This window comes from Parambassis ranga, chromosome 8, assembly GCF_900634625.1.
Source record: "Parambassis ranga chromosome 8, fParRan2.1, whole genome shotgun sequence".
NCBI lineage: Eukaryota > Metazoa > Chordata > Actinopteri > Ambassidae > Parambassis > Parambassis ranga.
In genome coordinates, this window is record NC_041029.1 from 14,315,637 (window position 1) to 14,458,268 (window position 142,632).

The window sequence follows — 142,632 nt, forward strand, 5'->3', positions numbered from 1 at the left end:
GTGTGTACTCCAAACACTATGCAATATAGTCTGACTGTGATGGGCTTGTAAAAGATGATTTAACTTTTTAGTGTCTAACAGGGATCTTCAGAGTTCATCGCCTCTTGTTCTACAACAAATAACAGAATTTGGACTTTTGTCGGTTTTTGTTTTGGCCAAGGACAGAGCAGCTGAAAGCATCACTCTGACTCTCTGCTTCTCCATTGATTCCCTCTTTTGAATTTCCACAAAAATCATTTTGACAAAAAGATTTGCCGAGTTCATAAAGTACATTCTATGTTAATTTTGACCTTTGACCTCTATTTTCCAGTATTACTTTGTTAATCTCATCCACGGAAACTTCTAGATAAGCAGCGGAGACTCTTCCTGAACAGTTGCATCACCACCTCACAACTTTTTAATGCCACATTAAAAAGCTCCAAAAGAAGCCACTGGTTTTTTGTCTGGCATCTGTGAGCTTTGTTTTTATTTGTCACAATATCCAATACTGTCGATCAGCTTTTGGATTAGGAACGCAGAGTACAGTCACTAAATCGCTCCTGTTTGGTTGCTCTTAGACGTCGCTGCATCACTTAAATGGACTGTAATCCACAGAAAAGACTCTGGGACACAAACACTAAGTTATGTCACACATTATAACACTGTTTTCTTGCATAACCCAAACTGCATAAAAACTTCTTAACAACAAACGCATGTTGTGAAACAGGTGACGGCATGAAAAGACGAGCAGTAACAGGAAATGTCTGAGTGCGTGATTTACTTTAAAGCTCTCAAGCGCGCCATTTCATTCCTTATAATCATTTCCACCCACTATTATAGTAATGCTGTAATATTACAGCAGCTCTTAAGTGCTGCTCTTTATAGGTTTTGCAGCTTTTAGATGAGGTTCTTCCTCCTGACAACAATTTAATCATTCCTGGCCTGCATAGAGGCACCTGCAGCTATAAACCATTTGGAGGGCCGCTGTAGATGAGAGTAATTATACTGTGACCCATTTAACCTCGTCTGCCCGGCACCCTTTTGTCACTCTGCATGCTGCGTTCACTGCCAAAGAAATCCATTTTAACCTGATGTTTCCTGACATGTTCAAACTGTTTGTTTTCATGATTGACTGAATAAATAAGCAAGTGGGCAGCGAAAGCACACAATAAAATGGTCCTTGCTGCATAATAGATGGGGTAAATTGCTCGAGGACAGATTATCATTTAAAAGTGAATTATTAAAATGGTTATGGCAGCGCTGTCGAGAGCAGATCACCACAGTGTGAAGGGGTCAATGGATGAGGTGTGTGTATTAGATTTACATCCAGTGGGGTGTGTATTTCTCTCTCTCTCTCACACACACACACACACACTCGCTCAGCATCGAACAGATCTAAAGCCAGTGCTGGTGTGAAACATAATTAAAAAACCACCAGACTACAGAAAGGAAATGCTACATTCACAGCCAAGCTAACTTTGAGATACTTTGGACTCAATGCTAACATTCACACTGACATTATTTACATTTTTGGCTAAAGAAAAAGTACTTATATTACTCTGTTATAAGTACATGCAATGAATTTTTACACAAGTATGTGATGGAAAATAGTTAAAGGTGCTCATTATCAGGAAGGCTGATAGAACAGAATTACGTATTGACAACTACATTTTACACAATGGGATTGTTTTATAAAAGTAGCTGGAGTTTGGTTGGGTTTGCAAGCTACCTATGCATCTGATTGTTGGCTGATTGCAGCCTGTTAACAAGATTAGCATACACCAGCAAACAAGCCACTGATTTATGTGCGAAATCAGATCAAACCTGGTCAACTGTCCAAAAGCCTAGAAACTTTTCAACAGCTGTTGCATCTAGAGCTTTGTCAGCTATCAACATGGGCAGAAAGTAAAAGGTTAACAATATTTTAACATTTTATATATATATATATATATATATATATATATATATATATTTTATCTTTTTTGGCTGGTTTTCTGAACAAAGTCAAAGAAACTTTGGTCTTCATCCAGACAAAACATCACCATCAGTGTGACTTTTTACAATATAACAGGCAATAAAGAGTATCAATAATGGTGAGGCGAGATGAAGAGTGAAGGGTTAACACTGTGTGGATGTCTGTGGAGCTGTCCTCGGTGCTGAATATGAGGGGACCCTGTAGACCACAAATTGCTGCAACTTCTGATCTGCATCAGTGTGTGAGAGTGAGAGAGAGAGTGTGTGAGAGTGAGAGAGAGAGAGAGAGAGAGAGTGTGTGTGTGTGTGTGTGTGTGTGTGTGTGTGTGTGTGTGTGAGAGAGAGAGAGAGAGTTTCCAGTGCGCCCAAAAACAAACACAGCAGCCTCCTCCTCTGCTGCCTACAAGTCTGCCTTTTCCAGATGAATAAAACGCAGCGAGAGCCGCAAAGAGCGGAAGTGATGAAGGGTTTAACAGCCTGAAAGCAAACAAGAAGCAGTTTCATCTTGCTGCTCGTGGAGCCGTTTAAACCGGGCAGCGCGGTTCCCTCCCCTCCAGTCGTGATGCAGTGAACCTGCTCTGCGCAGAACCAGGCACGCTCTATAAAAACGGCTGCACTCGCGCACAGACAAGAGTACAACAACAAGGAGGACGCTGCGCGCAAAGTCACTGCGGCTCACCAACCAAAAACACGCACACAGCCCGGCTCGGACGCAGACATGCAGGCCACGAAGAGAGGATTCTGTTGGAGACTTTTTCTATTTTTATTCGTCTTTCTAGAGAGTTCGTCTCAAGACTTTGGCGGACAGACGCAGTTCATTTGCACATCAGTGCCCAAGGATATGGACATTTGCGCAGCCACCTTGCAGAACAGCGTGCCGGGGGAGGACCTGAAGACCACCGTTATGCAGCTGCGGGAGACGGTCCTGCAGCAGAAAGAAACGATCATGAACCAAAAAGAGACTATCAGGGAACTGACCTCAAAGTTGGCTCGTTGTGAGAGCCAGAGCGGCGTGGAGCCCGGGGACGCGCGGCCCGGGGGCAGAAGGAAGGAAGCTGGGACCAAAAACACGATGGGGGACGTCTCGAGGGGGCCCGCGGACACTTTAACGCAACTGTCACAGACTTTACAGTCGCTGAAACAGAGATTAGAAAATCTGGAGGTAGGCTGCCCTTCAGGGCGACAATGCGCAAAGATGCGCAACCAAAACACATTTATAAAAAAATAATAATAATCATTTTATAATTATAAAAATGTAATGAAGTTTTAGATAAATATGAATTTGCTCCTTCAGTTTTATAATCTGGAATTATCCTTTTCCCACCCTAACAGCAGTTCAGCAGAAGCAACAACTCGGTGCAGGCGAACAGCCTCAAAGACCTGCTCCAGAGTAAGATCGACGACCTGGAGAAGCAGGTGCTGTCCCGCGTCAACAGCATCGAAGAGGGGAAGCCGGGACTCCGGAATGAGACTGAGCAGCGTGGGAGAGTGGAGTCCACGCTCACGTCTCTACACCAGAGGATCAGCGACCTGGAGAAAGGTATGTGAGTTGAACGGTTTTACGCACAGACGCTGTTTTCTGCAGTGCAGCGATGTTACGGGAGAAAGCAGAAACAATCTTTTCATATCCAATTTGGTTTTATAGGCTTAAGCAGTCGATTTAATATTGCACTCATCCGTTAAAAACTGGAGCAGCCCACTGTATTCTGCGGGTCCCTGCTTTAATTCCTGCAGATTAAACTATTTAAAACATGCAGTAAAGGACCTGTCCCCTCCATTAGAGAACTTGAAGCGCAGTGCGCGCTCCTTTTGGGACACCTCGGACAAAGCAGCAGTGTGAAATGAAAAAAAAGGTTGGATGTAAAATAAAAAGGAATGATGGACGTAAAGCGCTCATGTGGTGGATTTATTATGCGAGATTAGAGCAAATCTGGAGCGTCACCAGCGTGGATCTGTTGTGTAACGCAGGATAAATCCATGTAAATCCGCGGGATGTGGCACGCTGGGAAAGAGCCAATGTCCAACCAAAACAAATAAAAAAATAAAAGAAACTCTTCTAATTCACAGGTCAAAGAGAGAACAGGCCGCTGGATAAGTTCCAGCTCACCTTCCCGCTGAGAACCAACTACATGTACGCAAAAGTGAAGAAGAGCCTGCCAGAGATGTACGCGCTCACCGTGTGCATGTGGCTCAAATCCAATGCGTCTCCTGGAGTGGGCACACCTTTCTCCTACGCAGTGCCAGGACAAGCCAACGAACTGGTGCTCATAGAGTGGGGGAACAACCCCATGGAGATACTGATAAACGACAAGGTATGGAAAAAAAGGCGTATTGATCTGTGTGAGACGTTGCTGTGCTGCTGCTGTGGCTCTGAGTCTGATCATTCCTGTTTCAAAAAGGTTGCAAAGCTGCCATTTCTGATAAATGACGGAAAGTGGCACCACATCTGCGTGACCTGGACGACTAGAGATGGGGTTTGGGAAGCTTTCCAAGATGGTGTCAAGAGAGGCAGCGGAGAAAATCTGGCTCCTTATCATCCAATCAAACCGCAAGGCCTGCTCATCCTAGGACAAGAGCAGGTACAGGAAGCACACATTTAAAGAGAGAACAAGTTAATCTAAAATGTATATTCTTCCCATGACCTGCAGTGGTGGCTTTCCCATCATTTTGGTACAGCTTGAACTGCCTGTGGTGCTTAAAGCCCCCCCTTCAAAAATACTTTTTTAGACATCATTATCTAGTTACTCAACAAAATCCACATTTTTTGTGACCTAGTGACATGCAGGAACTATTTTATGCCAAACTGCACCCAGCAATCAACTGATTTTGTGGTGTACTGTCCCTTTAAGTTTTCAAAGTTACATTTAGATAGCATTATTTTTAATTTCCTGCCATAAGATCACCCCAAATTTCTCATTCAGTCAAAAACTGCAGGTAAGCTAAATGATTTCTGTTCTCGTCTCGTCTGTCTTCACTCCAGGACACACTCGGAGGAGGATTTGATGCCACGCAAGCTTTCGTCGGAGACCTGGCCAACTTCCACATCTGGGATCGTAAACTATCCGTAGGAGAGATTTATAACCTGGCGACATGCAGCAGCAAAGCTCAAGTGGGCAATGTTTTTGCCTGGATGGAGACGAGCCTTGACATTTACGGAGGTGCCTCCAAGTGGACATTCGAAGCCTGTCGCCAGCTCAACTGAACCGCCGGGAGAAAGAAGGAGAAGACGAAGCTGAATGCATTTGCTCAAAGCCACTGCTGTCACAGCATCGGTACACTAATGTGGAGGAGACTCAATGAAAAAGCATCTGGAACTGTTAAAGATATTTGAAAACAGATTTTTTTAACCCCTCGGGGTCAGGTCACTGAGAAAAAAAAAGGGACATCCTGTGGTGCTTAAATGCACATCAGGCCTACATGTGCGATGCTACTGCAAGAGGTCAGAGGTCACCGCTGGAGACCAAAATGACAGGCCAGCATCAAACGTAGGAGGTCCATGTAGTTTTAGAGAACAGATGTCACTTCTTCAATTGTCTTTTCTGTGTTGACTGCCAGGGATTTTCACTGTGAAAACAGGCCAGGAGGACTCTTTGAACAGGACCCAGTTCTTTGACAGGTTATGACGGCGTTGTTTCTCTCTCACTTTCTTTCTCTACCACCACCTGCTTGACGTGATTTCGTGTGAAGAATGACGTGTATTTATTGCCAACATCTGAGCCTGAGTGCCTTTGGGCTGTTGAAAAATATCTCAGCACATTCATTTTCAGTTGCAGAGTGTTTGTGTTTCTTTTCCTGTAAATTTAGTTCTGAAGCGGTGTGTTTCTCGTGGCGCTCGGAGCGAGGATCGGATTGTTCTAGTGTAAAATGCAGCTCATTGATGATAATGGCGCATTCTGCAGATGCTTGTTCTTCAGTGGGAGTGTTCTCTGTACAGTAACAGCATGTCTTAACTTCTGTAATGCTGCGTCAGCATCTATGATCTCTGCTTTTACTATCGGACTTTTGGGTTGAGATTTTATACTGTATTGTTATATGCTTAAAGCATGGCAACACCGACAGATGAAAAAAAAAGTTCTAGTTTTTGTAATAAATTGTGATACTTGAATCATATGCAGGTGTAGACTTATATTCATTTATTCACACGAGACAAAGATGGAAGACGTTTTAAAAACATTTATATTTTTATCATAAAGTATGAACGTGAGCTCATAACCATAAAAGCACTAAACCAACACCAACCATGTGTATATGCTAGATATCGAGTTTAATTTAGGATCCCAGGTAACATCTACCAGATCACACAATAAAGCAACACATGCTCCAACAACTAAATTATCACAACCAGATTATAAGTTCTAAGTAACTGTTCCTGTTTGGATTCCACTGTCACTATGAAGAAAAACCCAGCGGTGGCATCATAAAGCTGTGATCTATTGTCCAGTCAACACAAACACAGTACATTTTTCAGGTGAGACTTTGCTGCTGTGCCAACAGAACAATAGCATCCTCCCAATCAATCAACATGGGCTACAATAAAGACTGCAACTGAAGAAAAGGTTGTTATCCCCTCTACAAGTTCCTCTGGTGGCCACTGGAGATCCAGTGTTCCTCACAGTAGCCTGTTTTTTTCCCATCTTCTACCCACCAACTACAACAATCAAAACATCTGTACTAAAACAAAACCTTTAACGTTGAGCTCATGAACTTAAGGTTCTACATTTAGAGAGCTGGTCTTTTAAAAGTGTTCACAACTTAGTGCATTTGACCTCTGTACAGACAGTAATATAATTTAAAAATGAGAACTTCCTTTATGTTAGCTCCTGAGTACAAAGCAGGCTAATTTTTATGTAGCTGCTAATGTTATTAGTATCAAAATACTACCCGAGTGGATATGATAGCTGGCTAATGTGCCATGATATTTCACCTAGTAATGTGATTCAGTGTGTTTACCTAACTAGAAGGTAAACAGAAGGGGGTTGTGCTAGCTGTAATGTAGTACAGCGGCATTGATTTGATCTGCTCCATATTTTAGCTGATAATTTCCGAACAACAAGCTGAACACTTTTCTGAGATAGACAGTGTGGATGAATTGTTATCCACTCAGATAGTATTTTAGTCGTACTAACAGAAATTAGCAAGCAAGCTAAGCCTAGCCTTCTAGCAGTGATGTAGCTACACTGCATTGAGCTGGTGTTGGTTGTAGGTTTAACTACACTTTAATTAGTCTTATTTCAACAACAGAATGTCTTCTGTTTTTTATTACCAAACATTTGTGTAATAGACGTAACCAAGCTTTACCTTTTACATGATGCAACAACCTGTAAAACATCCCACTGGAAATAATCTGGAATCGCAGGTTTTTACAGTGAAAGTGATTTCCTTCGAGTTCCTCATTAAGAATCAATCTGCATGAGGTTCAAGAACACCTCTAAAGACGTCGCCTCCATTGTATAGACCAAACATAAATCATTTCTGCGAAGTGCAGCCACACTGGTACCTGTGCACATACTGTAAACACACATACGTCAATAAAGGTCATATCTCACAGTTTCTCTACAGTTTCCCTGCAAATGAATCACTGCTGTGACTGCTCAAAGAATGCAGGGTTTGAAGGTCCTCCCTTTGTTGTTGGAGAAGCCACAGACAGGTCATATGTCCCACAAATTGGTTTCCATTCTCTACCTCAGACATCTACAGACTACTCCCCAGACAGCAGACTAACTCCAGTGATCGCACAGCCATTACAGGAAGCTCCTGTGACACAACTGGGCTTACATTTCAGATCCAAAAGTCACTCACACTCATGGATCACACACACATACTGTTGTACACATACAGAAACACACACACACAGTATGATTGGCTGCTGAGTAGCCACTGGAGTCTTTGTTAGAATCGACTTCCAATCCCTGTTCCACATCCCGCTGGCATTGTTGACCTACAGAGCACATTTGTCCGATTCGGGTCTTTTTTTTCTTGACCTAAATCTTGACCCAGTTTTTGTCAGGTGTGTATTTTGCACAGCCAGATAATGGCCAGACTGTTGACCTCTCCCCAGCTCTGCTGAGCTCTAATTGGTAGGTGTCTGCATGCACTCCACTTCAAATTAGCTCAGAGGAAAGGTTCCATACCAGGTGATTTTCTTCCATCACATCTGGCTCCCCTTATTTCAGCCCATGTCTTCATAGCTCACACGAACTCATCACGTCTGACTGATTAGCTGAAGCTTTTCTGTGGAGAATTATCCGGTACTGTCCTTGAGGTGACATGGAGGGAATGCAGACAGAACTGAGCTATTTTAACGAGGAGGTAGCCAGTGATGGCTAATGACAATGTAGATATAGACGATGAAGATTCATGTATTTGTCATCCAAGGCTTGAGCTGAAGCTGGATTCACCCGTTCTTCCCTCATACTATTAATACTCACGCTATTTATTTCTGCTCATATATAAATCACATTTGCAAAGAGGAGTAATCAATCCAACAAGCCCATAAGCTAGGAAACATTCAAGTTCTATGAGCAGCTCCTGCATAGTGGATCACTCAGCTAAATGCTAATGCTGTGCTAAATACATTCAGGATTGCAAACTCGAAACTTAGGCCAACATCCAGCTGTTCTTTCCATGTATTGTGCCACCACGTAGGGGTGTGCGATGTGACAATATTACATCGTGAAGGATTAGAAAGTGTTGACGATCTGCCAGAGCAGAGAGATCGTATTATCGTCTATAGGACACATTCTATTAAATGCAGCTCTATGCAGTTACTTCTTACCTAGCAAAAGATATGATTCCCATCATCAGTCGAAATCTACAGTTTAAAAAGACTGCTCAAAGTAATTGATCCGCAGGAGAACAGCCGCTAATATTTCTCCCACACTGACAGCACGCCTGTATTCAGAATGCTGTGAAAATATTGAACGCAAAGTGCAAAACGTCCAGTTTTTTACAAGTGATCTGCAGTCCAGCTGCACCTCAGAGCCTTTTTAAGTCTGTTACAAACTCTTTTCATGTTACTACTGACTAATACTTTCAAAAACTAAGTGAATTAAGGAGTGTACTTAGTGTTTTTGTGTGTGTGTCGCCCACCCCTACCACCATGCTAAGAAAAGTTTAAGCCCTTAAAATTATGCCATTAATGCACTATTGTTTTCATCATACTAACAAATCTCACATAATGTTTTGCATACTAAAATGAATGGAGCAGATTTTGGACATATAGCTAAGGACTGCTAATGCTGATACTGAAAATAGCCTAGTGTATTTAAACTACAGTTGTGTTTTTAACTGAATTATCTGTAGATTTTGTGGAAGTTGTCGACGCTACAATTCTATTTTGTCCATGAAGGGTTCGACTTCTCTGGTGCTAACATTAGCCTCACTATGAACCCTCAGCCCTATTCAGCATGAGGAGGATGTTTCCTCTGGTTAAGAGTGTCCAAACACTCAGCTTTAAATTACAAATATTGCAGTGAACATTATTTGCATCATGTTTTAAAAAGTGAAATACACAATTCTGATCATTTTACCAGCCGTGTTGTGATTAATCAAGATGTAGGAACGGCATAGTTTCTGAAAATTGGCACTGCAACTGCCCAAAAACATTCTGGCAGTGCATTTCTCAATCAATAAATTATAGTTTTTATGTGAACTGAGCACATACTAAGTACGTTGTGTTGAATTTATTCAAGCTGCAGAGGCCATTTGGAGTTATGCTGCCTCCTGTGTACAAGCTGGAGCTGCAGCAGCAGGACAGTATAAAACACACCGTACCCAAAGACTGCTTACTGTGCTTTATGCTATTACTAAAACACATAAAACGTCTCATCATCGCACTGATGAAAAATTCATGACAACAGATCAGGAAAACAAAGAGAATGTTGACGTGGATGTGAGACAGATGCAGCCACCCTGCTGATGCTGAACACGAGTATTTGTTTTGGTGAGTAAATGTAATACTGATGACACAGGCAATCTGCTGATGAATGCTGTTCAAAGGAATGCATTTTTAATGGCACAGAACTGTGATATTTCAGAATGTAATTTTATAAATTGTATAAACCAGCAGTATCCTTTTATTGTTCTGCAAAAAAAAACAAAAAAATGCTGAGACCAGAAATGCGACATGGGACAGCTGGGACATGGATTCAAACTGAACTCACGTGTCCTTAACCAATCGCTTGATTGATCTGCATAATATTTCAAGATTCCTCTGACATTAATCATGGAACATCACCAGAATCCCTTCGACTCAATTCTGAAATACATTTAATCAAGTTAAAATGAATAAAAGATCGGGACGCAAAAGCTCCAGCCTGTGTGCACATGAACTCTTCTGTAATTGTCTGTTTTCAATGTGTTTTCAAAGCTGCTTAGAACAGACCAGGCAGAAGTTTGCTTCACATGCTGAGTGAGAATATACATGAGACATGCATCCATCCATACTTGTCCTTAATCTCAGCGTTACTTCAGCAGCTGTCAGGGTGCTGCCCCCTGAATGAATAATTGATTTCCTTCCCAGCAAGGGAAATTCCCCTCCACGCTGTCACCCAGTGAGCCTCAGCCCAAACACATACACAAATGTCCTTTCTGCGGAGGGAACTGAAAAGTCACACGGCTGCTGCTTCTGTGGTGCTTCCTTCAAGTGTTTTGCTGAGGAGTGGGATTACTTCTCAGGGGGGAGAAATGATTTTGAATTGTTTTAAGTTGAGGTGCTATGTCTGAATCTACTTTACACACATTTCATATGTTCAACAGGGCACACTCTGGAGACGGAGAGCAACAACAGCCATGTGACGGCATTTAAGACTGTCAACAAGCAAAGATATTATAAAGAAAATATTTTGCACACACATCGAAGCTGTTTAATATGGAATTCCTGATGCATTCTGGGCCTTACCATCAGTCACCAGTACCCCATCCCATTTCAGTTTCTGTTTTTAGGTTGTTTGTTCCATTACAGTGTGGACTCAAAAAACTCCCTATTAGTCCAAGAGTTGTAATAAAGTGGTTCCTCGTTTATCGCCAGGGTTACGTTCCAAAAATAACCCGCAATACTACACACTTCATACACTTTTCTCAGACAGGCATGAACATTTTTTACACTTTTCTCTCTTGTTTAAACCCTCTCAAAGTCCAGTATTATAGAATGAAACCAAAGAACAAACCCTGTTTTCAGTACACAGCACAAGGATATTGCCTGAAGACCATTGTCAAAATGCAAAAAAAAAAAACTTCAAACAGTGAGGCCGCAAAAGGTGAACTGCGTTGTAGCGAGGGACCACTGTAATTGTTTAAACCAGGGAACTTAGGGGGTCTAAGCCTGTGCGGTCTGTTGGTCCTCCTTGGAGAACAGCTCCTGCTGTCGGAGGGATGGCAGAGCAGATTAATGGTGCGTTCTAACCCTACCTGCCGGCCTCCCCTCCTTTGGCTTAGTGCCACACTCTGCAGATTGTTACCTTTGCACACTCAAGTGTAACGTTTACATTGTTCCTCTCCAGTGGTCAAACTGAAATTAGCATTAAAAAGGGGAGGAACATGAGGGCTCAGGGACACATAAAAACTCGGCTGCAGGGTTACAATAATAAATTGTTGGACCGTATCCCATGCACACATGAGAATTGAGATGCTAGATTTGGTGAATATTCACTGGTCGGCACTGGTCCACATACATGTTACTACCACAGCAGTGTTACAACATAAATAATACTGACTGTTAATCAGTCACATGACACCAGTGCTGCATAATTCTTCCTCATCAATCTCCTTCCCTCTCTCACCCTCCCTCTGCTCCTGGCAGTCTGCCATGGCCGGACTTTATTCTCCCCGGGCGTCGTGTGACAGAAGCTGGCACAACAGGGATATTTTTCATGAAGATGCCACAGTCTCTGCACCCTCTGGGAGCAGTGCCAGGGTCTGTTTTCCATAATCAGGTCAATCGCAAACAGACACGCACAAAGGCCCTCATCTTTTACTGTACACACACACAGCCCGACACGCTGCAGGTCGAGCGCACTGATCTGCACTCAGGCATCTAAACTAACCGAGCAGGTGCATCAAAATTCAGCTCTAAACATCAGACATGTTATAAGCAACATTCCTAAACTTAAAAAATAAAAAAAATAAAAAATTGGCATTCATAATAAGTGATAATTAGTGGATGGAATTTCTGTCAAGCTGTTCCAAAAAAATGTCAAAACAACTGAAGGTCATGTATTCACAGCACCTACTGTGGCAGCACCCCCCCCCCCCCTTTTCAGTTTTTTTAAAGCGCCACGACGGCAACTTACAAAAAAAAAGCTGGAGGGAATTGCTCAAGGATGCAGATGTCAAAGTGTAATATAATAATGTGACACTGCAAAGGAGTTTTTCAGCACAGAATGCAAGGACGAGTTAAAGCATAAAAAGCATCTCTGGGATTCAAAGCTAACAGGTTTGAATCATTGTGTCGCATTGGCTCAAATGCTGACGTGTCACAGGAAGGCCGGTTTATTTCTGCACTGCTTTTCAACTAGATCACAAATAACAAGTAACCGTTATACGGTGCAAAACAACCCATAAAACCTATGTTAGTAAATTATATTAAATAAAGTATACAGGAAAACAACTTAGTTTTTTTGGCCATTGTCAAAAATAATACACCAGCCAGATACAACAGGTGGTTATGTGTGAGCTAATGGAATAATAATATTAATAATAATATTGTCCGACATACAAAATTATATTGATTAAAGGCCATCTGAGGCCATCCAATCATGGGACCAATACAGCCATAAAATCCAAGTAAGGAGTTAGGCTGGGGGAATGGCAGGCTGTTTAGTTTTGACCTGCTGTTAAGATTCATTCATAATTGAATTCATACACAAGGAGACGTGTCCTCGGAAAAAGATTTTATACATGTTAAGACACAGACTGCATTTCTGCAGCAGTCTGTAACCAGAGAGCAGAGAACAATCCAAACAGTGGAAACAGACAGAGTCTCCAAATCAGTGAGGTCTGCATCAAGGTGATGGTCTCTGTTTTCTGCTGCTGGACCACCTGGAAACGGGGTCACACTGTTACAGGGGCCGACTGCACTGATCTCTGAGACAGCTACAGGAGGAGACCAACAAGATTCAGCAAGAGGAGTGTTGCTCTATCATAACAACTAAACACTTAATGCTGATGTAAAGGATGTTTACACAGAGGATGAGAAATCAAGAAAATTCGATGAAAAACAAAAGAAAAAAAAGATCAGTTCAGCATTTCTGAGTATGACAGTATGAGAATGAAAAAATAATTGAAAGAAGTCAAGGCTGGTTTTTCCATCAAGCATCAGGAAGGAGAAGAGGTGGAAAAATAAACCCATCTAAAGAAAAGAGAAGGAGAGAGAAGGACATCAGCAGGCCCAACAAAGAGAGGATCATACACAAAAGGCTGCAGACCTTGGAACTGTTTACTACAAACAAGGTGACCAGAAAACAACGGCAGACTAGAACACACAGAAAAGTTATGAGAAGAATATCCAACCAGTGTGTTGGCAGATGGACTGCAACGCAATTCATGTCACAGTCTCAGGGGTATTACAGACAGTACTCTGCCCACATTATGAACAACCTGGACAGGATGTCCGCAAGCAGAATACCAGCAAAAAGCCAGGGCCAAAGGCTATGTCTATTAGTCAGGCTGGGAGGAGGAGGTGGTGAAAACACCTGGTCAAGTCCATCAAGTCTCCTCTGACCTGCCAAAGGGGGGAATATTAGAGTTGACCTTGGCAGACAGCTTCCAGCGTCCTGGGAGATCTGTGTGTCATCATAAGGGTGGTGTTGTCAGCAGAGACAGACATCATCTCTCATTAGGAGGACAGGAGTGCTGCACATACTCAATCAAAAATTCAAGAGCGTTGGTTTTATGTCAAAAGTCTTTTCTTCTATGTTTGAAAAAATGTCCTCTGACTAGGATGAAGCTCTGACTCATACACTCTATAAAGAAGAGTTTGTTTGACCACTACAATGCGGATTACGTCTAAATTTTGCTTGTAACTACTGTGACTATTTGTACCTATTTTGTTATGTTCCAGCTGCACTCCTATGTACTTTAACAAGTTCAATGTCACTGCTAAATCATACATTATGGGCCGGAGGGCCTGGTCTGACACGAACAAGCCATTAATGCTGTGTGTCTGGAATATTGACATGCTAATAAAGCATATTACAGTATGTAAACATCCCGTGTACAAAACAGGCCTCCCTGTGATATGCATAAATACATTCTTGTGTTTTTACCCATTCGGTAATCAGGCCTGATAAAAGGCTTTTCAGACTCTTTGTGTGAACAATGGCTGCTTGTGGTAATTGTTGGTGGATTCCAAAATGAGCGACAGCGGAAGTGAAAACAACCAGCACAAACATTACAGGATTATTTCATCATTCCAACCCACAGAAAACAAACTGTTGTTATACTTCTGTCATGTAACTCACAGTCCCTGCTGCCATGACCAGCTGTAACTGAAAGGTGGTGTTAATCAGTTGCATTCTGGGGCCAGAAAGACTCTGTACAGTTATTTTGGGGGTTCTGACAAACAAAACAAACTGGTTTGGATTTCCACATACAGACTTTTTGCCAGGTAGCAGGCTTCCACATCCACACGTCATTCAAACTGACTGTAAATATGCTTTTTTATTGTACCAACGAATCTTTCTGTTGTGGAGTTGGGTCATTCAGCATGGGGTCCAAGGGGAATAAGCCACCATTTACTGGTTGATCAAGGAACTGCAGTTCTTTTTTTCCCACTTCTTTATAAAACTTGTTGTCTAAGATGGTGACCTTGGGAGGCCTTCAGAGTGCCTGCAGTGAAATTTAGTGATGCATCAAGGCTGTAACTTTCTCACAAAAGTTCTCTTCTGCTCTCACATGGCCCCCTGCCTGACCTAATAAAAGGTTTTGCATGGAGGACCACCAGATCAAGGGTCCATCTCTAGACCTGAACCCCCTAAAATATCTGGAATAGGATGAAGAGTCAAGTGGAAGGTCACAAACCTTCAAATAAAGGCAAGCTGCCCAACAATGTCAAACACTGATGGAGATGCTATAAATCCACCCCGACCAGCCTGAGCACTCTCCCCTCGCTCAGCCTTACCCAGTCCAAACCTGTTGTCAGGTCGGTTGGAGCAGAGAGGCAAAGATGGACTATTGGAGTCAAAACAAAAAACCCAATTTGGGTGTCAGCTCCATTGACGAATCACGGCAAATAAGTTAAACTACTTTGTTGTATTTTTATTAAAATAATGACTCACACACCCATGTACTGTTATGAAAGCCGGACATGTTTTGTTACCTGAAGCAGGCAGTCCTGTCACGCTGGCCGGGGTTGAAGCCACACAATGGGACTGCCTCGTCTCCCTCCATGTCCCATGAATAATCCATGACCTCAGAGGCACCGCCAGCAGCTCTGTGAGAGGCTTTCACTGAAACAAACTGTCAAAACAGGACACGAGTGTTTACATGCAGAAGGTGGGAGAAGTTACACAACAAAAACAACAACAACACCATCACCAGAATCCTTGGTTGTTTTACTCAACGCTCGACCTTTGAGAAACGTTGGGGTGAGGAAGTTTGAGTCCGCTACTTCGAATGACAGTCTGTGTGTTGTTCAAGGACACTGGAGAAGGTCGAACATAAAGTACAAGACGCCTCAGACATTTTGTGCTTCACTTCATGGCAAGAAAAAAAAAACCCATCACTGCACAAAACACACCTGCGGGTAAAGACTCTCATCGGGTCACTGTTGTGCGATGAAATACATTTCTTTACACGAGATGAAGAATGAATTTGGAATAACAAAATTAGCATACTATTTCCATAATTATTTTGAATTTATAATTAATTTAACATTCACCACAATGGACACAGTGGATCCTGGCACCCCGAGCTACGTGCTGCAGTGCAACTTCTACAGTTAAAACACTGAAACTGCAGCACACACTATAGTTGGCAACAGACTAGAGAGAATAGAACCAGAAGTTATGCACTTTTCTGAATATAGTGTTTTCTGACAGGGAGACTATAATAGCCCAGTCATCTGCTTCACCTGCTGTAGAACATTCCTCTGGCAATGACTGTCCCATCTTCCCTCTGTATTCTGCAGCACAGCAGAGCACTGCAGCGCTAGGCAGGTTCACATACCAAGTCCCTATGGCACACTTAATGAGCAACCTCCAAATAGCGTGTGTGTTTGTGTGTATCGTGACTTTTTACAACCCGCCTCCTCCTCTTCCAACTCAAACATATTTCCAGGCTGCTTGCCCACACCCACTATTGAAGCCATGTGTCTGAAGTATGTGTAACAGGGAAAACAGATCACATGGTAATCCATCGTGCCTCGAATCTGTGTGTTTGTAGCCAAACGCCTCTGAATCAGACCAATCAGCATGCTACGAGAAACTACTGGCAGTTCCAGATGTATTTTAGGTGGTGTGTGCCAATCAGATTGGTTGAATTTTGTGTCTTGTAGATAACGATATAAGGATGGTTCCTCTAATCCCATGAGCATTTCCAAAGACACCTTGGCACATGGTTGTCAAGTTTAGCAGGGAGTTAGCTTCATATATGGCATCAGAGTGGCAACACCCTGCATGCAAGTGCCAATACACACAGTTCCTCCAAGGGCCACTTGAGGGTCCAAGTGTAAGTCAAAATCCCCGTAGGCCTTCTGATAAAATGTCCTCCTATACTGCAGAAATACACATGTGTTGATCCTGGTTCTGGTCTTTTCTGTATAGAGGGCAGCATATTTAAACAACTCACATTGAAATTATATGAAGGTTTAGGGAAACACTTTCTTACGTCCATGGTCAGTATCGCTGACAAATAATGTGGTTTAATGAGTCCAATTATACCGAAATAAATATTTGAATCACACACAGCTGTTTCACATTGGTTTTTGAGGCATTTTCTTGGGAGCAGAATTTGCCATTTTACAGACAGTGCTCACATTCCTGCTTGGATGCTGCAACCAATTAACAGCCAGCGTTTCCCTGTGGCAGACATTTTTTCTTGTTTCCTGGATTCTGCCTCGGCTTGCTCCCTGTGTTTGTTTGCTGGCCTGGTTTTTGTTACCTCTTATCTGCTTTTGTAATTAAAGCTCACTTCCTATGTTTTCTTCTTGTCCCTGGTGTCCTGTGTTTGGATTCCTTTCCCCTGAACTGTCAGGTATACTACAGATATTTATAGTAAGCCGTATGTGTGTTTACTTCAGAGGTAAAACCTTTGCTGAGACATTTTACATCGCCCAGTGAAAAGTCACAGGAAGCTATGCAACTTTTAAAAGTGGGGAAGTTAGAAAAACAATCTCAAGAAAGTCAAAGCCCAAAAAGAAGATGTGATACTAATTGTGATTGATAAGCTTGTTATCAGCCTTTCTTTCCTTTAACTGGTGCACTCGCTGGTCCTCGATGTAACCTTCACCTCAGATTTAAAGCGAATGTTAACTAGAATTATCCAAATCTCTCCTCTGGCACACAGTTTAAGACTTTAGGACCAGAGGTATAATCCAACCAGTCACATCAAACAGCAGGCGGCTCTGCCTCCATTCAATCTGCTCCACTGTAATAAAAACATCAACAGCACAGCAGGTCAAAGACATCGGGTCAGTGAGGGAAAATATGGACAGCGGTTTATCACAGTATTACACTCATATTCTGAACTTCTCAGAAGCCGCTGAGAGCCACTTGTTGTTTTGGGCAATTAAGTTTAAATGTGAAAATATAACATGCGGGGCAGTGTATGTCTCTGTCACTGTGTTACAGGTAAGACAACGTTCTGAAGATGTCAGCTGAGTGGGAAAAATCAAGTGATGACAGCAGGCCAAAAGTGCCATTAGAAACCATGGCTAGCATGCATTAAGCTAATGGTGCTACCAAAGCTAGCCAGGCTAACAAACTAATGGGAAGATTAAAATGCTTTATGAAAAGAAGACTGTGAAGGACTCAACAAGCAGCATTGTCTTGTCGATTATCTCTCCACAATCATTTTACACAGACGCAAAATGGTTTCTAACAATGCTGTGAGTAATTATACAGTGGGGCTCTCTTACATGCTCTCTTTTAGCCGCACAAATAAGTTTAAATTGTAATTATGTTACAGCAAACTCATGAGAAAGACAAAAGATCCTCCACGTATCGCCTCAAGAGTCTTCAACATAAATTAGATTCCACTGTGACTCATGCCACTCACACAGTGCGGCTTTATGATGCTAAGATGAGTCACTACTGGGAATTTAAATGTGTCTGTGAGCTTGCGATATTGATAGTACTGCAGTGGATATTGGACATATTAAACATAAAACGATATCCTGCTTGTAATGCTACACTCAAGAAGTGATGGATCGAGCAGTAAATTGATTCTGAAGGCTTCCAGAATCTAAATATTATGAGGATATAGAATAGTGGTGTTTTTAAATCCTGCATGGTCTGTCTGTCCACAAAAAAAAACAAAAAAAAACAGCACCATATAATCTTGTGTCACATTGGCAGGGCAGTGGTTTACCATAATCCCAGGACATTGGCTCTACCCCCAGGTCAATATAGAGGGGGGCAAGGTTCTAATCCAAGGTCACTTTTCCCAACCACGTCTGTCCTGCCTCATCATTACGTTACATAATGTTACAAATTTTTTGGGGATAGTGGTGATTAAAATAGTGTGTAGTGCCGTTTAAGGTTGCATCTCGTTCATTTCATTCAGGAGCTGTTATTGAATGCTACATCCAAAATAGAAATGTTCGCAGAGGCAGATGAATTACAAGCAAAAACAAATCCGTTCCGCCTAAAACAGAGCACAAAGGGACTGAATGAAAAATGTAAAGTGGTTACTAAGTGCACTGCATTCATCTACAGGATGACACCACGATTTTTTACAAAACAATCAGGCCATTTATCCACTGTGTTTGTCCACCGACAGGCAGCGATTGGTCTAAGTGTGTCTGAAGTCTTACAAAGAGGCGAGTTGTTACAAGAAGACAAAAGTTGCCTTGCTGAAAAAAAGAAGAGGTGTCAACAAAATGAGGCTCCAGACTTCACAGACAACCTTTGGAGTCACGGACAAACTAAAATTGTGTCTTACTGTGCTACACGTGGACGATTGCCTGTACACATTACCTCACAGACCATCATGTTTGCTAGCTTTTCATTTTGTGAAAACATCAGACTCAAGTCCACAGAGACCAAAATTTTGAGCAACTACCACTCAAATATGGGAAAATTCTTATAATAATAATAATGGAAAGCACTAGACCATATACAACCTGTGGGATTAATCACATCCCCACAGTGAGTGTTCAATCAGACCCAGATCTAAAAGGAGAAATTATGTACAAACCTCCCTTCTCTTCATCTTCAACTCACTGTGACCAACAGCGTTCTGTTAATGAGAAGATGCTTTTATCTCAGCTGTATGTATAATACAAAATACAAGCCTGCACCACAATACCCCTCATTGCTCCCTTGCATCTCATTCAGTTCTGCTTTGTATCAGTATTGCTTTGTCGCAGATTCAGTTTTTCCAGTAATCATATTGCAAAGTGCCTGCAAGGGTTTACTCCACAGACAAGCAGATCAACACATATTGAATTTTTACTGCGGTGCTTATGGGATGTAAATACATTTACCTTCTAACCAACAGTATTATACAGCTTCTACTTGCAAATGTGCCCTGAGCAGTCACACGTCTAGAACTGTGCACTGTACAAAAGTTCATACAGCAGTCTGTGCAACAAAACCTTAAGCTCCTTAATCTGCATTCTTGGCTCTAGTGTACTTCTGTACAACGTATGCATGTGAACAAGTATGTGAAGTTTAGTTTGAAAATCTGAATCTGTAGGTGTCAAGTAATTCAGAAAGATGTAAATATTCTAGTAATGATGTAATCCTTCCTTAGCTTTCTACAGTAAGGATGAGTGGAGTCTTTGTGACTTTTTATCTCTTACTGTGCGTCAGACTCCACAGAAAACAAGACACAGTCAAACTGCTGCATAGTGAAGGTTGACTCAACTGTCCAAAAGTTCTCTCCTGCTGTGACTCATCATCTTATGTGATCAATCAAAAGTACGTCTGTTCACACCTGACAAGAGAACGTGAATGTAGAATATTAAGATTATAAAGAAAAACATATAGAAACACAAACAACAACAACACAAAACAACAAGGAAAATGAAGGCAACAATGCAGAAGAAGACACATATCACACAGAAGATGATGGTGACAAAAAAATGAAAGCAGAAGAAGATGAAGAATACCACAGTGAAGATGACAACAAAATCTAAAAAAAGACAAAGAACCCCTTGGACTAGATATTGACAGATAATGACAGAGGAGGAGGATGAAGAAGCAAAAGAAGAAAAACAAAGATGAAGAAGAAGAAGAAGAAGAGGAGGAGTTCCACGAAGATGACAATAATGAAGGCTACAGGAAAAATAAACAATGAATAATACAAAGAAAAATATGAGATGGAGACATTGAAGGTGACAGCAATGATGAAGAAGAATGTGACAGACACAGCAGATACCAAGAAGAAGAAACCAATGCAAAGGAAGAATAAAGTGCTGAAGACGACAACAAAGGAAGCAACAACAAACATAAGGAAGAAGAAGAAGAAGAAGAAGAAGAAGAAGAGAATACAAAGGAGCACTGGCTCTTGGCTGAATTCACACCTGACTGGTTCACTTTAGAGGGGAACACACATTACAGAACATGTCTGCACCCCTCTGTTTCTGTTCTGGCATCCATAAAGGACAACACGTAGGTATACATGTGAAAAATAAAAGCATTTTAATGATTGCTTTTCAGCTGCCCTGAATCTGAAACCATGTGTATCACATACTTGAAGTACAAAAACAACCCTCAAAATATAATAACAATCCTCATCTGTAATGTAAGCCTCAATATTGAACACACAAGAGGGTCAAACACTTCACCTTTAGACAAACGGTAGCACCGTTCCAGATATAAAACAACTGTGTTAATAAACACTTCATCAGTTCAGACCATCTAAAGTTGTGGTACTCTCTCTCTCTCTCTCCATATAACAAATGGGTGCTGGGCTTTAACAAATTAATCTAGTACGCAGATGAGAGGGAGTTGGTGCATAATGAATCATGCTGCCACCTACATAGCACACTCCCACAAACATGTGCACGGCAACATTTAAAAAGACACACACAAAGCAGAGCAATGGGGCGTCCTTGGGGAGAGGGCCAACATGGCCACTGTGGCTCTCGTCCAATAGATGAGTCAGCCATTGTGAAGGAAGGGACATGTGTATTTATTTGTTTCCCCAACAAACAAAGTGATACTAGTGTAGATTAAAAAGAGACTTTGAATAGCTGTAAAGAAAAAAAATGTATACTAGACATCTATTTCTAGTTGCTTATTAGCATATTAGCTGTGGCTAACTAAACCATGATTTGACAAGTTGGAATGAAAGTCATTCATCTTTGTCTGCAAGCTGAGGAGAAAAGCAGGCTGCGTTTCTGTAGTTCCAACATCTGCCCCAGAGAATACAGTTTATTATTCAGACCCATAAATTTAACAGATTAACTTTCAGTTTAGGATTGGATCAGTATGCGCAGCTGTTGGAGCCTGAAGCTTTTGTAAAAATAAGGTTTGCTAGAGTTAATAAGTTGCTGTTATTTAAGTGTGTAGATCCATTTTTAAAGCTGCAGCACTGAACGGTTGTCTCCCTCCTCTGGCAGAAAGACTAATTGCACCAAGACATGCAATAAATGCAGGTGAGCCTTTTGCTGATTGATCACAGAGGGTGTAGTATCCCGGCTCTGCTTTTAGCAATGCAATAGCAATAGCAATAGCAATAGCTGCATGTTAGCGAACCACTATCAATGTGGTTTTATGTTAGCTAACATAAAACCACATTGATAGTGGTTCGCTAACATGCGAATGACATCACAGACATTAGATTTAAAACACATGGTAGTAGATGCGAGTAGAGATAGTACACGTTTTAATCAACATTTGATGCCTTGCTATATATAGTCACATCCTGAAAAAATAAATAAATCTTTATGTCTCTGTGACATTTAAACCCTTGATCATTACAGACCCAAAGGTTGCCATTATGTCCCAGTAATTCCTCACTTAAATGTATGGCATCACACCTACAAAGCTTTGTTTATCACAAGCGGCAACCTTCGGGGCTCAAAGTTGAAGCCCATGCGGAAGTGTCAAAACTTGTAATTCACGCCGCAACTGCTGGGGGCTGGCTCCAAAAGCGAGTAATTTCCCATAGACTCCCATGTTAAAATGGCCGACTTCACAGCAGAAAAGAACATGTTTACGGCCTGGTACAAAAAACCACTCTGGTCTCAGATGATAGGTTCTCTTCTAGTGTCAATTGTAGGGGGGGTGAATTTTTTTACAACTCGTTTCAATTGTATTCTGACTTAAAATTACGCCTAATTATGGGCGTTGCCGCTTGAGTGACAGACAGTTGACGTATCACAACGTGAGTTTCCTGCTTCCACGATCGCCCGCCCCCCTAAACCCCGCTCGTGCTCCCCCTTTTTGTCAATATTTGGAGTTTTGGCGGACGTGACGCTGCCAACATGGCGGCGGTCATCAACGTCCTGGAACCTCCCACCGAGCCTCCGAACGGCTCTTCAGAAACAAACAGATGACGTCATGGAAGCTCTGTCCATAGTTTTTACTGTCAATGGTTTATCATCCATCCATTATATTATTGTAAATGAACACTAAGGTGAGTCATTATATTCATTACACAAACCAATTTTTTTTCGCTAATAGCACGGTGAAATTCACCTCCTCTCCTTACTTCTAGTTGTCACTTCAGCGGAAGTCCACAGAGACTCAGAGCCATTGTTCTTCAGTCACAGAAAGACTCTGATGCAATATTCTTCTCAAGGCTCCCTGAATGTAAGGGTGGCGCTGACAGCTTTCATCTAAAAAAAATCACTGGGAGGCTCAGTGTTTCTTACATACAGCTGAAGACATCAGTGCTTCACTTTCCAGTTTTTACTGCAAAACATCAAATATGCACAAATGAGAAAAAAAACAAAAAAAACATTTCTGACAACACCGCATCTCATTCACGCTTTGATCAGGAGCAAACAGCGTCACTTAAGTTGCTGCAGCATAACGTGGAGGAAGAAACATCACACAAAGTCACAAGTATGTACATTCATCCGGGAGATTAGTGAAGCGCTGAATAAATCTAGCATTGATGCAGACGTGCCATCTTTGTTTTCTAATAAATTATAAACATACTGTGCTTTTTTAATGCTGTAGAAAATAACTGATTATCGCTTTAAGCATCTCATGTTTGTGTAAATTGTGTAAAAACAGAAATTAAACACGAGCTGGTGACTACAATAACTGGTGAAATGGTTACCATTGACGGCCAGAATGACACATCAGGGGTGGGTCTCCTGACATCATCTGACCACAGGTCTGACAAACATGCCGGAAGGTTGGAGCGTAGGATGGTGGCTATACTTTTGCCATGATTGACCTTGCTGTAGCTGGCCAGCCCTACCCATTGAAACATCAACCCATCTTTTGTGGATACTAATCTGGTTGTCGCTCGGCCTAGGTCACCATGTTTCGATTTCTGATTGGTTGTATGTCTAAACAAATGTGTCCAGAGGGAGGTTATTCTGCATCCGTCAGTAATCCAACTCAAACCCACAGAGACCAGACTAATTCTAAAAGTATTAGGATGGCTGGCATTGAAAAGAGACATGGGGGAAAAAAACAAGCGTAGCCCTAATCTACTGCAACCTGACTTCATACAAGCAGACAAAAAAAAGCAATGAAAAGAAGGCATGAAGGGAAAAAAATCAGATCCACAAATTAGTTTGTGCCACAAGACTGCTTCAAAAAGGAGGTAAATAGCTACTTCAAAGGTAAGTCCTTGTGGAGGTGGCTGAGAGGCTCGCCTCTCTGCTTTGCTGCCTTTTTATTTCAAATATTAAAAGTACTGAACAATACAAACATGCCCTTTCAGTAGGTTCTGTCTAATGACTCTGCCTCATCAATTGTGCTCATTTTACTAAATGACATTTCACTAAATAGACCTGTATCAAAAATAACAGGAGTAATTATAAAGGGTGGCATTTAATTAATGAGGACAGCCAGCTTTAATACACTGAGCTTTAAAGCCATCTGCACATCTGAAAAGAAGCAGACAGGATCCGTGGTTCAGTCAGAATCTGGGATTCAACAGGAAACCTCTGCTCGGCTTTAAGTCTTTATCCATTCGTCAGAATCTGTCATTCCTGCACCGCGGCTTCTTTTAATAACCATCCTCTTTATCTCTGCCTCATGTGTGTCCCTGCTGCCTCAGTGCTGCACACATGATTCACCTCTAATGATACCTGCAATGTACAGAAATACAGCCGCGTATTGTAGCAGGACCAATTACCTGAGTTAGTAGGTGGAAGAAAATGGGCTCTCCTATTAGGAGGCTGGCTAAAGCTATTTTCTTCACTTACTTAGTAACGTTATTGATTAGTGGAACAGCTCTGTGTGAGAAAACACGAGAGGGTCAGCGAGTCGATAAAAGCTCTCACTCAATGTTTACTGTGCGTTGGTAGGGAAATGTTTTAAGCGTGGGGTCACTGCTGGACTGTTTGACATTAACTGGGCTAATAACAGCTCAAAATATGATGAACAATTTTAAAGGAAATCAGCAGAGTTAATGAAAAAGGGAGGCCAGAGCCAGACTGAGCAATTAACTAAGAAAACAAATAATAAAGGAACCCAGACAGAGCTTAACTGCATGGAAGCCAGGCGATGGTATTCAAATGAAAAACAATGTCAGTGAGAGGAAGATGTGACAGGTCTGACTGACAGTTGTATTATAGCCAACCCAATTTATATCTGCTGAAGGTTTAAGGGTCTGGATTGCCAATCAATGCTTTCCCATGTGCCAGCTACTCAGAGCCCTGGTCCTCCCTCTACTTTCTGCCCTGCTGACCCTCATTATAACAGGGCCCGGAACTGCCGCTGTGTGTAATTGAACTGCTGTCCTGCTAATTTGTGCTGCAGGAGTAAAAACCCCAGAATCACCTTTTGCTCTCTTAAAGTTCACCTCACATTCTCAGAGGCACAGCTCAGAGGACGTTAGACACAAAATAAAACAACCACATGGATCAGGCAGTGATAAAATATTTACAGGTTTTTATTGGTACTTTAAAGTTAGAGTGTTAGAACGAAGCCAGTGAGAACAAAGTATTGCTCTAAACCATGTATACCTGCCGGGTACAGTGCTGAGGATTTCATGGCCAGTACCGATAACTGATAATATGTGTTTTTGCACAGCAGGAATATTCCTAGCCCCTGTAACTATTGGAGAAGGCACCCGGTTTATTGTGGGCCTGCACTACAACTGACAATGATCAAGACATTCTTACAGTAGAGCAGTATGTTTCTAAGGGTCTTTAGATCCTTCATTCCCAGCATTGGAATAACTATGAGTAATGCAAGTGTGCTGTGGTTGGTCTAAATATGGGATCTGATCAAACACATGATTGCAGCAAAACTGCTGTACAGCTGGATCTTCACAATAAACAAGGAGAAATGGACTAAAAGTGACAATGAAGTTTTTATTCAGCCTGTATGAAACGCTCCTGTATGAAATAAGTGGTGTCACCATAGCAACCACCGATTAACTATGAAGAGGTCCCACCTATTCCAGTGGCGTTTTGTCAGTAACAGTGGTCAACTTTTAATTTTATCCCATTGGAATTGTACCACAAAACACACAAATGATGTTTGTTATCTGTAAATCTTTTAAAGTAATCCAAAATTGCCCAATGAAGTGTTTTAAGTCAGGTCAAAATCACAACTCAGATCATGTTAGGAGTTTCAGCATTATTAGCTAGGAGCTAACAGCAGGAATCTGTTATGGTCATTTTAATTATGTGACTGTTGGTCTTAACATGTCTTGACTTCAGCATCATATGTGTCATTTATGGTCAATTTGTCTCCTTATTGTCTAATATCATACCAGCCATTCTTAATCACACCATGGAGATTCCAGGTTTTATGAGATAACTGGAAAATATAAATGAAGACAGAGACTTTGGACAAACAGTTTCAGAGAACAAAGAATTAGCTTTCAGCTTGAATTAGAAACGGAAAGAGCTGGAAGCCAAATTATCCATGAAATTTCGTCTTTGTACAAGATGCCAGCATTGCTGTGTGCGACGACAACAAGACACTGACTGCACTGAAATGAACTCAGCAGACACGTGTTCTGCAGAATTCCTCTGCTGCCGATAAACACAAACAGTCATGAAAGTGATATTTTTATATCCAACTGCAGGTTCAGTGACACAGCAATATGTAGCTCGTGGTTATCAAAGATGGCAGACAAACAAAACGCTGTGCTCCAATCCACCAGAACACAACCAACACGCGGCCTGACTCACATGTTAATAGAGTCCAATCCTCACAGGTCTCTGTAAAACCATTCCAACTGAAATTATGTTTTAGAGGAGAAGTCCCGGGGAGCATGAGAATACGATTCTACACGTATCCAGTTCTCACCTAAGGCGACACACTGTAATGAATTTTTATTGCTGCACAGGCGATGAGTGCTGAGAATTGAAAGAAGTTACGAGCAGTTAAAAACCTGATGAATAATTTCCAAATGTGTCACTGCAGTGGGAGAGATAGAAGAGGGGCAGTACAACTGAAACAATCACAGGATGTAAGGGTCAGGAGAGGATCACCAGGCTGACCGGTCAGATGCTAACACTGCTAATTTATTATGATCAGTAGATGCTGATTAAAAGGGAGAAATCACATTTTAACACTATAAAGTCCTCCTTTGTGGCTCTCATCAGGCTTAAATGGAAATCCCTGTCTTGGTTCAGGTTCAGCACCTCCTGCTCTTTTTCCTTTGCCTACAGAATAATCCCGTCTCCACCTGAAAGCTTTGATGCTCAGACAGAAAGGATATCTAAATTCAGACGTTTGATCAGGAACTCTGTGAACTCTTGATTGCAGCTGACAAGACGATCTATATGATCACATACAAGCAAAGGGTTTAACAACGGACTCCCAGCTCATGACACTGTATTATAACAGTCACTTTATGGGCCATTCAGGAGCATTAAAATAACCTGAGATCTGGATATATACAGTACAATTATCCATTTAATGGTAAGTGATCGCTGTTTATGGGGGTCATGATCTTCTCTGTCTGCAGTCCAGGACATGGTTGTATTTTCTGAGAAGTTAAAGCTACACTGGCAAACATTTGTCTCCATTTTCTGGCAGCTAAGAGCTAACCTAAGCTAGCTTCTAGCATCATCCCTGTGTTAATGCTGAAGGTTCTGTGTAATCTAAGACACACAATATAAATTTATTCCAAACATGAGCTTGGGACTTCTCAGACACAGTACGTTAAGACCTAGAATGTAGCATTTGTCCTCAACGTCAATCACTATAATCCCCCCTCTGAACTGCAGCTTCAAAAAAAATTGTCTTGCATCCACCGGCTCCGCCTACTCTGTTGCTATGGTGACTCCCCTCCTATTTGGTGCACCTTTTACCAAAAAAACAATGTGGGAGTAAGGAGTCAGAGTCAGCTGCTAATAATAGGTTAATAATTAGTATTATGCGTAATTTGACAACTTTAACTTAGATGAAACAATCCTGCACTACAGCTCAAATACTTTCACTCCACTTTTACATGTATGTAGTATGTAGAGGACAAAAAGGTTCATTATTATCATCCCAGGGCAGTGAACATACAAGGGATACATGGGACAGAGATACAGCACAGAACAGGAATGTATTAGTTTTAAATATTTTAAAAAATGCAATGAAACAAATTTCAGTTGCTTCAATGTTTGTTTGTTTTTTTGTCTTTATGTTGGAGGGTGAAAATAAAAAAAAACTTGTCTCAAGAGCCTACAGATCATTAGTAACATTTGCAACCCCAAGGTCATAAAACACTTCTTTTTCCTTATACATTATAAATGCGATGCAGCCTTTAGTTTCGGCCAACAGCCATTTCCATCCCGTATTAACGTCCAAAACAGCGCTGAATGAGACATAAACAACAACAGATGCAAAACTCTGTGGGAGTCCTTGTTCAATCATACGACACAAGTCCAACAGTGCCACCTCTACATATGGCGACTGCCACCTACACCCACACACTGACACAAAAACAGTCAAGGTGGATTATATAAACATATACAGTCTCCATACACTGGGCCCCATGTTGTATTTACTGTAGGGGCTAGAATATGTCTCTTTAGATTTGTTAGCCTGTTCATTTCCTTTCTGCTTGTTCATGCATGTGTTGTCGTGGCAACAGAGGAAGGAGAGCATGCTATTTTTTAAAAAAGCAAAGCAGTAAAAGAAGATGTCACCATAAGATACCTGGAGAAAAAATCCAGTGCAGGAAGAGATGCTGAGGTCATGACTGACCAGTTTATTTAGAGCACAGCATTGCCCACATCATGTCAGAATCTTACTTTGTATTTTTTTTTTACAAGGTCAACGCTTACCACACAGTGGAACATGGGATTTTTACAAGCCAGTTCACTGAGTTTAATGTACTGTTAAGCCCCACTAGCCCTATTTAACAGTGTGCCACTGGAAGAGAAGCCACATTGGGGAAAAAGACCCTCAGTCTCTTTACAAGGTCCTGAATGTTACCTGGACATTCAACTGTAAATTACATGGACAGGTAATTCATTTTACAGGAGTATAAGGTAACAATTGGTTTAATTAATACGCATCTGATATTAAACTGTGTCTCCTAACCTAAAAATAGTTTCATCTGTCATTGAATATCATCTGTTTAGATGGTGATGACATGGAGCTGTCTGTCAGGAGGTAACACCAGGTGTCTTGTTTGCCTACAAGTACACCAACAAGTTCACAGTAAGGAAAGTAAAGTGATATTTTGCTGTTGAAAAAAGCAATGAAGTTTGTGATAACAAACTGAGGCAAACTATATCTGTTGAAAAGTTACTGGCTAAAGTGGAAGAGTTCAAGTACCTCAGGGTCTTGCCCACAAGTGGGGGAGCAACAAGGTGGGAGATCAGGACTTTCCCTAAGAGATAGGGTGTAGAGCTAAGTTTTCTAACCGGAGCCACTGCTCCCTCCTCTGTGTTTAAGGTGGTTCAGACATCTGGTTTGGAAGCCCTCTGGGCACCTGTCTGTTACAGTGTTCCGGGCATGTGCATCCAGGAGGAGGCCCCTGGGCAGACCCAGGGCACACTGGAGGTAACACATTTTTTACCTCAGCTGGTCTAGGAACTTAGCTGGAGGAGGTGACCAAGGAGAACAGGTTCTGGGCGTCACTGCCTAAACTGCAGCCCTGCGACCCCACTATACAAAAGCGGTGTTTAGTTGTTTCTTTCTTTGTAACCAGAATCCCCCTACCCATTTGGCCCAAAGCTGGAGAAGCTACTGGAGACAGCTCTGCACCACTCTCCTTGCCTCCTATTATATTGCCCCTCTTCCTACTACTCACGCCTATTTCCTCAGTATTGACTTCTGTTCATGTAAGTAATGCTGAAAGTCCAGCAAGTAAGGTATGAAGTTCACAATACGTAAAGAAGATTGAAGCAAAGCGTCTGGATTTGTAGAGTTTTCTTGAAGACGTTTCACTGCTCATCCAGAACTGAAGTTCACAATGGGCATGTAAAAATGTGGAAATAGAAAGAGGTAGAGTCCACCAAATGACTTGTTTTATGTTCAGGGGCAGCAATGGGAGCAGGTTATATAGCATGAGGGGACATACAAAGCTGCCTCAAAAGTCTGGTGTTCATATTAATGTTGGAAATAAAGGTCAAAATGCAGCTTAAATCCCAACCAGTGGGTTCACATTGTCTGCCTTTCCCTGATCATGGCTACAACCTGCTGCCTGTGACAGTAAATCGTCTCTGAATTTGTGACATTGTGCTTTGTGTTTTGAAGTGTTAATGATCCACAGAACAAAAGACACCACGATTCAATACAGACAGGACACCAAAATACCAAAGCAAATGGCGCAAATTGGCTCTCACACTCGACTTCTATCCGCCCAGGATTGTGTGTCTTCACGCAACAAGTATGTAATAGGCTTAACAGATCACAGCTGAAAGATCCCTGGTCCAAAGCCTAAGCCAGTCTTGAAGGCAATTAAAACCACAATGCCATTACACCATGTAGAATGAGGGCGGACAGTGGGAGAAAGAGGATCAGCCGACGGCGGTGAAAATCGTCATTTTTGTCACACTTTCCCTGCCAGTCATTGCTGTGAGATGAAGCTGTTCATCTCAATATCCAAATCAGCAACTGAAAATGCAACAAACATGGATAACACACCCGCCCAAAGTCATTTTGGCACTGACAGGTGACAGGTTTCCCCTCAGGCTCATACAATAGGCAGACCTGTCAAGATTCATATCTCATCCGTGCTGCCTGTCAAAGCCATTTTTTCCGACTACAGGCGGGACAGTCACAAACGTTTTCCATATCTGCGCCGAGGACAGACCTGTCCTGAAAGTTTCGAAATGTAAAGACATAGTTACAGCAGAACAGTACAGCAGGGAAGAGGAAGTAAAAGTGGGACAAGAAGCTCAACATGACTGATCTACTATAGAAACATAGCAGCAACCAGCCTAAGTTAGCTTAGCATAACAACATTTCTAGAGAATCGATGAAGAGTGCAGGACGTCTGACATAAAATCTCACCAGCTTTCACACTTTCTTTCCATAGACTGTCCTCAAGTTTGACATTTTAGCCATCACTATTTTTAAAGAAATTACTTTCTTTAAGTTGAAAACTTATAGGGATAGTTTTTTAATTATACATAATTATGGAAACCAAGCCAAACTTTGTGGAAACAAGGGGGAATTTTGTCTGTTCTAAGTGAACCATACTTTTAAAAAATTAAACATTCTGTTGTATTAAAGGAGACTTGAAACTAGCAACTGGAACCATACGTTTGTTAGGAAAATGTCTATGACAAAATAAATCGAGTGAGAAGTAAAGAAACGTTCTCATTAACGTCTTGCCCCTTGCTGGCCTTCAGAAAGACTGGAAGTCACTACATACAGCCCGATCAGACCCAAAGTCAAACATCCTGACTCTCATCTGAGAAAGAGAGAGAAAATGTCCCATTACCACGAGAGAGGTTTACTTTAACACACAGTAGTTGAAGCGCAGCACGACTCAGCTGCTCCAAACACACCGAGTGCTGCAGTGCCAGCAGGCATCGAGGGATCACTTATGGGCCTGGCTTACAGTAACTACCTCATGATGTTAGAGGGAGATGGAAAAAGAGAGCACCGGCTGCTGGTGCCAGAAAACATTTTCAGACAACAGCTTTGGCTGTGTTTCATCTGCTCTTGTTCTCTGCTTCATTGCATCTGTAAAGGACAAAACAACTTGTTCTAGATGTGCTGTGTATCAGCTCAGTCATTTTTAAATGGATGGTACATCACAGATTTGGTGCTTTTGTTCATCTTCTGAAATGTTTAACATTCTGAGGTGCAGCTGCAGTAAAGTAAAGAGAGAGCTGAGAGGGTCACCTTGAGTCTCTCACTGATAAGGTTTTAAGACTAAACACATTCTCACACAAAAACGACCGAAAGAGAGATTAACAAAGATTGCTAAAATATATCTGGTCAGGTGGGGTTGTCAGTAGGATCATTTGTCATTGACCTACGTCCAGACTGTCGCACATGTGACCTTCACTTTTCCATTTTAGTTTTGTTTCCATATGTTGTTTTATAAGTAGGTTTAAGCCAAATATGCTTTATCTCCCAGCCTTGGAGGTTAATTTAACACCATAAATACTTAGGTTTACAAAAACAGTTCATGATACAAGCTGGATAAGGGGTGTCTGGGTGTCCCTGCTGCCCCCGCAACAAGGTACAAGGTGGACAACAGTCCACTTTAAATGTTAAACCCATTATAAACGTCTGCCATCTCTGGATCTCTGTCATTTTCTTCACATGCAGCCACAAGAAGACACGTAGCTACTGAAACTGAAGTAATTTCAATTGTTTTAAAATATGACCATGACCTACAATACTACAGCCTTAATGAACAAACGCTGAACACAGCAAACAGTGAAGGTTAAATATGGACATGCTCAGCCCTGACACCCTCAACCCAACTGACTGAGCATATTCACTCCTCTGCAGTGTTCCTACTGGCAAATATGGCAGCCAGTCCCACAAGATCCACGACAGCTTTTCAAAAATCTATCTACATTTGCCTTGATCATGCTACTCCCCTTGTCCGTAACGGCCTTATCTCCGTCTTTGCTCTCTCACAGTGGCTCTATGATTTATTCAGGAGACGCCAACATCAACATCTTTATCATCAAAACTGCTTTCTCCTACAGCAAATCTCTGGAGCTGGAGTATACTAAAATCAGACACATAAATATCTAATGAATTTAAGGGTGGAGCTGTACATGTTGTCAACAGCAGCTACCTTGACCAGGTCTGAAAGAGATTTATTGATCTCACTGGAACATTCTGGTAAAAAAAAAAATAACATAAAAATAAATAAATAAAGGTCAGGTGCTCAGGGAATTCCTGTCTGCCAATAAGGCAAGCCTGTGCTCACTGAGGGGTGGCGGGGCCTGGCAGGTGGAAAGCTCAGGTTCCTGTGCATTACTCACAACCTAACCTGAACTTATGAAAGGAGACCAACAGCAACAAAGAAGTAACACCAACACCAACACGCCATTTTCCACTCACACAGACACTTACAGTGCATTTAGTATCAGCTTCAAATACACAGAAATTGTTACAGTAGACACTGTCAGAAGATAAATGGACAGATGTAATTAGTCCCATTACACCTTGTCCAACTGTGTGATCATCTCTAAGCCATGAAAAGACCTCAAAATACACCAAAAACATGAGGTTTGCCAGGTAACTACACTAATGATCATGTAGCCAAAATAGTTATACGCCTAAACTTACTATACTTAAGCCTAAATCTAGCTGTTTGTGTCTTTCATGTAGTCTCATCAATGAATCGATTTCTCTTCAGTTTAACACAATTAAACCTCTTTTGACAACACTTACCGTTGGTTTTGCAGATTCTTCCAGACCTCTCCGATGACGTTTCTCCATTTGAAACGTACAAATATTCCGTTTAAAAATGATTTTAACGCCGGTCGGAACCGTTTTACTCCAAACTTTTTGACACCTGATTGACAGATTCGACAACCGGAAGTGACGCGTTTTTCTTTCTCGCATCTTACAGCCAATCAACGCCCACCATGTTATTATTATTTACATAAATATAATCAGAATTAGATGACATTGGAAAAAATATACTTTTCCACAGATTACATGTGCTTAAATGTGACTTTCAGTAATAAAATATTAATTTCTCTATGTTTAATTATATAGTAAATCATTATATAACATTCTTAGATTTTTATATGATTAAAAATTAATTAGAACATATTGCTTGTGTTATTATTCACCCTGGTGTTAATATTTAATTTTGCAAGCAAAGATGATCTATCCTTTTATTATCCAGAAAATCAGTAAACAATATGAAAGAGTCTCACCTGTGTTGAAGGTCTGAAACGCTTTTTTGTTTCTTTGTTTATTTGTTGTTTGTTTAAGTTTCCATGGCAAGTTAGTGCTGATGTTATCAGACAAAACTATATTACACATCATATTTGTTGGAAACTGCCTGGTCTCCCTGTTACTCTAACAGCTTTCAGTCTTTGTGGTGCTGTAGCTTGTAACTCTGGCTCTTTTTTTCTTCAGTTCCACATTCCACATAAAATAATAATGAGTCCTGTTGTCAGCTTCTTACGATGCAGGAGAGGAATGTTTGCACAGTGACTCATGTGGAAAGAGGCTCTGCATTTCAGCGTCTCATCGCCGTTACACCTGGATTGCACTCAGAACAAAGAGATTATCTGGAATTTACCCTCGTTGGAACAAACCTGATGATCCCATCTCTCCTCTCTGTGTCTCCTGCAAGAAACTAACGGGAGCAGGCAAATTAAAATCTGTCCTGAATTATTCTGCGAACTGAAAGAGTAGATCTCTCAATTCTTCAATGAGTTCAGCAGGCGGAGTGAGGGCTGCATCGATAATGTGCTGCTCTCTTCTTTAAAACATCCTCACTAGGAAGGAACATACATAATAATGAGTCTCAGAAACACCAGGCTGATTTCAGAGACTTTCTTTTTTATATTTACATCTCATAAATATGATATAAATGTGACTGCACATTTTCCTGCTTTGAGTGAATATGGACTAGAGATAATGATAATTATAAGCACTTTACATTGAGATGCATTATTCATCGGCCACATGTAGCCACATGTAGAGACGTGGCTGCCAAGGTCTCTGACCACCAGAGAGGCACTGGGGGTAAAGTGCCTTGCCCAAGGACACACAGCAAGGACTAGGGAGGAGCTTATTGGACAACCCTGCTCTACCACTGAGCCACTGCTTCCCTAAGAGATGAGGCTGACAGAAATACAGCAGGTCGGACCTGAAAATCACTGTAAACACAAATATAAAGATTCTTTTCACTCTAAAGCTCACATTTGGTCATATTTCCATGTGATATGTCACATGATGCATTGGCCATCATTAAGTTTGAAGCCCAGCCTTGTTTTCTGTTTTTACAGCTACAGCCTGCTTCATTCGTCTCCAGAGTTCTCTGGTATCGATTAACAGGAGCAGAGGTGAACTTAAATACAGTGGAAACCAAACTGAAGCAGAAAATCACTTGTAAACGACTTATCTTCTTTGCACCGCTCCCTCACTGCTCTCCTCTTCAGATGTGAGGCTGTGCGGCCTCACTGTAGTGCAGAGCCTCATTAAATCCAGAGCTGTGTTTCATTTGCTTGCTTCTGACAATCTTGACCTTCCCGCTAATTGAAAAAGAGAGCTCCGGACTAGTGCACTAAATTATTTTTCGGGGGGGTTCGACACACTGAGACAGAAACTTTGAGCGGGACTGTTGCAGCATTGAGCGGCGGCCATGTTTAACTGTGATGTGTGTGCAACCTGAACATAACAGCACATATTCACGCCTCCTCCATCTGAGTTGTGGACCTGTCTGTTTAACTAATCTCATACGGGCCGGGTTAGAATTCATTTTCTGACTTGATGCAGAGCTGGGCCTGATTAATATGTCCACAAACAAATAGATACAGTCACGTCTATTTATCTCTGATGCTTCCCTCATATCTTCTAACATTGATTTTCTTCTGCAACAACACAGATCATCAATCTACCTTCAATTTAGGCCAATTTCTGAGGACTGCCATCGATTGCAGTTGACTGTCAGTGCTCTGCTTTAAGTCAGTTTCCGAACATCAGACCTGATTTTTTTTTCTTCCTCTGGTGTTTCTCTGGCTCACTGACTTCTGTAAGTTGACATTTCCATTGCTCTCAGTTTAAATGAGCGCTGGAGTGTGCAGGTCAGTGCAGGCCTGCCCTCCTTAAATGTTACAGCAGGAACACACTTGTTTATCCAGCTGTCTGTTTGGACTGAGTACTGAATGCTCCGGCAGTTTAAATTCTATCTATGGTGATATCACAGCATTGATTGCCTGTAAAGGAGTTTAATCAATCAATCTAAAGTGTCTGCAGGGTGCACGTCAATACAGAATTAAAACCAGCCAAGTCAAACATCACAGATCTGACATGACACGGCTCAGCCAGCATCTTCCTGTTGTGTTAAATTCGCTGTGATGATGATTTGATCCTACTACTACTACTACTTAGTAAACAGTCAATAATTTTACATACAATATTGATTTAGTATATGAAGCTGACTGGACGTTTGAATCTTGGATCCTCCTGACTTATCAGAACCATGTGCACAGCAACAGTCTGTTCCTCAGAAATAACAGACCACTAATGCTGCAACTGACCAATCAGGATCTATGTTCATGTAATAATGACCATAAGGCAGGAATTGTTGTGAGTTTGACGCCATGATGATTTTCAATCAAATCTGCTGGGCCTCTTTTAGATGATCGTTCATGGTCCTCCCCACTGATCAGACTCAAGTATTCAATGCAGCCTTCTAGCAAATGAGTGTAACGTTCAGAGAGGATATTTTTGTGCCGTTTAGCACTTCTACTTTTAATTCTGTGCGTCCTGATTTTATATAAATAGAGATGTAGTCCGACATTTTCCCCACTTACACCATTTTTTTATGATCAAATAGAAACATTTAATCCACTTTAATACATGCTGAGTGAGTGCATTCATTTATATTACTGAGCCGTTTCACTGGAGGAGGGGGGAGGTTGTTATTGGGACTCAATGGTCTGTGTGATGCTACATTCTGATTGGCTGAAGATTTCCAAAACTATGGAAAATATAGATAAATTAATTATCGGTTGTATTGGGGTTTTTTTGCCCATTGTGAGCATGTTCGGATGCTAATATAATCCTCAACCACCACTGTGCTAATTCACAGCCCCTCAGACCTGCTAGCTTGGTGCCTGTAGGTCATTCCCTCATAAATTTACATCAGCTCAGCCAAACAGGCGGCTACATTATGATTCAGTTTACTTGCTGAATCTTTGTAAATACAGCTTTAAATCTGCTAGTGAAGAAGAGGTTTTCATAGCAAATTAAGCACATCAGGAGAGAGAGAGAGGCGCTATTAGGCAATGTGGGTCTTGGGAGGTCATTAGAGCGAACTGAGTAATTCAGTAAATAAGCTTCTGGCAGCGCACTTCCTCTTTCTAACAACCCTGACACACCAGCTGGAGGTCTGGCTCCGGTTCAGTCGGCCCCTCAGAAAACTGCACCTGACTCTTGAATTGTGTCGGGATGAGCAGCGACATGACACAAGTTTGCAAACCCAGGAGGAAAAAAAAAACACACAACACAGAAAAATTCAATTAAGCTGTAGCTGGAAGCATCTGATAAGTTTATGGAAATTAAAGTTTTATGTAAATCAGTTGTCTACCTGGGCCTGTGCCAGATCACACTGGTGCATTCAAATAAGCTGCATCAGAAAACTCAGCAGGCGAACAAGCCCAAAAACATGAAGTCTGGACGACGTGTAGCATGTTAAAAAATTTCACCTATCATTGTAAAGGATGAATAAGCACTGCTGTCTTTGATTATTTCAGATGCTGCTCTAAACAGTCACTCAGAAGACATTAATATTAATCTCTCTGTGATAAATCCTTTTTTTTTTAAGACATTTCTCCTTCAGATTCTCTGGAAGACCAGAAGAAGAGAATACTGCAGAGCTGAGCAGCTCTACTCACAGAGGACACTGACATCTGCTGGACAACAGAGGTAATGACACATCTAAACATGTACACGTCGAACACATTAAAACGTCTACTGCTTCATAGGAATGACACAAAAATACAACAATAACAAAACAACATCCTCAACTTCATTTCTCAGACTAAATTTAAATATACTGTAATGATCTACAAACACTCTTTAAGGCACAGACAGAGGTGGACGTCACCTGCTGGACAGATGCTACCTTGACATATAGGAACTGGCGTTTGATTGGATTGAAGAGGTGGTGCCAGCGCTGAGCTGTGAAAACCCACTTTGACAGGACTCCAGGCTGGTCATGGACCCCCTGAAGATAACAAAACACAAGGTCAACTCATAATTGTCATTGTCCTTGGATTGTTCAACCCATAAACTCTGAATTTTGTGACTGCTGGTCACTTGTGAGTCATTTGTGGCTTCATGGATGTTCTGTTTGTTTATAGTTTTTACAGAATCTTGGCAGCACAAACTCTTTATTTTCCAAGAATGTTTAATTAAGACACAAAGAATAAAGCAAACTATCATGACTTTATATTTTCCAACTAACATGATGCATTCAAGGACCATCAAAAAGTTCAAAGTCCAGCAACTCTTTCTTATTTTTATTTTTAGTTTATGGCTGTGATCAAAGGTGTCCCATCCCCGACCACCTGCTAGTTTTTGCTACAACAACACAAAGAAAACATGACAGAGCCAAAGGACTGAAGCTGAGTGGGATAAACTGACCTGAAGTCATGGGAGGCCAGCACCTCGGTGTAGTACATGATCTTGCACTTATGGGAGGAGACCTGCAGAGAGGCCAGAACATCATCCACGCGGGGCAGGCTGGAGGCGGCGCAGGCTGCTGAGCTGTGGAAGCGCCACTGCAGGATGTAGAAGCCGGGCCAGCGTGTTATGTGGGAGCCCTGTTTTAACAGAAATGAATAAATTAAAATGAATGATTAGCTTGAGGCAGCAATAAGAGCTTCACCTCATTTAAATGTACCCTCTCCCTCACCTGTATGCTCTCTCCCTCCCTGCAGGTGAGGGCCTTCTCCACCATGCTGTAGTCCTGCCCCAGCACCCAGCTCCTGTCAATCAGCTGGGCATTAACAGCAGCACCCAGAGAGGTGATCCCATGGGCTGCCAGCGTGTCTTTCTTTGGGGGCTGAGGGGCCCTCTTGGAATGGTAGATGTTGAAGACGACGTCTCCTTTGGACACATCAAAGTCCCAGGTGATGACAGAGGAGGCCTCTGTGATCTCGATCAGCAGCTGCAGGAGGACGTAAGCAACACACACACCACAGCAGGCTGCAGGTCATTAAACAGTCATCTACATGCACTGCAGATTTGCTCCAGGTGGTGGCACCATCATCTAAACCATAGAATCTGCTGAACAGACTGCACCTCATATGGAGCTCCCTTAAAGATGCTGGCACTCTTATAAATGGAGTCAGACAGGAGGTGGTTTTCTTCACTCTCCAGCTCCTCTGCTGTCCTGTACAGAGATTTGGGGACCAGTCCTCCCTCAGGGATGTCACACTGTAGAGGGCAGAGAAAATGTTGAATTATTCCTTTAAATAGTGCCTCCGTGTTCTTCTTACAGGGTTTGAATGCTCTTGGACCGTTTCTGGAGGTCTAAGATGCAGACTTCCACAAAGACCTGTATTCTTCATGTCTGCTGGACTTAAGTGTCCACACACAGACTTTGAATAACTATGGATGACCATGACTCACCATGCTGTCCCCTCCAAGGAAGTCTGGGAGGATTTCTCTGTTAATGTAGTCCAGAAGCCCTCCTGGACCCTGGTAGTCGTTTCCAGCGTAAACAAGGAACTTCTTACGAGTGTTCTCATCAATCAGAGGGCTGATCTGGAAACAGGGTCGGCTATTATGAACTGAATCAATCAAGTATTCATGCATAAAGAATGAATGGTTCCATAATGGTATTTTTAATCAATCATAAATTTATTATATCATCACGTGGTTTGCCTCTCACCAGAGTCCAGAGCACTGGGAAGACTCGGGGAGCTCTCAGTATGAGCAGGCGGCCCAGTGTTTCAGGGTAGTTGGCCTCCACCACCTCGATGATTCTCAGCAGAGCCTTCACACCGGGTCTCCACAGGTGACGCATGTTCAGCCCCTCCAGATCCACCAGACACGTCCAGCAGCTGAGCCACGAATTAAAGCAGACAACACATGAGTACAACCACCGACCAGTGAAACACCGAATGACTGAAATAACTCAGGCACCTGATTGGTCGACCAAACACTCTGGTGTTTTCCTCGCAGCGTCTCAGCCCCTCCTCGATGATGGACAGGACCTGAGTCACAGTCAGGAAGTTGTAGCATCAATGCTGAAGGACTCCGGTTCTAAATGTTGTTCATGTGTTCATGTCACCTGTCTCAGCAGTGCCTCTTCTCCCAACGCTCGTACCAAACCCTTAGTGTCCATCTGACCCAGACGCAAGATGTACAGAGGACGCCCATCTAAAAAAAACACAGACACAAGAAAACTGAAAGAAAGATTTTAATGCTGTTCTAATTTGCAATAAATTATTGGTAATATCTATAATGCTGTGTATTCCTCCTTGTACACCCACCACCTGTCTCTCCACACAAAGCCCTTCTGTATTGATTTAGCATTCAAAGGTCACTTCCTGTGTTCAGGATCAGCTGAGCTGAATGCTTTCAAACATGGGAACCGCAGCAGCAGGTGCTCTGACAATAATTAACTGGCAGTGAACTACATAAACACAGAGCCCCCATGTGCCTTGTGACTGACAAGTGTTCACTTTCAGTATAAACAACAACAGCAGCAATAACCTGTGAAATAAAGGAGGAAACTGCCAGCTCAGTACCTCTGTCATGGTGGTGCCAGCCGCCGGTGTAATACTCCTGCAGCAGCTGTGGGCACTGCCACGTGTCCAGCAGGAAGTCCACCTGATGCTGCTTCCTCCAGGTAAGCGACTGGCACAGGAACTCTCTGGCCTTGTCCAGGTTGAAGTCTCTGGCCCTGAGGAAGCGCAGCACATGCTGATCCTTTGGAATCTGTGCACGGCAGACAGGCAGAGGTTGAAAACGTAAAGAAAACCTTCCAACCAGAGGTCTAAAAATAATATAAACGTGTTTGTGTGTATGTGACCTTGCCCTTGTGGGTTTCCTGAAGCCACTGCCGCAACCGAATGAGGCAGCTCTCCTGCAGAGGCGTCAAATCACCGAGGTAACGCCTGATGTAGTCAGCGTCCAGCTTGTCTAAAGACCAGAACACATTTAGTGGAAAGTTAGCGCTTTGCATGTATTTCCAGTGGTGGCTCAACTCAAGAACCTACTGCGTGCAAACTGACCATCAGATGACCCGACCACCAGCTCCATGGTGCAGGCCGGGTCCTTACTGAGCAGCCCGTCCTCAGTTCTCTTCACAGGGATGGCTCTGGCAGCAGAGGTTGGTGGCAGCTTGAGGCCCGAACCAGAAGTGTCAGAGACGCCAGGCGATGTCCAGCGAGGTACATAAGTGACTCCTTCTTCCTCCAGCTCTCTGAGGTAGTACTCTATAATTTCTTTACCCTAAAAAAGAAGAGAACATTAGACAAATCTGTACCGCTGATGTACATCGCAGAGAGTCAGATGAAGTGTGCAAACCTTCTTAATGCTGCTGGCGTACTGTTTCATCGCTATCTTCTCTGCTGTGCTCTCAAATCCAAAGAAAGACTTAATATCCAGACTGGCTGTCTGTTCGAAGCACGTCCAGTCCTCGTTCTCTGGATGAACCTGTGCACCAGAAGATAAAAGTGCAACAATAGGTACACGGCTGGATGGTCAACTGTCAAGAGTATTGTACTGTATATTGTATGATGTGTTTATGCTAACAGCAGAAATCTGCTAATACCCAAACTTGGTGTTGTGATCATGTGTGCGCGTATTTATCAATACAGATGTGTTGAAAGTGATTAAAAAAATAAAACATTTCAGCCACTGTCAGACTAACGTTGAGCAGTGCATGGAAAATATTATACCGATGGTGGTGAAAGTCAGAAAACTTTTGCTGCTTCGGTGACTGAAATAACACAGACTCTAAAAACACCTGGCTGTTCAGTGCCCTGAGCTCACTGCAGGAGGATCATCCAGGATGAATAATTCATGCATCAAACACTCTGTCTCTGCTTTAGGCAGAGCCCTGTGCCATCCACAGCAGCAGCAGTAAAAGGAAAAACAGCAAAGACCTAAAGCTCTGACAGACTCACCGAGTAGCTGCAGCTCTCATGGACAATGACTCTGTTGGAAAAGCTCTCATTGTGGACCTCGATGTGGAGGGTCCGGTCCCTGCGGTTCAGGGTGTTCTTCTGGATAAAGTAAAGGAAGTCGACACCGGCGATCTACATGCAGACAAGGAAATAACCTGATTAGATTATCTGCTGATCGATTCCCGGGCGTTGATCCGGAGAGAGACCTACCCGTTTGAGAAGTCGTGGGGCCTCGATGTCGATGGTGCAGCGGCGCTCTGTGACCACCAGCGCTCCATCGCTACTTTGACTCTGGTTGATGACCTCACTGTCCACAAACACAGGGATCAGCGGGCATTTTGGAAACCGCCTCGCATAAGCCTGAATAAATATTTACATAAGAAAAAGTAAAGTGACAATAAGAAGGATCCTTAAAAGAGGGTTACATGTACCCAGCATCATGTGATTGGATAGAATGAATTTAACAGTCTGGAACAAGCTTTAATGTGCTGTGCACAGCAGAAACCTGCAGCTTTTACAAGTAGTAATTGGCCTGTGTTTTACTGCTCGGAGCATCTGTCCACTCTGACTGAGCCTCACCTGTCAATATTGATCAAGTCAATGAACAGGTGTTTCAGGATCTGCAACAACAGCCTTCTGTCTATGTAACTAGAAGCACCACAGCTCACATAAAACAGAATGAACCTGGTGACCAGGAACACCTATTTCACTGTGTGATACAACACAAAATAATCATAAGCAGACTTTCTGCATAATCCCTCAAAGTGTTAAATCAATCACCCTTGAGGAAAAGTGAGAGGCAAGTCATTCAGTGTTATTTCTCAGGCTCAAGCTGGAAGAGCTAAAAACTACTAGAAAGTAGTCTGTAACTGAACCTCAGTGCATGTTCAATAGTTCTCTCCAAGCACACACTCAAGGCCTGGTCTTTCAGAAACAGTGATAGATCGACAGAGCGCCAGAGCAATCCAATCAATAAGGTGAAATTATTTATCACTGAGACAACAAATGGGGAAATGTTTCCTTGGTAAATAAGCAGCATTGAACTGCCACACAATGTGCTTCACAGGCTGCAAACAAGCTGACATCATGCCCCTCCTGTTTTTGTTTCCTCAGGTGGAATTGATTAAACACATTTCAACAGCTGTCAGCCATTTACAGTTGGATTATATAAAACCTAATCTGCTGTAGTTCTATTACATAAAGGCCCAGCAGAGTCATAGGGAGGTGTCAGGCAAAGGACAAGCATGATGTCACTGGTTAAACACTCAGTAATATTTAGATGGAGTGATAACCAGCTGCTGGGGGCAATAATCAGAAAGGAGGAGGAGGAGGAGGAGTTTTCACCGGCCTGAACGTTCAACTTCAGACCTGCAGAGTTAATTTGGGTGGCTGTGTAGGTGTTAATCCTACAGGTTACCTTATCACCCTCTCCACCCTGTACCGGACACACAGCTTCGTCGGTCTTAAGGACCGTTACAGGAAATCTTTCCTGCCTCAGTCCATAAGACCTCATCTTTGTGTCATAGATAACTTTTTGACTGAAATTTTGCACACTATTGTATTTGTACATATATTAGATATCTCTGCTTTCTTTTAAATAATTAGTTTGATTGCCGTTGCTAGGCAATCAAACTAATAAGTCCTACAGACTCCATTTTAGTCTTAAAACGCTCATTAGATGCTGCTCTATCAAACTTGTATTCCAAATTTTCTAATTCTGAATCGTTTCCGCACAAAAGACTCTCAAAGTTGGAGTGGTTTTTGAGGTCTCCTCTGCTGTTACCATGGTGACAGGTTGACAAACAGTGGCATACAAAGCTCTGAATTGCTCTGATTCTCCAGCAGTTCAGATCAATCCTTCACATCAGCATTCAAAGCAATGCTTCAGCTGCAGCAATCAAACTTGCATTTTCTTCAGGAAATGCCCTTTTCTAGTATTTACACTGTTTTCTTTACCATTATAGATCTATGTTTGGTGTGCTGAGTGCCTGTATATTGCTGCTGTAACACTGAACTTTCCCAGCTTGGGATGAATAAAGTACCTCTCTACTGTACAGCGTGGTGAAGAAGTCACAGCTGCAGAGTGAGTCAAGGACTCTGAGGACATTGCATAAGCCTTTGGTTTAATATATAACTTCAGACAAGAACCACCAGGAGCAGAATGAGTGTGTGTATGTATATGTGTGTGTGTGTGTGACACATTTCTTTACTTGTGTCCTACTTATTTTACCCAGAATTCCTCTTCTCGTGTAAATGTAAAGCTTTGAAATGCAGTGTGCAGGTTCAAACACAACCACACATCTGGATCATAAAGAAAAATGATCCACATAAAGAATATCTCGTTTTTAGCACTGTGAGAAAGTGCTTGAAAATTCAGACCTCTGTTGACTTTGCAAAGTATTTCCCTGAACAAATGGCAGGTAAATAAAGCTGGAAACATGTTTACTTACGTTTTATCCACGTTTTTGTCTGAAGCTACATTTAAAGCAGTAATACACAATGATTCAAAGACTCCTCAGACACAGATTTTAAGGCTGTAAACGTATCACTCAGCCAGCCATGTAGTATCAATCCACATTCAGCAAACATAGGGACATGCTGGACCCGGGAAAACAAAGATGTGTTTAAGAAAGGTTTCAAAATGGCACAAAGGTTTCACTGTTTACATTCTTCGACATCAAATCTACGTATCTAAGTATCTCACCACTGTTTGTTTATGTTTAAAAATGTGGTTGCTAACAGGTGGGTGGCCATGTGAACATGCTTACATGGTTTACAGTGTTTGCTAAATACATGCGTTTGTATTTCAGCTTTACTTCATAATCATAAAGTTGTGTTTACTAGTGAAGATTAACCTGTAAAGTATCATTTTCTGCAATAATGGAAAAGCCAACACTTCGAGATGAGATGCTAGTTTCTTTGTTAGCCTATAAAAACAGGTAATTCAGGTAATTTGCTCTCAATGAAAACAAACAATCATTAGCAACATTAGCTTTGCAGAATTACATTGTTGGACATAACACATAAGTTGGCATCATGTTAGGTTGCCAAATATCATATCCACTCATGATAATATTAGCGAACATGCTAGGAAACCTTAGCAAGCTAGCTCTAACTTAGCTACACTGAATGGATCTGTTGTTTATTTTTTAATGATAGCTAATTTTACAGCAATGCTAATGCTAATGCTATGTATTTTTTTATGTAATTATTTTTATTAGAGCAGGACAAGGTGTAAAATGTGACAGTGTCCAGAACCTGGACTTAGCCGGGTTTCTAAAACCAGGTCAGGTCACAGGCTGGACACAATGTAAACACACACAAACTCACCGCCATTATGAGCTCAAACGGATGCTTGTAGACCCGGACGGGGGACTGGTACTCCTGCACCATGGCTGCAGCTCAGTCACCGGCAGACTGTGTGTTCAGGCACTGCACAGGATAACAAGCAGCAGTCAGTGTTTGTGTGTGTGTGTGGGTGTGTGTGTCAGTGCCCAGTACAGTACAGTTGGTGTGTTGTAAAACGTTGTATCAGCTGAGTAAAGGTCAGCGAGGACAGACACATGACTGTAATTTGTACTGAATTAGAGTCGGTACAGTAATAAAGGAGAAGAGGAGGGGGCAGTTAGAGGGAGAAAAGTAACAGTAAAAACGCTTAAATGATGTGAGGACACATAAAGCCAGGTCAAAGTTTGTTTTGGTGTGGATATGGTACACGGACACGGAGGTGAGGACGCGAAGTTTACTTACAGAAGACAGAAATCACCGCGTCAGCGACTCTCAACAGTTTCTGCTCCCGTATTATCAGCTGGAGAACATAAAGTGTCCCATGTTGTAAACAACTGAATGAAAAGTGCAGCCTGAGTTTGCGCCGTGTGTGTGTGTGTGGCAGCAGCAGCAGCGCCCGTTAGCTCCGCCCCGCTACACAAACAGGAAGTCCTGCTACAGAGACGATACTAAAATCTATATTTTTTTTTAATTTAAATTTTATTTTATTTTGCACTCATCTTTACTTTTTAGTTTAGTTATATTAAACGTGCAAATAATTATTAAAACAAATTATATATTTTTATACAAATGTTTACCACATTTTTGGAGGTTAACCCGGAAGTTAGCTTCTTGTTCCCTCATGAAGGTTAGTAACGGAAAATAAACACACGTTTACGGTCATTACTACGCAACACCACAGTCACATGACTAAACAACGTCATCATCAAAGTTTGCCGAGCTGACGTCTTCTACAACGTGATGACGTTTGCAGTTCCGTTAATAGCCACTTGTTGCTAAAATGCTGAGCTTTTGTTAGCCACGTACTAAAAAACACACTGATAACAGGACAAAAAGCAGGAAGTGCTAACATGCTAACACATTCCCAGGTGTAGAGATTCATTCCTGCACTTTGTTGCTCATGAGTTTACCTTTTAATAAGGATTATAGCACATATAATGACTATAACAGGTATATTTCTTCAGTTATGCATCACTTTGAAGCTCACAATTGATCATTTATATTCTCATAACACACCCCAACCCTGTACGTCAGTTTCCTGGTGTTTAGTTTTACCTGTTTGATATGATAGTTTGTAAATGCTGAGTCATCACTTGCCTCCATCTTTTTTCCCCCATCCCATTGAGATGCAGCTGGTCCCACACTGAGACTGCTGAAGCAGCATCTGGTGTGACTTCATTCAAAGCTTCTGGATCTGGCAGCCTACAAAAGGTAGTGGGAGTCCAGCAGGGGACATCCTGAGAGGAGGGAAGTGGAGTTCAGATAAACTGTGGTGGTGGTGGTGGTGTTTTTCTCCTCCCTCCCGCCCTCATCATCAGCCTCAGGCGCAAGAAGTTACATTACCATGGTGCAAGCTGTTCTCACCGACTGTCTGTGCAAAAGAAAGCTGATTAAAGTGTCACACCTTTGTGCAGCTGCAGCTGGTATTTTTCACAAAATACCACAAGAGATGTGACCCTTTCAAGATAAAATGTCATTTTAAATATAAAAATAAAGATTGAAGTCAGTGCAGGTGAAGAAGGTGAAGTTAAATCATCGTCTCTGCATGAATTCATCTGTAAACTCCACAGATCTGTTTGTTTGGTGTCAAAGGTTGTGTTGTCTCCATTTTAACCTCTAATCATGATCAAGGGCCATAAAAGCATCCCCGTCTATCATATATACAAAGACGACGACTGTGTTTCACATCCTGCCGCATCCCACATCACAAACACAATGACTCACCGCCTCGCTCCGACTAAAATAATCACCTCTCAGATGTTGGCAGTGATGTGAGCCAGAGAAAAACTTTGCTGATCGTGTGCTGTGAGCTGCTCGTCACCTCTCAGAGCTCATCACTCTGTATCCTGTTTAATTAACTCTAATAATGACTGAAGCACATTGGATGTGCTGCTCTCTTAAACCCAGACTTCACAGTGACTCCTCGTGTGCATGTTGTGTTCATTGTGCTGACCATGAGTGTAAATAAATCTCCTTTCAGCCATAAAATTATAACGAGCACAGACAAGGCTTTGATCAATAAAACTACAAATTACCAATATTAAAATATTAGAGGACAGTTATGACCTCCAGTCAGAGTCAAAATGGAGAAATATTGTGGTGTAAAGGAGTAATAATGGTAATAATGTGGATGAGATTAATCCTCCTCTTGAGGGAAGACATCACTCTCAATAAAAATTAACAAGCTGAGCAGTGATGAAGGCAGAAATATAAAACAGGTCATCTAAAAATCTTTTTTTTCCACAGCGAGACAATATTTCATTGATGGAGCTTCTCCTGTCATAATCTGAACTAATTAGCATCCATCAGCTAACTGTGCGAACATATTAATGTCAAAATGAACAAAAATATTTAAGCTTAAATGACGTAAAAAGCAATAATGACTTCAGCTCCGTTCACTGTGTCAGCGCCCTCTAGGGGAACTGCAGCCAGTTTCTATGCACACAGATATTTTGGATGATGGTTTATATGAACATATTTGACCATTTCCTCCTCTGTGTTGTGTTGTTTCTGTTGTATGTTTGTAAGTTTGTGGTGCCGCAGGAATGAGTCCTAAAACCAGAGAAAGTGTTAGCTCGTTAGCCCTCCTGTGGTCTTAAGTCTGAAGTCAGCGGCCAATAAGAGTCATTCGATCGAAACATTTGATGGTGAGACTCATACAACAGGTCCGAGTAAGGATGTAGGCTGGGGGTGGAGCAGGTACATGCAGCATGGAGGACTTTCACTCAAGAGTCTTGGGTTTGAGTCTTGCTGACACTATGAGCTGTTGGTCAGATTCAGTTTTTAGGTAAAGTTAGACATTAAAAGAATTAAAGATCATCTTTAAACACACAAATTTAAAATATCAAACACATCGTGATCCTGTCCTCTTCAATATGCAGAGATGTGGCCAGAAAAACACATGCTCTATTTTCTAGGAGTGAAATATTGGTTATGTTTTCTTGGTGAGGATGGAGTGTTTAAAAACCATAAAGTGTGGCTCATCATTATTGATTATCCTCCTTAACTAATTAAATTAATTAATTAATTAATGCACTTCAGCACATGTGTGAGTTTTTTTTTTTCATCCATTGCAGATATAGTTGTGGCTCTAATGCACTGTGTGATGACCTGCTGTTCACTCACTGTCCACAAGAGGTCCTCAGTCCTTCAGTTAAACCTAAAAAATCATCAGGATAAATTCAGGTTCATATTTTTTAAATTACACCACACGCAAATAAAACAGACATGAAAAGATGATTGACTGGTGTGACCGTGAACACACACAGTGTGTTTTCTGTGCATTCAGAGGAGACACATTCCTCTTATTATTGGATGTTTTTATTAAAGTGGAAAGAAACTGGTGCAATAGAAATGCTGCTGTCTGAGACTGTTTCTGAAGAGCAAAATGATTTCTTAGCGTGGTCTCCTCCAACACACCCACACACACACACACCTACACACACACACACACATATCTACACGCACACACCTACACACACACACACCCACCCACCCACCCACACCTACACACACACTGGCCTGTGTATTAGCACCATGAATTTTAGAAGCCCTCTGTTGGAGGGAAACAAACCTGCAAGAGGTGAGTTTTTGGGGCTCAGAGGATAAAAAGATTCTTTTTTTTGTCTTAATTTAGAGTGGAATTTATGTCAAATAATTGCAACAAAGCAGCAGAAAGGAGTTTATAGAATAAATAGATTTGTTGCTATATATATATATATATATATATATATATATATATATATATATATATATATATATATATATATATATATATATATATAATAAACCAGGTGATTGATAAGTTTGTGTCCTCAGATGAAAGATCCTTCAATGTGACCTCTATACTTAGTTCAGAAGCTGAGGTGCTCATGTATCCGTCCATCTATTTTCTAATCCAGCTTTGTCCTCCTCAGGTTTATGGGGGTGGGGCTAGAAACTATCTCTGCTGTCAATGGGCAAAAGGCTGGATACATTAAAGACAGGATACATTAAAGACAGGTGCCAGTTTTCCCAGTCTTTCACAGCACTGCAATAAGATTAAATACACAGTAGTGAAACATTTAAATACAGGGCTCGTCCGGGATTTGAACCCGGGACCTCTCGCACCCTAAGCGAGAATCATACCCCTAGACCAACGAGCCACACAACAAAACAGATGATCGCTGAGCTCCTCCTCCATCCTGTTGGAGAGGTGTCAGTGTGAGGGTGTAGATCAGGTGAACAGGTGTTGGATGATGGTGGATTTGTGGTCTGGATCTTGTTGGTCTCCTCCTGTAGCTGTCTCAGAGATCAGTGTAGTCGGCCCCTGTAACAGTGTGACCCTTTTCCAGGTGGTCCAGCAGCAGAAAACAGAGACCATCACCTTGATGCAGACCTCACTGATTTGGACTGGGATAACTGCATGGAGACGTTCCTGGGAGACACCGAGCTCTGTGCCAGTGTGCCGCTGTGTAATTATCATGTGATGGATCTGTGGTGATGGTGATGGGGTCCTCTTAAAGCCTCTCTCTCTCTCTCTCTCTCTCTCTCTCTCCCTCTCAGTTTAAGGAGTTTAAGCAGAGGATGACTGAACACCTTCTGTTTGATCACTGTAAGAGTTGAACAGAATCACTCTGCATCTCATTCTACATGAGGGCAGGTTTTAATCCCCACCTTAGCATGCATCAGAAATATTGTGTTATTACAGTGATGTATTCTCTTAGGGGTTATACACCTTGAAGCTCAGTGTCAGACATCCATCCCTCCAAACATCAGCACGGCCACACTTTCCAGTAACCGCAGCACTACACTGTAATGAAATCCATCCCTGTAAAAAAAAAAAGAAAAGAAAATCAAACGGTGCCAGCTTCTAGTTCGCTCCCTGAGGACAGAAACTGAAACAGAGAGGAGATTTGATTTATGAAATCCCTCGCCTCTCATCTGAGAGGATTCATGTAGTGCATACCCGTTCAAAGAAACATCAAGCGGAGCAGGAAAACTTGAAATTAGCTGTCTGAAACCACTCCAAGACAGAAAACCATGTTATGTTTTGGCAGCAGGCAAAAATAATTACATCTGAGAGGAATCCACTCACACAGCGGATTAAAGAGAGCCAGCAGACAGCGACTGTCCTAAAAACCACATCACATATTTACGCTTCTTCCAGATAAACAGGCTTATTAGTTTTATTATTAAAAAGGTTGGAAATATTAGAAACCACACGACTCGTAGTGAGGGAAGCAGGGAGGGAGGCGGCAGCACTGCAGCTACAGCAGCCAGTTCTGACTCGACTGTAATGATAATCTGAGAATGGCTAATTAGAGAATCTTTAATGTGTCGGTCGACTGGTATCAGGACAGATTGCGAAGCGGCTGCAGTCAAAGACAGAACATGACAAACGACTCTTCCCACAATCTGCTCAGAATCAATCATCCTGATGTATGCTTCCACTGCCCTTTCAAATTCAAATGAGGGAGCGAGCAGAGGCCGGGGCCGCCGAGCAGCGAGGAAGCCACTCAGGAGATTTAAAAGGACGGATCGTCATCATCATCATCATCATCATCTGTGATGTTCTCAGGCAGCGGCTGAAGTCAGTCAGCTGTTTAATGGATGTTTTTATCTCAGTGCTGTTAACATGAGGCGTCCCTGCGGTCACCAGGCTCATGTTTCTGACAGTGGCTGGTGATGATTAGCACTCATGTTGATGTCGCCCTCCTGTGGTCATTTAAGTGCAAGTGAAATGTGCTAATTCATCATCATGGTCGTCTTTTTGATGATTACACTGCAGGAAAAATCAAAGAGTGCTGTATATGTGTGGTGTTTACACCTAGTAACGTCAGCCGACCACATTTCTGGAGCAAAAAAACGTAACCTATTGTAACAATAAAAAGCGAGGATGTGTTGTTCGAGGATATGCGATAATGACTGTGATAACCATTGACGGTAAAAACTATGGACAGAGCTTCCGTGACGTCACCCGTTTGTTTCTGAAGAGCCGTTTTGAGGCTTGGTGGGAGGCTCCGGGACACTCCGACCGCCGCCATGTTAGCAGCATCACAGTCTGCCAAAACTTCAAATACTGACAAAGAGGGGGAGCACGAGCGGGGTTGAGGAGGTCGGGCGATCGCGGAAGCAGGGAACTCACGCTGTGATACGGCAACCACCTGTCACTCGGCAACGCTTTGAGTGGTATAGCAGGGTATAGCAGGGTTGTCTAGTATCCGGAAGGTTGGTGGTTCGATCCCAACTCCTCCCTAGTCACTGTTGTGTGTTCTTGGGCAAGACACTTCACCCTAGCCTGTGGCGTGCCTTGCTAGTCATTGTATGACACTGCTTGGCAGCAGCCGTAAAGAATTAAGTAATTTTAAGTCAGACTATAATTTAAAACGAGTGAGTTGTAAATAAAATTCACTCCCCGTACAGTTGACACTAGAAGATAACTTATCATTTGAGACCAAAATGGTTTTTTGTACCAGGCTGTAAACATTTCTGCTGTGAAGTCGGCCATTTTAACATGGGAGTCTATAGGAAATGACTCGCTTCTGGAGCCAGCCCCCAGTGGTTGCAGTGTGAACTACAAGTTCTGACACTTCAGCATGGGCTTCAAGTCTGAGCCCTAAAAGTTGCTGCTTGAACTCAACGAGTGGAAAAATGTCTTTGCCCAGTCTGAAAGTGAAGGAGTGAAGAACAGAGGTAAGACGATGTTTATCCATACTGGTACGAGAAAGGCTAACATGCTAATGCTAACATTAATCTGAGTTGATATGTGGTTCCACTGACTTCCAGTGGCCAGTTCCACTGGCTTAAGTGTTTTAATCTGACAAATTGCCCCTTTAACCTGCACAGAGGGAAACATCAGTAGCTGAGATTGAGGTTTTTCGTGCCCACATTTGAATTTCAAAAGCTGGTTTCTTGTCCAACAGAACATAAATAATACATTTGTAAAACATCAAATTGACTGTTTAAATGAAGCTATAATTTACAAAATCTGCTTTAATTTATTCTCACTTAGCTTCCTAACACACACCTCTGGGCAGAAGGAAGGCACTGCCTCCCCCATGCTGGGTTAAAAGCTCTAAATGACATTTTATCCTCTGCCATTTTTAGTGAAGATATCACCATGCAGAATATTGCATAAGACATCCGACTATATATACTAAACCAATATATACATATATATTCCCCTGAATAAACAGATTGTGTAGGTGAGGAGCGTGGCTGAGTGTCACCGCATCAAACCTCACAGGTAGCGCTGACATGTAATTAGTGAGATCTGACAGGCAACAGCTGTGTCCGTCAGAGCAGAGGGGAGCCTTAACTAGCTCAAATGAGATCAATTACGGCCAATCACAGAGGGAGATTACAGCGAGGAGACGTGACGGTAACAAGACACTCTGATTTATCTGCTCACCCCGACGTCATCCAAGAAACGAGCCCTGGAAGCACAGCTTGTTATCACACACACACACACCGCCTCACTGTTCCATGAGGAATATCAGTAATTATTGAGCCGTAAAGAAGCAGCTCATAAAACAATTACACCGTCAACCTTCCTCTGAATAAAGCTGGATTCCTTAAAGCTACAAAGTATAACTTTGTTTTACTCTTAATAACATGTTGCATGTCCTGATTACACCTGTAAGCATCAGATGAATCTGTTTGTATTCAGTGGTGTCCTGCAGATGTGAATGTGGTTTGGGGAAGGGGGGGGGTGACATTCCTGCCGTGGCAACAGTATCCATGGAGATGGTACATTTTGAGGTGCTCCAGGTAAAGAAGAACTTGGTGATGAGAGGAAGCATCACGGTCTAAAAACCGTGAGAAATGAAACACTCGGTGAAGTCCAACAGTAGCTAGCATTAGCTAACAAGCAGTGACAGCTTTGACAATGACTTTTAAGCTAAAAGTGATAGAAGGGAGCTCATGTTTGTACTGACACTGGGTGTAGTGGTGTTTGACGCTCCCTCGCAGGCTCCCATCCCACTCAATTAGCTGTTAGCATTTAGCAGTGGTACATCAGTAAGATGCTCTATGGATAATCCATCTTTTAATTATGCTAACTACAGCCAGTGTTTCATTTCCTAAATTAAATGCTAATGAGTAAACAGGGCTATTCTTTTCCTGTCTGTGCTCATAGACAGGAGAAACATGGTGGTTAAACCAGCTGGGGGTGGGACTAATCTCCTTATGACCTCACAAGGGGCTGCAAACCTGAATGGCTCCTTTTAAGGAAATTAAAGGAGCTTATATTGTGGGTGCTGAGAGATGCACTGTGGAGACAGCTGGCATCAGTCTGAATACAGAAGTGACTGTGTGTGTGTGTGTGTTCGGGGGGTGGGGCAGACTGGATTTTCTTTCCTTGCTTTTGTCAGAAGATCAAAAATAATATGGTACATAGAGGTCTGCTCGAATACACGCGCCATCAAACAACACTGCACTTTTTTATGATTCAGCCCCTAACAGAGTCGTGGATTAATCCACAGCAACAGCCAAGAAGTCAGGGGAATTGATTAGCTCGGTGCTGAATCATTTATCAAAACTCGTCTCCAGCCTGCTATCAGTGCACGAAGGCACACTTCTGAAGCTTTTCAGGGCCGAAAGAACATCTTTAATCAGGGGTAAATATCTTAATGATTTACCACACAGGATGTGCATTCTGGCAGCGGGCCATTTATCGGTGGAGGTTCGTCATCTGTGACAGAGGATGTGGAATAAAAGACAGAAAAATGTTTCCAGTTACAGTTACAGCTACAGACAGTTGCAGATTAACATCCATTGTTTCACTTTGATATGGATTCATACTGTAGGATTGTGTTTTCAAACCTGTCATCATGCTGCAAGTGGACAACAACTGCAGCTAAACTTTGCTCCAGGAGAGGGATTATCCAAACAGGGCTGGCTAATTAGTTGCTGGTGGCACCACATTGGCTACAGATAGATCATGTTGGCTGGACAAGTAAGACTGCAAGCTAGCCAGTGATCCACTCAGACAGTGAAAACTGTGGTGAACAAACATTTAGCCAGCAAGCAAACTGAGGTCACAGAGGTCATAAAGTAGCTTTTTTAGTGGATAATCTGTGTTAATCTGCTTCACACAGAAGTCATGAAGTCTGTTTGTTAAGTGAGTGATGTGACCTTTTTAGTGCAAACATTCATACAGTATTCCATCAGTTCTCCAGCTTCAGGGGTGACGTGCTAACTTTTAGCGCTGCCTCAGCAGTTTGTGCAGCCTTCCTCTCCTCTGCAGGCGTCTCACCTCCTGCATCAATCCCTTCATTAAATAACTCATGAGGACATGCAGGATAAAACATCTTTGATCCTTCTGAAAACTTTCCCAACACTGATCCAAGAAAACGTGTTTTTCTATGAGAGCTCTGGCCTCCCTGTGATGTGGTGTTTGTAGATCTTCCCACAGATGTTTATGCCACCTCTCTGTCTTCCACACTGTTCCTCCCAGGCCTCTAATCCTGCAGCCTTGAGTTTTATTTCCACTTTTCAATCACTTGTCTCCTTGTCGATATCTTGTCCCCCTCTGATTCATTCCATCTCTGCAGGATGGTCAGTCTTTTTCTCCCCGACGTCTAACTCCTCTCACTCCTCCTCAATCACTTCTATTACATGTTGACAGTCCAATCAGACAACAGAGTCACCCAGGTGGAGGGGCTGTCTCCCTCATCTGCCTCCTTTTACTCTCCTCGTCTACCTTATTTGTCAGGACTGAAGACGTCCAGACGCTGGGCCTTTCAGGTCCACTCGCAGACAGACAGTCAAAAGCTGCCACCTCTCTCCCCCTGACGAGGACCGCTTCCTCCCTGTCCAGTGAGCTCCAGTCTCTGCTCTACAGATGCAGTAATGGAGTGGCTCTGGCTTTTGTTCGGTAGCTCCAGCCTGGATGGATGTGAGTGCAGCTGCCAGCTGGCAGAGGATGACTCAGAGCACGACTGTGGAGTAGCCTCTTGACTTGTCACCATGGCTCAGCACAGGCATTACTGAAGAAAAACACAGAGATCAATGTGAAATATGCACATTTACCGAATATCCTGCAGAATGCGGCAGTCAGCAGGAGGCCGAAAATATAAGAAATATAAGCCGAAAATGAAAAAATCAGCTCAGCTTTCTACTGGTTTAAGGAAAAAGGCACACTTCAGGCTCTGGGTGTTAGAAACATCTACTACAATCCCTAAAAAAGGTGCTTTGATACACTGAGACTAGATTTTCTGATTGACACCTGAACACACCTGTTATCACCAGGTAAAGTGGCGCCCTCCTGTGGCCGCACAAATGAAGTGCATGCTAGATTTGTTGCTCAAGTGTGGTACAAAGAATTTGTTTCAACCCAAACCATATTTGACTAAACCTAACCAAGTGGTTTTTACATTTTCTTACATCAAATCATGTTAAAATGCACCGCAGCAGCTGCCCAGCAGGGGGCGCCTGGAGCCCAAAACTGGGCAAAAAGGTGGAACATGGGTGGAGCTCCAAGATGTTCGAGGTGAATAAAAAAAGCATCCTGGTACAGTTGCCACAAATGGAGGCATTATCAATGCAAACTGACTTATTTTTGGTACCACCCCCAAGTGGCCATTAAAGGAACTGCACATGTGATCATAATGTAAATCTGGTGTGGTGTCAGCCCGTGTGATTTGCTGGATTAGAGGTTTTCCTTCACTGTGCTGAGCTGCTACAGAGAAATCAGAGGTATTGATCTTTTGCTGTAACGCCCAGCATGAAAGCAAATATTTCCCCAAAAGTCTTCTGGTCGATCAGATTTTTCTTTATCTGCAGATCCAATTCTAATAAATATATAAAGGCATCATGGATCAGTTCTTCTCAGAGGGTGTAGAAAAAAAAATCAACCTGAACCTTTGTCATTCAATATTCAGTGTTTCTGCTCTCCTACCTGTGGTGCCTCTCATCCTGTTAACATGAAGCCGGCTGCACCGTGGTAGCAGCAGGACTATCTGCAAGGGTTCACTGCAAAAAAAACAACAAAAAAAACACGGATACAAAGCCGAACAAAGGATCTGCACAAGGACAAGGACAAGAGACAGACGACCACACAGAGCCGACATGAACTGCTATAATATAACAAGACAATGAGCAAAGACTGTGTCTCCACATCAATAATATAATAAACTCACAGTTTATATATGTCTCTCAAACAAACTAATGTGCAGCTCTGCAGTCATATCAGGCTCCATCCATTAAGGGACGTCTGTGTGAGGGTTACATCTGTTGTCATGGAGAAAGACGTGTGCTGCATGGATGTTTGTGGGAAATACTGAAGAGACAAAAGAGGCAGAGGAGGAAGAGGAAGAATAGGAGGAAGGAAGATGTCCGCGGTGTGTGGATGAAGGTGATTAATCCTCGTCTGTGTGACCTCTCTCTTTAGGAGGAGGTGGCCTGCCACACCATGAATCATACAGCACCACCACTGTTTAATTCACTGGTGTAGAAAAGACACCTTCACTGCTGCCAGAGCCGAGTATATGGACGTCACTTTGGGAAATGAAGTCTGCATGTACGGTGGCTCTGAGGAGTCAGAGCAAAAGAATGCACAAAATTTAAGACAAATGAATGTTTAAGTTTGGTAAACTGTAACAGTAGGTTGCTAACACACGGTTATTTTGTAACTTGAGGCATGCTAATGAAAAAACTGAGCAAATGGCCGCCTATTTTGACAGAGTGGTACTTTCCTTCTTTGTTTGTTTGTATTTAGTAAAAGAGCCTTTTATGATCAGCCAGTCACACCCATTCATTCTGTCAAAAGTCTCCATGAAATGTGTCTGGACTCTTGAGTCTATCTAAAACAGGGTGGGCCTCTGTGTCCTTCACAAACTTCTCTAGGATGATCCCTGTGTCACAGGTACCTGCCCAAAACTGACACTTTGGGCACCTCCCCCATCAGAAATGGGCCTGAAAACAGCCCTGAGGTCCAGGACGGCCTCCCTTTAAATGACCGACTGATTCATGCAGTCTAAACACACACACTGATCTGGGTTTGTTCATGTCATAATAACAATTAGAAATACATTTCACGTTAAATCCTAAATCATGCAGTTTGAGTTAAAGCAGCAGGATGTACAAACGTCACTTTTACTTAGTGTGAAATTAATGAAACATTTTTAAAAAAGAGGTGAAAAGCAGAAAAAGAGGTGAACTCCAGCTGAAAAGAAGAAAAAACTCTCTGAATAGGAGCTGCTCAGAAACTGAGTGAATATTTATACTCTATAGAACTTTAAAAAGGTTTTGTTTGACACCTAAATTCACACACACATGCTCACACACACACACAGCACGTCCTTCAGTTTCTAAGGATCAAGAGAAAGTTCAATATTGGTTTAGAGATTATAAATTGCAGAGAAGTGTGCACATTGTGAACGTTCCTCACTATCAGTCAAAGAGACACGAGCACCGCCACCAAATGGAAACGGGCAAATTCCAGCTCCGTCTTCAGAGGGTGTCTCATTAAAATCCTCTTATCTTAGCTTCAGTGGAGCAGCCACTCACATCATAATGACTTTAGTGACATTGCAGCTATTCTGTGCATATTACAACGTCCATTTGTAAAGGTGATGTAACACTGCTCTGAATATATTCTGCTCTGCTAAGTGGTCTCATAGAGCCAAAGTAAACAAAACCACAGAAGAAGAAGAGGGAGAGGAAGAGGGAGGGTGAGGGGTGGAACACAAAGAAAATACCTGGAAGGTTTTAGTTTCAGTCAAGAGGAAGAAGCTCAGACTGCTGAAGAATCTCCAAGACAGGAGATATTGAAGAGGTCTGAGTGCTGAAGTATGAGAGCCAGGAAAATACAAAAACCTTCTTCTTCTGGATCTCTGGAGAGTGTTCATCATCGTCATCACCGCTGTCGTCATGGCAACCACTGAGCTCCTCCTCCTCCATCCTGTTGGAGAGGTGTCAGTGTGAGGGTGTAGGTCAGGTGAACAGGTGTTGGATGATGGTGGACTTGTGGTCTGAATCTTGTTGGTTTCCTCCTGTAGCTGTCTCAGAGATCAGTGTAGTCGGCCCCTGTAACAGTGTGACCCTTTTCCAGGTGGTCCAGCAGCAGAAAACAGAGACCATCACCTTGATGCAGACCTCACTGATTTGGAGACTCTGTCTGTTTCCACTGTTTGGATTGTTCTCTGCTCTCTGGTTGGAGGTGGTGGACCCAAGTCTGATCCATGGTTACAGACTGCTGCAGAAATCTCTCAGGATCCTCCTCAGAAATGACAGATCGTCTCTGTGATCATGCCATGAGTCCTCGTAGTCACCAGGCAGCAACTTCTGTGACTGCAGAATGAACCCTGAGGAGAAGTTCTTTAAGTGTCCACTAGGAGGCTGGCTGCAAAGGTGAGTCAATCCCCTCAGACCTCCATGTTAAAATGTCCAAATTTACAGCAGAAATGAATGTGAATGTTGGTCCAAAAACTGGTGTGGGTGACATTTTTCTATACGACTTTAGTTTGGCTACTTTGATTGACAGAAGTGAGCTTTCTGACCATCTTAGCTCCACCTCCACCTGGATTTTAGGTGGACTCAGACGCTGTCAGAGCCTCCTACACAAAAACCTCATCTTCTTTTGAATTCTGCAGTCTTTCCCACGCTGCACGACGGAGCATACTCCGCTAGTGATGTCACTGTGACATCATCCACACATCTTAGGGGAACAGGAAGTAGTCTGCTGGTGTCAAATATGTTTAGATGGATTATGGAGATGAAGATGGAGAAAATAAAATCCATCATGGTATCTTTGTCCCTGTTTTATTAAAGAACACACTGTACAAATATACTCATCACAGCACGTGTCTCAACATGGTGTAAATGGCTTTGGGTGCATCTAGTACAAATATCCAAACTCCACAATGTCACTGTTCACACAACACTGAGAAAACACACCTGTGGAAGTCAAGCATATTTTTTTAAAATCGAAGCTTTCCTTTTGATTGCATGTGATTTCTTCACTAATGTGACCGAGCCGTCACGTCACTCCGGTCCTAAAGCAGCCGAGTAGACTCACCACAGTTAGAGTACAATCATGCAGGCAGTTCCCTGAGAGGTTAACAAGCATCTTTACCTGTCCTGTGAGTCAGAGGTAAGGGAGCACAGTTTATGCATTACAGTTTTTTCTTATGCCACACAGTCATAGTTCATCCACCCCCATCCACCCGGTTCTCCGAGGGTCATAGGCAGTCCCTGCACAGTGCCACCTGTCCGTCACGGTAGTCCCTGCAGGGGCAGAGACGCTGGTATTTGGTGCCGGAGCCGGCGCAGCTGAACAGCAGCGGCTCCCTCTGCAGGCCGCATTCGGCGTGCTCGGCTGAAAAGGCGGGAAATAGGTGGTTCACCTCCGCCTCCACCCCTTCACACTGGAAGTCCAGCCTGAGGATGAAGACAAGCAAGATGAGGAGACATGACTGACTCACACATTTAAGGCTACAGTGCAGAACGTTCGTCTCCCCCTTCTGGCAGGGACAGTAACTACACAAACATGGTGGACTCTTTATGACTACCAGTGAACCACCCTCATAATAATTATAATATTATTAAATAGTGCAGATGATTTGATGTCAGGTGAAGAAGCATCTTACGCGCTGAAGGCCTCCTTGATATTGATGAAGCGGTACAGGGCGGGCTCACAGATGAGTCCTGCACTTTGGCAGGCTTCCACACAGGACTGGCCCTCCAGCGAGGCCAGCAGTCGCAGAGCGCTGAGAGGAGGCCATGAGGGAAAGGAGCTGGCGTTGGAGGCCCAGGTGAGGATTCTAGAGTCCGGCAGGAAGGTGAAGGGACTGGGAGGGCTGGCTAGCCACGCCTGAGACGAGTTCACCGGAGGGAACGGAGCTTCAGGGGAGCAAAAGTCCTGCAGGAGGAGAAATGAAAAAATGAAGCTGACATAAACATCACAGCAGGGTGCTCATCAGGACCGACAGGTCATCGCCGTCCCTCCAGGACACGATGCGGTTATACCTCCCAATATCCAATCAGGTTCGGAGCAGAAAAGACTCTAGTGAGCGCTCTGATTGGTCCACCCACCCACCCGCACCCCCCACCCGTACCCCCTCCAGCTGGGACTATTCATAAAACTCAGGTAATAACATTTCTCTGACATGTCCCTCTGGCCTCCAGACCCCTTTATTAAAAAGGCACCGGGTGGCTGCAGGCAATAACCAGGCCTGCAATCTCTGCTGCAAACAGCCTCACACACACACACACAAAGCTTATTAAAGGTAGGTAAGAGATGAAAAGGGGTTAACAAACAGGTGAGAATAGCACATACATGGAGATGCTATTCTAACAGTTAGACACCATGTGACCAAAAGTAAATGGACACCATGTGCAGCTATTGTCTGTCTTCAGTGTGAAAGGTGAACAGTCTGATTGGCAGTCTGCGCTTGTACACACCAGGCGGGAAGTCACAGCCTCAGTCAGTCACAGCATGCTGAGTGTGTGTGTGTGTGTGTAAGCAGAGGCACACACACACACACATTCCTTTACCTGCTCCTTCCAGACAATATAGAGAGCATGTGAGTGTGAGAGGACTAAAACATCAAGAGACAAATCTTATTTTGATGACTGATGAAGTTCATAATACATGAGCCATACTTCCTCCTTCCTCACTGAGCTGCAGGAGTTTCATTGAGAAAAATGACTGAGTCCATTAATCTGGTGAAGAACGAGGATGGGACCCCAGAAGAGGAATAAAATAAGACCCAGAGGGACGACTTCTGAAGCACAAGTTCACCATATCCACTCAACACACACACACATCCTTCAATCAGACCTGCAGCAGCTGCTGGTTCGAAGCGCTGCCTTTGTTTAATGATTGACATGATGCATCTGGTGAAAGATGTGTAGAAATAATAAATGACTAAAAATAACCCTCAGAAACCACTGAGCTGATAAAATAGATCTTCCTCCGAGCAGCCAATGAATGTCTTTCTTCTGAGCCGACTGACAGCAGGCTTCATCCCGTGTAAGCTCAACCTCCGCTCTATTCTGTGTTCATAATCTGTGATACAGCATGTGGCCAAAAGTATGTGGACAGCCAGCACCTCCATGTTTCTGGTCCCTGTCCAGCCCATTAAGCATTTGAAAAAGTCTGATGAGGGGGTGATGAAAGTCAGGATTTTTTTGCAGGTCAGTCAGTAACATTCACTATTCTACTATGCTTTGAAGGGAAAACCACGGCCCAGACCCAGTTTAATAAGATCCACAGTTCCAGACTGACTGAATCCTCCTCACAGCATCATACTTCCACCTCCATGTTTGACTGTATGAAGCGTGTTCTTTGGGTTCTACGCCTCTCCACATGAAGACAACATCTCTGTGAGCACAGAGCTCTAGTTTCACTTTATCTGAACAAATGACTTCCAGTCTGTGTGCTCTCCAGGTGGTCTCTAGCAGACTTCAGTCTGTGTGCTCTGTCTCCAGGTGGTCTCTAGCAGACTCCAATCTGGTTTGGAGGTGTCTTCTCTGCAGTCTGGCAGTCCATTCCTGTGCAGGACTCTAGTGACGGTCTTCTCTGACTCTTCAGGTCCAGACCTGGTTAAATCCTTCACTAGTGTCTCTGCAGCTGTTCTCAGCTCTTCAGACTCATCTCTCACTGGTTCTCTTTCCAGAACCTTCCACGTTTCTCTTCCTGTCTCTGACAGCCTGGTTCTGTTGGACTCTCAGAGTCTCAGACTTGAAGCTCTGAGATGAACTTGTGGATCTTCTCCTGCTTTGTAGACGTTAACGATCCTGTTTAACAGGTCTGAACTTATTCCTCTCTCTTTTGTCATGACGACCAGATAGTATCCTTGATCACAGTGAACTGTATTATGGCTAAACAAACAGGAGGCTTCTTATAACTATGGTCCTGATGTGAGGCTCACCTGGTTCTGGATGTAGGCATGGACTCTTTCCAGCATCCCCTCACAGGTGTACTCGTAGGGCAGGAATGGCTCCACCTGCAGACACAGATTTAAAACAATGTGTGAGCGTGCATGTGTGTGTGTGTGCAGGGCAGAGCTGAGCCGTTGTAATTACAGGAACCGAGCATCTGATAGTTAATCAAAGCTGACATATTCATTAGCGTAATTGTGAAAGGCTTACATCACGGCAGCAGCCGCGCATTAAAATCAATGACCTAATACATCACAGGTGACGGCTCTGAGAATTGATTTCATTAGTTTTAGTGATGACAACATTAATATGTCAGACAATGGATCAGAGCGACGGAGGGGCCAGGGGGTCACATGGTGGCTATCAGCATCGGCCCATCACTCAGCGCCTGATTTCTGATCATGAGAGGACGCTGATCAATACACAGCAGCAAAGATGGTGGAGACAGGAGGTTTTATTTTAATTAGTGAAACCCGCTGTGGTTTGGTGACATCACTAATTATGAAATATATCCTGTGCAGCTGGAGTGAGATCCCTGTGTTTACTGTGGGGCCTCTGGAGCACTCGGGCTGTTAAATTGATAAATGGCTCCTTTTAGTGTTGTGTTTCCTTTTAGCACTCTCTTATTACTTTATTTCATCTGAGTTTAATGAAATGTATCTGGCACTTCATCAGCTATTCTGCTATGCAATTTGCCTTTTGGGCATCTTTGTATAATAGAATCTGAGTCTGAGAGGGGAAAATGCTTCATCGAAGGTGATTTGAATTCAGCAGCAGGAAACACTTTTAAATGACTGCATGATTTATTCACCTAAACCCACTGCAGAGCCGGCCCACAACAACAACAACAACAACACCAGGGCCACAATCATTATTCGCTGCCATCATCGATGCCATAAAATGAAACTTCATCTGAGCTCAAGAGGCAACTTGTGATGGCTGCGTCCAGAAAATTGGTTTCAATTCCCGAGTTGGGAAGCAGTTTGTGCAAATTTGGTGTTTTCCTGTTTAGGTGGGAAGGGATAGTGTGTCCATAAGTTTGTGCTCTGAATGTTTAAACAGCGCATTAACAGCTGTGATGTGATGAAGCATTAACTTCATGGGGACCCAAAAAAGTGACGGAGAGTCAGACTCATCCAATCATCGGAAACTGGGCCCGATTACGAGGTTTCAGACCTGATCGGAATCGGACGTTACCTCCCATTCAGGACTCGGATATATATTTATTAGCGCTGTCATAGTTAACACCTCCTGTACAACATGCCTTTTTGGCTTGTAGTATAGGGGTATGGTAGGTGTCTTTGGTGCGAGAGGTCCTGGGTTCAAGACCTCAATGACCCAGTATGGGATGCGTTGTGGGCACCTTGGCGGTATTGGCAGATACTCCAAATCAAATAACTCAGACTCGGACTCGCGTTAGCACAGATGTTTACGAGCCAGATCTGAGCTGCTGTTTTATAACATGACGTAATTCATTGGTTTTACACGTCTTTTGGTTGTTGCTCTGTGTTTATTTCTCTCATTTGTTGTTGTACATCTATCTAAATGCATCCAGAGGAAGTTTATTCTGCGAACCCCCCCTGGAAATTCAACTTAAATCCACAGAGACCAGACTGTGTTTATAGAATCAGGATGGCTGCCGCTGTTAGCCGTCCCCTGGAGACGTCCCCATGCTTGTTTGCAGTGATTGCAGCATGTTTCTGTTTTTGTGTGACCAATGACATTTAATTGCCTTTTAATCAACCTTATGAAATACACACATGCTGGTGTTAGGTTCATTGAGCTCAACATGAGCTCAATGAACCTAACCCTACACTGGCTCATCATGTGTGATTAGTGTTGTTCTTCCTCCACATTTCCTGGTTCACCAGTGTCACTGCTGAACACCGGGGGTCTCTGAACACACCTGGCAGGCAGCAGCACACATGTATCTTTGGCACTGTGAGAGGTAGCCGGTGACAGATTGAGCACAGCGTGATCGATTAATTCGGTCTGCTGCGGAGAATGCTCGCTGGCCTCTTATTAGGCTGCTGTGTAAAGCCAGGTGTGGGCACAGTTTACCTACCGAGCCGCTCAATACGGCAGCCAATTAGGAGAGAGGAGCCAGCTTTGCTTTCTGCTGTAGTGGTGAACACGATGATTAAGAGCTCCGTTGAAGTGGGTCACAGCAGACTGTGTGGGAACACATTATGCTCTCACCTATGCATTATGCAGATAATATTATTACAGGTTTGAATGGCAAACATGTCAGACATGAACATACTTTAGTCCGCATGATATCACGGATGGTTGCATCAAACTCTTCAGAGTTATTGAAGTCGATGGTGACAACGTGCGGCCTGCCGATGTACTGCTCTGCGTAGGGATGCTGAGAGGACACCTGAGGGAGGCAGAGACAGCCACAGTAAAACAGTCTGAGCAGCAAATCCAGACCGGTCGGGGTGCAGAGCTGCGAGTATCTACCTTCCTGGAGGTGGGCTTCCCTCTGAAGAACTCATGGTTAAGTGAGCTGTGAGGAGGGTCAAACCTGGGCTGCAGGAAGATGCAGCCATTGGCTATTGCCTCCAAAGGGGCGGGGCCTTCATATGGGAAGCCGAATCCGATGAACAGCTAGTCAAGAGTGAGACAGGACACTTTAGTACCCATGCATGCTGCGCTTGTGTCTGAGCACACAAATCATCAGCCCACCTTGGCCTTCCTGAGGAGCTGCTGCAGCTCCTGCTGAGGCAGCAGGCCGTGGTTCTTGATGAAGGCGGGCACCTCAGGTGGACGCTGCGTCTCATAGTACACCGTCCCATGGATGTCCATGTAGCGGTGCAGTACAGCCAGGAACTTTTCCTTTCCCTTTCAGAGGTACAGCAAAATGATGATTTTCAGACCTACAATGTTAGCTTTAGCGTTGCTTAGGATGTCTATAAGCATTACTCCACTGCAGGAACTCGAGGCAGATGACAGGATCAGTGTGTTTCCACTGCAGTGAAGAATTCACCAGGCTAACGAGATGACATATGTAATCAATAAATCAATAGTGCTAGGGCCCTGACTGCGGCCTCGTCTGTGCTGTTTTCACTTTTGCTGCTCGTTTGCTGCTGTTGCTTGGTCTCTTGGAACATGCACAAATGTTCCTGCAGTGGAAAAACAGCTTTCAGCTTTGTTTCTACGTTTGTTGGGGAAAAGCAGGTATACTCACTTGAAGCTGTGCAGATCCATCAATGATGCATCATGGGATGACGAGTGCAGGCCGAGAGCAGAAGCGTGAGGAGGGAAAGGGGAGAAGAACATGACGGAAAACATTAGATGTTCTTCGTCCTCTCACAGGTTCTTAACAAGTCCCTAACGTGAACCTGAAAACAGCGGAGTGGAGGAAGGTGCTGCTCTCGACGAGGGTGTAGTCGGATTCACAAATCTTATATTGCAGCTGGAGTTGCTGTGAGAGTCGAGGAACACTACGGCAGCGCAGGAACAAAGCAGCAGCCAGATTTAAGTCAGACAAACCTTGAGGGAGGCTGCAGCACACTTCAAAGTGAGCGAGCGAGAAGCCTTGGCAGCAGCTCGGAGGGGAAATTTACTCTAAACAAAAACAATTGTTCCTCCACCATCACGCCTCAGTCCAGAATCCTGGAGGAGGAAGGTGTTCGCAAGAAAGTGGTGGGAGTTTCACAGCCATCCACAGCACATCTAATGACTGTTACTCAAACCCTCCACCTCCACAAACAACACCAGAACTTTCATCTAAACATTTAAAAGGTACTGATGGGTCTGATCTCACTGACCTTCCACATGCTGGCTTCTTTGCCGTACACCACAGCCATGTTGTTCACCTTGCTCCTCTGAATATTCAGCTGCTCCGTCTCATTCAGCTCCTCTGCCACAAAACCCATAAAGGAGTTGTCTGGAGTGTGGGCTGCCAAGGACAAACACAGTAATTGGCAACGCAGCATGTGACAAAAAAAAATCTAATTAAATGATATGTTACAAAGACTGAGGTGCTTTAGGCGTGGATAATGCAGCACTGTGTGATTTCTGGAGGATGAAATGTGTTTTTCTTTTTTTATTATTAGAACCCTTAAAAACTGTGCGTTTCTGTGCACGAATGACACGGCTGATCCAAAGACTTCAGGTGAAGACCAGACTGACAGTCACAACCTGTGAAGCTACATTGTTACATGGAGGTCTGTGGGGAATGACTCGCTTTATGAGTCACCCTCAAGTGGACACTCGAGGAACTGCAGAAAGAACTGCCGCTTCTTTCCCAAACGTCGTATTTTGGTGGTTTGCAAAATTGAAGATGCTATAAGCTACATATTGTGTTACTAATATGTAAATTAGAGTTTGTGGCTGCTTTAGCGTGCTGCTCTCATGGCAGCAGACAGAGTGGATCCACTCAGCAGGGATATGTCAAGTCTGAAGCAGCAGGAAAATTCATTCAGACCCGAGATGAAAGCTGACATCTTTCAGCGTCAGTGTGCGATAACAGTGAGTTTTCTCCAACACTGAGTGTGAGTGTGTGTGTGTCTTTGTTATGGCTGGTGGTGCTTGGCTGCAGTTGGAGGCATCTGTGCAGACACATCTGTCTGCCGCCCCAAGGCTGCCCTGAAGCCTGGACGAGCTCACACAAGCAGTTATAGGAAAAATCACATACACACACACACACACACACACACACACACACACGTCGATGAGATGAACTCTCCAATCAAACACACTGCAGGTCCTCCGTCAGAGCAGAGGTTGGAGCTGACGTACGGAACATGGTCATGTACTGCTGCCCGTGCAGGTTCCAATAGCCCCAGTTGGTCCTGTAGCCGTGCAGCGTGGCGTACTCCTCGTGGTTGTAGGCCGGCTCTGTGCCGAAGGTGTCGATCACTCGGATGTGGCACCTGTGAAGATAAATTAAGTGATCATGTACATCCTCATGATCTGCTCTAAAGCTGCAGCAGTGATCGGTTTAAAAAACAGATGTGTCCATTTACTTTTGGTCACGCAGTGATGAGGGGCTTCAGCAGTTTATCAGCAGAGACTAAAATCAATCCTAATCTGATCTGATTGATCGATGAGCTGCAGCTCTGTTCAGTGTCCGTGGAGGATGTGACACCGGGTGACACAGTGCTGGTCGATCAGCTGACCTTGTCAGGACAATTAGGATTCAGTGTCTGTGTGAATGCAGCAATCAGGACATGATCCTGATCGGGTCCAATTTGATCTGGATGTAAAATGGAGGATTTGCTGCTGTTGTGGACAAAGACACTGTCCAGCAGCTGTGATTAATTTTCCCTGTTTGAGCACCTACAGGTGAGAGAATTGTTTTTCTGGTGTTTGTGCAGAAGGATGTCTGCACCTGGGCCATCGATCAGTGATTAAAGATGCTAAATTGGAAAAAGAGAATTGTGCTGATGCTCAGCGTAGCAGCCTGTAACGCAGCCAATTTCATCAGAAAAGCAATTACTGCTGATCAAAGAGAAACAAACAGACGCTGCACTCACAGCTCCGCAAACAAGAAACAAACAGGGCGAGGGGGGGGGCACTGACTTGTGTTTCCGCAGCGACAGCCCCATGTGCTGCTTCATCTGCTGCAGGCCGTGGTAGTCGGTGTAGATGAGGTCAAAGGGCAGCGGTCCCGTCAGAGGGCAGCTTCCTCGTCCTGGAGGGACACCCAGAAACCTGCAGACAGACACACAGAGGAAGACATGAGCCTCTCTTCGCCCCTTCCTTCTCATCTCTCTCCTCCCCTCTTCACTCTCCTCTCCTCTCCTCTCCTCTCCTAAGATGTTAAATGTTTTCTTACTGTCAGCAGGTCGTCGCCTTGATGCTGCTTTAAAGGAAACCTAATATCAGACATAAGCCTTATTCACACAGGATTAGTTTTAGCCGACGACCTCCTGATTCCAAAATGACTCCAGCGTGTCTGCTGATTCTAATTCACTGACATCCTCCAGGTTACGTTACATAACAGCACTTGTGTGTGTTCAGGCTGATGTGGGTGTGATGGAGGTTCAGGTTCTTTTCAGCAGCCACATTTCAAACGAGAAATTTGATCCACTGAGAATTTTCTTGATTGTCGCTTACATTTCTTTTTAGTACACACATGTCTAAGGTTGCATCGTCACTGCTGATTATTGTATGAGGAGTCACTGATTTAGGATTCTTAACAACAACAAAATAAATCTCTTACAGATCCCTTTCTTTAATTGATTAATTCACGCAGCATGATGTCATGAAAATAAACCACTTGTGATGTATTAGCTGATGTTTACACTCTAAACCCATAAAGAACTTGTACAAGTTTCTGCTCAGAAGTCCAAATGTCCAGTCCTCCTGACACCGTGAGCTGTTTAGTTTTTGGACTTAATCAAAAAAAACTACTGGTAAAGTTTAGGCATTAAAAACCCAGTCATAGGTCAGGCAAAGATCATGGTTTGTCTTAAGCTGATGTCTTGGCCTGACCATCAGAGCCCATCAGTGTTAGCAGAGTTTGGCAGACTAGTCTGTTCCAGACCTGCCTTCCTGCGCTGAGCTGCTGAAGTCTGACAGATCTGTACTTTTTCCTGTTCTGACAACAGACGCGCTTGATTGCATTTTTCCTCAAACAAAGTGCTACCTTGATCCAGATGGAAAGCAGAGTGCTGTGCAGCTCCGCTCGGCACTTTGTCAGAGCAGACAGCAGATTTTCATCTTCTGTCAACCCCCCACCCCCCACCTCCACTTTTTGTTTTTGATGTCAAGCAGCACGATGAGCATCATAATAGGAACAGAACCTTTCCAGGGTTAGCGTGCTAATCGCTCTGTTCCTCTTTGTGGCGGCAGAGCGCCTCTTGAACGCAGCCTGAGTGTGTCAGATATTTTGTGTGTGTGAACAGGTCGTGCAAACAAACAGGTCAACCCTCCATCAGTGTGTCACAGAGCTGCCCGGCAGCGCTGCACTCGTTTCTATGGTTGAGCGGCCGCCTTGCTCGGAGTGCCGTCAGGCTTCACCACATGATTGGCTGCTTTCATTTATTTACTGTCTTAAGTTGCTGCTGTCAGACTAATGCAATTTCCCCATTGTGGGACTAATAAAGGTTTCTTAATCTTAATGCACCCGCTCAGCGACGGTAACGGCAGCTGCAAAAGGGCAGACAGTGTTTTATGACCCAACTTTTATTTCTTATTATTGTAATGTGACCTTTAAAGAACTCACCGAGACTCAGACTTTCAGAGAGTCTGGCTTGGTTCTTCCTCACAGCTACAGTCAGGCATCGGTTAGGTAACTTTCAGGTTACTGTTCTAACAAAAAACTGTATAAAATCTGTTATATTTTTATCTACATTTTTATCTTTTGTCCTTCATTATCCTGACGCTGTCACATTTGTCACTAGCACACCTGCCAACCACGACTCATGGCCACGTCCCTGCTAATGGTGTCTGAAGATTTATTTCTGGACATTATGTTATGTTTGTGTTAATGGAACTGATATAATCTCATCTTAACATTGGACCGATGAAGCCAATTATGGAGGGGGGGGGGGTCTAAAGTGGAGGACTCAAACATCTGAGGTTCAAGTCACAGAACGCCGCCAGTTGTTCTGTTTTCACCTGTTCCTGTGCCCACAATTAACTGATCGCACACACAGATCTGTTTAAACACATTGTAGGAGCCTAAAATAAACAAACATGGCATCCTTCAAGGACCACCGTGTCTGACAGGAAATGCTACAGGAAACCACAAACAGAGAGATCAATCAATATTTGAACTCATTCTATAAGTTGTTGTTGTTTCACAACTGTTCAACTATCTGGACAGACTGAAGACTTCAACACTCTTTCTTTGGCTGCCTGGCTTGGAAACACAACCTGCGTGCGCACACACAGACACACACACACACGGATAAACACACCTGCAGAACAACAGCCTATTGATCGCTCCTTGGACAGTGAACATATTTAGTCAGCACTGCAAGCTTTGTGGAAACAGGCATGGCGGCCGGTTCGCCTACAGCAGAGGGGATAATGAGGAGGACTGTGTCGGCCAGCGCTGCTTAACGCTGCAGATTCATCAGTCAAAGGTATGCGAGCAGGCGATTCAGTGCTTACACAAACAAAAAGGCTGAGCGGTGTTCACAGTCCAGCAGAGGGGATCATTAAGAGGTGCAGGCAGGAAGTTTACAAGAAAATAACACAATGTTTAAGGAATTCTAACTCTTAAATATAGTCAGGGCTGATTGATAAGTTTGCAGAGGCAGAGGTCTCTATGAGTCCTCTGTTCACACAGTTAGTGCAGTCGAGCTTACAGATCCCTTTGTAGTCGATCTCTTGGTGGCGCAGCTACTCCTCCTCCATCAGACTGAGGGTGTAGATCAGGTGAACAGGTGTTGCATGATGGTGGACTTGTGGTCTGGATCTTGTTGGTCTGCTCCTGTAGCTGTCTCAGAGATCAGTGTAGTCGGCCCCTGTAACAGTGTGACCCTTTTCCAGGTGGTCCAGCAGCAGAAAACAGAGACCATCACCTTGGTGCAGACCTCACTGATCTGGAGACTCTGTCTGTTTCCACTGTTTGGATTGTTCTCTGCTCTCTGGTTGGAGGTGGTGGACCCAAGTCTGATCCATTGTTACAGACTGCTGCAGAACTCTCTCAGGATCCTCCTCAGCTCGGTCACTGGGAATTTGTGGCGTTCCTGGGAGCTCTGTGCTGATGTTCTTTATCAGGGTTTAATGATCAGGAGACATGAATCCCAATAACATTTAAGGGCAGCACATCTAATAGCTGAGACATATTTCAGCTTGTGTCCCTTTGAGTGACAGCACGCTGCTATAAACACAGAAACGACCTCTCACACATCACAGTGTGAACAACATCAGTGTGTTACTCTGTGTCTGTGTCAGGTCTCACTGCAGGAGTTACGATCAGCCGTGCATTAATGTGAGAGCAGATGTATTACAGTGACTCTCCTCTAAAGCTGCGGCTCTTCACCGCTTTAATTGGATATATGCAAATCCACAGAAACTTTAAGGGATTAAAGTGCATTAAGGAGCGAGCGTACAGTGTGCACAGACGTGAGGACACAAACAGCTCTTATCTCTTTATCTCGCTCGCACAGCAGATTAAAGGCTGGAATTATTTTATCTGTTTTATCATTATCAACAAATCCCATGAAATGAATCCAAACAGCGTGCGTGCAGCTGCAGGCTGACAGACACACTGCTGCATCATCTGGATGATATCAGGCTGCACCAATAACAACAATATTTAGGAAAAGGTCATATTTTAATCCATACATGAAGTTTCTAACTTGGGGCCCCGCCTCATTAGGCTTTACTGCGCCTCTTTACCTGATTCACAGGTCTGCTCCTCCTCCTGATGACAAGCACAGTGTGAGAGGACAGAAGATTCAGGTTTTAATGGCCTGCTGAGACCTTTAGAAGATAAAAAAGGTGCATACTTCTACTCCACTGGGAACAACCTCTCAGTTTCACAGCTGGTCACTGCCACCGAGAGTTTGGAGGAGAAGAAGAGAGCCGCCAAAAACAAACCACTTCACAGCCTCACTGCATTACTCCTTAAAGAAGGGAGCGTGCGTCCTGCAGGGAGGGAGGGGGGGATTGGATGAGGCAGATCTGCAGGAGCTGGAGGCTGGAGGCTGCAGAGCGGCATCACGGTGTGAGGAGAATGACAGGAGCCCAGAGGAGAGCTGATGTCCCACTCTGTGTACAGGAGCTGGGCCGGCATGCTAATCGACCACTCGAGTCAGGAGGAGACAAAAATACTCAGAGGCTGATGCTGCGTGCTGAAAAACAGACGACGGGCCACTTTGATTCCATCTTAATGGAAGAACAGAGGCTGTCAGAAACTGTCCTCTCTTCTACTTTGAAGACAAATAAAACTGACACTGTTCAAACGCACTGTTGTCCTCACTCGTAGCAAAGACTTCCAGGTACACTCAACAAAAATATAAACGCAACACTTTTGTTTTTGCTCCCATGTTTCATGAGATGGACTTGAAGATCTAAACTTCATTCCAGATACACAATATTACCATTCCTCTCAAACATTGTTCACAAATCTGTCTAAATGTGTGATAGTGAGCACTTCTGCTTTGCTGAGATAATCCATCCCACCTCACAGGTGTGCCACATCAAGATGCTGATCTGACATCATGATTAGTGCACAGGTGTACCTTAAACTGCCCACAATAAAAGGCCACCCTGAAATGTGCATTTTGTTTCTGCTTTATTGGCGGTCTGGGGACTCAGAACCAGTCAGTATCTGGTGTGACCACCATTTGCCTCATGCAGTGCAACACATCTTCTTCACATAGAGTTTATCAGATTGTCTATTGTGGCCTGTGGAATGTTGGTCCACTCCTCTTCAATGGCTGTGCGAAGTTGCTGGATATTAGTGGGAACTGGTGCACACTGTCGTATACGCCGGTCAAGCACATCCCAAACATGTTCAATGGGTGACATGTCCGGTGAGTATGCTGGCCATGCAAGAACTGGGACATTTTCAGCTTCCAAGAATTGTGTACAGATCCTTGCAACATGGGGCCGTGCATTATCTTGCTGAAACATGAGGTGATGTTCATGGATGTATGGCACAACAATGGGCCTCAGGATCTCATCACGGTATCTCTGTGCATTCAAAATGCCATCAATAAAATGCACCTGTGTTCTTCGTCCATAACAGATGCCTGCCCATACCATGACCCCACCACCACCATGGGCCACTCGATCCACAACATTGACATCAGCAAAGCGCTCACCCACACGACGCCACACACGCTGTCTGCCATCTGCCCTGAACAATGTAAACCGAGATTCATCCGTGAAGAGAACACCTCTCCAACGTGCTAGACGCCATCGAATGTGAGCATTTGCCCACTCAAGTCTGTTACGGCGACGATCTGGAGTCAGGTTAAGACCCCGATGAGGACGACGAGCATGCAGTTGAGCTTCCCTGAGACGGTTTCTGACAGTTTGTGCAGAAATTGTTTGGTTATGCAAACCAATTGTTTCAGCAGCTGTCTGAGTGGCTGGTCTCAGACGATCTCGGAGGTGAACCTGCTGGATGTGGAGGTCCTGGGCTGGTGTGGTTACTCGTGGTCTGCGGTTGTGAGGCCGGTTGGATGTACTGCCATATTCTCTGAAACGCCTTTGGAGACGGCTTATGGTGGAGAAATGAACATTCAATGCACGAGCAACAGATCTGGTTGACATTTCTGCTGTCAGCATGCCAATTGCACGCTCCCTCAATGCTTGTGGCATCTGTGGCATTTTGCTGTGAGACAAAACTGCACATTTCAGGGTGGCCTTTTATTGTGGGCAGTTTGAGGTACACCTGTGCACTAATCATGATGTCAGATCAGCATCTTGATGTGGCACACCTGTGAGGTGGGATGGATTATCTCAGCAAAGCAGAAGTGCTCACTATCACACATTTAGACAGATTTGTGAACAATGTTTGAGAGGAATGGTAATATTGTGTATCTGGAATGAAGTTTAGATCTTCAAGTCCATCTCATGAAACATGGGAGCAAAAACAAAAGTGTTGCGTTTATATTTTTGTTGAGTGTAATAATAAGACTTTTTAACCATTTAAGTTTTGCACAATACTGACTATACACAAAATGTGCCGTGTTTCCATCGCTTTCTTAAAGAGCAGGTTTGGAGTTGGTACTGACTTAGACAGAGACTCCCAAATGACCGAAAACAGGTGAAGAAATGGAGCGTTAGCAGTGGTGAAGCAGCTAGCAGCGTTTTCTACAGGGGCAGCAGTCTAAGCAGAGACGCCCAGACTTTCCTCTCACCGGACATTTCCTCCAGCTCTTCAGGGGGAATCCCGAGGCGTTCCCAGGCCAGCTGAGAGACATGGTCTCTCCACCGTGTCCTAGGTCTCCCCCAAGGTCTCCTCCTGGTGGGACATGCCCAGCGGCTCTACACCGAGCTCCTCTTGGAGTCATTTACTATACTGTGATGCACAAAATGTTGGCGTTGGCCAACAAACTTGTACACCTGCACAAAGTTTGCAGTGTTAGTGGGAGGCGTCCCTGTAGGAGGCACCACCTTAAAATGCCTCAAAACTCTAACCCTAAACTCCAAATACAGGCAAAGAGCGGGGGGCATATCACTGTGCATAAGTTCTAATACAATTAAAACAAGGAACTCATAATAAAATATTACTCTGTACAGTTGTAACAGGGAACTAATCAATAGAGACCCCTTGAGGCCGCAGAGTGAACTGCATTTTTTAACACACTGCATTGGCTTCAAGTCTAAGCCCCGGAGGTAGCTCACTGCTGGAGCCACCCTCGAGTGGCCATTAAGTAACATCTTTAAAACCAGCAGCTTGTTGACAATGTTCCATTTTCCTCTTCACTTTATTCTCGAAGCTCTTTTTCTTAAGCTGCTGTTATCAAAGTCCTCAAGCTGCCCCATTCTGGATGAGTCAGAACATTTTTCTGACCACGTTTGGTACTTTATGATCAAGGGGAATATTGTGTGAAGGCTGGAGCACACAATGCTGTATAAAGGCTGTGCTGATGATGTTATCTCACTGATGGCTATTTTTAACCGTGCGGCTGTTTTTCACGTCAGAGCCCAGAAACAAATGCTGCAGGCCGACCTGACACTGGCTAGGCCTTCCAGGAATCTGCTTTGATTCCTCATTTGAAGACGTCAGGATGCTCCGTCAGGCGGCTGCACCACAGACACACCTGACCCTGAACAAGACGCTTGTTAAATCACTTCTCTTATCGAGTGATTCTGTTTGTGTTTGCAGGAAGGAACAAAGGCCGAGACAGTCTGAGCGGAGGATCGCTGGATGACAGCACCATTATGTGGAAGTGTTGCACGTACGTTACAGCTGCGCCGTGCTGACAGACATTCCTCTGCCTGACAGCGTGCAGCTGCCTCTTCAGGTGTGGAGAAGCCACACTCCATCACTGGCTAATTACCCGTGTCGCTCTGGAAGGTGACGAGGGGAAATCCCTGAGCTGAAGTGACAGCTGTCTCTGCAGCTCAGCAGGCTGCTAAAGGCTGACGAGAGCCGCAGAATACATGTCAGAGCCACTTCAGAGATTCTTCCTCTGTGGCTCCTCCTCCTCAGCCTGGAGCCTGGAGCTGACACATCTTCAAGGCTCAGTCATACCTGTGCTGACTGAATTTATTGTTGTATTTCAATACGACAGCGAGGTCCACAGATACACACACTCCAAAATAATAATATGGAATGTGTGCTTCCATAGGATTTAATAAGTTGAGCTGCAGCAGGTGCTGCTGATCATCAGTCCTTGATGAATTGATCATCAGCTCTGCAGCATTCAGGTGTGTGTTAACACAACAACAAGAGAGAAAGACAAAATCAATGGTGTTAGCGAAGCAGCTGTCAATCTGGACATCCTCACAAATTCTGATTAACACGAAACAGTGAATCCTCAAAAGCCTGAATGAACGGAAGCACAGCTGTGAAAAAGAACGGACCAAAATTCGATGTGACGCACAGGAAACCATGACTTGTTGCTGAGAGTGCTACTGAATTTAAACATATTAGCATGCAAACATTGACTCACTGCTGCACATTCATTTTCAAGATGTGATCAGCTCCTCTCAGATCACATTTCAATGTCTGCAGGAAGTGCTGGTGTGGGTGCACGCCGTGTGCGAGGAGAACCGATTTGTCAGGACAAGAAAAAAAAAAAAACCTGAGCGGAGCCACTCGAGAGCCCGATCGCTGCCAATCAGAGACAATTATGTGATGCAAACTGAGAGCACAGCTAAAAAACCCCCAGCGTGGCTAATCTGTCTATCAGCAGCGAGCATTATCAACCATCCTGTCGACAGGAAAACCACAACAGGCCACCCAGAGACACGAAGCCCAGCTGGAAGAGCGAAGAGTCGGAAATGTAAATAGATACGAGCCTGAGGGGATCTGTGGGAGCACAGCCCACATAACAACCTGTCAAATTAATAGTGTGTGGGAGAGTAAGAGGAATGGATGGAGAGAAACGTTGGCGCTCTCTGTTCATTAGCAGGCGTGGAGATGGGAGCGGCATGTGTCGTTAACCGGCCAATTTAAGGAGGCCGTAAAAGCAGAGATGTTGGCGTTTTTTTTTTTTTTAGCTCGATGATTCCATTTGGAGACATTTTCTGGCCTCCATTTCACTTTCTGATGAACACAGACCAATATCTTACATAAAGCAGAGAAATGTCTCCCGCCGCACACACAGTGATGAGTTCCAGTTTGAAAGGATTAGCTGTAACCTTGGCCGATGTTTGTGCTGTTTTCTGCTGCTGCTCCCAGCAGAGACAGACCGCAGCGACTCAATACACCATGACACCAATTAGCGGGGTAAATAATGGCACAGGCCGGCACAAGCGCTCCCTCTGCGGGCCCCCCCCCACCCCACCCCCACCTCGCTGATCTCCCCGGTCTGTTGGTATCAAAGCAACTTTTCTTCCCTGCCTGAAATTTAAGATCAAAGGGCAGCACTAACTCATCAATGGCCTCCCCCTTCCCCTACAGCAGCTCAATAACCAGCGCACATTATCAGCAGCCTGTCGCACCTCCCACTGCTAAAAAGACAGAATGGACGGCTCTGGTGTGCAGTCATTTTCCTGAGCAGCCAGCGTGAAGCCGGGCCAGGTCTGAGAGATCACAGCGCCCCTTTCCACACCAACATGACAATCAATATTCTGTTATTGTTAGATGAAACCAACACGTCTGTCTGACTCTGTGTATGTGTGTGTGTTATGTTTGCGATGACAACTGACAAGCCCGTTATCACTCGGTGAGGGCAGTCACTGAGCTGCAGCAGGAAGCTGTGGAGCTTCAGGCTGAACAGCAGCAGCAGACAGAGGCAGATAATCTGTGTGTGACCTGATCAAAACCAGGAAGTGGGCTCAATGATCAGGTTCAGAGCAGCACAGTGATCAGCAAAGAGGTCTGTGACGGAGCAGAGGAGGCAAAGGGTCCATGGGTCTCAGTCAAAAGTGCAAAACGATGACTAAAACAATAATAACATTGCAAATGAGGAAAAATACAGCTTGTTGATGATACTGAGGCTGAAAATTTAATTAATTATATGTGATAATTAATTAATAATTCAGTGTGTCAGGTGATGCCATGATGGTGGATCTCCTAGGTGATGGTTTGGGTCCTGTGTTTACACTTCACATTCACACTTGTGCACACACAGACACACACACACATTCACACAACAGCGTGACAGCTACTGAGAGTCAGACCGCTTGATTTTTTACAATAACACGATCCATGTTTTTACCGTTTCCCGAACAAACCTGTGAATTATCACACAAACGTCTCATCTCCACCTACCCGTGCAGCTCTTTGAGAGACACAGAGATCTTCAGGTGGTGTCCCAACACATGGAGGGCTGTCAGGATGTCGGCCCATTGCACCATCTCACCCAGGGGACCCCCCTTCAGCACTTTGGGACTGAAGACGTCCCCTGACTCCTCTGTGAGAAATCCCACATGGATGAGAATCTGAAGAAAGAGGAGAGCAAACACAGTCAGTGTTGTGTTGTGTGTGTTAAAGAGTAAATCCAAATATTGTTTATGGATCAGTGATGTCACATTTGAAAAATAATCGAGTATCTAATGAGCGCGAGGAAGCGCTGACTGACGGCACATCCACGCCAACACAACTCCTTGAAAACACAATTAACTGTGCATGAAGCCCAGATGGAAACTGACCTGTGGAGAGCTAATTATATGCAGAACAGAACGTGAGCAGTTTAATTGCTGCTGGGGAAGGACAGAACTCCCAGGCTGCTGAAAATTTAATGACATTGGATTCCTTAACAGATGGCAGCATTTTATTTTTTCATTCCTCGACTGTGTTAAAAAACTATTTATTCATCTAGCAGACCACATGTGTGTTCACGTGATGTTATTAATAAGACATTTACAAACCGCCTGCACACTGTGAGCTAAAACAGAAACAGGAAAAGGTGTTTGTTCAGATCTATGTGGAAGTACCGAAACACGTATGTTATGCTGTTCGTAGATGAGTTTCAACAGTCGCAATGCGCCTCCCAAACACTGGGTGGAGCCGGAGAGCAATTTTAAAATTAAACTCTGTTGTGTTATTTCAAATACTGCCTCACTCATGATGAGTTAATGCATGAACATCATGGTTTTATGTGATTACTTCACAGCAGCTGACCGGTTAATTAGCGACGCACTTTCCTCCTGTGAGTGTTTGTTTGCGAAAAATAGCAGACACACACACACACACACACACACCATCACATCACCAGTGACTCAAACATGTCAGGGACAACCTGCTGGAGACATGTCCTTCATCCAGAGGGACAGGGACCTTTACTGTAAACAAACACACCGTCACAGTAAACAAACACAGGCGTCCCCGCACGTCATCCACAGAGTGATTTATTCAAGTAAAATACCAGGAAGAAAGGAAGGTAAATAAAGAGACAGCAAACCAAACACTACTTGGGTCCATATTACAAAGCCTTTAAGAACTGTCCTCTTTGTTCAGCCATAGTACAAATCAGCTTCAAGTCTAAAGAGCTGATGTGAGAGGAAGAAGTTCAAAGAGAGTCCAACAGAACCAGACTGTCAGAGACAGGAAGAGAAACACGTGGAAGGTTCTGGAAAGAAAACTAGTGAGAGATGAGTCTGAAGAGCCGAGAACAGCTGCAGAGACACTAGTGAAGGATTTAACCAGGTCTGGACCTGAAGAGTCAGAGAAGACCATCACTAGAGTCCTGCACAGGAATGGACTGCAGAGAAGACACCTCCAAACCAGACTGAAGTCTGCTAGAGACCACCTGGAGACAGAGCACACAGACTGAAGTCTGCTAGAGTCCACCTGGAGACAGAGCACACAGACTGAAGTCTGCTAGAGACCACCTGGAGACAGAGCACACAGACTGAAGTCTGCTAGAGTCCACCTGGAGACAGAGCACACAGACTGAAGTCTGCTAGAGACCACCTGGAGACAGAGCACACAGACTGAAGTCTGCTAGAGTCCACCTGGAGACAGAGCACACAGACTGAAGTCTGCTAGAGTCCACCTGGAGACAGAGCACACAGACTGAAGTCTGCTAGAGACCACCTGGAGACAGAGCACACAGACTGAAGTCTGCTAGAGACCACCTGGAGACGGAGCACACAGACTGAAGTCATTTAGTCAGATAAAGCTAAACTAGAGCTCTGTGCTCAGAGAGATGTCGTCTTCATGTGGAGACAGAAAGGAGAGGCGTAGAACCCAAAGAACATGGTTCATACAGTCAAACATGGAGGTGGCAGTATGATGCTGTGAGGAGGATTCAGTCAGTCTGGAACTGTGGGTCTTATTAAAAACTTCTTCCAGGAGATCACAGCCCTGACTGAAAATCTGTAGACTAAATTCCAGGGTCCATGCAGGAGACCCTCAAAGCTGGAGGAGGCTGAAAGATTCACCAAAGAAGAATGGATGAGGATTCCTCAGCAGACTCAAACTTCATAATAATTCTGCCTCTAGCAGCATGTCCGCATATTAGCCTTCTGCTAAGCTAACAGTCAGTCAGTCTGTTTCAATGTGTTTCTGTGGATTTGTGATGAGGCTGAAGCAGGTGGAACGTCTTATAAACTGTAGCGTCTATAAGAGCAGTCTGTCTGGAAGTATTTCCTGCTTTGTCAGATGAATGCTTCAGCGCTGCCGAACACCATTTGCAGTGTTTAACGTCGGGCTATTTTTACTGCTGTGTTCTGGGCTGAAAAGATGTGAAGAGCCTAAGGCAAAGATGTCTGCCGGCTGGAGCGCCACGGGCAGACACACCACTTTCAACACTGTACAAAACACTGTGTCATCAACACGGCACAAAACAGTGCAGAAGGTCAGTCAGAGGGTGATGGGTGTTATTTCAGGGTTATACAAGTAACCTTTTCACTCTAATATAACATATATTATGCTGTGTTTGTCTGCGCCCGTCTCTTCTTCACATTTTGCAGGGTTAAGGACGTTTCTGGGCTGACGATTTTTGTTCATCTTTGTATACAGTTTATGTTGAAGGCTGAAAGTGCAGAGAAATGAAATCCAGGCAACCAGCGTAAGATGAAAAGAGCTGCAGTCGGTGAGCTCCATCGATGTGCTGTTGGCTTCAGTAAATGTTAAAAGTGTGAAGAGAAAACAGCTTTCAGCCACAACAGGACAGCTAAATGATGAACGTCTGTCTTGTGAAGGTGTTCATAAATTCAGCAGGGAGACTCCAATGTCACAGCTCTTTGACACCGGGTGGAGGTGTCCCCCTAAATGTCAGCGGTGAAAGTGCACTAAAGCCAATCAGTGGCCGTCGGCAGCTTCTCTCCATCATCATCTGCTCATGTCTGTAAAGATTCTCATAACGCAGCCCAAGATAAAAGAGCAAAATGTTTGTCCCACAAAACGTCACAGCTGTTCTGCTGGCATGTGGGCATCAGAGGACGTTTCCATGAATGTTTGATGCAAACAGAGTTTTTCCTCTTTAACGCTGAAGCAGCTGGATTTACAGGAGCGGAGGAAAACAAACAACAACTTTACACAGACTCATCATCGGACTCATCATCGGACTCATCATCAGACGTCTTCTCACATCTCACGCTGTCCCCCTCCTGTGTGTGTGTGTGTCATATTCACCCTCTTCTGCTCTCTCCAGCGGCCTCGCAGTTTGTCGTCCAGCCGCCGAGCAGCGGAGGCCCACTGTGCCGCCAGCCTGCGGATGCGTCTCCTCATGAAGCTCAGAGACTCCTTCCCAGTGCCGACCTGCTCCAGCAGTGTCCCGACATCGGACTGGAAGCCAGCCTACAGCACAGCGAACAAAAGACGTGACGTTATACAAGGACAGAGATGAAAATCAAAATAAATCAGATTTTATGTATGTGTAGATATTTTTAAATTTCACTTTACAACTTTCTGAATGCTTCCTTTGCCATATACTCTGTGACAGCTGTGAGGAAAACTGGGGCATCTGGATTTTTATTGGGTACATTTGTAATGCAGAATTAATTTAGGCTCATTATTATTTTAAATAGACAGTATAACACTTCAGAAACACTGTGGGTGATGTCATGGATGCTTCATCAATAGTGGTGTACAGCTGATGGATGCTCAGCCACCCACTCACCCACCCCAGCAGTCATTCATTGAAGTTAAAATGATGCCATTATGAGGCGTCATGAGAGCCTCGGTGAGAGTCTGAAGAGGTAAAGGATGCAGACTGATGCTGATGCATTAAGTGATAAAACAGCTTCTGTGTCGTTGCTTCAAGACGTCCTGTTCAGCTGCAGACTGTTGGCTGCAGCCTCTGTTTGAACCCGATTGTCCTGGGTACATGTGTAAAGTTACTTTGCTGCTTAGTGAGAGCCTGCACAGAAACCTCCTGATCCGGGTTGATCGTTCAGCCTGAAGCAGAAAGTGAAACAGGCTGTTTTTCTGGAAGTAAAGCTCTTTTCATTGGAGGTGGTGAGGAGCGTTCAGAGCACGGACAGCCTGTCATATCGTGTTATCTTCCTGTGCCCCGAGGCGAGGCCTCTCCGACAGGCTGCCGGAGGGACTCCAGGATTTTCCTCAAATAGTCTGCTCTCATTTTTACATCTCCTCCTCTGCAGGCTGTAATCTCTGCATCACCAGGATGTGATTATTAATCAATGCAGTAACTGAATGTGGGAGCTCAGAGGACTTATAAACACAGAGAGGAGAAAGAGTCGTATAAACACTCTGAAAAGAGCAAAAATCGATATGCAGAGCCGAGCTGTGCAGGTGGATCACCGCTCCATGTGTCGCAGGAGCGAAGCCTTAGGATCAGACTCAGGGAATACAGGCGGCAATTAGAGAGAGAGCTGCAGGGAGGACTCCAGTCAGAGCTCATTGCATTATGGCAGGAGTGTTCAAAATAAAAAGGAAATGAGGCATGGAGGCAAATAGAAATGAGAAGTGAGACTGACAGCGAGCACCCTGAGAGAGCCGAGGTACAGCTGCAGCAGCAGATCAACAAAAACAAATCCATATTTGTACACCGTGTCTCAGCACACTGATAAACACCGCTGCATGGCGCTCGGAGAGGACTCCTCAGTGGAGACATCCGCTGCTTCGCTTCACCTGCCAGCAACCATTTTCACTTGGAAAGCATCATCGTTCCCCCCAAAGTTCATCTCCCCAGCAGAGAGCACTCCTCCAATACATGACACACCACACGCCCAAAAGTATGTGGACACCAGCCCCAGCTTGTGTCTGCTCATAATCTAAAGCTGCAACAATGAGTCAATGAATGGAAGCTTCACCTGAAACAGGAACATTGTGATTGATTAATCCTGGACAACTTATCAATAATGCAAATGAAGACTTCCATCTTTACAGCTAAAGCTGCACAGTGTCCATTTACTTTTGGTCATACAGTGTAAATGTTACCTGTTTTTTGGGTGGAGGCTGAAAGGTGGGCGTAGCAGTCTGGTTCCTCCAGGCCAACGGGGGGCAGAACCACTCCACCTCGCTCAGGTAGATGAGGAAGGAGCAGTCCGAGCCGTCCACCCCGTAAAAGGCATAGCACGGATCCGAAGTCCAGCGAGCCCGCATCCACTAGGAGACAGAAACATGTGGATACGCGTATACATAGACTCTGCATACAGATCGCCTCCTGGTGGCTGGCCGCAGCATTAGCACAAGAGCCTTTAAGCATGCAGTTATTACAGGTGAGTAATGACGAGCTGTCTGACGCAGGCAACGACTGTGTGTGTGGAACTGTGAGCTGTGATTTGAGGACTTACGTCCATCTTACTGGGACAGTCTGGATAACGTGGATCTTTGGGAATCTCACACTGTCCGAAGGGTCCGTCTCTGCCTGTAGGAAGGACAGAGAAGCAGCTGTTTATCACAGCAGACATGAGACACACAGAAAACATGATTCTTTTCACCACTGGTCCCTCCTACATTTACACACTTTGCACAACAATAGTTGTACATCTCTCTTTGTTTATAAGACGATACACTTTTTTTTAGTGCAAACCATAGTTAAAGTAGGTTTTAAGTAGGTTGTAGGGCAGCAGTGGCTCAGTGGTAGAGCAGGGTTGTCCAATAATCGGAAGGTTGGCGGTTCGATCCCAGCTCTGCGTCAGTCTCCCCCTGGGAAACTGTGGCTACATCTGTAGTTTACCACTGCCACTCTGTGTGAATGAATAATTCATATAAGTTCGATGTATTATTATTATTAATAATAAATGCAAACATGGTTTTCTTTAAGCTAGGGACACACTGCACGACTTTCACAGACTGACACTGGTGATGGCAGTTTAAAGGTTAAACAAACACACCAGCTGGTGGCCGAGAAGCATCAATTTGTTGCACAAAAGAAGAAGAAGAAGAAGAAGAAGGAAAGGTAAACAAACATGGACGACAATCAGCTCGCTGCTTCTGCTGTGCACCTGCAGGTGTCTGCAACTATAATCCCAGATTCAATTTAATCCTCAAAATGACATGATACAGTGAGATTATCAGAGAGTTAGCACGAGTAGAACTGCCTGGGGGGCAGATACAAACATCCACATCTTTCCCCTGTTTGTATGGCAGAGCTTTTGTCCGACCACAGCACAGCTCTCCAGATGCTGCTGCATCATAGTCACATGACTTCGGCTGGTTAATGGGATCTGGCTCGGCCTTCTTTATTAGCCTTCAGTCATCGCGCCGGGCAGCAAATAGAAGGCAGACAGCGTGATTTAAATCCACGGCTCTGTCCTTCCTGTGTGCAACACTCTACCTCATTAAAACCTGTCAGCTAACTCGTCTGTTGTCATAATGTCTGACTTCATTTAACCAAACAGAACGTGGCGGCCGCAGCTCTCATCACGAGTGGTCCGTCGTTATCATGCTAATCAGACAGAGCGGGAGGCACTTATTGTCTGTGATTGCGCTCCTCCATGCCTGGAAGGATGCTGGTGGAGGAGCTGCACCTCTAATGAGGCTCACCAGCGCCAGAAGAAAGAACAGAAAGAGGAGAGGAAGGGATGGGGGGTGTTTTTTTATGAATCACACTAATGCAGTCTATCTATAGTAAACCCAGTGAGTGGGCAGCAGACGGAGCTTATTACTCTCTCGTTTATCCCTGTTCACTCCAAAGGCTGCAGGAGGTACGCTGCAATGCAAAATACAAACACAACTAATTAGCAAAGAAAACACAGTGAAGATCAATATTTACCACACAGAATCTCAGCTCTGATAATTACTCCATCTACACAACAGAGTTGATGTTGTTTAATCTGATATGTGACAAAACACATCCAGAGCAGATACGTGGAGTGACTGAGGAGCTGAGACCAGGCCCATCACATGGTCTAACAACACAGCGGTAATCCAACCTGTCAGCTCACTGTAGGCCTGAGGAGAAGCGGATCAGGTGGATCCAGAGTGCTGCAGGTGATAATCCTCCCATGATACAGCTGGGATTCCTCAAGGTTCGATCTTAGGTCCTCTGATATTCACTATCCATTAATGTGCTGATGAAAGCCAGCTCGACCTAACTCAGCTCTTCCACCACCCTGCAGCTGTAATCCTGGTTTTCATGACACGCCACCAAAGGAGGAAGCAGATGTTCGCCCAGAAGGCTGGGGCGAACTTTAGTTCAGGTTAGTGGTAAAGTAATCAGTTGATATCTAAAAGAAGGATCCAGGGTGTGTGCTGCTATAAAACCTGTCTGACTGCTAACTGGTCTGTTTTATATGGTGCTTTTCCACCTACTCAGAGGTACTCAAAGCACTTTACACCACTTCACATTAACCCTTTTGCACACACACACCAATGGTGTAACAACAGTGTCCTGCCCACGGACACATCAGCACCCATCCAGAGCAGGCGATCCAACCACGAACCTCACGTTTAGAGCACTGAGGTGATGACCTGAGGGTGAGTAGAACCTTTCAAGTAGCTATTTAATATATCAAATATCAATGAAAGTCCTCACAAAGATAGCTGCACAAGGGTTTGTGTGTGTGTGTACCTCTGTTGCCGGCCATGCTGCGCTGAAGGAGCTGCTCCACCCTCACCGCCATGTCGGACATGTTCTGGGCGATAGCCTGGATCCGCTCCACCAACCCTATCGGCTGAATCCTTATGTGCACACACACACACACACACAGACACACACACCTTCTGTTAGTGCCCGCTTCCCTCCAGCTGTTGTTCAAACATTAATTATCTCGTGGCGTTAAATAGGAAAAGACAGACAGACTGAAAGTTATTTGCGTGATAATAAAGTAACTCAGCGGCTGAACGCAGGTCTGTGGGGGAATGAAACACAATTAGCTGCTTGCAGAGCGTCTTTCACTGCAGTTGAACTGTGTGGCCTTAAAGATGCAGCTAAACAATAAGGAGACAAACGCAGTGAAAGAAACAAAGACTGAAGACGGTTCAGTCCAGGACTCCGGTCTTATTAAAGTTTCATTTCATCTCAGAGCCTGAATTTATTTCCAGTTCTGCTTCTGTACACGTTTACAGCAGAAACACCCACAACATGTTCACCGCTCAGCAGGGGGCAGAAAATTCAGCTCTGTGTGTAACAATAGACCTTCAAAGAAGGGAGAGCAAATGTTTTAACACCTTCAGACACACTGCGGCTCCTCCATTAATACTTCAAGAATTTATGCAATGAATTATGAAAAATTCTGGAAAAATCTGCACCTAGCGACCTTTTCCAACCCAAGCCTATTTTTAAAGGCCTCAGCTTGAAAATGCCCAAAATGAATAGAGTATATCTCAGCAACCACAAGGTGTATTTGGATACTTTGGGTGTCATAATAAAGGGAACACCTAGGAGATTTGCTCAGATGTGTAAGTATTAGTTAGGCTCTCGTAAATTAAGACGGCACACATTAAAAATGAAAAAAAAAAATTCTCGTCTGTTGAAAATTCACATTTCTACAATGAATATCTTCTTGAAATGATGCAGTTAAAGCACCCAATATTATATCAAGCTGTAGCTAAGCATGTGGAAATTATCTCTGCCAAGTTTAATTTCATTCTAATTAAGGGGAACAAAATTACAGAGGGTTAAGTCCAACCTATGTAGACATCATTTTCAAGAAAGCAGATTTCTACAGGAGAGTAGGGCAGGTAGAGATTCTAGGAGGAGATCAATTAACTGATTTCTCAGCAGCACCTCTGCAAGATAGAGGACCAGTCTTCCAGGTCTCTGTTGCTGTTAAAGAATGTTCCAGACTGTTGTATCGGACACTCCCAGTGTATCTGTTGTCTCCCTGATCGGTCTGGTTTGTAATTCTCTAGTCTAATGATGGCCTCTTTAGACCTCCTGTTTTGTGCCGATGTTTGGTCAACAGGCCACATCTGGACATGTTAGCCATTAGTTCCATTATATATGAGCCAATAAACTGTGCATGTATTTATCAGAGCTGTTAAATTAAGGGAGAAAGTCTGCTATTTATAAACCTGACTACACACTACAGGCTGTGTTTTTTATTGTGATGTATTGTTGAGATGCTTTCTAAGTAAGACTAAGGAGAAGCGTGGTAACTGAATCACTTTCAAAGTGTCACAGTTTCACTTTGGAGAATATTTTAAAGGGGGAAAAGCTTCACAGCGCCTCACAGGGAGAAGCCAGAGAACGAAAGAAAGAAAGAAAGCGACCTCAGACTTTAATAACGCGAGCTGTCTTTGTTATGATCCAGTGTATGGCTGCTGTTTTACATGAAAACAAACACTTAAATACATTATTTTAATGAGCTCTCTCATTATGAAGCTGCATTTCTGGAATTTATATTGCTCATTAAACAGCTCTGAATATGTAAAGCACACAAAAACAAATGAACAGCGCTTCAGAGCCGGCCGAGTGCAGATCAAGCAGTAACAGTCTGATTCCATCCAGGCAGCATTTATTATTGTGTGTGTGTGTGTGTGTGCAAGCCAGGGGAAAAGTAATCTAACTGTGCTTATATGCATAACTTAACATAATCCTAAAGCACAGTTTCATTCCACACGGAGCCCAGGAGGGAAGTGGAGCTCAAACATCTTCTTCTATCCTTCAGACTGCAGCAGGTCAGCACAATAATTAATTGCACACACACACACACACACACTCTGGCCGTCTCACGCAGAACTCTCCACAGAAGCTTTTGAAGAGCATCTTAATTGCCTTTTTTAACTTTACACCAGGTGGGTAAAGTTTTTCTTTTAATGAGTCGAGGCGTGCGACCCATTTTTTTTTTTTTTTTCAGCGAGTTGGTTTTAAAACTATTTGGCCTTTGTCACTGTAACATTTCCAGTTCAGTCCCAGAGAGGCCAATTAAACGATTGTTAGAACTGAGAGCGTTTCCACAGGGAGCTCTGCAGAGGAACTGTAACATCAAACTGTGACTAGAAATAATCATATGTAGAGTTTTCCCTGATAAACAGGCAGCGGGTCGGGTCGGGTCGGGTCACTGCAGCTGCTCCTACAAAGCCCTGTTTCCTGATGACCTTCATGGCTGTGAGGAGGAGGAGGAGGAGGGAGGAGATGTCCAGGAGGAAGCTCCCTCTGTATACAACACAGAGTGTGGACATGGGAAAAGGTCTGTTGCCAAGGAAACGGCAGAGCACACAACTCAGCCTGTCCAGTGAGACGCCTGCTCTTCCTCTCTGTATGACAGTCTTCTTCGTTTCTGCAGCTGCCCGGGCAGAGCGCTGCTGTTTGTTCTAACACCTCCTTCAGCAGCAGCAGCAGCCTTCAGCAGCGCTCCGGTGGGACGCCTCAGGGCTCCGTGCTCAGCCCTCCACCTTTCTTCACACAGGTGCACTTCAGTCTTTGTGTGTGTTTTTATATATATATATATATTGCAGTGTGAAGCTCATCTGGATCATTCTACAGACCACCTCAGGCTCAGCCCTGACAGCTCTGAGCTGCTCCTCCTTCCCTCCATCTCTGTCAGCACTGACAACACTGCAGCTAAACCTCCTCCACATATAACACATATCTTTGATTTATTGATCTGAAATTCAGTGAAAAAAAAAAAAACGTGGCAGAAGCGTGTATTTTTTTACCTGTCGAGGGCCGAGCTGAGCTCGTCCAGCCTGTGAGCATCCGTGGTGGTGTTCCCCAGTTTGGACAGAGTGTCCATCCTCTTCATGATCACCTCCAACATGTCACTGATTTTCCTCAGAACCCCTCGAGACTCCTGACCGCCAAGCACTGAAAGAACACACACACACAATGCAACAAAATGTTTACATCAGTGTGTACATTTTCCCACCGTGTGACCAAAAGTAGTCTAGAATTTCTGCATTATAGATTTTATGGACAAATCAGGACCGTAAATAAAAGTGGTCCATCACCCTTGTAGTCAAGTACAACATGGAGGTCTGTGGGGTTGACTCACTTTTGGTGCAAGCCATCAAGTGGCGGGTGGAGGAACTGCAGCTTTCATGTTGCTGTTTGTGAATCCAAAGAGACGAGAGGTGTAAACAACAACAACACAAACAACTTTCTTGTATCAGAGTGTTTTCTATGTACTGTTGTGTCTCGTCATTAAACCCTGCCGCCCTCTGACAGTCAGCGGTCACTCTGCATTGGTGCTCAGCCCACATTATTAATGCTCACACTGCTACAACCACCAATTAACCAGCCTGCAGCCGCAGACGATGAGGTCAAAGGACGGTATCAGCAGGGAGTCCGGGTCCTGACAGTGAGCAGTTTAATCTGATCACAGTGACAAGCACTACTATTAACACGTAACTGCATCAACAGCAACACAATTAGCGTGTAGCCTCAGGCCAGAGTTCTACAGCCCGAAGAATGGAGATAAATAATGCTGCTCGAGTAAATCTGTGAGAAAAAAAACAGCCTCATTTTGTCCTCAGAAAGTAAAGTCTCGCCTCAAAGTGTACTTTCATCAATTGCATTAGAAAGTGCAGTGTGTGCAGACTGCTGTCAGAGTTCATTCATCACCTTTCACAGAAAAACTGTATCAACGGTAAATAAAAAGAGAGAGAGAAATAAACTCTGCTTCTCTTCGTCTTTGTTTGCTGAAACAAACACACTTAACACTGCTGCAATGACACACTTACAGGGATGATCAGTGCATCTGAGGCACATAGTCCTGGTGTTCTTGTACTTTTACATGTCTCCTTCTTCAGCATCGCAGTCAGACTAGCCTGAAGAGGTCTCACTTTAAATAATTCAGCAGTAGTATTTCCCTCCACAGGCACAAAAAGACATTAAATTAATTCCTACTCACAGTGCAGCCTTATAGCAGCACGTTAACAACAACTAGATCAAACAAGAGGCGAGGTTTGAAAGAAGGAAAGCACGACACAGGCTGTTCAGACCCAGACCCAGGTGCACCACTGGACAGCGCTGCAAGTCTTCTCCATTACAACGAGTGTGCCTCAGGGATCAATCTTGGCTCCTCTGTTATTTATTATGTGCCTCCTAATCCCTGTTCATATTTGAAATGACACACACATCTTCACCGTCCTCCCTCTATAACTGTTCATGTCAAGTTCAAGACCAGCATGTTCCCATTTCAGGATGGATCCCAGGCAATCTCATAAAGGAAGAGCCTGACAAACGTGCACATGTACATCACTAGAAAGGTCATTTATTATACATTAGGACCATCACAGATGAAGAGTGAAACACTACAAAGTCTCTGAACTGTAAAAATAACACCGCCAACCAGAGAGCAGAGAACAATCCAAACAGTAAAAACAGTGAGGTCTGCATCCTGGACCTGGACCTGGTCTACACCCTCAGACTCAAACAAAAATAAAGAAGATAAATGTGTTGTATGCAGGAATTTCTTTGGTAAAGGCAGAGTTTTTTCCGGAGTTTCTGAGCATTCTCTGGCTGCAGTAAATCTAAACACAGCCCCTGGCCTGAAGTGTGGGCTGAACACACACTTCCCTCACAGTAATGATCCTCACACACACATCGTGCCACTAAATCACCATTACTGAGACAGAGCACCGTTCCCACAGAGTACAATTTTAGAGCGGGAGCCTTATATATGTTTGTAATCAGCTGCTAATCAGACGTCCTTTCAGGCCTGCTCTCTGCTGTCCCTCTCGGGAAACATCGGTGTCTGATTGTATCCACAGCCTCCCCTGTGTCATTGCTCATCAGCTGGTTAATAAAGGGCTGATTTAGCAGCAGCTAATCTCCTTTAACGACTCAATTTCGGAGTCACAGCACAATCGATACCATGAACAAATTCCAACCACTTCACCATTTGTACTGTAACCCGCTGTGTCTGGCTGACCAGCTGTAAACAACACCAAAGGCTCCACACAGACACAAACAGCACAGATTTATTGTTCAGCCTTCCTTCATCACCTCAGCTCCTATAATCCCACCTGGACTACGCCTCCCAGAGCACGCAAGTTCATTCACATCTGGTGTTTTTTTTTTTAATGCATTTACATCATTTCAAACTCTAGCTTTAAAGGTGACCATGTCGCCTTTTAGAAACAGGGCAGTCTCCTCCCTGCTGGAGCCACCGGGACCCTACTACAAAGAGAACCAATATGGCTGAAACACAGGAGTAAAAACTGCAGTTCCTTAGGTGGACACTTGGGGACTGGCTCCAAATGTAAGTCACTACCACCGGTAGTTCAGCTCCACCTCTTTTGGATTATATGTGAGCATAGATCGTACAGATGGAGTACGCGTCAAACAAGAGTGAGGCCAAAAAACAGATGCTGCTATGTTGTAAAAAAAAAAGATGCCATCTTGAAACCAACGCTTCAAAACAGCTGTGTGTGACATCACAAGGGGCTTAAGTACAGAGAATTAAGAGATTAAACACGTTCTATGGTGGCAGCTGCTACACATGCTAAAACAGGCAGGTGGCGGGGCTTATCAGTGTATGACATCATAAGGGGGGCAACTAAAGCTTGAATAACTTGAACAGTGAGTTAAATAGTTGCAAGCTACGTAGTTAAAAACAGTGAAATGTGGACTGTGGCTGATGTTTTGAAAGTTTTATGTGATCACAGCACACCTTGTTACTGTCGAGCATACATATGGACATATTATTTACAGAAAATATGGGCAGTATGATTGTGATCCATCATCAATAGGAAGGGGTAAAATGTTATCTCCTCTGGGACATCTCCACCTCACCTGCCACCACGATAAAAATCATGCACCACCTCCTGCTCTGAACTCAGCACACGCTCAGCTGATCGCTCGCCTCCAATTCAAATATTCATTATGGAAACAGCTGATTGAAACGGAGCCGCTCGCCTCTCCTTTCTGTGGGAGCTGCTGGATGCAGAAGCCATCAGAGCAGAAAGCCTCCATCACTCAGAGCTCTTATTATACCTGACAGCCTGGAAAAGAAGGGGAAACCACCTGCACTTTTTTTTTAATCAAAGCCTCAATTAAAACCTCAATCTTCCCATCATTAACAGCTGACCTCACAGGCTGTAGATAGAGGAGGATATGAACATTAAAGTGTCTCCCTGTGTGTTCAGCTGATGGAGTCAGACAGCCTGAAATGTTTTCTCACTGAAACTGGAGCTTGGTTCATATTTTCATATTAAAATGAAGCCCAGGTCCTAAAACATATTTGAATATAAAACACAGGAGTGTCCCAGCATGCGCATATTCACACACTCTCCAGGATGGAAGAGTTTAATAGTTTTATTCAGTTTGATGCGCTCGCTGCTTTGCATAAACATGTTTTTGCTGTTTTCACACATAAAAATGCATGAAAGCAAGAAAAACAACAAGAATAGAAAAATGCAACAGAAACCAAGAGTGGGAGTGAACTTCATGACCCAGTTTACAGAGCTGACAGTGTGTGATCTAAAACACACACACACACTGTATGGTTGGTGAGTGTGTGGCCTGAAGAAAAAGAAGGTGATGACTTACACAGCTGCACGCAGCTCTATCAGTAGTAGAGGTTTAAGCCAGATGAAGACTACACAGAGAGAGAGAGAGCCTGGACACAGGAGACCAATGACAAAATCAGTGACATGATCTAATAACAGAGCACAGAGCGCGGAGCTGGTGTCTTCCAGCTCACTGTGAGCCTGATACGACGATGATCCAATATGCCTTTTCTGAGGTGGATTTCTGCAGCAGATTGTAACATGAATGAGACCTCAGTCCACCAGAGGGAGGCAGAAAGAACGCTGCAGGTCATAATCTTACCCTACAACAACAGGAGTCCCTCAGGGTTTGATTTTAGGTCCTCTGTTATTCACATCCAACAAAACCATAATGGCAACTTTAACTCCACATCAAACCTGCTGTAGTTCAACTCCTCCTCTTGCTCCTCATTGTTCCCACATCCAACCTGACAATTTCCACCTGCTTTCACCACAATCTCCATCCTCTGCATTTTGTCATCTCACAATATATCAGCAGACAAGCCGCCATTTCTGAGGTGGATCCTAAGAGATTCAGCAGTTTGTAACCATGGATCAAACTTGGGTCCAACCATGTCTGTAAGGTCCAAAACACTACAAAAGAGACCTGCACATGCCATGAAAGCTTGTATGCATAGTGACCTAGGTCCCCAAGATCTAGGCCTTGGTGTCGATTTTCAAAGTTCATATAATATAAGTCACATGTGCAAAGGTATTGTATGACACTAAGGTGGTTCACTTCGTCCTGAACGTTGGCATCATAGCTGGTTCAGTGTATGTGTGGGTGGATGATGGGAGGAGTGAATTCTTCTCGCTAGTACAACGTCTTTTTTCATCAGTGTGTGGAGGTTTTACTGCAGTAAAGTGATCATCTGCAAAATCTCAGTCCTGAAGCGACGATTTTAGATGCACATCTACACAAGGTGTTACGATGTGGCAGCTAAAAAGGTTGATGGTTATATTATAATGATTATCCATCCATTCATCATCCATCACCCTGCTTCATCCTGCAGTGCAGGGTCACGGGGGACTGGAGCCTATCCCAGCTAAGTATGGGTGAGAGGCGGGGTACACCCTGGACAGGTCACCAGTCCATCGCAGGGCATGATGATGATGATGATGATGATGATGATGATGATGATGATGATTATATACTAAAAATCCTTTGGAGGTGACAAGAAACGTTCAGTAGAATACTGTTCACGATAAAATTGTCTAAAACAATGACAATGAATCGACTCAAAAGCCACCTGTATTTGATGTATGAACCAAAAAACCCTGAAATCAGCCAATCAAATGCATTGTCTGTAGGTAGTAGCATGTCGGCAGGTTATTCATACAAATCAAAACTCAGGTCAGGTTTAATTAACTGGCTGGACATGTACAGTTCAGCATATTGTAAAGACAAACAGCAGGAGACCCGACAACACTGATCCATTAGATAAAAGATGCTGAATGTCACTAAGCTGTAAACAACAAAGCAATCTGAAACACGCTCACAGCTGAGCGTGGTCGAGTGTCAGTGCCCATCAAGGCAGAAACAACAATCATGTGGAGCTCCTGCTGTCGAAAGAAAATTGCTGCTCTTTGCAGTGGAAGTGTGAACAATGAGCCGTCATCTTTTATTCACACCTTCGCTGCACATTTATCTACACTCACTCTTAAAGACGGCACAACTTCCATTCCATTCCAGCAAAGGAGGTCAGTTCGTCTGATCCACGCCATCCGTACACTGTTCTGTTTCATTGTTTTACATTGTTATTCCTCATCTCCAGTGTGATTGATACGTTTGTGGCCTCAGAGAGGAAGAAGAAAAATCCTGAGTAGTGGAGCACACAGATCTTCTCTTGGACCGACATAAAGTTTCCACAGCAGTGATTATGTTGCCATGGTGACCGCTGAGCTGAATGTGACACTTTCCCGAGGTGGTCCACCAGCAGAAAACAGAGACCATCACCTTGATGCAGACCTCACTGACTTAGAGAGGCTCTAACTGCAGTCGGCAGGTCATGGTCTGCCTCCACTGCTGGCAGCTTGCTGGTTAGAAGTGATGGATCGTGTAGGTCAGAACAGAAATCACATTAACATGTGAAGCAATCGGTCTGAGCCGAGTCAATCCTGAAAGCATCCTCTGCCCATTCCCTCCTTTGTGGCTGAACTGCATTAAGACCCCTGTGGCAAAAGGACACAGAGTGAAGGTGGTCTTCAAAGAGCTTATTAGAAAGATTCACCGCACCTCTGGAGCTTTTAAGATACCTCAGCTCAAAACGCCTCCGCCTTACATGCCCCCCCCCATTCACTCACTTTTTCCACATCATTACTCTCCTGTTCCTTCAAAGAGGAGTAATGAAGGAAATGCACGCGTTTTATATCTGGATGTGGATTTCTATCCCAAAAGCCAAAAACAGGAAGCCTGGACTCAAACCTCTGAGATGCATTTAGTTCAGCTTCACAGCACGCTCACCTTCACGTAACGGGTGTGCATCTATTTTCTGCATGCGAGAAGCACACACACACACACATTTACAGAGCTTAATCTCACTTTTTAGCAGCGCAGCAGTGTTTAATGAGCTCCACGTTGAGACTGTGAGCGGTTAATTAATCAGACCGATTTCCTCGTTCTTACCCCTCCTCACCTCGAACCTGCTGAGACCACCTCATACAAGAAATTGTCTCCCATGACGACAGCTCACTGACAACTACGATGTCCTGATTCTGCCTGTCTTTACATGATGTTTACTGATTGGCTCGGGGACACTTTGCAGCATTCAGCAGGGGTGAGGCGACACTGTGGCCTCATTTGAATAGAAATAACTGACTCTAGTGTCGTATGTAGCAAACACACTGGTGTCCCTGGACAGCAGTGCTGCTTCTTCTGGTGCCAGCTGGTTTCTGTCACAGGGGATGACACACAGTGTCAGGCAGCCATAAAAAGGTGAGACAGCGGTCCAAAAGCCGGCGCTGACGCTCCACAGCGGCCCGTGCTGTAGCCGTTTATATGCAGAGGCACAGAGCACAAACACAGAGGACGTGCCGGGAAAGATAAGAGATTCCTCTCAGGGACGGTGCAGACTTCTTCCTGGAGTGGCTTTGATTTGTTGATCTCTGCCAGGAGGAGGTCTCTGTAGCTATTTCAGAGTTACTTTGTGATAACCGGAGCTGTCACCATGAAACACGCAGCTCTCCCAGAAAAACAAGAGGAGCCATCTGCAGGATTTAAATTAAATTCAAATATTCACTGACAGACTGGGTAGTGTCAGAATACTAGTGATTGATAAGGCTGTGTAGAGGTAAAGAGGGCTCCTTTCTCCAGGATGGAGGACGCAGAGACAGTTTTCTGCAGCAGGTTGATGGGATGGATGAGACACGGATCCATCACTGGGGTCCACAGTAAAGGCTGCAGATCTGCCCCTGTAACAGCTGGTGTTCCTCATGGATCTTTATCTATTTTCTAACCAACAGAGGTAAAACAGGTTCTCCTCATGGTTACCAGAACCACTCCTGCCAAAGCCGACACGTGTCAGCTTACAACTGCTGTCTCCACTCATCCAGTGATGCATCCAGAGACAATCTGTCATGTCTGAGGAGGATCCTGGGAGATTTCTGCAGCAGTCTGTAACCATGGATCAGACTTGGGTCCACCGCTTCCAACCAGAGAGCAGAGACTAATCCAAGCATCTAAGCGTCAAATATAGGTAGGGACTCCTTCCTTTGGCCACAAGCGTATCAATCTTATTTAAAACATTTAGTCTGAGCTGATGTTCCAGGAGTTCACAAAACCTGGGGATGGATAGACTATTTTCAGCTGTAAGCGTGTTTTTGTGTGTGTGTTTTTGGGTCGCAGTAAGGTCATGACATGAAAGCAGGTGATGAAAGAAGGATGCTGGTGGAGATGAGAGCAGCCTCTCCGGGCAACAGGACCCCCTGACGTGAGCAGTGCTGTCAGTCCACTATCAGCAATCACAGAAGCCCCGTGGAGCTCTCAGCGTGCTTCCAGCCTGTTCATTACCACCACCACCGGCGCCAGCAGCCTTACCTTCTGCTCGCACTGTGAAGGGCGAGTCTCCGGGCCGCCTGGCTGAGAACTGTCCCCCAAGAGAGGTCATCAGGAAACACAGGCTGAAGAAGCCGATCCCCACCACAAAGATCCTGCATGGGGACAAAAAAATGAAAAACAAGGGGGCTTTTGTGAGGCTTCACGGAGCGACACATGTTTTTTGTTCGGGTGTAGCCATCAGGCCACAGAGCAGCAGTGTGCACTCACTCGACTGTGTCATTTCAAATGAAGCGATACATGGATGCATCACACTGTGCTCTGAGCTCCAGCAAACTTCCCAAATAAAAGCATTCAATTATAGACTCAGAGAGAGCAGAACACACACACACACAGAAAACACATCTCAGGTTCTGCAGAGTAGAATGATGTGGAGGGAGAAACAGTTTGCAAAAATTGCAGTTTACCCCACAGGCTCAAAAAATCCAAAACGTGTCTCTTCAAATCAGACGAGAATATCCTCTCTGCTTATTGGTTTAGATGTGTTGCCACGGTAACAAACAAAGTTAATACAAGAAGATCCAAATCCTGTGCTGTGACTGCTGCAAGTTACTGTGACACAGGAGGTTACCCTAATGTTAGACTGTTGGAGATCATGCAAAACTAAGCGGCTGGAAAACAACACAGTGATGCATATAAACACAATACAGATTCTGCAGCAATGAATGAAACTTAAATCTATCCATAGTGCAGTTAGGTTTCAGACGGTTCACATACAGACCAGCTCTAGATCCGGTTCAGGTGTGTAGGTTTGAACGCTGCCTGAAATGTCACAGTTTGCTCCAAAGCTCAGCCCAAACCTGTGCTGGCTGAGAGTATAAACCTACAAATCTGTCATTGACCTCAGCAGATAAGGTGACACCCACTAAAGCTCACTGTGTCCCAAAATGCCTTTCATCACTGCAGTGTGGGATCAGAACCTGCAAACATTGCTGCTGTATAAATGCACAATTTAAATTCTAAAAAAAGTCACATAAAAACAGGTCTGTCCAGCCGGTCCGACACTTTTTGGGGTCCCCTGTAAACATTTTCACCACTTCTATGATCTATGTGTCTGAAAGTGGACTGCATTGACCATCAGCCAGTGCGCGGTGGACAGGTATGAACTTGTTTCTCAGTGTGTGTAGGAACAACATGAAGACGTAATGAAAGCAGACCTGTCCAGTGCCTGGGTTCTGCGTGCTTACCTGAAGGGTCTGAAGGTGGGGAGACATCTCCTCACCATCATGGAGAGGTCGCCGCTGCCTGCGATCATTCTGCGCGCAGCTGTGGAGCTCCGGCTCCGCTGAACATGCTGTCAGCTGGCGGCAGGAGGAGCATCACTTTCAGGCAACTTCACGCAGCTCTGGCCGCTGCGTTCAGCTGCGGAGAACTTCGGCTGAAAACCTGCAGGAAGGCATAGAAGGAGAGTAACAGTCCTCCTCCTCCTCCTCCTCTTCCTCTCGGTGCTGAAGAGGAAGATAGAAGCAGGAAATATCCAGTGATCGTCTGTTAATAAGTTGTAAATGTGTCCCCGGTGCTGGAGACGGAGCAGCTCGGAGCGCAGGAACGCAGCACTGAATCCCTCTGGCTGACTGACTGACTGAGTGAGGAGCCACGGCGCTGCGCTCACTGAGAGCGCCACCTAACGGCCCACACTGGAAGCATGTTTCAAATCTTTATGGCTGAACAGTGAGCGAAGGTCTCAAATCAATACTTGTTAAATCAAATATGAACCAAACAGTACTGATCTCATGGATGATTCAGTCATAAACCTCAGAGGGGGTAAAGACTGAATAAGGTCTGTGTCACCGAGGCTTTCTGAGGCTCAGCGTTGGACCTTCCAGCCGTCCTCATGGTCTCAGTCCAGCTGCTTCACAGGCTTGTCTGCTCCACGCTTTCTTGACTTCTCTGTAGGAATAAATAGTGAATCTTTGCAAAAAATAAATCAGCATTCTAAACTGTTCAACTCCCACTGCAAGTGTATGGGTCTACTGGGAAAATGAGCTGTTTGCAATTAAAAAACAAATCAAGAACAATTTAAATAACTCTTCTTTCTCCAGATGATTTAACCCCCTCATCGTTCAGAACCCCCTTTCCAGCTTCAGGCACCATCCCTGAGGACTCTTAGCCCACTGCTCCTGTAGCTCGCTGATATTCTGGAGACTACATCCTGCATCTGCCTTCTCCAGACCCACCAGAGACCTTCTGTGTGGTCCAGGTGACTGTGACAGCCGGCGTGTGGGGGTCCATAGGGGTCTGCTGTGGGTCCTCTTCTGTTAAATCTTTACATTAATTTATTAGTCCACTTTAAATGTGTAAAGTATCCAAAGTATAGAGCTATATATACACAAATACTGGGTGACCCTTTGAGTCACTGTAATCACATCACTGACTGGATGCAACTGGACATTTGTCTCCAACTGAACAGAGTAAAGACAGAATGAATTATCTCTGAACCACAAAAACAAAGACAGAGTGTGAGCTCTCACCTTTCCTTAAATGTAAGAATCTTGATGTCGTCATACTTCAATTTGCACATCATGAACTTTATCAGCCTTTAACACCCAAAACACCATGTACCATGTGAACCCTCTTGGACCCTGAGGACATCTGAGACAGGTCTACTGGTCGCCAAGGTTAGAACTAAAGATGGTGAAGCAGAGTTTAACTTTAATGCAGCAACAACCTGGATTGTATTTAGAAAAATGTTTAATTCTGCAGCCGAGCTTCTTTTAACTGGACTCGGAGTTTTAGTCAGTGGGTAGTGAGTCCTGTCCTGTGGCTTTGTGAAGGAACACTGCTCTACCAAAGACTCCTCAGATGGTCTCTGTGATGGAAACATCATCATCATCACAAGTTACGGACAGAAGTTTCTCCAGACGAAGAAATAGTTAACTAGAAAACGTACAAAGTGCCTTTAAGCAGGTGGGATTTAGTGGTCTGTAGCTTTCTAGTGAAACATGTGTCCTCTAGAGTCCACTAAAATGTGAGACAACATAATGAGTTTTTTAGATTGACCGTAGCAAAGCCAGGAGCAGACAGAAAACATGAAAACAATGGGAAGGAGGAGTGTGTCCAGATGAGACGAGGCAGAAGAGGGACAGATTCCAGCACCACGGACAGCTCTGACCTGAGGGCAAACAGACAGACAGCAGCGACACCTGGTGGACACAGCACAGAATACACCCACAGCTTCAAATATAACAGCACACAGCCGCAGGACCTGCAGATGTAATGACAGGGTTAATATGAAACATATCAGCACTACTTCAAACAACAAATGATCGAATACATTAACATGTTACAGGAAACAGGAGTGATGACGCAAAGTGGAAATAATAACATAAATAAATAAAAGAAGATAAAAGGAGAATGTTTGTAATAAAGTGATTTAAATACTGGATTGTTATTGCACATTATGACTGGACGCAGTAAGCATTAGTACAAGTAAACAGAGTTAGTGCACCATAAACTACATAAAATACTAAACTTTACATTGCACAGACATGAGGTAGTAATGTAAAATGTGTTAAGTGGGGGTGAGCCGACTACAGCAAAAGATATAGAAGCTTCTTTTATTCTCAGAAGGAAACAGATTTTTGGCTCTAATGAGTTTTTATGCTGCAGTGAAAAATCCAACTTTTTTTATTAATCTTTAAAAGATCGAAATTCATTGGTGCTCTTTTGTGGTGAGCTTCTAAAATAATTTATTGAAATCCAGCACAGGCCTTTGTGACTTTTTTCCCCCTCACAGGCCCTTTTTATTACATTTTTTTGTAAAGTTATCAAAGAAACTAACAGAGAAGAAGTCGTCCAGGGTCACATCCAGCTTTGGCTGTAATGCACAGCTAGCAGCAGCAGCAGCATCCCCCTGTTGCCGTGGCAACTGTTCAATAACCACAGCATCCCGGGTCTCTGCTGGCAGAGATTTAAAACTCACTGCTGACTTCCTGTGAATGATGAGCAGTGTCCACAGCTGCAGATGCAATAAAACTGACACGCAGAGCTGAGGTTAACTGAACCAGATGTTTGCAAAATGGAAAATAGTTTAAGCTGCAGCTGAGATAATACATTTTTGTTTTCTTGAATCCTGATGCCACATTCAGAGAGTTAACTGAGGACGTCTCAGTCTTCATCTGCCTTTCCCCTCCTCCGCTCCTGATCTGTCTCTCTTATTTTTTTTCCCTCCTGGTCTTCACACTGACCTCTCCGTCATGTTTACAGTGAAAACATCGTGATTTTTCTGCCTCTGTCTCTGGAGAATCTGCTTTCTCTGCTGTTTGGTTTGTTTCACATCAGCCTGAGGAGGAAAAAAAACTTTTTAAACTAGAATTTAAATCTGAACGATTCGACTCAGAGGAGAGAAAACACAGACTGTAATGTAGCAGTGAAATATAGATGCACAGTGTGTGTGTGTGTGTGTTCGCCAGGAGAAAAGTGTGTGTGGGAGAGAGAAGATTTAGTGCAGTTTCTCAGCCCACGTCTCAGTAACAGTAACAGTGCTGAGCATCACTCAAAGCAGCAGAAAGAAGATAAACAGACTCATGTCCGTGTGAAGTCAGCATCCTTGTGTCTCCTGAGCCCGGCTGCTGTGAGAAAAAACAATAATTATCCTCGTTTACAGCTTCTTACACATAATGTACTCAGCTCCGTTCACCTGACATTACAGGCGACAACAGGGCCTTTCATGCTCTGCTGCAGGCAGCTGAGGAGGAAAGTGTAGCTGTTTTAATGTACGTTAAATCCTCTATAAGTGGTTTTCTACATTTCAAAGTGACACACAGCAGCGGTGGCTTCATGTAGCTGTTTCCTTTGTTTGTACAGAAATTGATCAAAGAACTCCTTCGTCTCTTTTTCACTTCAGTCGGAGCTCAGACTGAAAACCAGCCTGTCAGCTTCTGCGTCACTGCTTCCTGTTCAACCCATTCCTCACCTGCCCAGCAGGAGTCCTCAGTGTGCAGCCCCTCTTCCTCCTCCTCCTCCTCTACACACCTGTGTTTCACCATTAATCAGCTCTGACATGCAGCCGGCAGGTTTTGTGTTTTATCTGCCTCAACCTGTTAACCTGCCTGTTCAGCTAACTGAAAACATTTCCCTGTGGGCTGTATCAATTAAGTCACATGACCCAGTCTGTGATGGTTTGTTTGTGTTCAAATATTTCAGGTAAAGACAAAGCATGTTTTATTCAGATTAATCACAGATCTGGATCAGGAGAGCTCTAATGAGCTTCATGACATGGTCTAATGACACAGTGCTACACTGGCACAGAGCCTGGACGTGTCCATGCAGGACCTGGCTCAGCAGGAGGAAATGGGCTCACATGTTGATGTGATTTCTGTTCTGACCTACAAGATCCATCACTTCCACGCTGACCTGCCTGCTGCTTGTTGCTTAAAGCAAGAGGAAGTGATCAGACCCTGGTACATCCATGATCAGTTCATCTCTCTGTGTGATTATACAGAGAGTTTAAAGACCTTCCTGCAGCCGCCTGCTGCCTCTGAGTCTCTTTGCTCCCGAACAATTGCCTCCACTACACTTGAACGTATCAGGAGACAATCTGTCATGTCTGAGGAGGATCCTGTGAGAGTTCTGCAGCAGTCTGTAACCATGGATTAGACTTGGGTCCACCACCTCCAACCAGAGAGCAGAGAACAATCCAAACAGTGGAAACAGACAGAGTCTCCAAATCAGTGAGGTCTGCATCAAGGTGATGGTCTCTGTTTTCTGCTGCTGGACCACCTGGAAAAGAATCACACAAGGATCAGTTACAGGAAAGATTTTGTTTACAGATGATGAGGCCTCACACAGTCTCTGAAACATTGTAAGAAAGGCAGATTAAAGATTCTCATACACTTTATCTGTCGGTCTCTTAACAGATGTCTCAGGTTTATCTGATTCATGTTTATGTTTCACTCACATGCAGACAGGATCTGTTCAAGTCTGGTTCTTTTTTTTATTCCAGGTCAGGTCAGGGCAGCTCCGTCAAAGAGGCATTCCCATCAAAAAGCCCCTCAGTGAACAAACAATGTTGGTTGTGAGGACTCCTGTTTGTCTGAGCAGCCAGCCTCTGGGCACGTCACACCTTTTACACAAGCCTGGCAGCCAACAATCCTCGAATGTTAAACATCAGATGTGATCCAACATGACTGTGAGACAAAAACAGAATTTTAAGGAACGGGCTGCACTCTCTTTTATTCTGTGAGTGACTGCAGGTGAAACCAAACAGGTTCAGGCGGCGCACATGGAGCCGGCCTTTGTATTTGGGAGTGACTCCTCCATGCTGGTGGTGCCTTTAAGTAACATGAAGGAGAATTGGACCAAGAGCAGTGTGTAAAATTCCAGATTAGACTGGAATTAGAGCAGTGTGTAAAGTTCCACTCACTTCATTCCATTCACTTTCTACATGATCACTGAGTTTGAGTTGGAGTTTCAGAGCAGGCCTCCTCAGATCGATGTCTCTTTAATGTTTAATGTAGTGGCCTGGACTTGAATCGTTCACTCCGAGGATGCTTTTAAGTCCTCGTCCATTCCAGGACAAGTCTGCTCTCGCTGCAGTGTGAACCTGACACCACTCCGCCCCGCAGGCTGTCAGCAAGTGATGATCCCTCCTTCATACACTCCACCAACACAACATAAAGCCGGAGTGTGTGTCAGGAGAAGACAAAGGTATGTGGAGACATTTTATCCTGATGTTCAGCTGTCATCGGCCTTGTGTGATTAAACGTGTTGTTCTGAATGCAGATTAGCACCACAGGTTTCTCTGCTGATGAACAGATGCATCATCTTTCTGTCTTGGTCTGGGTGGCTGTCAGCTTTGCTGGTAAGTCTGAGTGAAAGTCTAAGGTATGCACAGTTATTTTTACTCGAGTAAACATGTACTCAGTACTTACACTGCAGCACTGCTTGTGTTTGAACCTCTCAGTCAGCCGCTGTGTGGAGCTGCACACGCTGTCTGAAGTGTCCGCTCACTGTGGAGATGAGGTGACGCTGCCGTGTGATGCCAGCGCATCAGGCCAGCTGGACATTAAACTATTTTCCTGGCTGGCCAAAAATAGGACTGTGTGTGAGTATAAACAGAACCGAACTGAACCGGACATCCAGTGTAACAGCAGCAGCAGCAACAGCAGCAATAGCCTCACCCTGATCATCAACCGTGTGATGCCCGTCCATAATGGGATGTACATCTGCAAGCTGCGTTCCACTGCAGGAACAGATTCCAAACAAACTGTGCTTACAGTGAAAGGTGAGTGTAATGTTAACTCTGCAGTGTCCTCTGAGGTCTGTTGTTCTTCTAAAAAGTCTGTTATCTTCACAGAGTGCATTAGAAGTCAGCCCCCCTCTGTCACTGTGTCCAGTCAGGAGAAAAACAGTGTGAAGGGGCAGGAGTCAGGGAGTCACATCAGGAGGATCTGTGTGCTGCTGCAAGTCGTCACCGTGACCTTCATCATGACATAGACAAACAGGGACAGTCCCTGGAGACTGGTGACTGTGTGGCTCTTCCTCCTCCTGCTGAATCTTGTTGGTCTCCTCCTGTAGCTGTCTCAGAGATCAGTGTAGTCGGCCCCTGTAACAGTGTGACCCTTTTCCAGGTGGTCCAGCAGCAGAAAACAGAGACCATCACCTTGATGCAGACCTCACTTATTTGGAGACTCTGTCTGTTTCCACTGTTTGGATTGTTCTCTGGTTGGTTTTTGAGGAGGCACAGTTCCTGCTCGACGCACCTCCACCGGTGCCAGAGTACAAGCTGCAGGGTCTTCAGCTGGGAGCCGTGCCTCACTAATGTTTCGCCCCTTTAATCTCCAGAACATCGCAGGATGGTGGGGCAGCAGACAGGGATGCCTCCCTGCAGCTGGATTTGGGTGGTCGGGTTAACACTGGAGTCCCTCTTGCCTATGTTCTTGTCATTTCTTCTCAGCCAGAGCCCGAACCTTCTCTGCTTCTTCTGAGAGATCCTTTACGACCCTCTTGGCCTTGGCCGATGTCACACACACACAGGTCACAGTTTCTGAATGAAAACTCTTTTACACTAGACCTCAAACCTATCAATCACCCGCCTGTAAATACAGCATAATAAACAGGAGCCATTGATCTGGACACAGTATGTAGTGTTAGGTGTGTTTGCTGTTTGTAGCTGTGAGTCTGGCACTCTGAGCCTTGAACAGCATTGATGTGTACAAACAGACGTCCCCCACCTGATGGCAGCACAGCACCTGCAGATGTCAGAGGGTGCACAGAGTCAGGCTGACTCCCTGAGTACTGACTGCAGGCAGTGTTAGAGGAGTCAGCACGTTGTTTCACCTGATGGCCACAATGTGGCAGCATTTCCATTCAGGAACATGTAGTGCCGTGTTTTAAATGTCAAAGGTGGATTTTAATCTGTAGAATGTTGATAAACATTTTGTATTGAGGCTTTTTTTGACAGGTCTGCTCTGTAATTACTGCATAAAAATATCAATAAATGTAAGAACAATGTAAACCTTCCCCTGCTGCCCTGCCCACATGTTTTGGCTCTGCTTTAAGACACACACACACACACACAGAGAGCATGCAGATCTTACAGTCGCTCTGATAAGATCAACAGGGGACCGTGCAGGAACATGTGCAGGCATCATGTTGTTATAGATGATGGCTACACACACACCTGCATGTGTCTACATGCTACTACTCAAGCTAAGCTAAGAGCTTAGCTAAGAGCTAAGCTAAGAGCTAGTGTGGCCATCTGACCAGAAAGAAATGTGTTGTTAAAGCCACCCATATCCCAGAGTGAGTGGAGAAAGATGGATGACAAAATTCCACCTCCACCCCCTCTGAGGGCAAAGTATCTCACTAAAGAGCGCCACCATGTTGTGAAAAAAAAACACGTCTTGGTTCCACAGTCTGCTCAGTAGAGGTCAAGAGGTGAAGCTGCATCGCCGCTGCTTCATACAAAACACCCACCCACTTCCATGTTGAATCAGAAGCTGCTCCACTGGCTGCTGACATTGGCACAACAGTACTTCCTCCTTTTTAGAGCCAAAATTAACAAAGTAAATACAAACGTGGACAAAATGAGCATTTGACCGCAGAGGAGCATGGAGAAAACCAGCTAACAAGGCAGAGAATGTGTACAGTGTGATTGCTGAGACACCTTTTTATGGACATTTTTGATGCATTTTGCGGCCGACCATAAAAATGTCTCCATGCTTCTTCAATCTTTGCGTTCATACAGACAACAATTGAGTTGAACACTGTTTCCATGGTGACCTGAAGCAGCAGAGTGAGGACCTACTGCCTTTTTCTCTGAGTTGTTGCTTTCCATCTTTTGAGTGCCTCTGATATTATAGGTCCGCTGGTCTCTAAGAGGCACAGCGAAGCAACAATCCAGGCTGTCAGATGGGTCCGGGTCAGCTGCCTTTCACACTGTTCGTTGTTTCATATTTCATATTTAAAGAGCAGGCTTCCATCTGTGCATGACTGACAGGTGAGCCAGGTGAAGGGCTGGTTTACATATAGAACACATATTCTACACACGGGCAGATCACGGGTTCAGATGTTGTTCAGTGTGTGTGTGTAACGTCTCTCTGCAGAGTGCTAATGACCTTTCTTTTCTTCCATGGACCACTCATCCAACATGATGGTCCTTTGGACAAGCTACGTGCAAGAATCAGACCTCCACCTCGTCTGCACCACCTGATAGTGAGGGAGAAAGGGAGGGGGCGCCATGATCAGGGTGCTTTTCTTGCACATGCTAGGCTAACTAAAACCCTCTGCAGTGGTTGTGTAGCATCACACAGGCCGAGGATAGTTGGCTAGCATGCTTACTTTAACAGTTATATCTGCAACGCAAATTAGTGCATGATCTAATAAATCCTAATGCATGGACATGTGTTAGCATTTTAGCATTTTTCATGTCAAAAGCCTAAAATAAGCAAGATTACCATAATATCGTAAGGTGTTTGTTCTGTAGAAGAGGTCAGAGCGGTAAAGCTGGTGGTGATGATGATGATGTAGTCATGTGACCATGCTGTAATTGGTTTGTAGCGTAGCATTAGCTTTTAGCTTCTGGTATTTAGGCTTCAAAAGGCATTAAGTGGTGTTCATTAGTAAAAACGATCCTGCTAAATGAAACCTGCAATAATCCATTAGAAACCATTAGACGCTAACTTCTGTGGAGGAAGCTCTGCTTTTCCTTCCTCTGTTGGTCATTATGGTCCGTTTGTTTACAAGCAGCTAGTGCTGTTAGCCACACCACACGTGGGGCGTTTGATTCAGAAGCACAGAACAGGCTGCTCCGTGGTGTCAGAGATGTGACGACATGATAATGGACTGGATGTACTCCTCTTTAACCTGATTCTCAGAATGACACACTTCTCTCACACAGTGCAGCTGTAGCTATTTACTCGCCCTCTACATCTCTCTCTCTCTTCCTCTCTCTCTTCCTCTCTCTCTCTCTCTCACACACACACACACAATAGACAGATGCATGACAGATTATTCACCATTACTCACACTCTGTTCATCCTCTGATCGCTAACCTTTAGCAAACATAAAACAGGAGAACACACACCTTCTATCTTCACTTCTGGAGCCGGCCACCAAGTGGCCACTTAAGGAACTGCATTTTCTTTTCATGCTGGTTACATCTCATTCATATCCAGGAGTGACAGAAGTGCAGCTCCTCTAATGGCCACTAGAGGCTGGAAGTAAAGTGAGTTTCTCCATGTAAACACATGTCAGCAGAAATGAAAATGTTTGCAGCCACTGATCAATAAAACCAGTTAAAATGACATTAGGACTCACTTTGTAAAATGTGTCAGCGTTACATTTTGTACATGAGAACATGTAGGCCACTTTAAAAAAAAACAACAAGCTGCACATATGCAGACATTTGGAGGTAAAATGTGTCCCAGTGACATTTCCAGTGACATCAGAGTGCTTAAATGAAGATAATGGATGGAGGTAAATGTTTATAATTGATGGCAGCAGTGAAGAGCCATCAGAACAACATCCACAGTTATATAAGCTTCCAATTATTTTATGTAACAGCGGTGTGTGAGCCTCCTCCTCCAGCAGTCTGCCGTACACTGAGCATCATCACCTCATATGTACACTGCACTACACTGTCTGCACACGTCAAACACCGCCTCCTAAAAGCTGATGTGAATCTAGGTTTGTATGTTTCATCTGATTTCTGGCGGTGTGTCAGGTGTTTGGCATTACTCTGTATTTCTTATTGCATCCATACTGTTCAACTGTTGTGTATATGTGTGTAGTATGGAGCCATTAAAGTGCAGCTGTTACCAAGGTGACACTGAAGAACAATTGTACACCCATTGATAGTTTTCTTTATACTTTGTAGATTCAAACTGAAGAAATCCAACTGTGAAGGAGCAGATATGGGATTATGTGGTCACAGATTATGTTTCTGATGACAGCTTTAAAGACTCTCAGTCTGCTCCATGAGGCCACCTGCAGGGTTTTTTGAACGCTCTTGAAGGAGCACTTGTTGGCTGCTTTGCCTTCACTCAGAAAGGTTTAGGTTGGTGATGCAGGAGGCCAGGTCATCCATCAGTCCCCTTCTTGGTCTTACAGAGTCTGGAGGTGTGGGTGGGGTCAGGCACAGACCAAATGGGATGGCATGTTGCTGCAGAATGGCTGTGTGCCAAAGAACCACCACACCATCACACCTCCACCTCCGTGCTGCAGTGTGTGCTCACCTGTTCAGATTTACACTGATCAGATCTACTGTCCATTGCTTGTGTGGCCCAGGAGGCTCTCCTCTTCGTCTTTGCAGCAGTTTGACCATGAAGGTCTGTTCACACAGTCTCTCTGTGTCTGCTGCTTGAACTCTGACCTGAGATGCTGTTCATGTAGCTAAAACTACAACACAAGTTCCTCCTTCTGTTCATGCTGCAGTTCTTCTAGAGGGCGCTGAGACATTAGTACCAAGAGGAGAAATCTGCTAATTCTTCAAGTCTAGATGTAAAGCCAGAAACAAAGGTCATGTTTTTATTTTTATTTTATTCTAAAACACTGTTACTGAAATCTGAAAAGACCGATGTCCCTTTTTAAAGATCGAATAAGAGTCTGTCTGTCCACAGAGAGCCAGATGTGCCGGGTCTCCTGTGAGTCGGCCGGTCACGTTACTCTCCATTATCAAGCTGCATTACACAGTCAAACAAAGCTGCAGGTCATGTGCCTGGGAACCCAAACACAGACTCCTGGCTACATCACTACACCTTCTCGATGAGACTTTCTACACTTTAACAGAGTGAGTGTGAGTGTGTGTTTGCAGAGCACAGCTGGCAGCACACTGACATTAGGATAACACAGCTGAACTCAGTGACTGTGCTGACTCCACACAACCAGAAGGAGGTCAGTGTGCGAAGCCTGCAAAGCTTCTGGTGAAGGGTGTGTGGCAGCACCGGAGTCCCCTTCAGTCCTGGTTAATCCAAGTACGAGTAAACAAATTCAACAGAAATTATCTCTACAGATAAAGTGTCTTCATACCAGGCGGTTAAACTGTCTCGGTATTGGCAGATGCTTCTTGCATTTCAATGACTTTTCATCAAGGTCTCTGCACGCCTGCAGTCATCCACAGAGCATGAACACTGACTTCACCTTGAAGAACAGGGTCCTGGCAGCCAAATGCAAATCCTGGTAAACAGCAGCTGAGAGGAAGTGTTTATCTTTCAGGGGACAGAAATGCGCTCACAGACAGAAAACATACGCTCAGACGTCCATGTGTTGATTCATAGTGGCTCCCTGTGGGATGCTTTTTACCCAACATTTGCCCACGCTGCATGAGCTGTTAATGGATGAGCTGTGAATGGTGAGCGGGTCATTGGCGTCACTTTAACACTGCTCAGTCCCAGATTCACTCTCAGATTCTAGTCTGCACAGACAGATCAGCAGCTGAGAGGTAACTGATGAAGGTGTTCTGTCATTATCCCTGCTCTGGTCTGGTTTGTTTTGGTCTTGTTGTACCTGTGCACAGCCAAGCCACTAGGTAACCGAGTAAAATTAGGGATGTGTAGTCTGAAGAATGATCAGTGGCTACTGTACCAATAGTATTTGTTTATAGAAACAATATAAAGTCAACATCCGGGCCGGTCATCATTCTGACTCACTATGAACGTTCACGACAAACGGCTTCATGTGATGACTCATAGAGGACCAAAATCCTCTGTGGATATAGAGTGATTAAGAGGCTCTCGCCTCTGTTTGAAGCAACAGTCATTCCCTGAGGCGTCTACTGCACGCCATTTTGGATGACTTTTGTTGGTACGTGTCAAACCTGCAGTTCCTCAAGTGGCCACTTGATGCTGAGTTCAAAAGTGAGTCAGCCGTTATGTTAAAAAGTCCACACTAACACCAGAAATAAACAACAACATCTGTCCGGTCTCTGTAAATAATGTATCCATCCATGACATCTGTACAACTGAACATTTACTCATACAACAACTGTTTGCATAGAAAGGCTGTGGCGGCCCTGAGTGACAGGCAGGTGTTGATTCATGGAGTTTAGATGGATTAAGGCGCCGCCTACGTGGTGGCGATCTGAGCCTGCTGTAGGGACAGAAGGTTCATCCACTGTGGATGTGTGCATCCTGCAGGCAGGCAGGCAGAATATAAAGCACATGAACAACAGTGTGAGAGGAGACGGTGGAGGACGGCCTCACTCTTCTCTCCATCTCACTTCCTCTCATCGGACATGAAACGTATCAGTGAAAGCCTCATGGCTCCGCTGCAGGTCCTTTATATGTCACAGCACGTGAAGTTGATCTCTTTCACCCCCCCATCTTCCCTCCTGACTGCTTATTTCATGCTAATTTCATGCTGATTACATTTCCACGCCTCATTCATATGTCACTGTGAGAAGAGATGAAGCTACAAAGAAAGGTTAAGGACATCTGGGGGTTCAACAGGCTTATTTCTCTCTCTGAAACACATTCAGGGCCGAGTGTCGGATGCTTCTAATTTATTTCCAGGCTGACTGAAAGTCAGTTTTTATTAACTGTTATCATAAACATGACCGTACTGCCTGAGTGTTTCCTTATCACACACAGTTGCTGCAGAACAAATGAACAGAGGAACTGTTATAATTACATCTGTTCGCCATCAGGTTGTGATGTGGAGCTTTTTTTTGCTGGTCCAGGTTTTATCTGGAACATTCTCCACATATCAGTCTGAGAAGCTTCTTACTGGCACTGAGTCCATTTGTGAAAAATTTAAAGAAGCAGCAACATGCAGTTCCTCAAACGGCCACTTGAGGGTGGCTCCAAAAGCGAGTCAACCCCCTCTGACGTGTCTGACTTTACAGCAAAGAAAAACATGTTGGTGACAACAGTAAGGGTTAAAATAAGTGTACAACGTGCTGCCACACACACACACACTGGACCGCTTTGCTGCTATTTGGATTAACTAGGCTGTACAGCTGGAGCCTTTCCTTGGTTACCATGGTGACCAGTCTTATCCCACTGGTAGATCTTACATGAACTACATTTTTAAAAGCAAACTCAAGACCTACTGTTTTCATTATGTTACATTCATAACTATTTATTCACTGGATTATTGATTTCTGGATTCTATCCATGGATCCATCACTTTTATGCTTATTTAACCTGCCTTTTTATTTTCCCTTCTTTTATAGTAAGTGTGAGTACTTTAGCTATAGATGCACAGGTCTGTTTTATCCATGTCTGAGGTTATTTTGTGGTTCTAACTCGTTATTGGTCCGTGTGTTTTTATCCTTTATTTACTTGTATTATGAAATGTTGTGTGTGTGTGTGTGTGTGTGTGTTTGTGGCTTCTTGTCTGCTTCTCACAGACATTAATACATTTAGAACTGATGCCTGACATGAAGCATTCATTATTTGCAGCAGGTTAATGACACTAGTGTGTTTGCATACAGCAAATGGTGCGTGTTTCCCATTCAGCTTCAACCCCCCCTTCCTGTTAGAGGGAGCTTTGACCTTCTTCTTTCTTCTTCCTATTTCCCCTGAATTGAATAAGGCTGTGGTAGCGACAGGGGGAGCAGAGGTCTTTAATGATATGGCCTTGAGGTCTACGCCCAGCTGAGTGTTCCTGGTACGCCTCTATAGTACAGTGAGCATCCTGACCCGTTGCCTGAACGCCCAGCGGGTGGCCAGTCCAGAACCCTTAAACAACATCAGCCAGCAACAAGAAGCTTTTTGAAAGGCCTGCTCTGTGGTGTTCCTGCCACATTTTGTTGTCCCTCCTGTGGAGGCTTGACAGCTGGAGCAGTGAGGACAGTCAGAAAAAAAAGATGTGACAACAGGAGGAAACATCCTCGTGAAGGCTCTGTGCACATTCAGCAGTCCAAAGTTTACAGGAAGCGATGACTTCACCACAAAGAAACTTAACCTGCAGAAACTCAGAGAGGCCAAAAGGTTTTCCAAACTTCTGAGTGGAAGAAGTGTAAAACTTTGAAATTGGGTCATGTAGACTAAATAAACCACACAGCACGAGCAGCAGCAGCTCTGTACTGACGCTCGGAGCTATGCATCCAGAGAGGAAAACTAAAATCTATGCAGGCTAAGAATATGAATGCACACGCTGCCATGATATTCAGAAACATTAAGCTATTTGCTGCCCTCTGGGTCTCCAGCACTATTTAAAAAACAGATAATAATACTGCAAGTCCTGCCCTGTCGCCTTGTTTTAATGCACGGCTCCATATATAACACCACTGAAACATGGCGCCTCCAGAAAGCAGCACGCCAGCATCCAAATTAAAAGGTGCTGTCTGCAGACGAATGGCTGACACCAGCGCTCACAACCCGTCAGTAACAAGCAGAGCAGAGAGGGCAGAGAGACTCTCATAAGCTGTGTGATATGTGGGTCAGCAGCTGGAGTCCAGTTTGATAGAAAACACACGCTCTAACAGAAATAACATGGACTGAATATGCAGAGTAATGTATAAAACTGTGTTGCAAAGATATCTACTAAGATATCGTTAGCTCTGGACTTTGGACACAGACCTGGCATCAAAACTGCTTTTTAGGAAATCGTCTTTATTTACAGGCAAGGACGTTCTAGTATAAAACCACCGACGATTTGTGCAGACATCATCTAACAGCCAACATACATAATAATCTGCTACATGCGGCTACATGATAGCGGCTAACTGCAGTGGTGCGTGCAGCTCCTCTGCATGGCCTGATGCCAACATTTGAGGGATGTTAGCGGTGAGCACTGGAACTCATGTGCTTGCTAGGTTGAAGATAAGCTATAGCTAGCCCAGGGCTCTCCAATGTCTGCTCCCTAGACAATAAACTGCACAGGCGGCACCATTCAGCAAACCTCGGTTAGTGCAGACAGAAATGCAGCTCTGTGCAGTAACGCTCATAAATGTTTACATCGAGTCAGTACTAGTTCTTGGAAATCATTTTTCCCATTGCTATTTTGACCTCCTCCCAAAAAGATCTTATTTTTCTGCACTGCCACACACAGTGGAATAGTGTCCCCTTCAGCTCAGTGCACTTTGTACATACATCTGAGGTGTTGCTATTGTATTTATTTAGTTTAACTGGTGTGATATGAGTTCTCATTAGCCACGTATACTGCAGTAATCTAAATCGTGTGTTGATTGATTGGGTGTGGGCCTTAGTACATACTGAATACCAGTTGTCTCGTGATATATCTATACCTAGGTCTTCCTTCCATGATTCTCGCTTATGATCCGAATTCTCCATTGAGTTAGGTAATAGATAATTATGTGACTTAGTCACAATTTTTTTCCAAGTCAGACGTTGGAACATCTTATTTCTTTAAATGACAACATGTTGTCTGAGTTAGGCAGATATAAGTCCTAAATTTTCTTCTTCCTGGTACAAAGCACTGATTCCCCCAAATAGGACTGTATTGATATAGGAGGCAAGGTTCTCTAGTAAACTAATGTACTTCAAACCACACTCATCATATTTGAGTTAGTGGTTCATTTTATCAAGTTTGTCCAATTATCCGAATAGAAATATAGAGATAAAGGCAAACATAAACATTCAGATTCCGTTTCCTTCCATTGTGGAACATCCCTAGTTGTAAACTAAAATTTGATAGTCCTTAATTGCACTGCCCAATAATACCAAGTTATATTTGGACATTTTAATCCATCCAATCCATTAGTATGTGGCAAGTGCAGCAAGGATAATCTAATTCTAGCTTTGTGATTTTGTCATATGAAATCAGTAAACAACTTTTTAATTTTCTTAAAGAAATCCTCAGGCGGAGGCAGCGGTACATTCTGAAATAAATACAATATTTTAGAGTTGTTCATTTTAATAATATTGATTCTACCAATCAAAGATAAGGGCAGAGATGTCCATTTATTAATTGACTGTTATTTCCTCTGTCAATGGTTCATAATTTGATTTTACAATTAGAGCCAAATTAGACATAATTTCTATTCCTAAGTACGTAATTTGTCTACAACTTTAAATTGAGAAACTTCTCTGTGTGGATTTTCCCTCCCTCCCTCCTCAAGTAACAGAACAGGACAGGACTTGGTGTTGTTGATTGTGTATCCTGAGATGTCACCAAATGCTTTTATTAACTCCAGCAACACAGGTATTGTTCTACCAAGATGTGAGATAAATAAAATAACGTCATCTGCCCTCCTCGAGTCAGTACTAGTTACTATGTCACCACTGGTGGCGTCATGGGGCCAGTTTCTGCTTACTTCGCTCACGGTAAGTGCAGAAATGCATGTATTTTCTACAAACCGGACCCTAAAATCAACACATAATTCTGCGAGCAGTGTTGATGTTTGGCGGCAGCTGTGAGGATTACATGATAAAATGTTGGAAAGGTCATGAAACGTTGAGCTGTTCTTGCACCACGGTGGGTAAGTCTTGTGTTTCTAAAAAACAAGAGATGTTGTGACCTCAATAGATACTGCAAAGTGAAGATTCATTTAATTCAACTGCATGACTGAAAAACAGTCACAGTGTTCCAATAACGGTTCTAACGTAGGTTTTTCTCTCTGGTTTATCGTGCGTCTGTTGATTGGTAATCTCAGCTGTCCTGCTCTGTGTTGTGTAACGAAGCACAGCCAGTCCAAAAACGGGTTTAGCTTCCATGTATGTAGCATGAACATCATGCTTCAGTCAGACTTCACACATCAAACAAAGGCTGCAGCCCTGACACACATAAGAAACGGCCAGAGCAGCTCTATCAATGAGGCGTTGACATTGAAAAAGAAAAGTGGAGTCTTGTGACGCCTTCTGATTCTTTGAACAGGATGAAATATGTCAGGTAGAAATATCTCAGTCCAAGGCTAGAATACAGCGTGAAAACTACATGAGACTACACACACACAGTGTTTTAACTCCCATCAGACCTCCTGGTGCACTGAGGTGTAATGACACCAGTTGCCACTGATGTTGTTTCTGCCTCCTCCTCCACCAGCAGCACACCAGTTATTATCCAGGACATGATGTACCAGAGCCAAAGGACAGAGGACCTGCAGCCATACCGAGGCCGGAGAGGTCTGAATACACACCTCTGTGTGTGTGTGTGTGTGTGTGTGTGTGTGTGCTCTCGTTCTAAGGTCACAAAGCTACTGAAAGAAAAGGGTGGATTAAGAGAAACGAAGAGTCTATGTTAGTGGGCTGTACATCTGTACATGTTGTTGACATACATGTAAAGTCATGTAATACAAGAAGTGCAGCAGAGGCAGCTCAGTCTGATTATTAATATCTACAGCTTCACTGATCACTGTCAGCACAGTAACTCACAATAACCAAGATGTTGCTAGCTGTTAGCAAAACCAGCTAACCCTTTCACTACTGTAATTCAAAAACAGTTGAAAAAAAAACAGATTACAAAATTAAACTCCCGCCCCTGGTACACACGCAATTTAGTCATTACCGTAATGAATGTAATAGTGATTGAAATAGTAGTTTCTCAGCTTTCAGAACCAGTTGAGATTTTTTCAATAGTGCGAACATAACCAGAGCTACGGTAGTTTTAAACAGGGCATGTTCATTTCTGTCGCCAGCGACAGCTCCGTTTTAGGAGGGTTTAAACAGCATAATGTATCCATTTTTTGAACCCGCTTGTACTGTGCAGGGTCATGGGGGATCTGGAACAGTCAAAGACAGGTCGCCTGTCCATCACAGGGCTTACACAGACAGACAAACAACCAGTCACACACTCACACACCTATGGACATGTCCTTAATTAACCCAACTCAAACAAAAATACACCGCAAATGAAAACACCTGAATTCAGATGAGCTTCTTCTTCCATCCCCCTTATGACATCATAAGGGGCTGCAAACCTCAATATAATTAGGAAACTCAGAAGTTTCAAAAAGAGCTGGTTTATCTTTATATCTTATTTTCTTTTTTCTTATACGGGTCTCTGGTCTCACAAGAACATGTAATTTCTGTTAAGTAAATCAAATGCTCAAAGTCTCCACAGGCAAGAATCCATTTATAGGTCAGATCGCTCCATCGTCCAAGTCATTATACCAGAGCCATGCTGTTCCTGATGCAAGACGGATGATGGATTGGTCTGCAGAATCAGACCTCTGTGTAACATCTGTGTCAGGAGGTGTTATCCTGTAATACGCCCCCCCCCCCCAATAATGAGACAGTCCATCAAAGTCAAGAAAGTTCAGCCTGAAACTTTAGGAAAGACCAGCAAACTCTTCTTCTTTCCTGTAGATTCCAACTAAATTGGCTCATTTCCACAGACTTCATCATCCCCTCCAGTGGAGAGCGGAGTCCTTAAATTGCTTATTTACACATGTCACCATGCTGTAAAGATGGCATGACTTTGCAGCATGGTGCAGCCTCTAAAGCAGCTTATAGCACACCTATGTTTATTTACATGACATGACAAGAAGGTGAGTAGGAGCACTCGCCCTAGCTGTTTGTTTTAGAGGCCAAGTTCCTGCATGCAGTGCAAGCTCCTCACTTCCATCTGCAGACCGCTGACCTTTTCACCTGGGTGCATATCGGCAGCACTGAACCAATGGAGTGTGACAGGGCGACGTTCTGTCCTCTGCGCCTCGTCACGTTTAATTAAACGTGACAGGACTGTTTGACTGACGGGCCGGGCTGAACAAACGCACACAGAAACAGGAGACATAAAGTATACAACTGACTCACTGTTGTTATCAGGAACCGATCAGCGAGTTCTCCCACCGCTTCATCAAACATTACTTTGTCTGAGTCAAGGAACTCCTTTGTTTTTTTTTCTAAGGAAAGTAACGACAGGTAAACTTGTCCTGAATTATACTTAAGTGAGTGAGAGCGAAGAGGTCAAGAGAGCATGTTGTCCCTCTAATTACCACAGCTGGTAACCACAGACCAACACCTCAGAGGGACCAGCAGCTCAATACTCAATCACCGACCGCCGCTCCTCTCACATCTGCCTCTGATGTGTATGAAAAGGTCCAAAAGGAATATTTTTGTACAATAAGAAATAATTTAAGTGACACTTTGGAACTTAAGCTAAGCTAACCGGCTCACATCACAAGGTTGGTGTTGTAGAGCAGCAACAAATGATGCTAGCTTGCTTGGTTACACACATTTCTGTGCATTTCCTAGACTTAAATACAGGATTATTTTCTTAAAATTGCAGTTCTCTTTTCCTGGGATGTTTCCAGAGCTAGCTGTGTTAGCTTAGCATTTGTTCTTGCTTTCAAATTGCTTCCTTTCTTGTCTTTAACCCTTTCTCTGAACACACGTTTTCAGAAACTTCTTGGATGCACTTTCACATTTTCCACCGCTCTACTTCACATTTAGCGATACAGCTGCTCCACCCTTAAAAATGAAATTACTGGTGTATGAGAGCATATGAATGTCACCACAGATGCCAGATTTAGACACTACAAAACACAGAGAGATTAACGTCATCGTGATCTGACGTTAACCCTGCAGGATGTTCCGTTCTGACCCGTGAGGAAACTTCACAGGAAAAAAAAATGAAACTCAAAGATGGAAGTGTTTCCCCCGTGTTCAATAAAGTAAAGCATTGATAGACGGAGATGAATTGCTTTGGGGCTTTGAGCTTTAGCTTCACACTGTGTCCGGACTCCACATCCCAGATGAATCAAGACTAACACCTGCAGACATTTATTAGAAAACTGAAAGCCATTTCAGCTGCGTTACATCACAGCAACAAGATTACCGCTGCAGAAAACATCATATAAAAACAGGTAGCACATGAAATGTACAAACGTAATATAATCCAGAGAGAAGAACACCATCCAACCCTCCAGCTGTTCATAGTTCCAGAAATGACTGAAAAACGCATGTAAAACAACACGAATGTGCCTTTAATCCAGCCAATTAGTCAACACAGCCCATTACTGTCCTGCAGCGCTCACTGTCAGACTCCATCATGAATGGCGGCACTAATAAGGAGCGCATCTCTACTTATATATATATATATATATATACACCCTTTCAGCTCAGGTAATGGATACTGCAGATCCATGCTGCTTCCCACACAAGTGACATGTGAATCACAGCAGCATCAATGCAGTGACATTAGGGAGTTATGCAATTCTAATGCAACAAAGGATATATGTTGTGTAGAAAGGTTTGATTAATGCTTTGCTATGGTAACAAAGAGATGTCTGAGTTCAAGTGAGCAGAGATGAAACACAAACTTCTCCAACCCAACCTAAAGTGTAATACCGCCGAGGGCCACTAGGGCTGGCGCCGACGAAACACTAGGGAGGATCACACACTCACAGTTCTGCTCTGCCAGGCTTCAATCTCTGTGCTTGTAACCAAACCATTGTTGGACCAGACCAATGAGCGTCCTGTAAAGAAGTACAAGCGGCCATGTTGAAGGTCTAACACAGACTGTTTATTTTGTAAACACTTCTCTCATCAGCGTCACAAAAACCTTAACTCGATGCACCACGAAGAGCCATCTAAATGGTCACCCAATAAAACTACTGTATGTGGAAAGGACAGGAACCACCAAGTGATGAAGATCTGTCACAGCAGTCAGCACTGGAGCTCTGCTTTGTCACGCCGGACACTGATTGGTCTGAAACCACGTGCGGTTCTACACAACACACAGCTTGAAGCCTAGAGAGTGGATATGTGTGTCCAGCTGCAACTTGCAAGATCCTTAGCTTAAAAACACCTCTATTGAATAGCTCATGATTGACAGCTGCTTTGTCCAATAATCGGCACCTTTTCTGCGACTCGGCACCTTTGTGCAACTGAGAACAAAGATGTCAACAGGCTGCGTCAATGTTGAAGAAACCAATTCATCCCTCACTGAAAATGTCTCTTTGTGCCTTATTATATAGAATGACAATAAAAAAGAAGGAAGTCAAAAGTCTCCAGAGAGTCTTGAGTTTCCCAGACTGAGATCTGTGTGACAGATACAGACTGCACCACCAGTTCCACCAGTCCGAGGTGTTTCCTGCATTACACACAAGGAAACAACATCCACCTCCTTTTCTTCCCTCTCACTCTACTTGACTTACACATGTGTCTGATTGGCTGCTGTGAGTTGGAGAGTGAGATGCTGCTCCTCTCCTGATTGGCTGGGAGCAGAAGGGGGCAGGTGATGTGTGTAAATAAATACAGAGTGCAGCCTGCCAGCCACATGCGTCTGCCAACACCACCACCTCCTCAGCACCATCACCGCGGCTGCCAGCTGCCATTGAAGATATCAGTAGGCACAGATCCACAGCCAAAGAAGGGGGACATGTCAGAGGAGAAGACAGAAGTGCGTCTGGTGTTCTTAGGAGCAGGTGGTGTGGGGAAGACGGCCCTGATCCAGCGCTTCCTCAAAGACACCTTTGAGCCGAAGCACCGGCGCACCGTGGAAGAGCTCCACAGGAAGGAGTATGAGGTCGGTGGAGTCAAAGTCACCATCAACATCATGGACACCAGCGGCAGCTACTCCTTCCCCGCCATGCGTAAGCTCTCCATCCAAAACAGCGACGCCTTCGCGCTGGTCTACGCCGTGGACGACCCGGACTCCCTAGAGGCCGTCAAGAGTCTGCGAGAGGAGATCCTGGAGGTCAAAGAGGACAAGTACACGCCCATCGTGGTGATAGGCAACAAGATCGACCGGCACGACGAGCGGCAGGTGTCCAGCCAGGACGTGCTGTCCACGGTGGAGGTGGACTGGAACCACAGCTTCCTGGAGTCCTCAGCCAAAGACAACATCAACGTGCTGGAGGCCTTCAGAGAGCTGCTGCAGCAGGCGCACCTGCCCAGCCGGCTCAGGCCCGCGCTGTGCCGGAGGAGGGAAACCTTCCCAAAGGAGAGCCACAAACGGCCCCCCATGAACAAGACCAACAGCTGCCTCATCTCATAGGGACATGGGACACTGAGACAGACAACACTGTCCAAAAGAGGCCGAACGCTTCTCATTGGTGACATCTGACAGGACAAAACAAACCAAGAGACGCTGTGAGACATAGACTGAGAGACAGAGAAAACAAACGACAGGGACGAATGTGAAGCTGTGACAGACTGACGTTCAGTCTGTAAATGTGATTTTTCATTTTGTGTTACTGCTGTTTAAAAAAAAGTGCACTCAGAGTGGGTGAAAGCAAAAGTGAACAACAGCAGAGGAACATGATTTTTGTCATTTACGTGCGTTTGTTTTACTGATGAATCTTTTTGTATGTGAGTCTGCAGTCGTCTGCATCATGTTTTCATGTTTAAAGACCACAGTGATGTTTGTAGCCTTTTATTATGGATGAATAAAACATTCTCCTCTGACTCTCCTCCGCCGTCTGAACAGCAAGCAGCATTTTTTCAGATGATTTCTAAGCGCTGTGACTTTTTAAGAGGTGACAGAACACACAGAAAAGACGTTTGTGTGTGTGCGAAGAGATGAGGAACTAAAATATGAGTACAAACACACATATTAAAATCTCACAGCTCAGATTTTCTCAGCCTGCATCGCTGCAGGATATAAAGACATACTAAATGAATGGTGTCTCAAATTTCAAACTGGCAGCTTTTCCTGTTAACGGAGCTCGTCTAACCAGACGTGTAAGACTGAAAGACTAAATTTACACTCACTAAACTAAACTGAAGTGTGTCTTTAAAAGGAAAGCTGCACAAACACAAAAAAGAAGCACGTAATGAGTTTACTGCACACAAACTCAGCTCCTGCTGTCTGGTGTTGTGTCGCCCTCTGGTGGTGAAGGGAACAAAGTGTGAGCTCAACATTTGCGTGGACAGTTTGATCAATGCTTCATGCAACATGTAAACTAATATAAATGACTAGGATTTGATCATGAATGCATTGATACGAAGGATTTCTTCATGTGTTTGTTGCAGTCCGATTACTGAGCAGCGGAAACAACATGATCATGATCTTACAGTTACCAGGAAAGACCAACAGCATCACTGCTTACATTGTTTCCTAATTAATCAATATGTTGACTACTAAAGTCCAGTCCAGTAAATTAGTGTTAAATCAACATTTTCGTGTTAACAAAGTCCAATAAAGACCTTTGATTATTGTTGTGGAGAACATGCTCATGGGATGTTAGATGTTGAGTTCTTAGTGTTGTCCAGAACTGAGGAAATGTTTTGAAGTATCAGGACATAGTGTCCTTGTTGTCCTCGACTTTGTGTCTTGATCTGATGTGAGAAAGCAGGATGGGAATGTAAACATTTCTGTTGAGAGGAACAAGAGATGTCCTCACAATCTGGGTGAAAGAACTGCCCAAGCTAGACACACACACACCCACACACAGACATGCTTTGCTATAAAAAGAGACTTAGCCTTGGGACTGGGGGGGCTTTGCTGTTGAAATTGTTGATTGATACGTGTCAAACAATTGATCTTAATAAATTCCCGCGAAAGGCTGAACCTCTGACTCCAGTTGTCTGATTCAATCCTCAACATGTGACACCACACAATAACTCACAGTAATATAATGAAAATAAATGTGGATGTTTCAGTTTTTTTGTGTCATGATAGAAGACAGTGGGTTTTTTTACGAACGACAGCCACTCCTGGCATAGCTGTGAAATCAGAGGTGAATCAAAGACTATGTGTGGGCCGTTGGCATTTTCATGTTCTCTAAAAAGTCCTTCATATATCGGTAACATTTCCTGCCACGCAGGCCCAGAGCGAGTGGCAGAAAGGTATGCTTCCTCTTTCCAAAAACACTCAAAAGCAAGGTGCATTGTTTCCTCAGAATCAGAGGAGGAAGTGACATGTGATTATCAGATGGATGGTTCCTCTTTGTGCTCCGTTTAAACTTCAACACACACACGAAAAAGTCCTCAATTCCAGTACCGGGAGACGGAGACTCAGAGGTAAGAAACTCAGGTGTGATTTTCATTTTTTCATTCAGGCTGTAAAGAGATTTAAACGCTTCTGTCTTGGCTCCTAGACTTGGTCCAAGCTCCTCAGTGCTGCTCAATTAAACCTGAGAAGTTTAGAACAAGTACAGGATCTGTGACGGCCACGGCAGCCGGCGGGCAGAAATATGATGATGGGTTTTTTTTAAGAGAAAAGGCACAAATAGAGGCAACTGTTTTATTTTTTAAACATTGACGTACACTGTAGGGTCTCACAGAGGGACAGCAAACACAGAGAGGACCTGATGAAATGCATGTAAGACAGATGACAGGGCAACCTTCAGCTGTCACGCCCCTTGGCAGAAATCCAGCATCAATAAAAACACTAAAAGGGAGCGGAGGCGTACAGTGCAGCTGCATGGAAGACAAACTTTGTGTGTGCACACGCGCAAATACTTGTGCATTGGCTTATAAAGTATATTTCCCTGAGCAGGAGGCTCAATCAGCATAGAAAACCCACTCATCTCCACACGTACCAGCGTCGCTCTGAAAGTCACTCAGAGGGCGCAGACAGGCGGCTGGTTTGAAGACGACTGATTTAAAGTCTGCTGATCTGGTGATGTCATAAACAATACTGTTCAGAATCATGGCTGCTGCACCGTCACACGCAGACGCCTGTCATCATAACGCTGTGGTAGCCCGTTAGCGTCCGTTAGCAGAGTTTACACTTAATCCACGACAGCTGAGTTCTCACAATGGCCACTCTTTAGCTTAGCTCAGACATAAAAACTGCTTGGTTGGGTTTACAAAGGGATCCATGGTTCACAGCTGCTGCTCCACCTACTGTATGATTATCTTGTCTGAAAATGGAGACATGATGGTGTGTTCAGGGTGCTTCCAACTGTAGGAACTTTCCCTTTAGTTCCTCTTTCAGAGAGAGAAGAAAAGAGTACCTGCTGCTGGGAAGGCCCTGAAGTCTGCAGGGGCAGAGCTCCAGGCAGCTAAAGTCAGTGTGGGTTTGGTCAAACTAACAAAAGATGAATAAATAGACACAAAGAGCAGCAGAACACAGGATGAACAGAAACACTGACAGAGAGGTAAGGCTTGGTGGCGGAGTTTAGCCACAGATCGTGAACGCTGCACGCAACCACTGAAGCTAAACAGGCTGACACCACCTCGGGCACCAGACCAGAAGACTTTAACCCATTCCAGGCGTTTTACATTACATTACATTAAATAAGACTCACAGAGAAGGATAAGCTGTGTAGACACTGGAATGGATGTCTCTTTAGTTACAGCGTGCATGCCGCCGTTCAACCAAAACATCCAGATCCTGCACACTGCTGACAGAATACACAGGAAGTGAACGCTCTTTAATTTGAGCTGCATGATAAAATAAATAAGGCTGAAGTTATAATTTAAACTGAAGGTCATGAACCGTTTATTTCATTTGCGTGTTAATAATCCAGCTGAACCGATCATCTAATAAATATCATCTACTAGCATTCTGCGGATGCTGAAGGTCCTTTTTTATGACACATTTTTCCCACAAATGGTGCAAAAAGCTGCATAAAAATATAGTTTGATGCATCAAGAAGAAACCAGCAGCTCTGATCAGTGCATCGAGCATCAGTACTGACTAACGTTGCTGCCGGAGAGTACATCTGGATGAGGCAGCGTCACGCAGACATCAACTTCAGTTAGTAAATATTGATTCTTTGTTAGAAACTAATGGGATATTTGAAATTAGTGAAGGTCTTTAGGACCATTAGCAAACACTTTAGGCACAGCTTGTGTCTGAAACTTAGCCGGTACTGGTGTCGAGTTCAATATGTGATCGGTACCCAAGCCTATTAATCACATGAGCCACGTGAGTATTGAAAAAAATGTCTCTTTCTCCTGTTAGTGGACTTTTGTCCGTCCTTTGTTGCAGACTAAGCTCAGTGATGAGATCTGAGGTCCTGTAGTGTTTGACAAAATAACTTGATGCTAAATACAGAGCATCTTTTTTCAAGTCATTGTAGCCGATGCTTTTTTTGTTTCAACGTTCAGTAAGAAGATGAATAACTTTGGTTCATTAATGAAATGTTAAATTTCTTCAAAATTAAATAGCATACATTTATTCCTTGACATAACAGCGCATGGATGGTGACGTTAGCTTACAGTTACGGCAGAGCTGCGCCTGCTCTCAGTCACTGACACCCACCTCTTCTCTCACACACACACACTCTTTTCTAGTCGTCCACGGTGATGTTGCGGAACAAATAGGCCATGGACTCTCCGTTGTGGATGCGGCGGATGGCTTCAGCCAGGATCATGCTGACATCCACCGTCTTGATTTTGGGACACTGGAGCTTTTGGACTTCGTGCGGCACCGTGTTGGTCACCACCACCTGAGGACGCAAAGAACAGGAAGTCCAGGAGAACTGATGCATTAGTTTATGATGTTTGAGAAGTTACAGTTGATAAAACATCAGGTACACAGTTTTAAAAAGTGTCTGTCTGTCGGTCTAACACGGGACTCCAGAGGTCTCAGTTATATTTTAGCATTTAATTTCCCATCATGTAACATTATGACACAAGCTATGGTCACTACAGTAGTAATATGTACCATCATTTATTTAGCTGGCGTCAAATTGCTAAAGCAATTAAGACTAATAAATCTCTCCTTGTTGTTACAACTCTGCAGAAATCGTGTCCTTTAGCAGGAAATGTCTCATTTGTCTTTATTGAACTAAAGAACAAACCCTTCTTTGTTGGTTTCAATGAGTTCCTCACTGGGTCACTTCTCCTTTTTATGTTTTTGTTTGAGTGTCCTCACCTCATCGATGGCCGACTCCTCGATGAGCCGCGGAGCATCGGCAGACAGCAACCCGTGCGTGGCCATGATGTAAATCTTATAGGCTCCTCTCTCTTTCAGGATCTCTGCGGCCGCAACAAAGTCTCCCACATCATCGATGATGTCATCCTGCAGAAAGAGAACGTGCTGTTGATAAAACACCGGCCTTCCTGTTTCTGTCTCAGGTTCTCAGGCTCAGTTTTTCTGTGTATGGTTTGTATGTTGATAAAACAGATCACGTCACACATGTTTATGGTGAGCCAGAAGTGAGAATTACCAGCTAACCAGGCCTGTAGTCACACTAACAGACACACACACAAACATATAACAACCAGGAGGACCTTTGGCTGACAAAGACACACAGACTTCGGCTACAGAGAGGGAATATAAGGGAGAAAGGTTTTTTTTAACATTATTTGTTCACAATATCATATCAGAGGACTTTTTATTTGGCCGCCATGAGCACCCATACCGTAACACCTAGTATAGATGTGCATCTAAAATCCTCACATCATGTGTTTGAGACACAAACATTTTAACACAGTCTTCCTCTTACTCATCTTTTTAAACAGAAATATGACCAAATCAGAACAAAGGGAAATTCACTGATTGTTAATCAGAAATGAACGTCTTACCACGATGATGGCAATTCTTCCACCCACGTCTCCAACCACAGTGATGGGAGGTTTCTCTTTGGCCATCATTACTGTAAAGGAAAGCACACCGGGTTAGCTGTGAGAACACCTCCAGGAGGTCGAGTGTTCAGCATCTCCAGGAGTAAATCTCAGTAGATTGGGTAAAATGGGTTGAGAAGATGGTTATAAACATGAGTTTTTATTGATTGATTTGTAAATATGGTGCTGTGTTAGATTTACATAACGGTTTTTAGAACTTTTTCCCCCATTCTACCCCTCAGAGATTAGACTGAAATGCCAAACATAGTGTAGAACATGCCATGCAACGATCAAAGGGGTTTTTTTTTTCTGCCCAGTATACCCAATCAGAAGACAATGTATTGCTGCCTGGACACACAGTCACCCTCAGGCCCAGGCAAGCATGGCAAGCATGTGGCAGCATAGTAAGACGAGAAAGCACCAGACAATCTTTGTGTCACATGGGGCAACAGCGGCAAGCACTGATGAGGGTTCCTTCATACACGCTTGCCATTGTTCTGGGATCAGTCGTCAGTCGAACGTCAGAGCTGCCAGGAGCTACGTTTACATGCACAGTCAGACTCACAGACACATTTATCCGGTCTATTTTCTCATTTTACTCTCTCCGGGCTGCATGTAAAACACCATGCGCCTCCTCATACTGCCAAACGCACAGAGATGGATCTAATAAGCTCAGCTGTGTGTGTGTGTGTGTGTGTGTGTGAGTCACTGTTGTGCATGTAAACACAGTCTCACAAAGGGAAACAATCAACCGGTAAACAATCAGCCAGCCGAGCCGATTGTGGAGGAAAAAGAAGCAGAGAGAGGAGGAGCATGCCTTGCAGATCACTTTGCTGAATACCGTGAGTCCCACAGCATCAGAAAACCTGCCAGTGTCACATTCAGTCCTTCACTGACCAAAAAAAACAGCAGAAAGCCACGTCGTCAGCAGGACACACACACTTCTCACACACATACATTGTCTTAGGACAGCTTGCTGATGTGATAAAACTACCTGAGAAATGTTTGGTCAGATGTTGCGTGTTTACTGTTGTTTGGATAACCAGTCAATCAACATTAGGGATGCACGATAATGGTTTTAATACACACATACACACACACACACACACACAAACACACCCTGCACACTGAAAGAGAGACAGGTGTGGCTTCTGTTACATGATCCATCACCTGAAGTCCAAAGTCCAGGTGTGTCCAGCAGTAATGTTAATTCTCAGAAATCAGATACATCTTCTTTAATCTTTCTGACTGTTGTTCTGCACAAAGACGTGTCTGAATTCTCTCTGCTTGAAGCCATGACTATACTATTTCCATAGAGGTGGAAGCAGGACTTAATGTGGCTGTGGACAATGAGCTGACTGAACAAGTGACAGGAGTGGAGGAAAAATTCTCTGAGACCCCGTTTACACAAACACACGTATCTGTAAAAACGACTTTTTCCTTCGTTTGTGCCTTTCATGTACACATAAACTGATTCAAAAGTGCATTCGCATTTGAACGTGAACTGAAAAACGGAGTTTGCAGCAGTCTGCGCGTCAGTTTGTGCGACCTTTTTTTGTGTCGTACGGCTGCCAGAGCAGGCAGTAGTCTAGTAATGGAAGCATTCCGGGTAGCATTTAAATTTAGCAATTTTTGGAAACAACTTCTGACAAAAAGAGCCAGACTGCGTCGATGAGGCTTCCGATTGGCTTGCACTTGCTCCTTCTTCCTACACTGCCACCCACAGGCTTGGAGTAGTCATGACGACTCTAGGGAGCGTATTTATGCGGGTTAATGTAACGCAAACTATGATGTGTGCACGATGTTATTTTGGAAAACGGAGGAAAGGAAATATTCGTTTTTACAGATACATGTGTGTGCGCAAACGGGCTCTGAGACTGATGGGAGCTGATTGTGAGGTGAACTGTCCCTTTAATTTCACAGGAGAGACTTGATGCTTTCTGCAATTTGTTGGAGGAAAACAAAAATCTTAAAAAGCTTAAAAGTCCAATATCGTGCATCTCTAATCACCCCAGTGGCTCACTAAGGAAACTTAAGAAGTACCAACCATCGCAGCCGTCACATTTCCTCTTACCTTCACTGCATGTTAGGTTTCAGAGGCATGCTGTGTTGTTTTCATATCATGCAGTTACGACCAAATGTTAATCAGGTTTTTTAAACAGAGCAGGTTTAAATATGGGTGGCAAGATGAGTCCAGATACTCCAACAACAAAACAAAATAAAACTCAAGAAAAAAGAGGTTTGGCATGGTTTGATTCATGGAGTTCAAAATAAAATCAGAACACAAGAGAACAAAGAGGGTTTCGGCCATCTTGCAGGAGTCTGGAATCGTAGACAGGTGCAGTAAAAAGTCAAACGCAGCACGGAGCTGGCTGTAGCCGATTGGCCTGCTCGGATGTTTTTTTTTTGTCACTAACTCCACCTCCTGAGTCCAGACTGCATTTCACAAGATGCAACACAAACCCTTCGTCTACACATGCACGAATTGAAGGAGGCATTTGAAGAAGAGGAGTCACTTCATAGTCAGATGTAAATTCAGTTCTTTTTACGCTCGTACTTGGAAGTTCTATGCCAGGGAACGGAGCTTGTTGTTTGCCTGCTATTGTCAACAAATAAACACCACGTTAACACAAAAAATTGCACAAAAATTTCAAACACATGATGCCAAGACTTGTAAAATCCTCTTCCACAGATCATTTTTAAAACTACACAACAAATCAGACTGAATTTAAAAGTCTTCTTTGAAGTGAAGGGAATTTATCCAAAGGAGGATTTTTTAAGTCAAGGTTAAGAATAAGTAAATACTGAACGCAAATATGGAGTCATTTGCCAATGACACAGTCATCAGGTATGATCTGTCGGGCTCAGCTGTTAAAGTAGTCTTACCAGGATTTAACAGTGCAGATAATGGTAACAGGCTGGGTGCCACAGTCACGTTAGTTCTCACCAGAAATGAACATTTTAAAAACAAAACATGTACCAAAAAAAAACCAAGCATGGTTATGACTCTGTGATTGTCAGTAGTTCTCTGTGTGTGAGTCAGGAGTAGCAGCGTGAGTGGGAAGGAGTGTGCTGTGTGGTGTTAAATCATGCAGTGACACAGTTACTCTGAGGTGAGTGAGAATCAGCTCAGACAGGTTAGCACAAATAAGAGCTGTGTTAGCATGTCGGCAGGAGGAGACATTTTTCACAGCAGACAGTAAAAAGTGTTTAAAAGTGCACACAGGAAGGCTCCGCTGTGGCCTGTGCTGGTTTACTGACACCTAACCCTCCTAAAACGGAGGGGTAGTTTGACATGCGCTGTTCCAACTACTGTAGCTCTGGTTATGTTCGCACCACTGAAAAAATCTTAATCTCTGAAAGCTGACAAACGGCTGTTTCGATTGCTATTACATTCATTACGGTAATGACCACATTGCGCGTGTGCCAGGGGCGGGAGTTTTGTGGAGCGTAGGAGAGTTGATGTAAAATAGTTTGAGTTTAGTTTTTGTTTTGTTGCCATTTGATTATAAAGAGAAATTTGATCAGTTTTTTTTTTACTTTTCTTGTTAGGTAAAATAATTAATACAAAGAATGAAGGCAAACTGTTATAATTATAGAAGTGAAAGGGTTAAAAGCCAAGTTGGCTAGCCTGGGGAGACATCCTGATCCTTTCTGTTTTTGTATAAATAGATTGATTCTGGTCTCTGTGGATTGGATTTACCCCTGGGCCCCTGTTACATAAATAGTTACAATTAGTGACAGTGAGTGGAACTGGCTGTGAAGGGGAGGGATTCCAGACCCACAGAGAGGATTGTGTGAATCGGTGTGGCTGGCCAGACTAAGGGTTGGTAATAATGAAAATAGCGTCTCCTCAGGACGTCATCATAAACTGGGATCATAAACTTCAAATTTATTTTCTCCAATTTTCTGAAATCGGGACGAAAAGCTCCTGACAGGCTATAGCACGACTTAGTGCTAGCTGCTCTGAGCTGGGGAATAACTGCAGTATAATGCACTAAGGGACGCAGCATAACATGCAGAAAGCGTACGTGGTGCTCTGCGAAATTTGGCTGATGTGGTATGTTCTAGACTGTGTGTGCCATTCTAAACAGGCCCGGTGTTTAACTTGAGTTAATCCAGTCAAAATGTCTGCTGTGAAACCAGTCTGCTAAATAAAAAAATAAAAACAGTGGAGAGGTATTGAATCACTGCTGAGTTTAACGGTGATGTGACAAAGAAAGAGAGGTCTGACGGTATCTGTGGAGGAAAAAACGTGTCCATCTAAAAAGCTGTTTGACAGATGTGGGTGTTCTTACATGGCAGCTCCAGGCCTGTGTTTCCTGTGGTGTTGCGTACACACGGTGGGGAGTGTCTTCCGTCCGCCATGTCGGACTCCGAACACTGAGCCTCGCCGTGGATCACAGCCAGACCCAGACGCAGCCGCTCTGCATAGGACTGAGCCCTGAAACCGAGACACGAGGCAAAACCTCAGATTAAATTCAAAGAAAATGAGATTAGAGGTGATCATTTGTTTTTTGTTTTGTTTTACCTCTTAGCAGCAGCAGGGGACTTTGCCACAATGATGGCATTTCTGTAATCAGGAATCTGAAGGAAAACAGATCATTCATGAATATTGATCACGAATATTTAACACACACACAGAGCAGACATTCCCTCTGGATCCTCACCTCTTCCTGGATGTACTGAATCAGGAAAGGGGAGGCACGCAAGTTATCCACAGGAAAGCTGAAGAAGCCCTGGATCTCCTTCTGATGCAGATCCATGGTGATAATGTGTGTTAACCCTTTAGGGGAAGATCAAACTCACAGTAAGAATACATTTCATACATCACAGCCCGAGATTAATGTTCTCAACTGCACCTGCTTTAGCTAGCATTGACGCTAAGAGCTTGGACACTATGGAGCCCCTCTTCCTCATCTTGCACTGCTTGCTGTAGGGGAAGTAAGGAATGACCCCGATGATGTTCTTTGCACAGGAGGTCTTGAGGGCGTACGCCATAATCAGCAGCTCCATGATGGCCGTGTTGACATCTCTGAATGCAGCAAACATAAAAAAAAAAACAACGTGGAACAACAGTGAGTGGAAAACTGTGAGCTTAAGGTCTGTGCCGGAAACATGGCTTCCTATGCTCACCTGGGGATGGTCTGGATGATAAAGATGGTCTGTCCACGCACCGATTCCTTTACATCCACTCTGGTCTCTACACAGAAAAAACAAAGAGGTATTATTCATAATGAAGCATCTTACTGTTGTGGCTTCTGCAGGTGGAGCTGGTTTGAACTCATTTATATGAAGTTTTATATACAGCAGATACATCCAGGAGCTCGTCAAAGCCCTCATGCACGAATCTGTCTTCACTTCTTCCTCTGATCATTGATTGTTGCTGAGCTGTTTGATGTTCACAGGAAAAAGATCCTTTTTTTGTTCAAGTTGTTAAAAACTGAAGACACAATAAAATATTCAACAGCCGTGCTGTTAAGTGTTTTTTTTCTTAATCTTTAATTTATTATTAAAATGGTTATTTATTCAGGCAGTCCCACTGAGATTAAAAATCTATTTTTAATGAACAACCTGAAGACTAAAGACACAATACACTAAAGAAGTGTTTAATAAAAACGGTTCAAAGAGTTATATAAAAAGCACAGGATAGAAGGAGCTCCGTTAGGCAGACAATTTATACCTATGCTAAAGTATATGTGTGGTGGTTTGATGTTTGCTAAAAATGTTTTTTGATTTATGCCTGCAGGCTAATGTAAATCTATAATCCTTGTCCAGTTTTTAAACCAGCAACCTGACTGTAATCACAAATATTGTAAACAATATAAACACTATTGGTACAGACTAGAGAAAAGAAATAAACTGGTACTGAGGTTTACTCACAACTGGAAGAAAGAAACGTCAGGCCTGTTATGTGCCATGTGTTTTTAGTTAAAGATACCATGAAACAGCTACTGTGTCAAAGGTGGATCCAGCAGTATTCTAGTGGCTAGATGACTCCTGCAAAATGATGGGGATCTTTGCATCTCATGTGGATGACAGGAAGAGTGTGATAGCTTTAGCCCCGCTGGAATGAAAGATCATTCTCCGGAGGACGAAACACGAGTACAACAAGAAACGTGCATAAATGTTGATCTCATTTTTCTAACTTCGGTAAGACGTCCTCTCGTCAAATTGTGGCGGGATTTTGTAATTTCATGCAGCAACCATCCTCTGCTACCGATGCTAAATCAAACACCACAACAGTTCTTGTAGACAACTGACAAACTGTTCACCTGAAACAGAACCTAATGCTTTTTACACATGCACAGGAGATGGCACATAACTAAAATCTGTCACCTAAAAGAGACTGCGCCTTGGAAATCAGCAGTATCAGCATATCAGCAGAGTTTAAGCACTCTGGGACTGCTCAGGAAATCTTGTGGTGAGCCACTGAGAAGCATCTTGCTAACTAATACCCACTGCAGAGGATATCTGCAGTGGGTCTTCTGATAGTGCTCGGTGACGGTGTTGGCCATCTAAAGGCTGGATGGGCTTGACAATAAGCTAAACAGCTAATTTATGTAATGAATTACACATAATGAAGTCAAAAACTGTTCATGTTCTAACTTTAAACAACAACAAGGGCCAATTGTTCTATCTGTAATCTCTGGCAAACTAATTTCCTCTGGGATTAATAAAGTTTTATCTTATCTCCTGCACATATGTAAAAAGCATTCTGTTCTGTTTGTCAGTAGTGTTGTCTACAAGAACCGTAGACGTTATTGATTTTACAAGACCATGTTAATAAGTCTCTTTCTGTGCACAAAGTCTTATTTTATGAAATAATCTTTCTCATATATTTATTAATCTCTCTGCTTACCACTGTTAGACTCTTGGAAGACCACCGACTTCCCCAGTTCAACTCCGAGCCGCCTGAAACAACAGTTTATAGTCATAAATAAGGCAGTCAGTGATTCAGTCATTTATTCATTCAGTTAGTGTCATCATGCATAGCTGCAGAATCATCCCTAAAGGGATCAATAACAGTCAGATTAATACACTCTTAACTGTAATTAAATATCATGCAGGTTAATTATTAGAAAAAGATGTTTGTCAGTGATCTCCACTGAGCGTCTGACAGACACGGTCAGGTGTCATTTACAACCTGTGACGCCACATTAAACATTAACCAGCAGTCAGAATTAATGCTAATTATTAGTACTCACTCTGTTATCTTCTTGGCCAGTTCTGTGCAGGCTGCGGACGAATTTGCGGAAAAAACTCGGTAACCGCTTTTAGGCACGTTCATGCTTGTACTTGTTCCTGTGATATTTGTAGACTGAATCAGCGGTTTGTTGTTGCTTTTGTCCCCTAGTGACGCTCTTAGTCCTTAGCTACCCTGCTAGCTTGCTAGGCTAGCTACAAAACACTAGCCTGCTACGTGAGCTAATGTACGCGCACTACCATCAGTGTGCGACCTAAGCCTAACGAAACGACAGCTGCAGTGTGAGCAGGAGTTATTTCTGCGTGTGTGTGTAATACACAGAGGGACAGGACGCGGACAAACGGCTGGTACCTGCTTGTCAGGTAGCAGCACTGCAGCCTCACCACCACAGACTGTCACCTCGGAGAAGTACGGAAGCCCCGCCGGGGTCAAACCTGTCCGCTGCGCATTGTGAGATCCGTCTTCAGATGTGCAACAAAAATGTTCACTGTTCACTGTTAAAAAATGCTATTAGACAAATACAACAAGACAACGTTTACATATATATTTCACCAAAAATGCAGTTTACGCAGCAACAACCTGGAGTTTCCTCTATGACGTCACGTCAGACTCTCGAGGAATTTTGGTCCATTAACAACATTGCTTCAGTTCATTCAGGTTTGCGAGCATTCACACTGCACAAACCACCACAGCATTTAACTTGGGTTGAAGTCTGGACATTGATACTTTTTCAAAATTATGAATTTGTATTTTATTTTAATATTCTGATGTAGATTTGCTGCTGTGCTTTGGATCATCGTCCTGTTGCATGACCCTGTTTCCACCCAGCTGCACCTGTCAGGCAGACGACCTCACACTTGTCTCCTCTAGAATCCTCCATTATTCAGAAGAGTTCATGGTGGACTCAGGGTGTCCAGGACCTGTAGCTGCAAAACAAGCCCAAATCATCACCCCTCCACCCCCTGACAGTGGGTATGAGGTGATTCTGCTGCTTCACTTGCAGTACATTGAACTCAGCTTGCAGAAACAAGCCATTGTCTTTGCCTCTTTGTTTGTTGTGTTATGTTTTGACACAAAACAGACAGAAAGGAGGGATTTGAAGTTTGAACTGCCGGTAAGCAGCAGTGTTTCAACTGTCCACTAGATGTCAGTAGTCCTGGATCTGATTCTCATCCCTGTAACATTATTTAGAGCCTGAAGACTTAAAAAAAGTATCTGGCTCCTCTTTAAACATGTGTAATCATCATTTTAATCCATGAACCATAACAAAACAATCTTTTTTTTTACTTGTAACATCTTGTTGTTGTTGTTGTTGTTGTTGTTGTTGTTGTTTCTCTGCTCCTGTAGTTGAACTTAAGCTCTGTTTGGACTGAAGAGTTTGGTGGTCACATGTCTTGGCCTGGTTTTGTTTTCTGTCCTGATGACATGATGGTGAGGTTCAGAATAGCACCCACACACAGCATGCCCTCATCCTGCGTATGAGATGTAACCTCCTCTCTGATCCTGCGGCTAATCCTCCGAGCTAATCCATCCAATCATCAGTCAGAGGCGGGCGGAAACGCAGGACTGTTACAGCACAGACTCAAAGCTTTTACACCTTCATGGAAGAAAAAAGTCTGTGAGCTGATCCACAAGCAGCTGAGGTCAAATCATGTGCACGACCACCATGGTCCTCACCGCCTTCGCTCTCATCCTGTGGCAGAGGTTCTCCAACAAGATCAAGCCGTGAGTACAGGCCGCCTGTTAATCCGGTCATTGTTCAGGTTTAGACTTTGATTTGTTTAATATTTCAGGCTCTGTGTCGTCTCTCACAGGCACAATGAAGATGCTGAGAAAGATGTACCGTACATGAAGAGCAACGGAGCCACAGAGCACCAGAAATGACACAATGAGGGTAAAAAAAACTCAACTACACCTCCCATAATGCAACACTTTCTCATGACTCTCCCTGCCTACTTTATAACAATCATCTTCCGATGATGTCATGATTATATATTCTATGATAAATGCTTGAGTTATTTGTGTTCTATGAGGTCACCACATCTCATTACTTCACCCTTGTGTGAAAGTTTGTGCCAATATGGCCGCCAGCCACACGTCAGCACACACAAGGTTTGCAGCTATATTTAGCATGTTATGTATTCTTATATTTACATTCGAATGTATACAGTTTGTTGTACATATATGAGGTGGTATTAGCTACCCTCCTCATATATGTACAGCATACTGTGTTATTTTTTACCTTTGTTCCTCCCATTCAGCTGTGTGCATCTTCCTGAACCCTGTCCCTCCTCTTCCTCTTCCTCCTCCTTCAGGTTGGTCGTGTTTTGGGTTAACGTGGATAAGGACTTCAGCTTGGCAGCTATGAAATAATTAGATCAAGTGTCGTCATTTACTGGTGGAGCGGGGATCTGACTGTGCTGCTGCTTTTCTGATGAGGGATCTGCTAATAATAAAGAATGTGTCCACAAATACACAGACGGATGAGGAGGACAGTGAGGACACTGCTGCTAGCTCTGTCCTCCTCCTCTGTGTACTCTTGTAATGCCTAAACATGCTGCAGGCCCTGGGGGGTCTCCCTTGGTGACCTCAGGCCGGGGTCTGGACCCCGTCAGCATGTTTGACACCACAGGTGAGGCAGTTTGATTAGCCTGTCCTGTGAGATTATATAACACTGACTCATGCACAAACTACTACTGCTGCAGCCTTTCTATACGAGTCAGTGTGGAGTGAGTCAGTGTGGAGTGTAAGAAATACAGCCAGACCTGACAAGCAGGAACAGATTGCAACACCCTGTGATCACTCTGGTCTTTCTGCGTTTAAATACTCTGAGGAGGACACAAGAACACAAGACAGAACCTGGAATTCAAACAAATGTGCACATTTACTGTATGTTTGTTAGTTTTTAATATTTAGAGCAAGTTGTCAGCGTTACTGTCATTTTGTTCTTTCTTTCTTCTTTTGTCAAGATTGTGTTAATAATAAAATGTTTTTACAGTATTTTTTGCATTTTTCAACAAACATTTTTATGTAAAAAATGACAGAATTAATCAAATAATATTGATTTTTCTGGACTGAATCCATGCACTTGACATTATTTGTTTATTTGAATTAACTCATAAATGCCTTCACGTGACTTCAAAATGTCTAAATCCCATTATAACTTCTCCAATCACACAACAAGCAAAGAATCAGAAGATGGTTTGTGACAGAATAACTGTCTGTTGGCTTGTGGATGTGTCACAGCAGCACGCAGCTCTTCTTGTCTTTGAAGGGGTTGGAGGAGGCAGCGATGCCGGTGAGCAGAGGGTCGCTGCGGCGATGGTCCTGACAGTACTTCACCAGGTCCGCAGCACTCAGAGAGATCTGCTGGGACAGAAGACGCGTCACAGGACTCACAGTCTGACACAGAAACATCAGACAAATATGAGTTAAACTCACCTTAAACCTCTCCATGCTCGCCTCCACCCGCAGCTGATCCACCAGCTTCTGTGCCTGAATAACGCTGTTGCTGCTGCTGCACATCTTCCCTGACATCACCTTCAGGACGAAAACACACACACACACATAAATCTGAGGATCCTCATTCACGTCAGCATCAGCAGCAGGAGGAGAAGCCACTTTTTCACCTGGTCCAAAGAGTCTGAAGGAGCGTCTGAGTTCTTTTTGACCTGCACCACCTGCCCCCCCCCTTTTTATTGCCTGATGGAGGCATTTCAAAGGCTCTGTGGAGAAAGGTCAAAGAACACAGAGGTGGAAAGGTCACACACATCACACATCACTTCACAGCCACTGCTGATGAAAAGATTATTGATGTTGGTTTTCCCTCCGTGGATAAATTATTTTATTTTTTATTTAACAAAAGATGCAGCTCCAAAGGAAACTTTGTCGTTTGATTTGAGTCCAGTGGCCTCGATTTTAAACTCCATGACCTGGATGAATGAGAGCGTCCATGGGTATAAGGTTATTACTGTCAAAATGACACTACATGGTGTGAGTGATGAATTTTGGTGCTGCGTGTTTAAAAGGTTTGAGTATATAATAAACTTTACATGCTAATTGTATATTAAAAATGTGCATTAAAACAATTTAAATGTAGCATATTAGGTGTAGAGAAGATTAATTTAGATACTGTATTTAGATACTGTATTAATCCCAGAGGGAAATTCGTTACGGCTGCTGCACAAGCAGTGTCATACAATTACTAGCAAGGCGCGCCACAGGCTAGGGTGAAGTGTCTTGCCCAAGAACACACAACAGTGACTAGAGTTGGGATTGAACCACCAACCTTCCGGTTATTGGACAACCCTGCTATCCCACTGCGCCACTGTTGCAGGCGTCTGGACAGTTCTAACTGTTTGGTGGGGAAACCAGTTTATATGTGGTTACAGACCTATGTGGGTGGGTCTGGGTAAAACTTAATAAACAATAGCACTAAATGTTTCCATACTTACCTGTGATGTTCTGGCTGACTGGGCCAGGTGTGTCTAACGACTGGCTAACGACTATGAAACTGCCGGAGGGGGACTGGTTGACAGCCCCTTGTTCTTGCTTGTGAGTATGTGCAAACTTCCTTTATCAAACATTATAACGTAAATTTAAGATACATATATAAAGATCGTTATGGCTGTAATACTAAATGAATGGCATAAAAATCATACACAGTTCTATGTGTTAACAGGCACATTAAACAAGGTTGGAAGTGGCAAGCAATTAAATGAAATATTTTTCCGCCATGTTTGTCCCTCTTGGGGTGCCGTACAAAGGAAGTTTCTCAGCAGCAGCAGCAGCAGCCGACACATGCGATGTTTACATAAGTTAATGTCTTCGTTATATGTGTTGTTCTGTCAAGTGGCACCCGCTCACTTCTGAAACCACTTCATCACCCAACGTCTCCTCAACATTAGGTATATTTTATGTTATTTTTTAATTTTAATTTAAGCCAGCGGACAGAGCTAAAAACCAGCTAACAGTTAGCTAGCCGGTCTCTCAGATGATATCACGCTCACATGAATCCAGCATGTTTGGATGAATATATTTGCATCTACTAAGTAAAATATTGGCTTTAATCAATGCACGACTAAATCATTTCCTTAAAGAACAGATTTTGATGAGTTATTTTGCTGTGAATGTGACGTTAATCACAGCAGCTGCTACCAAGACTACAACATGTATTAAACTAAGAAGCCATCAAAACACAACATGTGATCTCACTTAGAGGCAAAGGACTGTGACTTAATGCAGGATAACAAACCTAAGTGATAGGGTAGAAATGTAAAATATAATGTGAATAAAAACAGAATGCAATGATTTCTGTACTCATCCTAGCCCTCTGTTTTGATTGTAAATAGCACAAACAACGAAGATGTTGACTTATATTACTCTATCAAATGTACTTTTTCAGGGATTTGTACATCAGATGTGTTTGTCAGAAGCTCACAAGCTCTTTGAGGTTTCATTTTTCCTGGACACATTTTACAAAGCGTGGTTATTTCACCCTTTCTAAGCAATTTCCCCCTGGGAACAATAAAGTATTTCTGATTCTGATTCTGATCTACAGCAAAGATGGTGGACCAGGCCCCTTCTGTTGCCATGGAGGCAGTCCTGATGCCCAGCTGTGACCTCCCAGACGATGTGCCGAAAATCAAAGGATACGACTTCAACCAGGGCGTCAATCTGAAGGGAGTGCTGGACTCCTTCCTCACCACGGGCTTCCAGGCTAGCAGCTTAGGCTTGGCCATCCAGGAGATCAACCGCATGGTAAGAGGAAGTTAAATTATTTCTGATGTTTCATTATCCATCGCTGCACAGTAGAGCTGATTTTATTGCAAGAAAGCTGTCCATTTAAAGGATGCAGGTTCAGTGTCCTGTGCTCAGGCTGTTGATTCATATTTATAACATTAACTTCCTACCCACAGATAGAGAAGCGTGCTGAGCCGGTGGAAGCAGAAGAAGGAAACGAGACCTCCTCAAAGCCTGGCTGCACCATCTTCCTTGGATACACCTCCAACCTCATCAGCTCTGGAGTCAGAGAGAGCATCCGCTACCTGGTGGAACACAAGATGGTCTGAGTTTATTTCACTCGGCCAGCCGGTTTGAGGCGCACAGGGACAGTTTATCAGAAGTTTTTTCTCTCTCTCTTTGTCAGGTGGATGTGATCGTCACCACGGCCGGAGGCATCGAGGAGGATTTGATCAAATGTCTGGCTCACACATATTTGGGAGACTTCAGTCTGTCTGGGAAGGAACTGCGCCTGAGAGGCATCAACAGGTTGGTAACTGCAGGTTCACGTCTTCTAAGAGATGTTGATGAGGCTGCCCGTCCTAAAGGTTTCTGTACCAATGAAAGAAAATGAAAAAGTAAAAAAACCTCCAGACAAAAATAACAGCGCCCCCTTTAGGAAGAAAATTACTACACATTCTTTACAAACTACCTTCAAAGACATTTTTGGAGGGTTATATGAGAAAATTCCATTATGTCTTTGAAGTCAGTTAGCTTAGCTTAGCACAACTCAGTGACCGAACTCCTTTCGTCTCATTGGCTTCAGAGTGGGGAATCTGCTGGTACCCAATGATAACTACTGCAAATTTGAGACCTGGCTCATTCCCATCCTGGACCAGATGCTGTTGGAGCAGAACACTGAGGTGGGTGTCCAAACACAGACTGCTAAAACACAGTTTTATGTTTTATTCTTGGCACAATGTTACACTGTTTTGTTTCTTTGATTTTTGTTTTTTTTTATCTCAGGGCACCCGATGGACTCCGTCCAAAATGATCCACCGGCTCGGCAAAGAGATCAATAACACAGACTCGGTGTACTACTGGGCGTACAAGGTGAGTCCAGGGTCATATTGGAAATGTAACAAACTGTAAGGAAAGGTGGTTAAGTTGTGTTGTTACGTTCTCCTCCAGAATAACATCCCTGTGTTCAGCCCCGCTTTGACAGACGGCTCTCTGGGTGACATGATCTACTTCCACTCATTCAGGAACCCCGGCTTGATTCTGGACATTGTAGAAGGTAAAAACAGCATTTCTGAGAGAGCTCAGATCAACACAGCGCTCGCAGTTCATGGATGTGCTTTTTATTTACAGATATTCGCAGGTTAAACAGTCAGGCGGTGTTTGCCAAGAAGACGGGAATGATCATCCTGGGAGGGGGGCTGGTCAAACATCACATAGCTAATGCAAATCTGATGGTGAGTACACTCACTACTCATGACTTCACATCTGGGTTTGTTTTTCTGTAAAGTCGTTTTGTGGTGTTTCATGACTCACCGTTTCTCCTGGGTGTTCTTCCAGAGAAACGGAGCCGACTATGTGGTGTACGTGAACACGGGTCAGGAGTTTGATGGCTCAGATTCTGGAGCCCGACCCGATGAGGCCGTTTCCTGGGGCAAGATCAGGACAGACGCCAAACCTGTGAAGGTATTTATCCATATTTGTCCCAGCAGGTCTGGCCATGACCAGACTGAGATTAATCGATTCTATGATAAGAGTTATTCCTCACATAATTAGCGTCAGAGTTGTCTTTCTTGACCTGGACTGCTTTTAGAATGTTTTTCAAGATTCAAGAAGTTTATTGTCAAATGCACAGCAGAGGTTACACTTGCCTTGCGACTTCCTTCACATGACTTTGAACACAACTAAACAAAGATAAAGACATAAACTTACTTTAAACATAGAAAGATTTAAAAAAGATAAGCTAATGTGCAGTTCTGTGTACAGAGGGTAAAGTGTTATCAGGGTTTAAGGTGCATTATATATGCATTATTGTCAGAGGTAGGACATTCAGAATGTGCAAATTTACTTTTAATTTTGTTTACTTTGTACAAACATGCAAAAACAAACATGTGCAAGTTTTGCATGATAAATGTTGAACGCAGTATGTGTGACGTCTCGAGTAAACCGACAAGAGTCTGTAAGAAACAAACATCCCATGATGCATGATGAACGTGTGAATAGTTAACTTCTAAGTGATACTGCATGAAGACATGATGGGGTTAACTCGACTTGTAGCCATGATTGTGCTGTTTTTATATAGAAGACTTTATATGACAGAACATCCAGAGACTACAGTTAGGAGTGTGTGGTTCCTGCTTTGGCCTCATGGGGGCAGCATCTCCACAGGATTTGCAGCATGAAAAGCATGGAACCGGTGTAAAGTGTCAGTACTGTTAGAGTGAGGTGTCACCCTGCTCTGTTGTTGGTCCTCAGGTGTACGCTGACGCCTCTTTGGTCTTTCCTCTGATCGTGGCCGAGACGTTTGCTCTGCACGCCGACAAGCTGACGGCCGGCAACAAAGCAGATTAAAGACGCTTCGTTCGCGGCAGCTCTGCTCCTCCGGGTGCTGCTCTGTTTGTTTTATTGAGCAGTGAATGTTTTGTTGAATATGAGCTGGGTCGGCTTTAAACAGCTCTTTACGATGGGGGAACAGTGGTGAGGGTTTCCTGTTTTAATGCTCTCCGTACCTTCATATTCTTGTTTAAACAGGTCTTTCCTTCTCAGACAGCTGAATGAGCATGTGTGTGTTCTGCATGCACCTCAGACAGTGTGTGTGTGTGTCTGGGTTTACTGCAGTGTGTGTTTGAGACAGAGAGTTTTTATTTATTTCAGCTGATCTTTTTGGTGTTATAGTTTCAGTCATATTAACCTCATACTCTCTCAGGTTTTAAATAAACCAAACCGCACCTTACTGTCACGGATCACTCTGTACCGCTCAATAAATAATCAATAAGCGACTACTTTCTGCTTCTAATAGTCTCATAGTTTTGGTAAAAAGTGAAGCTGCTGATTCTCAGAAACCCTTCAAAGGTCACTTTATTAAAAGCATGTTTATAAAAACAGTCGGGATGCAATAAAACATGAAAATAAAACCCATATGTTCAATAACATAAGTTTATTTAAGGAAGAGAATCAATAATGTACCAAAAATGTCATTCAGCAGCATGAGGGTGGGGGGGAGAGGGAGCATCGGGCTTGTTGTCAGCACACACACAGACTGGGGTGGATGAAATATTCATGTTCTGAGGCACTGCTTGCCGCCATCTTTCAGAGGACAAACATCGGTCTGGCTTCGCTGTGTAGGTGGAGCTCTGAGCTCTTTCTGCAGAATCAACCACATAATCTGGTCATAAAGACATTTCCCATCATCTGCTGCTGTGGGAACGGACGCTTCCTGTGGCTAATCAGCTCTGCTGTGTCCTTTACTCTGAGTTACACTCACTCACTCACTCACTCACTCACTCAGTGTTTGGAAGGGGATTGTGGGTAATTTTTTGTGGAGTGTGTGTGTGTCTGTTTTTAGTGTGTATGGTGACCTTTTTGTTTTTGGAAAGATGGTGGAGTGGAATTGGACCTGGGATAAGGTCAGCTTTCCCAAAACCTAAGCCACATGTGTCTCACACACACACACACACGTGTTGGGCGTACTCGCCTGGTACAAACTGCTTTTCCATTCACTCCTATCATTTCCTATTGGCGGTGGCACCGTGTGTGTGTGTTTGTTTAGGGCTCCACAGTTTTTTGCTTTATGGTTTTTCTATAGAAACTCATGTTTACTCTGTGAGATTACAGAGACCCTGTGTGTGTGTGTGCGTGTGTGCGTGTGGATGAGCTGTAGTCACGCTATGATAATATTGTGTGGTGTCTGCACAGAGCAGACAGTGTCCCCCCCCTCCTCATCCTCCTCCCCCCTCCCCCTCTGTGGAACAATCAGCACACTGTGTGATGTGCAGGGCCGCAGCAGTTATAATGGCAATTATGTCTCCTCCCGGCCATATTGGCAGCGTTTTCATGGTGAGAACCAGCCGGGGAGGAAGGAGCTGACCTGCTGCACAGCTGCAGCTCGGGCTCTGCAGGCTGATTATTTATATTTCGTCCGCTCACTCAGTGTTTGCTCCAACAGATAATTGAAGACAAAGTGCAGATAAAAATGTGGGTTTGGCCTCACAAGAAGCTCCAAGGCTCAGTGCGGTGTGGATTTGCATTTCAGACATGCAAATGATGCAGAGGAACATTCTGCCGCAACCAGCCCAGGTGTGTGTGTGTGTGTGGAATACCCATCTCACTGGCGTCTTATCTCCACCCTTGTTTACCTGTTTTGTTGGCATGGAAACTCCCTCCTTGGCAGCCTATTGGTTGACCTGCTGAAAGGTATAGCAGCAGCCGCAGGTGAGGGAGTGTGAGTGTGTAGGTGTGACGAGGGAACAGAAGAAAGGCGCTTACAGAGGGAGGGGGGGCGGAGACGGAAAGATAAACAGCCCGGTATCAGAGGACGAATACACAGGCTGTCAAGGTTTTATGGCTCAAGACACAAAGTAACAAAGTTAAACTTTAACCCTTTTTGGATTAATATGTGTTAATCTGCACAGAATAATTCTGTTTACTGGATGCTGGGGAAATGTGGTTATTTCTTGGTAGTGGTGCCCCCTATGGGTTGGGAAGTGTAATGAGTATTGAACAGTCCCTCTTTAGCTCAGATGTTTTGATCAGTCAAGGCCAGTATTGCTTATTTTTGTAACATTGTGTACTACAGACATGCAACACTTTTTATCCTTATTGCCTTTAAAGTATTAGATACATATTTGCGCCCCCTATTGGTGTAAATGAAAATGCTCAGCGATCACTTGAGTCCCTTTCTCTGGTGGTTGGGTCGGTGGCGGTCATGTTTTTGAAGCAGTCGTTCCTGTTTTTGATTGAACTGTGTGTCTCAGTCTTGTTGTTGTATTTAGCAGTTTTGGTAGTGATGCAGTGATTTTCATTATATTTTGTATAAAGGTTATTGTGTAAAGGCCGTAACTGCAGCGCCACCGCCCGGCTGCTTGGCTTCATGCTTCTTTCTGGTTGTGGCTCGTTAAAGGTCACAGCGCTTTGAGCAGAAGAAGAAAAGAAGCCACAAACTCAGCAGGATTTTTAACTTTTGTGGTTTGAACCCTCATCATCAGTGCAGGCTGCTGACAG

General features: G+C 43.9%; 8 protein-coding genes, 1 long non-coding RNA gene and 1 other non-coding gene across 13 annotated transcripts; 5 read left to right on the top strand and 5 right to left on the bottom strand.

Moving 5' to 3' along the window:
* Positions 1 to 2,609: 2,609 nt before the first annotated feature.
* Positions 2,610 to 5,603, top strand: nptx1l (neuronal pentraxin 1 like). The gene is made up of 5 exons (XM_028411861.1): positions 2,610 to 3,115; positions 3,286 to 3,493; positions 4,021 to 4,265; positions 4,353 to 4,532; positions 4,934 to 5,603. Exons 1-5 carry the CDS (start codon positions 2,672 to 2,674, stop codon positions 5,153 to 5,155), a joined length of 1,299 nt encoding a protein of 432 aa, XP_028267662.1. The 5' UTR covers positions 2,610 to 2,671; the 3' UTR covers positions 5,156 to 5,603.
* A 31,126-nt stretch (positions 5,604 to 36,729) lies between these two features.
* On the bottom strand, positions 36,730 to 45,362 carry LOC114439705 (SEC14-like protein 1). 2 transcript variants are annotated; one of them, XM_028411838.1, is made up of 17 exons: positions 45,206 to 45,362; positions 44,786 to 44,887; positions 41,666 to 41,815; positions 41,456 to 41,587; positions 40,854 to 40,982; positions 40,559 to 40,778; positions 40,357 to 40,466; positions 40,073 to 40,262; positions 39,613 to 39,701; positions 39,465 to 39,535; positions 39,211 to 39,382; positions 38,949 to 39,083; positions 38,619 to 38,753; positions 38,230 to 38,484; positions 37,959 to 38,137; positions 37,420 to 37,539; positions 36,730 to 36,745 (listed from the first exon to the last, which is right to left on the bottom strand). In XM_028411838.1, the coding sequence occupies exons 2-16, from the start codon at positions 44,846 to 44,848 to the stop codon at positions 37,434 to 37,436; spliced, it is 2,136 nt and encodes a 711-aa protein (XP_028267639.1). In that variant the 5' UTR covers positions 44,849 to 44,887; positions 45,206 to 45,362; the 3' UTR covers positions 36,730 to 36,745; positions 37,420 to 37,433. The 2 variants fall into 2 exon arrangements, with proteins under 2 accessions (XP_028267639.1, XP_028267638.1); XM_028411837.1 differs by lacking the exon at positions 36,730 to 36,745 and having other exon boundaries at positions 36,845 to 37,539.
* A 3,673-nt stretch (positions 45,363 to 49,035) lies between these two features.
* Positions 49,036 to 49,107, bottom strand: trnap-agg (transfer RNA proline (anticodon AGG)). Its single transcript has one exon. It is a non-coding gene; the product is annotated as a tRNA-Pro (tRNA).
* Positions 49,108 to 59,127: 10,020 nt separating this feature from the next.
* On the bottom strand, positions 59,128 to 96,970 carry mgat5b (alpha-1,6-mannosylglycoprotein 6-beta-N-acetylglucosaminyltransferase B). Its single transcript, XM_028411833.1, has 18 exons — positions 96,903 to 96,970; positions 95,698 to 95,810; positions 87,828 to 87,975; positions 84,796 to 84,905; positions 82,574 to 82,647; positions 82,218 to 82,385; positions 80,448 to 80,612; positions 77,139 to 77,308; positions 67,361 to 67,492; positions 66,578 to 66,711; positions 65,605 to 65,735; positions 65,022 to 65,027; positions 64,520 to 64,675; positions 64,295 to 64,441; positions 64,095 to 64,211; positions 61,822 to 61,896; positions 59,536 to 59,807; positions 59,128 to 59,326 (listed from the first exon to the last, which is right to left on the bottom strand). The coding sequence occupies exons 1-18, from the start codon at positions 96,968 to 96,970 to the stop codon at positions 59,128 to 59,130; spliced, it is 2,385 nt and encodes a 794-aa protein (XP_028267634.1).
* On the top strand, positions 87,199 to 104,170 carry LOC114439780 (uncharacterized). The gene is made up of 3 exons (XR_003671090.1): positions 87,199 to 87,210; positions 92,708 to 92,711; positions 103,403 to 104,170. It is a non-coding gene; the product is annotated as an uncharacterized LOC114439780 (long non-coding RNA).
* On the top strand, positions 102,299 to 103,291 carry LOC114439761 (titin-like). Its single transcript, XM_028411915.1, has 4 exons — positions 102,299 to 102,363; positions 102,439 to 102,517; positions 102,620 to 102,940; positions 103,013 to 103,291. The coding sequence occupies exons 2-4, from the start codon at positions 102,472 to 102,474 to the stop codon at positions 103,150 to 103,152; spliced, it is 507 nt and encodes a 168-aa protein (XP_028267716.1). The 5' UTR covers positions 102,299 to 102,363; positions 102,439 to 102,471; the 3' UTR covers positions 103,153 to 103,291.
* Positions 104,171 to 118,302: 14,132 nt separating the features above from the next.
* LOC114439755 (ras-related protein Rap-1b-like) lies at positions 118,303 to 119,416 on the top strand. Its single transcript, XM_028411906.1, has one exon. The coding sequence runs from the start codon at positions 118,384 to 118,386 to the stop codon at positions 118,999 to 119,001; it is 618 nt and encodes a 205-aa protein (XP_028267707.1). The 5' UTR covers positions 118,303 to 118,383; the 3' UTR covers positions 119,002 to 119,416.
* Positions 119,417 to 121,177: 1,761 nt separating this feature from the next.
* LOC114439730 (phosphoribosyl pyrophosphate synthase-associated protein 1) lies at positions 121,178 to 132,092 on the bottom strand. 3 transcript variants are annotated; one of them, XM_028411873.1, is made up of 11 exons: positions 132,025 to 132,092; positions 131,329 to 131,381; positions 129,603 to 129,669; positions 129,329 to 129,501; positions 129,137 to 129,252; positions 128,998 to 129,053; positions 128,765 to 128,910; positions 127,024 to 127,065; positions 124,428 to 124,498; positions 123,775 to 123,921; positions 121,178 to 123,346 (listed from the first exon to the last, which is right to left on the bottom strand). In XM_028411873.1, the coding sequence occupies exons 4-11, from the start codon at positions 129,480 to 129,482 to the stop codon at positions 123,188 to 123,190; spliced, it is 891 nt and encodes a 296-aa protein (XP_028267674.1). In that variant the 5' UTR covers positions 129,483 to 129,501; positions 129,603 to 129,669; positions 131,329 to 131,381; positions 132,025 to 132,092; the 3' UTR covers positions 121,178 to 123,187. The 3 variants fall into 3 exon arrangements, with proteins under 3 accessions (XP_028267674.1, XP_028267671.1, XP_028267672.1); XM_028411870.1 differs by having other exon boundaries at positions 131,675 to 132,086; XM_028411871.1 differs by lacking the exon at positions 127,024 to 127,065 and having other exon boundaries at positions 131,675 to 132,086.
* A 2,821-nt stretch (positions 132,093 to 134,913) lies between these two features.
* On the bottom strand, positions 134,914 to 135,216 carry LOC114439777 (guanine nucleotide-binding protein G(I)/G(S)/G(O) subunit gamma-7-like). The gene is made up of 2 exons (XM_028411932.1): positions 135,115 to 135,216; positions 134,914 to 135,039 (listed from the first exon to the last, which is right to left on the bottom strand). Exons 1-2 carry the CDS (start codon positions 135,208 to 135,210, stop codon positions 134,914 to 134,916), a joined length of 222 nt encoding a protein of 73 aa, XP_028267733.1. The 5' UTR covers positions 135,211 to 135,216.
* A 1,220-nt stretch (positions 135,217 to 136,436) lies between these two features.
* Positions 136,437 to 140,414, top strand: dhps (deoxyhypusine synthase). The gene is made up of 10 exons (XM_028411869.1): positions 136,437 to 136,580; positions 137,234 to 137,433; positions 137,592 to 137,738; positions 137,822 to 137,943; positions 138,221 to 138,317; positions 138,421 to 138,507; positions 138,586 to 138,691; positions 138,766 to 138,869; positions 138,973 to 139,098; positions 139,888 to 140,414. The coding sequence occupies exons 1-10, from the start codon at positions 136,508 to 136,510 to the stop codon at positions 139,981 to 139,983; spliced, it is 1,158 nt and encodes a 385-aa protein (XP_028267670.1). The 5' UTR covers positions 136,437 to 136,507; the 3' UTR covers positions 139,984 to 140,414.
* Positions 140,415 to 142,632: the final 2,218 nt, after the last annotated feature.

Bases quoted from the DNA above. Each gene is read 5' to 3' on its own strand.
- LOC114439755 (XM_028411906.1), top strand. From the start codon at position 118,384: ATGTCAGAGGAGAAGACAGAAGTGCGTCTGGTGTTCTTAGGAGCAGGT.
- LOC114439777 (XM_028411932.1), bottom strand. From the start codon at position 135,210: ATGTCAGGGAAGATGTGCAGCAGCAGCAACAGCGTTATTCAGGCACAG. The intron at 135,040-135,114 runs GTGAGTTTAACT...CTGTCCCAGCAG, and splicing joins CGAGCATGGAGAGGTTTAAG to ATCTCTCTGAGTGCTGCGGA.
- LOC114439705 (XM_028411838.1), bottom strand. From the start codon at position 44,848: ATGGTGCAGGAGTACCAGTCCCCCGTCCGGGTCTACAAGCATCCGTTT. The intron at 39,702-40,072 runs GTACTGAGCTGG...TGTTTTTTTTAG, and splicing joins CTGGCACCACCATGACAGAG to ATGGGCGTCCTCTGTACATC. The intron at 39,084-39,210 runs GTGAGAGGCAAA...CCCTGTTTCCAG, and splicing joins TCCCAGTGCTCTGGACTCTG to ATCAGCCCTCTGATTGATGA.
- LOC114439730 (XM_028411870.1), bottom strand. From the start codon at position 131,757: ATGAACGTGCCTAAAAGCGGTTACCGAGTTTTTTCCGCAAATTCGTCC. The intron at 129,670-131,328 runs GTAAGCAGAGAG...TTTTCTGTGTAG, and splicing joins CTTCCAAGAGTCTAACAGTG to AGACCAGAGTGGATGTAAAG. The intron at 123,347-123,774 runs GTGAGGACACTC...TTGCGTCCTCAG, and splicing joins AGGAGTCGGCCATCGATGAG to GTGGTGGTGACCAACACGGT.
- dhps (XM_028411869.1), top strand. From the start codon at position 136,508: ATGTGTTGTTCTGTCAAGTGGCACCCGCTCACTTCTGAAACCACTTCA. The intron at 137,434-137,591 runs GTAAGAGGAAGT...TCCTACCCACAG, and splicing joins TCCAGGAGATCAACCGCATG to ATAGAGAAGCGTGCTGAGCC. The intron at 138,318-138,420 runs GTGGGTGTCCAA...TTTTTATCTCAG, and splicing joins TGTTGGAGCAGAACACTGAG to GGCACCCGATGGACTCCGTC.
- LOC114439761 (XM_028411915.1), top strand. From the start codon at position 102,472: ATGCATCATCTTTCTGTCTTGGTCTGGGTGGCTGTCAGCTTTGCTG. The intron at 102,518-102,619 runs GTAAGTCTGAGT...TGAACCTCTCAG, and splicing joins GGTGGCTGTCAGCTTTGCTG to TCAGCCGCTGTGTGGAGCTG. The intron at 102,941-103,012 runs GTGAGTGTAATG...TTATCTTCACAG, and splicing joins AACTGTGCTTACAGTGAAAG to AGTGCATTAGAAGTCAGCCC.
- mgat5b (XM_028411833.1), bottom strand. From the start codon at position 96,970: ATGATCGCAGGCAGCGGCGACCTCTCCATGATGGTGAGGAGATGTCTC. The intron at 82,386-82,573 runs GTAAGTCCTCAA...TCTGTCTCCTAG, and splicing joins ACTGTCCCAGTAAGATGGAC to TGGATGCGGGCTCGCTGGAC. The intron at 77,309-80,447 runs GTGAATATGACA...CTCTTTCTTCAG, and splicing joins GCTGGAGAGAGCAGAAGAGG to ATTCTCATCCATGTGGGATT.
- nptx1l (XM_028411861.1), top strand. From the start codon at position 2,672: ATGCAGGCCACGAAGAGAGGATTCTGTTGGAGACTTTTTCTATTTTTA. The intron at 3,116-3,285 runs GTAGGCTGCCCT...CCACCCTAACAG, and splicing joins AGAGATTAGAAAATCTGGAG to CAGTTCAGCAGAAGCAACAA. The intron at 4,533-4,933 runs GTACAGGAAGCA...TCTTCACTCCAG, and splicing joins TCATCCTAGGACAAGAGCAG to GACACACTCGGAGGAGGATT.